The sequence below is a fragment of the Setaria viridis genome, chromosome 5 (genome assembly GCF_005286985.2).
Source record: "Setaria viridis chromosome 5, Setaria_viridis_v4.0, whole genome shotgun sequence".
Taxonomy (NCBI): domain Eukaryota; kingdom Viridiplantae; phylum Streptophyta; class Magnoliopsida; order Poales; family Poaceae; genus Setaria; species Setaria viridis.
The window spans coordinates 3,775,686-3,914,141 of record NC_048267.2 but is presented as its reverse complement, the minus strand read 5'-3'; the positions used below and the strand labels follow the sequence as shown (position 1 = coordinate 3,914,141).

Below are 138,456 nucleotides of genomic sequence, written 5' to 3'. Positions count from 1 at the left end.
TTTGTTTTTTATTAAAAAGATGAACAAAATAAAAAGGAGGTGTCTAGGATAACACTAGTCAACAAAGATATTTGTTCTTAAAAAATCTAAGCATAAGGGGTCATTAAAAAAGCGCTATTGAAGAGTTAGAAGCAGAAGACAGTAAGACGGGCACAATAAGAATCAAGTAATGATACAAATTAATCCAGGTAAATGATAATATAGGCAACAATTCCCTACCTCTTTGCTACAGCTATGTTTATAAGACTAAATTCCAATGTTCATTGGACACAGTGGGTGACTGAGGACCCACACAAATTCAATCAGGTAGCAAGAAACAACTTTAGTGGGCATTTCATGTTGTGTTTTTCCTTCATAAATGTGCAAGTCTAAAACATCAAATAAAAAAGAAAAGGAGGCAGCAGTATATATCACATATTCACATATATAGCTGGCATAAGCTTCTAAAATGCAGCAAATTCACACACAATCCTCTTTTTTCTTAGTTCCTCTTGTTAGTTAGTCAGTATCAGCACTCAAGATAGATCCCATATTCCAAGATATACAACCTAGTGCGTGATGAAGGGATCAGTAAGCTGTAAGCTATATAGTATATGCAGCTTAAGTAAAGGCAAATGTATTTTTTTAGTATCATCTCCTAGTCGAGGTGTTCCTGATGTTTTCTCAAACAAGGTTATAGACGACAAATCACAATATTAATATTGTTGGGCATAAAGGAAACAATACCATTCTCGATTTTCACAACACTTTGCAGCATAACCTCCATTTTCTTCTTCATCTCATTATTGTCATCCATTAGAGGCACCACAAGGGTCAGCTCCCTGTAAATGTCACGTACAAATGCACATATCTTTTTTGCATATTCCACCTCCCCATCAGATATTCGGCCTATCGCAAGCCTCATTAGCTCTCCTGACAAATCAGCAACCTAAGACATGGTGAATGCAGAAAACAGTTAACAGGCTTCAAATGGAAGAGTGAGAGCGGATTTAGCAGAGTTGGATTACAGATGTACAAGTGTATTTACCCCTAAAAGATAGTCAAGCACATTTATCTGTAAGGGCTCAACAGATTTATCACTTAGTGCTAGTAAAGAATCATTGATTTCAGCAAGAGTTAATAGAGTGCCAGTCTTGCAAAATCTACACAGCGTTGCAGCTTCAACATATTCTTGTACCTGCAAAAGTCACAATAAGTATATAAGATCTGTTACAGCTTATAAAAAAATGTAGAAGAGTAAAGTTGGTACTAACACCAAAGGTGTAGGCCCTTCTCAGCTTCCAGAAGTCAGTTCCTTGTAATTCTTTTACTAACTTTCCAATGTACTGGTTAACCACTGCAGCAAGATCATTTTCTGCCTTGCACAGAACCTCTTCCTTGTTAACTTTACTGATCCTGAAACAAATCAACAGTTTATTAATGCTTATGAAGTGTAACAGCAAAGGAACTGGTAAAGCAGTTACACGACTTTGGTTATGATGAAGCCTTTTGCTCAAAGCCTCGAAGAGCTTCTTGAGATGGAATATATTATTCTTCAGTGCTATCACTATCAGCACTCAGCAACATGAAAAAAAATCACAACAATTAAGGATAATTACACATGAACAACTCGCAGATTAACAGCTAATCATTGAAATGTGACTTCAATGAATTCCCGGGCATATATACAATTTACCAAAACATGTTCTGCAGTGTAAATTAACTTTCAGCTAAAATCCTGATTTCAATAATCTTCATTTGAGGAAAACTAATGCTCCAAACTGCTTAGCTTATGTGGACATCTTGATTGAACGTACAGTGAAGATTTAGCAGCACAGGGTAGATTTTGCAAAACCAGAGCATGTTTATACAGTAAGGCAAACAAAATTCAATTTGTACATAGACATACTATATGGCTAAAGATTTGATATACTTCTACATTATTGGTCAAGGTCCATAGTGATTAAAGTGACTACAAATCAAAATCTCCACCAAGAAAATGTATATACGCTTCTTTTTTGGAACAAAATACAGCATAGAAGGCAGCACAATAGTCTAATGCTCAAATTGAGTAATTCATATATCTTAATGATTGTCCCGTACTGTATTTCCTTAATAAAAATGATTCTGGGAATCATATTTTCTACATGCTCAATAGTCTTCCCTTTTTCACACAAGTAATGCAGTATAGCAGCCACAACTATAAAGGGCGTAACCCAGTGCGAAAGCTCCGACACAAGGTGTGGTCTGGAGAAGAGAATTCCTAGACAGCCTTACCCTTGCAAAATTCTTCTAAATTCTGCAAAGAGGCTGGTTCGAACCCAGGACCTCCAGTTTTACCACTGCGCCAGGTCCGCCCTTCTATCAAATGTTGAAATGAAATAGTGGTATGGTTTTGCACTGCTTACCTGTGGACCTGAAAGATGACCTTTTTGCTGTTCATTGTAATATCACGACTAGCTTTCACAAGCCTTTCTCTCTTATCATTCTGCAAAGAATGGAGAGAAAATATCAAAAAGCACTGATAAATTAAGTACAAGAGTAAGCATCACCAAGCCTACTATGAAATAATAATTTCTATCTGTTTAAGGAAGAAAAATACTGACTGGTTATAAAACTATTGATCCAGCACAAATGAATTCCATTCCATTGAAAATACTGTCATTCAGCACCATTTAACTAACCTCAACTCAAATGTGAACTACCACTATCAGTGATATAACCCACCCAATCTGAAATCGGCACTCATAGGGCGGCCGCACAGCAGCCACTGCTACAAGGGTGGTGGTGTTGGGTTCTTCGGCATTTCACCAAACACCTAGGACGCATAACATCCTGGCAGCAAGATTACAAGCACACTGACCTAGAGAACACTACTCTAGCATCTGTTCTCCGAGCGCATCCCACGTGACAAAAACTCGAGCAGAGAAAGCACTCGAAGTACAAGACTCAAAGCATCGCACCCAGGTACCCAACTACAAGTCCAGCGAGGAGACGGAAGATGGGAAACGAGGCACCGTACCAGGGCATTGAGGTACTCGGCGTGCTTCGCGAACTCGGCCTTCATCGCGGGGCACCCCTTGGAAGCCGGAGGATCAGCCGCCGCCGCCGCGTCCGTGGCCATCGTCCTGGACCTCTTGGGCACCGAGCCGGCGGGTGAAGCTGCAGAGAGAGGCAGAGAGCAGGAGGAGGTGAGAGCACGAGCGGAGGAGGGGAAGGAAGGGGCGCGGGGGTGAAGCCCGCAGGGAATGGGGGGGCTGAGAGGTGGACTGGTGGAGGGAGGGAGACCGTACGCGAGGGATTGGGGCGGAGGAGGGTTTTGCCTGGTTGCTGGGGCGCCGCCATGGAGAGGAAGGAGAAGAGGCGCAGGTGGGCGAAGCGGAGGGGCACCATCTGGCCTGTCCCCGTTTTGGTGTCTCGCTACGGGAGGGCTGGGTTTCGGTGGGGCGGAGAGGGTTTTGGGTTCAGGAAAGCGCACTTTGGAGAGGGTTTTGGGTTCAGGAAAGCGCACTTTGGTGTGGGTTGCCAGCGTGTATCACGCCGAATACGGTTTACATTGTCTTTCGGTTTACATTGTCCTTTTTTTCGAATCAATACGGTTTACATTGTCAGCAGGAAAGAAAGACATGCGAACATGTCATGCGGATTATTAGATTAATCTGTTTCTGTGCAAAGCTAAATAAGGTACTGAACACATTGGCGAAAGCAAATTAGAGAGGTGCATTTGCCCGTAAAGCTAAATCAGCGATCGATCGGAGATTTCCAGCCTCACTATCGCACCGGCGGAGCGTCGTTGGGGCCATAGAGGGCCATGACTCCCCCTTGCCTGGAAAAAAATCAGAAGAGCAAAGTGCAAACTACCGGTCTAAGTGCAGTTTGTGGCTTCTTGACAGGTAATTCATCCTACAAGCAAGAAAGCTCATGAAAGCCCATGAGGCACAAACAAACGGTGAAAGCAACACAAAAAATATCGAGCCAATTCCAGTGACTAGCAGACGAGGCAACAACCTCGGCCGTCGGCCCTTTGCAAGCCGGACGCTGTGACCGGCGAGCCATATCTGCCGATGCCTGGGATCCTCCACTTCCTTTGCAGTTGACTCGTTGACATCGAGTCGTCGTCGGCCGTCACCACTCGCAAGGGCTGGCGCCTGGCGGCCTGGTGTGGCGTCCCGCCCCCCCCCCCCCCGGGGCCAGGCCCGCATACACCTGGTAGCTCTCTAGGATATCAAGAATTCCCTCACAGACCAACACAAGTCTTTTCTACGCACTTTGTCCTCACTCGTGCGCATCCAGGAAGAACTTCCCGGTCGGTCACACATCCCGAAATTGCTCCGGACCAAGCACGCTTAAACCCGGAGTTCTTTGAGGATGAGCTTCCGGAAAAGAAGTTGCAACTTATTGGTATGAGTATTCTATCAATCCTATTAAGTCTTGGGCCAGGATGTCACACCTGGTGCCAGTACTTTCATCTTGAAGGTATGGTTATTTTTCTTCCTTCTTTTGTTTATCTTCTAAGACCCTGTTTGTATACGCTTTTCCTAGCCACGCTTGGATTATAATCTAAGCGAAGATTTTCTCGCTTCTCGCTTTTCGCTTCTCGTAGTTCAAATCGTTGAAGCGGCTTACCACATAAGCGAGAATCGGTGGAAATAAGCAAAGCGTTTGGCGGGATTCTCGCTTATTTCCACCGATAAGCCGCTTATAAGCGGATACAAACGGGGCCTAAGTTCTAAACTCTTTAGATCCATAGAGTATGTGGGCTAGTAGTGGCTAATTAGCTGATAATTTATTGTCAATTGAGATCTATTGTTATTTGTTTTGAGAAAATTGAGATGTTTTGCTAGTTTATTTTGCCCTAATCCCCAAATTGCACAGTTTATACGATGTGGTGGTTTTATAACTAAATACAATTTTACAATTTGGTAGGTACAAATGGGTAAAGAGAAGCCCATTGATTCATTTTTCAAAGGGAAAAGAGATGAACCAATTGTTGAGCAACCTCTAGATCAAGCCAACCAATTGGCCCCTTACAATTTGCTTCACGCTCTGCTACTGCACGGTCGATTAGCATCGCGACCAGCACATGGTGTGTCCCACCAACCGTTGCATTCGCTTTCAAGCTGCAGTCCTGCTCCCCATTCTCTTTTCCTCCTCCCTCTCTCATCTCCAATCCAGAGCAGCTCCGTGAGGGATCGAGGTGGGCGGCGGGCGGTCGGTGGTGGAGTTCCAAATGGAAGAGCTTGGTGTGGAGCTCGAGCTCTCTGTGGGCGCGTGCTAGCGGGGCCGCCGGCTCGGCGGGTCTGGCCCTAGGTGGCAGTGGCATGGCTCGACAAGCTCCCCCGCGCAGGGGTGGAGTTGGACAGGCTGGACATGCGAGCTCCCCGCGTGAGGACGACGACCGAAGCGGGCTGGAGGGGCACGCGAGCTCCCGCGCACGAGCGCCCGTGGCGAAGCGGTGAGGTGCAGGCGGGCCTAGTGGGGAGCTCGCTGGGGCGGTCGGATCTGCGAGTCAGCGCGGCAAGGAGCATGGCAGTGGACTCTTTTTTCCAAAACCTTTTTTTTCCTTATTTTGTTCAAAAATTTTATATAGAAATTTTTTTAAAGTTTGTGCCAAGTTTTTCTTCAATTTTTTGCGTTTCAAAACTTTTTTTCTAATTTTTCTTTCTCGATTTTTTTAAAAACTTTCGATTCCCGATCGTTTTCAATTTTGTGTGAAATTTTCATTCATTAAAGTTTGTTCAAAATCTTTTTGTTCCTAATTGTTTCATATTTTCTGTAAACTTTTTGTTATTTTTTCCAAAATATTTTTGTTCCAAATATGTGAACAGCCTTTTTTATTTTTTTAGCTGGCACGGCGCAGTTGGAAGGGGCCCATGGGATCTGGTGGTTGCCATGTGGATGCGGAGGGGACCATGGGAGGTCAGCGTATCGCTGCATGCGCTAGTGCCCATAAATTAGACGGTCCCGTATTTGCCTTGTGAGTGTATAGTGTTAAGCTAAGAAATGTGCATGTATGGTGAAATTTTAAGCATAATCACCGTTTTTGCAAAAATTAGAGGTGCATTAGCACCCCTAATTATAATGTAGCTTCACCCCTGATTGATTGTTGTGAGATTAGAACTATGCTCGGTAACCTTGACGACAGCGGTCCATATCAACCCATGCCGAGATATTTATCCCTCTTTGCCTCCTATTTAGTATGAATTTTTGATACATCTGTTTTGCTTCATGTTTTCTTTTCTTCCGTTGCAAAATACAATTACCGTGTGTTTCTTCATATTTTCCTTTCTTCTGTTTCGCCGCTACATCCATACCCTATTCATGTATTTTTTTCCGTTCCTCTGTTTTTCATTCCTTCATTCCAAACAGACTCTTGGTGTTGCTGGTGCAAATATTATGGTTGCAATATTTTCTTCTCATAATAACCTACACAACAAACTCTTGTTGATGTACCTTAGCTAATCACAAAAATTTAGAACGTAGCGAGTGATATCTTACCTGATAAAAGAAAATGTCGTCGTTAACTTTGTACGATTAACACACTACTATGATAAAAAATCATGTGAAATAAAGCAATGTATCCTACTTTTCAACAAGGAACTAGTGGTTTAATTTACAAAAATTCAGACAAAGTTTAAAATAATACTAAGGATGTTTTTGTAAGGGAAGTTTATAAACGTGCTAAGTATTCGAATCGAAACCTAGAGGACTGATGAAGAGTGCTCGTGGAGTCAGGGTCGGTCACAGCCTCAAGGGTACGTCGGTATCGCACATCATCAACCAAACCGACTCGAAGTCTCGAATCCAATCCGATCCAAACAAAAGGCACCACGGCCTCCCCAACAAAGGAGATGATATAGAGTGTGTTCTTACTAATTATACGATGACGTTACAAGCTAGCTTTCCTTTCCATTAGCACATTTTTCACTGCCAGTTAAGACTTTGTCTTAGCTCTTAAGTCGTTTCTATGCAAGCCCCGAGTGCAACACTGCCATTTGGCCAAATTGGGTAAAGTTAAACAAGCTCATTTCCCACCCTGGCAATCAATGTTAATTTTGTTAAAACAAGAGATAATGAAAGTGTAAAAAAATGGATAATGCATGGTGATTGTGAAATATAACGAGAGAACTGGTGAATTGTCTAAACCAAGAACTTCGAAGAGACATATTTTTCTCAAACACAGTAATTACTCACCCTAGGAATAAAAATCCATAATCACTCGCCTATATGAGTAAAAAAAAGTCTTTCATGCTTCATCATTAGTTTTCTTTCCATACTTTTCCACACTTTCAATTTTATTTTTCCTTTATTCTCCCTAATCTTCCGCAAAGTCTAAATGGGTGAGATTGTTTGGTTCCATCACCCTCCCATTCTACAAGTGTCTCATATATATTATATGTGAGAAAACAATGTAAACTATCTGTTGTCTTTTATGAAGTACAAATTCTTTTTTTCTCATCCCTATAACCTTTGGAGGATGATGAATATACAAGATAATGACAAATTGCTTGGGCGCTCACTTGCAAATATCATTATTATGTTCTTCGCTATTTTATCTTGCCTAAGAACCACAAAATCCTTACTACTAATCGTGCATTCACGTTCCAGGTCTAGACTTTTTTGAGCTACGTTGATTTTGATAATATAAATTTACGATATAGTAGTACTTATTCGTAGTCACGAGCCTCGGATTTGACTTGGCCATCGCCGGTGAACACAACAGGCCCTGGACATATCGCGGCTAGGCCAGCCGCAGGTTTGCCGTCCGCCGCTGCCAGAGGCCGGCCCACGCGACAGGCACCAAAGCACATCCGGCCATCCGGGTTTCCGGATAAAACCGCGCGCGGTCGCGGGCACCGGGGCACGCAATCCTGGCAACTCCCCCCCCACCCCCACCCCCACCCCCGCGCACCCCCCTCTCTGTCTCTGTCTCTCTCTCTCTCTGACCTCACGCGCTCCACGCACGCAGAGACGCGCACACAGCCTCCCCGCAGTCCACCCGTCCTGTCCCTCTCCGTCTCTCACTTGCGCTCGCGCTCGCGCTCGCTTCCCACTTCCCACCCCGAAAAACCCTAGTCCCACCTCTCGCCGCCCAAAACCCTACCCCCGCGCCGCCGCCCCGCACCTCGTCGTCGTGCTCGTCGCCGGCGGCTCCATGGCCGCACCAATTTCCGGCTAAGCTAAGAGAGCCCGTTCGCTGGTCTTGTCCGAATCCCGCTCCCGTGTCTCGCGCTCTCGGCCGCGGCGGCGGCGGCGGGGATAGAAGCGCAACAACCAGGTAGCACCTGATTTTTGCCCTGATTGGGTGCGTTGGCGTCGGCGATGGAGGAGCCGAATGTGGGCGGAGGTGCCGCGGCGGCGGATCCAGCTGGTGGCGGCGCCGCAGTCGGGGCTGGCGCATCGCCCTGGAGGAAGACCACGCCGCCGCCGGCGGCTGGCGAGGCGGCGGTCATGGGGGCCGAGTCCTGGCCCGCGCTGGAGGAGGCGAGGCAGAAGGTCGCCCCGGAGTCCCCCGCGAAGGCAGGGGCGGGCAATGCTGTTGGTGGGGACTTGGCCAAGGGACCGCAGGGGTCCCCTCCTCCTCCGCCTCCATCCCAGGTATAATCTAGCGCTGGTGGTGATATGCTCATGTGCATGGTTTTATTTATGGGGTAACCAAGTTTTAGGGCAATTTTGGTGCAAGTAGTAGCGGTTACTCGTTTTTCGTACATATGTATCATCATCACCTTTTTATGTAGCTGGCGGGTGTAGGCTTTTTTCGTCTCTACTGGTGAGTACTGAGTAGTGATTGGTGAAGCTTTGCTTATTTTGGAGTGGTTTTAACTTTGTCATCACGTTCATGTTATATGTGGGGTTCTGCCGACCAGGTTGCGCTATGTTTGAAGTAGATTACATTTTTCATTTGTAATGTGGGTAGCTGGCAGGGTCTACGTTTCTGTCATTTCATTGGTAAGTTGCCAAGCTTTGCTACTTTTATAGTCGGTCCAACGTTGTCAGGTGCATTCATGTTAGATTCGGGGTTCTTGCTGACCAGGTTGCACCATATTTGAAGTAGGTTACATTTTTTCATGGTAACGCCAGTTTGTCAGTTGTCACCTAGCTGAAGCACCACCGTATGGATTGCAGTTAGATAATAATTCTTTTGCATGCCATGCCTCATCTGGACCATCTCATGGCCAAATGAAACTCATTCCAATGTTGTGGTCTTGTGCTGTCGTCATGTTCATGATCTATTTAGTTAGATTGCATGAGTGGGTGATCCTGTCGACCAATTATGAGGCAAATGCTGTTGTAACGGACGATTGACATCTTAGTAGATTGTGTTGTTCCCATTCTATCCTTCCTCTGCTGTGTAAAACTGTCAATCTTTTTTTTTTTGTTTTGCTTCATCACATCCCTGTATGTCCCTCTCTGGAGCCGATGAGAGCATCTTGCTTCATCACATCCCTTTTTACTGCCACTGTTGCTACTCACTTTTCTTTGCTTAGATCCTATATGTTCCTTTTTCCTGTACTATTTATACTTGGTTTGATAAATGTGGAAAACTTTTTAGGTGGCTAGTCGTGCGCACAAGTTTGATGGCCATGGAAATCCCAACAGAAATCACCAAGCACACCATAAAAATGGGCCCAAGCGGCGTTTTCCTGCTGTGAATGGTGCACCATCCTACCCTCCAGCGATGCAGTATCACCAACATCCAGGGCAACCTATTTTTTACCCTGTCCCTGTGCTTCCCAGTCCAATGATGCTACAAGAATATCCTTACCAGCCATTTCCTGTTTCAGTCCCGAATCATGAGAGGCATGTTGGAAAATCCGGGTATGAGAACTCCGTGCCTCCTTTTGTTCCAGTAGATCAAGTTGGTGCGAATGAAGGTAACAGGCCAATGCCTCCCCATCCAAGAGGAGATTCTCATGCCTGGCGGCCTCCTGTTGGTACTCATGGTGCTAGGCCCCATCCTGGTCCTGAAGGTCATGGCCATTTTAGTCAGACTTGGCAAAATCCTCAGATGTTTGGTACAAGAGAGAACACAAATCTACCACAAGGTGTTGGGCCAAGAGCTTTTGTCAGACCAATGGTGCCTCCTCCTCTTGGGTACATCAATGGACCACCATATCCTGGTAATGCTCTACACACTGGTTATGACATGTTTGATATATTGCAGCTTTTTGTGCACTAACATTGATGACTTCTTTAAACTCAGGACCTATGCATCCCATGTACTATTACATGCCTGCACCTATGGAACCGATGAGAGGTCCACAGCGCTACATCCAAAATCAACCAACGCCTAGTCCTGTTTTATCCCCTAAAGCTGCTGAGTTAAGATCTAAGATACTAACTCAGGTGGAGTACTACTTCAGGTAAATCTTATCATCTTCTGTTGGAGTTACAAGAAAGTGTGATGTCTATAAAATAGGCATGTAGGTTTGCAACAGTATGTTGGTAAAATTTTATTTAATTTTCAGTTAGTACTGAGTAATTTATTTTCATGGAATATCCACTGGTCTTCAGAAACATGTCCTGCAAGAAAATCAGTTTGATACTGCTTCACACTTCACAGCTGCGTTCTCATTACACAACATTCATGCAAATACCAATACAGCCTACAGTTTAGGAGAATTTTATATGCTTTCATAACATCATGAGTGATAAAATGTGGCATGCAACCTTTGTTTACTCATTATGACGGGTTTCAGTGATACAAATCTGGAGCGTGATGATTTCCTGAAATCTTTAATGGATGAGAATGGCTGGGTTCCAGTTTCAAAAGTTGCAGATTTCAATAGGGTATGCCTTCCTTGCAGATTTCTCAGAAATTGGATTTATATTATTTGGCCCTTGTGCTAGGAAATAACATTTTAGTTTCTGGTTCATCTGCAGCTTAAGAAAATGACCACAGATATACACCTGATTGTAGATGCATTGGCAAACTCAAGTCTTCTTGAAGTCCAGGTTTCTCTGTTTATTTCAATAGTTATTGTTCAAATTTCTTGTTTTGTTTAGGTACTTGGTTTATCTTATCCGTTGCTTGTCTATTACCAGGACGACAAAATTAGAAGGCGTTCTGACTGGGCAAAGTGGGCCTCTTTTTCTGGTGCAACATCTGTTGCAAGCCCATCATCTGCAAGTATGGATAGCAGGGGTGAGAGAAATATCGGTGGCTTTTCAAATAAGGATGATGATTCTGAAGATCAAAAGAAGCATTCTCAGTCTAAAGATATTAAATGTAATACAGATTATATTAATACGGAAGAAAAAGTTGCTGATGAACAAGTCCAAGATGCACATATCTATTCATTGAATAGGGACTTATCTGCCATTAGTATTGATGAAAAGCCTAAGAGTCTTGCTGCACAGTCTATAAAGTCAAGCAAACATTATTCTTCTTTTAGATCTGGTGATGTTAAAGTTCAGAAAGTGAAGTCAAAGATAAACGCACCTGATTCTCAAAATGACTTCTCTAGCTTTGGTGGTGACCAAAGCACTTTCATGCTTGATGAGGAATTGGAATTGGAACATGCGGACCATTCACGCGATGACCTCTATTCTCATAAAAGGTAAATTGTAGACAATATGCCTATGTTGCACACATAACTAATTGTTCTCTAGGTATGTATGCATGTGGTAGGATATAGCTTGGAATCTTCCTCAAATTTGTGAAAATAAATATTATCAATGTATGTGACATTTCATCAACGAGCTGATTGAACTTAGGGTATATCTGCTTCCCTTGCTTGTTTGAGTTGCTCACCCAACTAAAAAGGACCACTTTGTGTAGCAATTCTTTTCACATGGGTGAGGATAAGCTTTGCTCATTGAGAACAAGGTTTGTTTCACATTGTTGTGCCATGTTCCTTTCCACCCAATACCAAAAATTATTAAATATTATATTTTAAGGTTACCATGATTTTAAGAAACATATGCCTAATTTGCTTTTTTCAGGCACAAAATAACCAAACACTAAAAGCCCTGTCAACCTTGCTCCAAAAATTATATTATATTATATTATATTTTAAGATTACCATGTTTTTTAAGAAACATATGCCTAATTTACTTTTTTTTCAGGCACAAAATAACCAAACACTAAAGCCCTGTCAACCTTGCTTCGTTTAACTATTGCTCATATGGGATAATTACCTAGCTTTTCCTTGGCTACTGATGGTTGTTTAATGTTTGCTGCCTTTTTTGTTTGTCTGTCATATTTATGTATTGTAGATGTGCCCAAGACTTTCATTACCCGTGTAAGCTATATGTTAGGGGTGCTAAGCTACATTTTAATGTCATTATTACACTATACAATAGTTTGTTTCAATTGTGGGTTATGCATAATATATTCTTTGCAGCAAGTAATATTTTGCTTCCATAATACTCCCTCCACTCCAAAATGTAGGCTGTTTAAGTTTTGTCCCAAGTCAAACTTCTCTAACTCTGACCAAATTATAAAAAATGCACCAACACCCACCACAACAAATTGATTAAGATAAATCCACCATGAAAAATGCCTTGATAGTGCATTTATTTGGTATTGTAGATGTTAACACATTTTTCTTTGAACTTTATCAAAGTTAGAGAAGTTTGACAAAACTAAAATGACCTACAATTTGGAACAGAGGGAGTAGAACAGTACATCTCTACATTTTATAAACGAATTTTAGGGTACTAGACGGAATGCATTACCATAAACATAAAAAGGGTCATGGTGATAATGTTTGTGTATAGCTTAAAGTAGTGCTCCATTACTCATCTAATGTTTGTGTATAGCTCAAAGTAGCACTCCATTGCTCATCTTCTATGTTACGGGAATGAGAAATCATGCAAAAATGCTTTTCTTTCATAATACGTTTGTTTTAAGCAGGGGTGATGACGAGGAAGAGGACTTTTTTGTTGATGACCAAGATGTTAATAGGCTAATAATTGTCACACAGGTTAGTCTTCAATAATTTATTTTGTATCCGTTGCTTTATATAGCGATATGATGCCTCGACCGTGTATATAACAATCTTTACTTTATTCATATCATATCTGTCTTGTACTACTAAGTATTACCGTATTTGGATTTTCTTCAATTAGTATGTGCTTTATGCCTATATGCATTTAGATTATTCGGTTACATCTGATTGTATTTCTGGGCTTCTGATGGATATGCTTTTGAGGAACACAGCCTTTTTTCTATTCTGCTTGCACTTATTATATTTTCCCCCCAAAAAATTCTTGGTGGCTATTGGGAGGGAGGGAGGGGGCTGATCACCCCCCTATGTTGCACCGATTCCGACACGCGTGTCGGACACGATACGTATCAGACACGGGGATTCGGCATTTTCCCAAAACTGACGACATGGAGACACGTCAAAGTATATAATCACCACAAACTATAATTAGCAAATAATGCATACAGCAAACAGAAAAGAAATAGATTGGCCCAGCCCAACTTAGGACTGTCCAATCCCTCCTTGTGCAGCCCACTAGCCCACCAGAGGTTCAGTTTACTCCCCACACAACAAACTGCTCATCTTCTCCCACGGTCGTCGATTCCTCATCTGCTCCGCCCCTTCATCCATGGTCGCCGCTCACCGGCAGCGCTCAACTCTGCCATCTCCCTCCGCCTCTGCTGCGTGACAGCCACCTCCTGCCGCCGGCCGCCCATCCTCCGCGTAGGACGGCGCCCCTCCTGCTGCCACCGGGCACGCCGGATCAGCAGTGGCGGAGCTAGGAATCAACCCAAGGAGGGGCCGGTTGCTACAGTAATTATACACAGTTTGCTGTTGGTTAAGCTGTTCATGAGGAACGCCATCGAGACAACTCTCAAACAGGCAATTCGTCAAACACCATTCATGCACTCATATTGTCTTACACCAACACCAAGAAACTGACTAGCTAGCGCATCAAGCAAAGCAGGATAAGAAAAGTAGCAACACCATAAAAAATTTATCTCAATAGGCAGTAATTAGCCTTTATTTGAAGAAAGGAATAGAACTACAAAATAAGCAAAAGAAGGAACAGAACTCCAAGCAAATAACCAATATGCCTGCCTGCACTTGCCGATGAGCCATGATCGGTGAGCTTGTAACCAGGACACGGACCCTATACATTGAGGAACGCAGGAGCCGATGAGCTCGGAGTGGCGGATTGGACGGAGACCGGTGCGAGCTCGGAGCGATGGAAGGGCCAAGGCGAGCAGGAGCTCGGAGCGACGGGACTCGCACGTGTTGGCTGTTGGGTGACCGGTGTGCGCTGCTCAGATGTATATTGTTTGGGCCTCCAGTTCGTAGGGCCGTCGAATCAATGGAAATTTTGTTGGACCAAGTGGGGGCCGTGGTCCACCTTGGCAATGTAGCTCGGCCGGTGCGGATCATGCTCCGCCGCCGCGGCTCTCCAGGTTGAGCCATTGCCGCCGCCTTCTGTACAACTCCGGCCGCTGCGCCTCCCTTCATTTAGCTGCTTGGAGATGAATCGGTGCCGTGTCCGCAGCGTATCGGTGGTTAAAGATATTTATTTTTACAGTTTAATCTCCTGATACTCCATCGATACGTATCGGCGGCGTGTTGGTGTCGGACACGGTATCGGACACCGACACGCCAGTTTGCTGCCGTGTCCATGCTACATAGATCACCCCTATTTGAACAGGCCCTTAAAGGTTTACCTCAGACTTGTGTGATGGACTTACGTAACTTGCTTTAAATCATGTTTAGTTGTACTACAATGACCTGTCCTTTTTTAGATAATCATTTTATCATTGGGTAACGAATTGTCTGTTTCTTCTAGATCTTGCATGATTGTTATAGTAGAACACTTAGGACAGTTAAATAAGTGACAATATCCTTGTAAATGTTTGGACTGGCCATGTGAAATGTTAACTGAATTTCTTGAAAAATATTTCCATTCATTAGCTGAAATGAAACAGTATTATTTTGTAACATTTTGAGAATGTTTCACTGAGATCTTTCAATTTTGGGTCTCACAGGATACTGGGTTAGCAAAGGATGACAAAAGCCGCACAAGTATGCCTCAGGCATTTTCAACAGAGGAAGCATCGAGAATAAGCGATGCCTTATACCATTATGAGGTGACATGTTACAGTTCATATTACAAGTAACTTATAGATACAGGTCAATGCCCAAAGGACAGACCAGTGACCTTGCCATTCTGTGGCGTGCTGTCCATTTGCCTGTTAACTGACAATTGATTGTCTGTACATTTATTCGTTCAACTTTTCATCCATGAGATGTCAAAAACATTTTTTTAACCTTGTTTCATTGTCATCTCCCTAGGTATGATATTCCTGTTACTATTTCGAGTCTTAGAATTCTGATCATCTGCATGTCTGTGATTTAAAATTTGGAACCATTTGAAACGAGTGTTTTGAAATGAAGGTCAAAGGACAGTGGGTGGGGTGGGGGCCTACATTTGCATCAAGTTGTCTGGAGCTCAGACTAGACACTTGGGAGTCTTTAAGTTTAGTTATGCTAGCCTTTTGTCAGATGATGTGTATCAAATTCTATAATTTTATTTTTGGTTCTATTCTCATGCTAATGTTGTAATATCTAATTTGACTTCAGACACTTCATGGTCGGCGCGCTAATAATCATAGAGGTTCCCAGGCTGATACTGCAGATGTTGATTCTAAACCAACTGGTGGTTCAAAGGGGAACCACATTGGCTGTGGACCTAATGGTACTGAAGAAACTGGGCAGCCTATTCCACGCAAGCGCCAAAGTAGAGGCAATAGAAAAGCACAAAGCGCACGGAAACAGCGGTTCTTTGCTGGTAATTTCATGAGTAATCCTGACCAATATGGTGGTGTATCAGAAAGCCCTCCGGGCCATTCAGTTGGATATTTCTACGGATCTACTCCAGAAAATCACAGGTAGGCTAATAGTTAATCCATATTCACTTACAGTAAAACCTACCTTTTTACTGTCTCAAATTGCTGTTGTCTTGATGATTCCAATGCTGATTAGCTATAAGAGTTCGAAGCTGAGTTCTTCTCCTCATGGAATTCCTACTGGGAGCTCACCTGTTGGATCTATACCCAAATCTTCTCCACAATCTCAGCATCTAAATTATCATCTTTTAGAAAAAAATAAACTCCAGCAGCAGAGGTAAATGGCTTCTTGTGTGATGGCAAACTTTAACTCTTGTGTCCTTCAAAATATTATCATCACTGCCCTCCATTCCATTGCCTCCTGTTAAACTGATATGTTTACATTCTTTTTTGTGCGAAGGTACAATAAGTTCAAACATCACTGCCTTGTGGAACGTAAGAAACTAGGCACCGGTCACAGTGAGGTGCTGCCTTCCTCTCCTGTATTTATCTTGTAATGGCAACTCAGTAACTACTATATAGAGAAAAAAAGATAAAGCTGATCAGATTTATTTTTATTTATCGTTGTAGCTGCATTGCCTGGTATTTTGCATTATTATTAACATGTTTGCTTTCAATGTTCTGCAGCAAATGAACTCGCTGTATCGCTTTTGGTCATACTATCTCAGAGATAATTTTAATGAAGACATGTATACGCATTTTAAGAAATTCGCACTAGAGGATGCAGCAGCAAGCTACAGATATGGACTCGAGTGCCTTTTCAGGTTTTATAGGTATGGACATGGAAATTTCAAGAATATGCTGCCATCATTGTTTATTTACATTTGCAATATCCTTTTTGGATCGGTACAGTTGCAATAGAGCGGCATCATTTACTGCCTACTCCTTTCTTTGCAGTTATGGTTTAGAGAAAAACTTCCAACCTAATGTATATGAAGATTTCGAGAAGCTTACGCTTGAATTCTACCAAAATGGTGATCTTTATGGACTTGAAAAATACTGGTAATTTTTATCTACATAAATGTTTGCATTCCTCTATTAGTTGATGCTGTCTAGTAATTTTACTGCAATCCCACACTCTTCACCGAAATTGTTGCTGGAGATTTATTTATTTATCTTTAGTAAAGGAATGGACTGTTGCTGTAACTTACTGGTTTTGCGCCCCGCCTAGCTTGCACGATAGTTCATGCAAATTTCTAAATAATGGTTAAACATGTGCTTTCCACATGAAGCTGGGTGTTCGAAACTGGAAAACTGCAAGGCTAACTTAAATGAGAACTGCAAATTTGAGTCAAACTTTGGCCAGCTGAACTGCCGCAACCCAGCAGCTGTTTGATTGTGATGCTTAGCCACTGACATATTTTTTTGTTGATTGGACCAAGGGCATTTCACCATTACCGAAATCCAGATAGCGGTCCTGTAAATAAGCTTCCAGAGCTGGAGAGGCTTCTCAGGGAGGAGTTCCGGACCCTGGATGACTTCAAGGCGAAGGAGAAGGCCCATGATGCCACAGAGAAAGAGACGGGCTGCAGTAGCAGCACCGTGGCGGTGACCGCAAGCCATAGCAAGGCTGAGACTAAGTAGGCCCAAGCTCGGCATCCAAATTTTGGCGGTTGCCCCGGAAAGGAGAAAGTAGCGTTTTTTTGTTTGCTGAGAACTAAGGATTTGAGTAGACAAGACATGTGCAGATTTTGCTATACCCCCTGCCAATACTTGTGCTGTGGCTGCCCAGGAAATTTTCCTCCTTTTTTCCATTTCCTTCCTGGCACCAACGTGGGAGTTGTACATAGATGATAATTTTTTGCTTGTTAAATGGACAGATAATAGAGCATGGAGTTTAATTTAAGGCCGTGGTGGCTCGGTGCCGTCGTTAGTAGGGCTTAGGGTCTGGTTTCGCTTATTTTGAAAGTGTTTTTTTTCCGAAGCGTATTTTGAAACTGAAAATGATGCCACAATTCGTATTTTTGGAACTTCCGTTTTTGATTTTTACCCCAAAGTTCATCTGGAACAAAAATGATGGTAGGACCATCTTCTCGAACGCTACAATCGCACTCATTTTAAGAGAATCTTGCGACAATCATTCTTTTCTCCGCTAAAAACATTAAGGCACGGCACAACCAAATCAAACATTTTACTAAAGTTTCTGCAACCAGGAAGCAGCTCGGACAATGCCCCAATGGACAAGCCACACACCCCTTTTTGACACCACCGACCGGACCAACTCGGGCCACGCGTGTCTCAAAAAAAAACAAAAAATCCTCGGGCCACGATGTTCCAACGTCAAGCGTGGCAGTGTGCCACTCCAGGAGCTGCATCAGTAGTCAGTTCTCACGCTTCCCTTTCCCAGTCACGGCCGCGCACGCGCCCTCCATCCGGCGGCGGCGCGAAAACAGCGGCTTCGTAACGGAGAAGGCTAAGATCCTCGAAACTACGCGCGGGGGTGGTTTCCGGTTAGTATTAAATGTAAACTATTTACAAAACTCATTACGCAAACGGAGATTGAACGGCGAGACGAATCCATTAGATCTAATTAGTTCATGATTTAACAATGTACTGCTACAGTAAACATTTGCTAACGAGGGATTAATTAGGCTTAATAGATTCGTCTCACTGTTTAGCCTCCATCTGTGCAATTCATTTTATAATTAACTCATATTTAGTCCTCCTAATTAGCCTCTGAATATTTGTGACACGGACTAAACTTTAGCTCGAGGAACCAAACGCCCCCTATGTATTGGGGATTCTTCCAAAAAAAAATTTCAAAAAACATATCAACCCACAGTAGATCACTAATAACTAGCCTCCAATATTTCAAAACAGGTCACATCATAGTAAGTGAGCCCAACCCGGCGCCTCCCTACTCTCTCCCCGTCTCATTCTTTCTTCTTCCTCCAGCCGGAGAAGAACCGAAATTTGGATGAACGGCTTGAGCCGTTGGTCGTGGCCGTCTGGCGCCAGAGTGCATGCACCACGTCGCCGCCGGCGTACGGCCTCGCCCTGCGCGCGCCAACCAGCGTTCGCATCACCGGCAGCACCGCGCCTCGCCTCGCCCCACTCCGCTCCATGCCCCTAGCTAGACCATCCCCTTTTCTTCCCCCTCCACACTCCCTCCCCTCCATTGCTAGACCAACCAAGCTCCACTTACCGACACCATCCACCGTGCTTCGGCCTCCTCCCACCGAGTCACCGCACCCACACCGTGCGTCGTGCCTGACTGCCTGGAGCCCTACCGCGCTGGCCTGCTGCATCCCCGCCCACGCCACATCGCCACGCCTGCATCCCACACACGCCAGCCCGTTGCGTCGCCACGCCACCGTGCCTGCATCCCACCCACGCCGGCTTGCTACGCCGCCTCACCGTGACGGCCTTCGTCCTCAGGCTGCGCCGGATTTGTAATGGGTTAGGAAATCGGAGCTCGGAGAAGGCGGAAGCCTGGGAGGCGGTGGCGTCGAGGGGCTCCGACTCTAGCGGGAGAGGCTAGGGAACGGGAGGGAGAGGGTAGCAGTGGAAAAAGATCGGAATCCTGCGGGAAGCCTCCCTCATGCGCGAGAAGGGGGCGATTGGGGGAGGAAGGACGTCGCACAAATATGCGCGGTGACGGGCTCTGTTTTAACGTCACAAATAGCTTGGGGAAGTTTTGGGGAAGCTGTTGGAGTTCTTTTTTTTCTTTTTTTTTCTCCCAAGGTATTAGGGTAGGATACAGATTCTTTTGAAGTTGCTCTAAAATCCACATGTTGGTTTCAAGCCCGCACGCAATACTAGCTGTCGTTCGGCAATCTCATGATCATACTCGTGGGCCACGCGCCCATGCCAATTGACTTGCAGCGTTTGCTGTTGGCTCACCGGTCACTCTCGGGGGTGTTTGGATCCTGGACTAATTTTCAGTTCGGGTCACATCGGATGTTTGTACCAATTAGAAGGACCAAACGTAAACTAATTATAAAAATAATTGCATAAGTCGTGGCTAATTCGTGAGATGAATCTATTAAGCCTAATTAATCCATGATTAGCACATATTTACTGTAGCACCGTATGATCAAATCATGGACTAATTAGGCTTAATAGATTCGTGTCGCGAATTAGCCTTTATTTCTGCAATTGGTTTTATAATTAACCTATATTTAGGAGGCGTTTGGTTCCCTTTACTTATTTTTAGCACATGTCACATCGAATGTTTAGATACTAATTAGGAGTATTAAACGTAGACTATTTACAAAACCTATTATATAAGTGGAGGCTAAACGGCGAGACGAATCTATTAAGCCTAATTAATCCATCATTAGCAAATGTTTACTGTAGTAACACATTGTCAAATCATGGACTAATTAGGCTTAATAGATTCGTCTCGCCGTTTAGCCTCCACTTATGTAATGGTTTTTGTAAATAGTCTACGTTTAATACTCCTAATTAGTATCTAAACATTCGATGTGATGGGTGCTAAAAATAAGTCAGTGGAACCAAACCAGGCCTTAATACTTCTCATTAGTACCTAAACATTCGACGTGACAAGATTAAGGGGGTGTTTGGATACACCCTCCTAAACTTTAGTACCTGTCACATCGGATGTTTGGATACTAATTAGGAGTATTAAATATAGTCTAATTATAAAACTAATTGCACAGATGGAGTCTAATTCACGAGATGAATCTATTAAACCTAATTAGTCCATGATTTGACAATGTGGTGCTACAGTAATGATGGATTAATTAGGCTTAATAGATTCGTCTCGCGAATTAGTATAGGGGTTCTGCGATTAGTTTTATAATTAGCTCATGTTTAGTCCTCCTAATTAGCATCCGAACATTCGATTTGACCCTCCTAAAGTTTAGCATCTCGTATCAAACACCCCTAAACTTTAATCACTGTTCCAAACGGCGCCGGTCAGTACCCTGACCAAATGTTTGACACAAGAAGTAGGGTTTGACTTGGGGAACAAACACAAAACATCGTCACGCTCGCATTGACGAGCCGTGCCGTGCAGGCGCACGCACACCCAGCTGCACCTGCACGGCACCGCGCGAGCCAAGTTGTCATCAAGTTGACGAAGCGAGCGGGCTTGACCGTGGCCCCGCTCCCGCCCTCAATCCCGGGTGCCCGGCATGCTGTTTTCCCTAAACCCAGCGGCCGCGAAGCCGCATCCTTGCAGTCGCAGCAGGCGGCATGCCCATCCAACAGGCAGGCCCCGCCCGGTCGCCATTCATGGCGCGCCGCCCCGTCGAAAACCACGCACCGCCCACCGTCCTTCCGCAGCGGCAGGGCGCACCACGCGCGCATAAAAATCTCCCGGCTCAGCCTCCCCTCCCTCTCCAGCCATCGCCGTTCCTAGCGCCATTCAGTTCCAAGCTGCTGCCACCACCACCACTACTAGTTTCCAACACCAGATCTGCACATAAGCAAAAGCGCACCACCGCTCCCACTGTCGGTATCCCACCGGTGCGATCGATCGATCGAGGCGCTGCTCGTCTCGTCCCATGGCGTCCATCGTGCTGCTGCTGTCGGAGCTGCTGGGCGGGGAGAGCGCCAGCGTGCTGGCGGCCGACCGCTACATCATGGGCGGCCGGCTCAGCCTGGGCCGGGAGTTCCGCCCCGCCGTGACGGAGGCGTCGGCGGCCAAGCAGAGCGAACGGCCGGCCGCCGGGGCAGAGAGGGCGCGGGAGGAGGAGAAGCAGAGGAAGGAGGAGTCGTTCGAGGACCTCGCCGTGTCCAGGATCGCAGTCGACGTCATGTGGCCTTAGAGAGCGTGATCTTGGTGAACGAGTCCTCTTGCCGCTTTGGACGCGTTCGTTGTGGCAAAGGCAACACACGCGCTCCTCTCGTGTAAATAGTACTATGCCGTAAACGGATTGCTCAATTTTGTCCAGACTTTTGTCCTGAAAATGTTCTCCGATCATGCTTGCGTCTTGCTTAGAAACAGGAACTACTCAAACTGGCAGAGTGGACAGCGAGTATCGGACCATCACTTCCAATCAGGGTACTTAGTAGTTAAGTGGAGTAGTAGATTATATACCACAGGACCTCCTCAAAAAAGTCAAAATACCAGATATGTTAAAAGTACACTCTACCTTTGTTACGCGCAAATCGGAAAGAGAGCGTCTTATACTCCAGCTGCGACATACCAACGAAGGGAAGGCCAACGTATATGGACCAAGCAGTCCATATAGATGGGATCCACACATAGTGGTTTTAGTTATTATCATTTGCACAATGTTAGGCCTTGTTTAGTTCCCAATTTAGGAGTGGCAAAATTGGCATTTTGCCATAAATGCGGCACTGTAGCGTTTCGTTTGTATTTGTGAATTATTGTCTAAATATTGACTAATTAGGCTCAAAAGATTCGTCTCGCAAAGTACAACAAAAATGTGCAATTAGTTTTTGATTTCGTCTACATTTAGCACTCCATGCATGTACCGCAAGTTTGATGTGATGGGGAATCTTCTTTTTGCATAGTGCCAAAGTTGGAAGTTAGGGGTGAAGTAAACAAGGACTTAAAAGAAAAAAGAGATAGTAAGCTGGGTCCCACAATTGAGTATTTGTTTATTGCTCATGGGTACCTAAATTATGGACTGCTACATGGAGTGTTCTACAATGTATTTGGACTGGTTGAGGGAATCGTTTATTGCTTTTAGACTACTTTTGCCTCCCATTGTGGTCGCCCTAAGACGATTCAAACTCATCCGTGCATTGCCAATTTTTGTTGCGAACTTACCGTGCAAGCTTTGAAAGTTGCTGCTGCGCGCGCTCTGTTACGGTGTTACCGCTAGCCTTTTTGCCACGGTGTGACGCGCTCGATCGCGTTCTGGATCCAAGCGGCGGGGCCTCGGCAAGGGCAGTCAGGTAGCAGAGATGCCAGCCGTCAGCCGCACGAGAACAGCGGCCGTCGGCTGACGCCAGCGACAACGTCAAAGAGCCGGCCGGATCGGACCGTCGCCTGATGCCGTCAAAAGTTTGCCAGTCGGCCGGAGCATATCCAACAACTCTCCATTTTTCTCTCTACTTGACTCTCTATTTGAGTTGGTAAAAATATTTCTCTTCATATTGAGTTGTTCGTTCCAACAGACTATCCATTTTCCACTCTCCAAATACCAACGGCTACCTTCAACTCTCCCTCTCCACACACTGACGTGTGGGTCCCACGCGTCATCCCCTTCCTCCCTCCTTCCTTTCCCCTTCTTCCCATCCCCCTCACTATCCCCCTCCTGCCTCCGCCGTCACACCACTGGCGCCCCCTCCCCATCCCTCTCCTGCACCTAGGCCTTGGAGCTGCTGGCGCTGGAACTCCGCCGGGAAGCGGCGGCCCGCAGACCCCGCTGGCGTCGGCTCGGACGGGAGGGCCGGCGACGATGCCGATGCGACGTGGGGAGGACGACAGCGCTCGACGGGGGAGCTCGCCGCACGGATCCAGGAGGTGCTTGACCTGGCGCGCCGCGTCGCGGTGTCTCCGCGGTGGATGGAGGCCGCCGGCTAGCTCCTCCCCGCACAGCCTTTGCTGTGCCGCTCCGTCCTTCCCGCCGGCTCCTCCCCGAGCTCCCTTTGCTCCGTCCCGACCAGTCGACGGTGACGCGGTGGCAACTTCCGAGAGGAAGCGACGTGTGAGGAAAGGGAAGATGTTGTGGCTGATATGGGGCCCACACTTGGCAAGGTAGATGGGAAGGCAGGTTGGGTTGACAAGTTTGGCCAACGGGAGGAGGGATTTGGCAATTCAGATGGGATAGCAAGGAAGATGGCAAGTCCGGAGCAAGATTTTCATATTGAGTTGCTAAATTTTAGCTTAGAGAGTTGGATAGCAACTCTCTTGGAGTTGCTCTATGATCAGGTACATGCATGCGCAAATCACATGAAGCCGTCGGCATCTTGATGAATCTGTCGTAATAATTAATCTTCGATCAAGGTAGCCTTCACAAGGATTTGTTTCCACCGTGTTGTTTACCGCGAGCGAATTCAACATTTCAATGCTATTTCCAGGCCTGGCGCGATGGCGGCGGCGAGAAACCGGCAGCAGGTGCGCAGCCGCGGATGCACCTGCACATCGCGGTCTAGGGATTACTGATCTTGATGCTTTCAATCGAGCACTTCGTTTGCGTTGGGGCTCTGGTTCCAATGAAAATACCCAGAGCGTCCCTAGGTTGGCATGGAGTTACCTGTTGATGAAGTGGACATGGCTCTTTTCGCCGCAGCAACGAAGGTAACGGTAAATAATGGGCGCACCGCTACCTTCTGGATGTCAAGTTGGTTCGATGGCAGCGCAAGGCTTTGCTCTTTTCACACCTGTACAAGCATAGCAAGATGAAGAATAGAACAGTAGCAGAGGCAATGTAGAATGACCAATGGATTAGAGATGTTACGCATGATCCCACGGTACCACTTCTGGATGAATTTGTCAAGCTATGGGGATTAATTGAGTATGTTCACTTTAATCATGACACAATAATTGGGACACGAACGGCTTCTGGTGAATACTCTGCAAGATCAGCATACGACATGCAGTTTGAAGGTGGTTTCTTCTCATCCTTTCCCAAGATGGTTTGGAAGGTCTGAGCTCCCTCCAGGTGCAAGTTTTTCATGTGGTTGCTCCTCCAAAACAGAGTTTGGACAGTCGATATATTGCTTCTCAGAGAATGGCTCAACTCTTATTTCTGCCCGATGTGTTACAGAAGTCTTGAGACGGCACATCACCTCTTCGCGGAGTGTCCAGCTACATCTTCTATTTGGCGAGCAGTCAGCAGTTGGTCTGGCTGTGCATCTCCGCACCCCGATGCTTGGAACGAAGATGCGGATTTGGTGGGTTGGTTCTTTGATTTGGCGGGAAGTGCTATGGACGCTGCAACGAAAGGAACTCACTCCCTGGCGGGAAGTGCTATGGACGCTGCAACGAAAGGAACTCACTCCCTCGCAACAACAGAATTTTCAACAATCTGGAGAAGCCGATAGCCAAGCTCGTTGATGACATCAGGGACGCTACTCGTCCGTGGTGCGTGGCGGGTGCCAACCATTTGGCTGCTCTAGTTGACAGACTCATTCGCGAGTAACCTATTTTCCTTCTGTTGTGGGGCTATTCCAATTCCAATGCCCCGGCCTGTCCATTAGGATGTACTCGGGAATCATTCCAAACTGCATCCGCGGCTGCGCACCAGGCGTGCTCGGCGCACCCGAACCGCGAGCCGCAAACCCGCCCACCGGCCGAGGCAGGCGAACCGGGCCAGGTTGCTGACAGAGGCGACAAGGCTGTGGGCTGGGATCCGCTGATTTCCGGCTGGCGGCTGCTCTCAGCAGCCTGGCTCTTCATCAGCCTGCACGACGAACTGACGAGCGAACCGACCACTCCGTTTGTCATGAATTTAAACAGCCAATTAACAGTGAACACATGAATGGCATATTCTTCTCACGCACGCTGATAAATAACTAAAAAATGGATGACGTAGGCACCCAAAGAGTAAGCAGACGCACCAACCAGGCAACCAAACACCAAACGCCGGGAGGCCCCTGTTCTGCGATCTGCCACCCGTCCGGTCCAACTTGATGACGCAATCAGCCGGTGGCCCCGTCCGCTCCTTCCTCAGTCATCAGGCTCAGGGAACATCTATGGTCTGTTCGGCTGGACTTATAAGCCGGCTGAAAAGTTGAAACGGTTAATTTGTTATGAGAGAAAAATATTATTCGGTGACTGATAAATCGGCTGATAAGCTGAAGCGAACATGCCGGGTGCACGCGAGGCACGCTGCTGTTTTGGTCGCCAGACGACCCAGCGGCGTCCGCAGCCAGCTGACGCCCGCGCAGGCGTATGCGCGCCCGCAAGGCGAGACAACACGTGACGAAATCCCGCGGCTGCATGCCAATGCCACGACCGGAGCAGCCTCACGCATCCTGCATAAATCTCCCGCCTCTCCCCTTCCGGAGCGCAGCAAACTGATTCCTCCGGTGCACAACCACACCAGCTCCTTCAGGAATCAGGAGTGTCCCTTCGCCCGTCTGTTCATTCCAATCCCACTCGTGCAGTCGTGCGATCCATCCATCGGGGGCTGCTTGCTGCTCATCTGTCATCTCATTCTCATGGCGTCCATCGTGCTGCTGCTGTCAGAGCTGCTGGGCGGCGAGAGCGCTAGCGTGCTGGCGGCCGACCGCTACATCATGGGCGCCCGCCTCAGCCCGAGGGAGTTCCGACCCGCCGTGACCGAGGCGTCGGCCACCAAGCAGAACGAACGGCCGGCCACCGGGACAGGGAGGGCGCGGGAGGAGAGGGGGAAGGAGTCCTTCGAGGACCTTGCGTCGTCCAGGATAGAGGTCGACGTGATGTGGCCCTGAGAGGGGCTTCAACCCAGTCATCCGTCAAGGACTAATTAGCTTTGGGTTGGACACTGGGCATGTCAATTTTTTTGTGTTCGTTGCATGACACGTACAGTATATATGCTCTGCTGCTCATTGCTTCCGGTTCTTTCTATTGAATATGTAGATACTATGTTCTTTCTATTCTAACTGACTGTTGGCTTCGTCGACATTTCACATAGAAAATCAGTCGCATACAGCAGATCGTTGCATAAGAATCTGCACATGTATGAAGAGATGTTGAATGGGCATCTGGGGTTTTTGAAGCTCGCTTTGCCATTTTATGTAGCTCAGCACATACGTGGCAAATGAGATCGATCATGTATGCATGTGTTATATTACATAACATGATTGTGGAGGCTCAAAGGGATACTTACACGGTTCACTACGCCCATTCATGAATTTTCCAAAGTACTGGAGATAGAAGAAGACATTAATTCGAGATCAAGATATGCATCCCCATCTCAAGGATGACTTGGTTGAGCACATATGGCAGCGATTTTGGAGGAGATCAATTTTAGCTATTTTATTTTATTAATGAAATTGATCTACTTTCAGTTTATCAGCATAGTCAAATTATAGTAGTTTACTCCATATCAACGCTTTCAGTTTCCTTCACGTGTATCTCGTGCGCAGCGTATTAGTCTGTTCTAGCACCCACTAAGGGATTGTTGTTTGGATAGAAGAGGATGGGAGTGGAACAAAGATGATTGAGTCTAAAATGAACAAATTTTCTTTCCAATCCCTTCCATTCCACCTCAACCCACTACTATCCAAACAAGTCCTAATTCTACGTACGTACTAGTGCTCCTAGGTAAAAAACTACAACTACCTGTTCACAACTATGAGAGAATTGTTGGTCTCCACCTTCATGCTAGAAAACCCACCTTTAGTCCAGTTGGTAAGGGATATAGATTCCGAAAAACTAAGCATGACTAACTATTCGAGATAAAGGAGGATCCTTTAGTCCCGGCTCATCACCCGGAACTAAAGACCTCCTTTAGTCCCGTTTGGTTTTACCAACCGTGATTAAAATGGTTGCAAAAAAATAAAAAAAAGAGGACGCGTGCCTGCCTTGTCCGCCGCTCGCCCGCCCGCGCTGGCCGCCCGCACGCCCTACTGTCCCTAGCAGGCCGGCTGCTGGGAGCCGGCCGCCCGGCCGCGCCAGCTCACGCCGTCGCCTCCGGTTGGCCGTCGCTCCCCCGCGTGGCACTGCCCTGCACCTCGCCATGCTGCCGTTCCTCCTTGCCACTGAGGGGCGAACAAAAGGGGAAGGGGAGGGGCAGTAGAGGGGGAGTAGGCGGGAGGGGGAGGGGGAAGGGGAGAGAGAGGGAGGGGAAGGGGCGGCGGGAGTGAGGGAGAGGGGGCGGCGGGCAGAGAAGAAAGGGAGAGGAGGGGGGCGGCGGCAGGAGTGTCGGGCATACATCCCCGGGCCCACCAAAAGACCTGTACGGACCCACATAGGGAGACATACACCAAGACGAACCAGGACATGGAGACTACGGTACAGGGTAGCGTAGACTACATGAACTCCCAGAGACTAGTCGTAAGGCAAGGAAACTACTCTTCCGAGTTGGAGTAGTACTCTGTAACCGTATCCGACTAGTACTCTTGTGAAACAACTACCCTGTAACCCTGCTCCCCCGATATATAAGGGCGGGCAGGGACCCCCTTCAGGACAACTTCAATCCAATACAACTGTTGATGCAAAATCCTGGCGGTGGTGGACTCTGCATCAGCACATGAAGACCTGGAAGATCTGCTTAACTCCAGTGCAGAATCCAAATTAGCGGGTGTGGCGTGCGCGGGCGTGCCAGTCAGTTTGACCATTCAACTGGCAAGGAGATGATAGTCGTTGTGAAGTTCGAGGCAACCGGCCAATTAGGCCAATATAATCCTAGCACAGTAGCGATAATGGTGCAACAAAATAAATCATGACAAATATATCGGCTGCGAAGCTGATTCCAGGACCTTGATGAATGTGAGTGATTTATCGGCCAGCCAGCCGATTTAATATAATTTACAATAACCATCAGCCAAACGGCCGATAGAAAACATGATGCTGTTAAGTTGTTGCTCCACCATAGCTAGAGCCACGAGCCGATGAGATCTAAACTAACGTCACCATCAATATTTCTAGGTGAAACCACAACGATGCGCCCGGTAGTTGCAGTCTAGAAATATTTAGCAGGATGTTAATCTGAACCCCGCTAGCCGATGAATCCAATCACAACGGAACTTACTCCCAACAATACTCGAAGGATGGCCAAGATTAAGATGCAACAGGCTATTAAATGATCTATCATCTATGATGAACCAATCTAAAGCTAATTAAAGCAAATTGAACGGCAAGACGAAAGAACAGATAAATATCAGCCGATGCAAGCTTAATCAAGGCAGGATAACTGGTGAATACCGTAGATTGAGATAGAAGCGATGCGCCGTAAGTCGAAGATCCAAGATACTCGATAACTGGTAGATGAAACTAGACGAAACCACCGTGATGCGCCCGGTGGTTAAAGCCTAGAACACCTGGTGACGGAACTTGCAGCTCGCCGGAGATCGAAATCGATGCAGCCCAGCTTGCTAGAAGGAACTCGTCGGGAAGCTACATTACTCCTACTCCTAATGCATTGGCATGAAGGCGAAAAGTAAACGTAAATATGTTTGTTTATTGATCATGTGATAAAAATTACAATAGCCACGTCCCTTTATATTTATAGGGCGGACGTTACATAATTGGCATCTAACCACATAAAAGGCATCTAACCACGTAAAAGGCAAGTCATGTATACAATCTTTTCTAATAAAAAACTCTATCTCTAACTAACCCAACTTTATCTCTAAAATATTTTATTCTATAAAACAACCTCACGTGCATGCAAAGTGCATCAAACAACACACAGGACGTAGGGTATTACGCGATCTAGCAGCCCGAACCTGTCTAAATCGCGTCCCTACGTGACCATCAAGTTCCTGATTTCAACGACGCCCACCAACCAAAACTCTAACCCGGATACTCTCCTGGTAGGTTGCCGGGTATAAAACACCGACAGCTGGCGCACCAGGTAGGGGGGAGTCACCAAAATTCTCCACACGAATTCGATGGCTCAAGTCATCATCAAGCCTACATTCGCATTTAAAGCTAGCGCGAGCGTTCGTCTTCGGCTCCTGGGTCTACGTCACCGACAACGCTGGAAGCTTCCACCGCTACATTGCGGAGGCTCCGGAGAAGAAGCACCTCGACAACACCCCCCGTTGACAAGCTACGGAGGATTTCATCGAGAAATTCAGGAAAAATTTCAATCTGGCAAATCAAGAATTCGACTACCAGTTGGATTCTCCAACAACTCAGACTGGCTCTCACAAGCAGGCAATCAAGCCAACGTGCGAATCGGATACAACTCCGAGTCAATTTCCGTTTTGACTCCGAAATGCGGCCCTAGCTCATCAATCAACTCTGTCCAAAGTCCAGTTCGGATCGAAGATGATTGAGGGCCACGACTTCGACCACCACTCGGACTCTAGTGAAGAAGTGCCTTTATCAGGCCCGCAGCAAGGCCTTTATCAAGCCCGTAGCAAGGCCTTTATCAAGCCCGTAGCAAGGCCTGGTAATCACATCAACACCATAAGGCAGATTTGTCTACTGGCCAGGCATGAGGCCATCTTTCCTCGCCCAAGACAACGAGTCACGCCTCATTGCACACTTGGATAACCTCCCAAACTGTACAATTTCATAAGGTTCAATGTCGTCACGGACGACTACGACAAATTCTTGGATGACATGTGCACCTTGATCATCCAAAACGACAACAATTGTCAATATGTGATAGACCAAAGCAACCACTTGTTCAACAGAATGTGAAGCATAAACTATTCAAGTGGTTGATACTAGAGCTACTCAGCTCCAGAGATAACAAAGTGATGCCATGCATCAAGACAACCTTTACATCAACGGCTTCACCAATTGCGATGATGATTGGTTCATCTTCACCAACCATGGATCCATCGAGGAAAGGGTAATGGGGGTAAGGGGTGGAGGGAAGAGGTGGGGTGGGAGGCGCTAAGGGGTGTAAGGGGGGTTCAAGCCCCTACCTCCCTAGAAGCAATGGAGCCCCCTTCCATTTCTAAGGAGAAAAGAGTAAGAAGGTAGAAGAGGAAGGAGAAGAAGAGGAAGGAAATGAAGAAAAAGGGAGAAGAACCCCTCTCCCACATGCTCAATGGCTCGATGCCCCGTGTGGCATCTGAGGGCGGCGTCTTCGACCTTAAGCCTTGCCGATCAGTCGGGCGAAAATGGCGGCGGATAGTCGCTTGGCTTGGTGGACTTTGATTCCTGAATTTACATTTGTTCATATTACCCGATGTATTAGGGTATGCCTAATCTGGATACCCTTCACCAGGTGCCTTTGACTTTTTTCGCGACACTATATAGATACGTGAAGAATTGCATGCTTGGCACCTTTGACTTTTTCCGCGATATTGTACATAGCTCAGAAGTTGAATATTTTTTGCGGGGCATGTGGTTTGAAGAGGGATAGTAACAGGTGGGGACTTGCAAGATTGAATTTGAAGTTCAAAAATAAAATAATAACTGAGAAAAATATCGATATACTAATATTTACTTTGAACACATCATCCGTATGAAATGATATAAATGATATATTTGATAAAAAAACACGTATCTTGGAAAGGAAGGTATTATTAGACAAATTCCAAAACTAAGAAAAATTAATTCTCCAAACAAAATCTAGAACTATATAATCCATAGGATTATAGTCAAATAAGAAACCACCGGAGGCAGTAGCTTGCCAGCTTACTGCTTTTTTTTTTTTAATCATGAGGACAAGGCGTGGAGCAAGTATTAAATATGTTGTCCTCTTTTTTTAATCTGTATGTAGTACGGACCACTACAAGAACATTCACCCGCTCGTTTTATCCTATTTTTTAATCCTTTTGATTATAAGTTACTATTTTATACTTTCATGCTTTCAACATTTTGAATAACCAGATTCAACAATTCTCGAAACACCTTCCAACAATTAGAAAAACTACCTCAACGTTTATGAAAAATGTTGGAAAATATCATATTCAACATTTCTTAAGATCTAATTTAACATTTTGCAAAAAAGTGTTTCAACATTTTAATGTAAATGTTGAGGCAATATGGAAAAAAATAAAAAGTTAAATGTTGAGGTAATATAGAAAAATGTTGAAACAACGAGTCTAAATGTTGAAATGGTTCATGCAAACAACATTTATAAAAAATGTTGGAAAAATATCATATTCAACATTTCTTAAGGTCTAATTCAACATTTTTGCAAAAAAAAAGTTTCAACATGTTTATGAAAATGTTGAGGTAATATAGAAATTTTTTTGAAACATTATAAAAATTTAAATGTTGATGTAATACAGAAAAATGTTGAAACAACATAAAAATGTTGAAACCGTAAATCTAAATGTTGAAATGGTTCATGCAATTGTTGCAATATTTATTTTTTATTAAAGAATATGCATATTGGATCTCATTTTGTTATATTAATTCTAAGTAATCTCATGGTTTAAATGGATTTGAAAAATGATGAGCAGTTTAGTAGATAAGTAATTCTAAATGAAGTAACGTTCCCAACCTGTCAGTTGCTCACCTCCTACCCATCTGGCAACCAACAGTTGCTCGCCACGTGTGTGCACATGACGTGCCTGCTGTATGGGTGCATGCTTGGCTACGCTCCTCTGCTAAATCTGATCCGTCCACACCTGGAACACGAATCTCAAACACTTGTAGATTCATAAGGGCATGTTTGGTTTGAGTAGTAAGCAACTTATTTGCTTACGAAACTAATCACCCTTTCTTATTGGGTTGCTTATGGGGCTGCTTATTTTTAGCAAATAAGCAACACAAGAGTTGCTTATGGGGATTAAAAGGTGCACTTTACACCTCCTACCCTCATTCAATGCACTCTACTCCTCTCTCTCTCTCTCCAAACAGCTAGGGGCAAATATGATAATGTCCACCTCATTCAATGCTCATAAGCAAGAGTATCCAAACAGCTAGACTAAAAATAAGCAACTTCAAATAAGCAACTTTAAGTTGCTTATAATAAGCAACTCAAACCAAACATGCCCTTCCAGAAGATAGGATTTCCGTTTCTTCTTGTGAATCGATTTTTAACTTGCGACCAGCGCACGATTATCCGGTCCCACACTAAGGCTGAATGCACTCGTCGTACTCTATTTCCATACTTTAAAAGGAATATTCTATCCTAGTCATCGAGATTCTTTCCTCCGTACCAATTTCTCCTGCACCCGTGTTACTCTATAGGTAATCCTCTATACCAACTACCTTATATTTTATTCACCCCTCTCCCCTCCCCCAACTGTTCCCCTTCCTCTCTCTCCTCCCTATCTCCCCGACGCCTCGCCTCCTAGGCCACTTCCCCGCCGACCTCCAGGGCCTTCTCCCCGCCGGCCCCCCTCCCCCTCCTCCACGGCCGGATCCTCCTCCCCGCCAGCTCCTCCTCTTCCTCCCCGTCGCCCCCTTCCCCCTCCTCCCCGCCGGCTCCTCCTCTTCCTCCTCACCGGCCCCCTCCTCCCCTCGACGCCTGCGCCCACCTCTTCCTCCCCGCCGGTGCCCTCCTCGTCCTCCCCGCCGGCGCCCTCCTCGTCCTCCCCGCCGGCGCCCTCCTCCCCTTGACACCGGCCCTCCTCTTCCTCCCCACCAACCCCCTTCTCCCCTCCCCGCTGGCCCCCTCCTCTTCCTCCCTGCCGGCCCAACGACGACGCGCCCCCGCCCCCGGCTCTTGCTCCCCCATGCCTGTGGTGGTGGCGTAGGTGGATGTAGCTCAGTGCCCCTCCCCCCGCACGGCGACGGCTCGCCAGCAGCGCCTCCTCCACCCGGCAGCACTCCTCCACCCCACGCTCTGGAGGCAATGGCCTCATGGTGCGGTGCTCCCTCCGCGAGCTCCACAGCCGCATCGACTCCGTCAGCAACACGCAAAAGATCACCGAGGCCATGAAGCTCGTGGCCGCCGCCAAGGTCCGACGCGCGCAGGACGCCGTTGTCTCCTCCTGCCCCTTCTCGGAGGCGCTTATGGAGGTCCTCTACAATATGAATCAGAAGATCCAGACGGAGGACATTGACCTGCCGCTCACCTGCACCCGCCCTGTCAAGAAAGTGGCCCTCGTGGTCCTCACCCGTGAGCACGGCCTCTGCAGCAGCTTCAACAACAACGTGCTCAAGAAGGCGGACACCCGCATCGACGAGCTCATGCAGCTGGGCCTCGCGTGGCGGCGGCTATCCGGCGGCAGTGGTGGCGGTCTGACGGCAAAGTTCTGAGCGGAGGCACAAGAGGGAGGTCGTTGGGGCAGCAGCCTCGGGAGGCGCATAGCTGGCATCTTGGGCTTCCGCTAGGAGTAGCGGACAGGGCGGCCGTCCGCTTGGTAGCAGAAGCCTCGCAGTACCGTGGTGCGGGGTTTTTTCCGCTATCGCAATACTGGAGGATGGTTTGCAGTGTCCCATTGCAGACAGCCTAAGGGCCAATTTGGTAAAAGAAGTCGGAGCTGGAGGAGGTATTTTTTTTTGGCTTCAGCTTCTCCATATAAAACAATTTCGGCTCCTTTAGTGCTCCAGGGGTGGAGTCGTTTTTGACCAATCGGTTTGGTAGGATTACAGCTGTAGCCGCAGAATAAGCCCGAGGAGCTCAGCCAAACTGAACTCCTACGTCTGGGCAGCCTGGGCTTTAACATCCACACAGTAAGCCCAGCGACCCAGCCTGTTCGGGAAGCCCGTTACTACCGAGTCACCGTCTGCGCGAGGCGAGTCCGGCCGCCCCCGTCGGCCGTCGCACAGTGCCGCCGCGTCTCCTTCCCCCAAAGCCCCCTTTCCCAAACCCTACCTGCGGGCACCCGCGCGCCTCTCCCGCCTTCCATTCGCGCCGGCGCTGCTCCCGTACCCGCAAACCCCCTCTCAGAACCCACCGGAAGCAAGCGTAAAAGCGGGGGCAAGGCCGAGAGCGATGGCCTCGTCGGAGGGGGAGACGAACCGGCTGTGGCGCATCCGGCGCACGTTGATGCAGATGCTGCTCGACCGCGGGTACATGATCCTTGAGAAGGACGACATCGGCCTCAAAAGGGAGGCCTTCATCGACCGCTACGGCGACCCCGTTCGCCGCGACGACCTCGTCATCAACCGCTACAAGAAGGACGACCCCGCCGACCAGGTCCCCCTCCCCTGTTGTTCCGTTAATCCCCTTTGCCGCCGCCGCTTCGCCCCTTCCTCCGCCACCGCAGCAGCGTAACCCTAGCCGTGTCGCCCCCCCTGCAGATCTACGTGTTCTTCCCGAACGAGCCCAAGCCCGGTGTGAAGACGATCAGGAACTACGTCGAGAAGATGAAGCAGGAGAACGTCTTCGCCGGCATACTCGTCGTGCAGCAGGCGCTCAGCGCGTTCGCACGCAGCGCCGTGCAGGAGGTCTCCCAGAAGTACCATCTCGAGGTCTTCCAGGTCCACTCTCTAATTCCTCCTTGCCGCATTGGCATATCTCCTTGTCAGTATGTGCGCTGCTCTTTGCAAAAAACGGTGGCTGATGCTTAATTCGATGGCTGTGCAGGAAGCTGAGCTTCTTGTGAACATTAAGGAGCATGTCCTAGTGCCGGAGCACGAGCTCCTGACACTGGATCAGAAGAAGAAGCTGCTAGAACAATACACTGTGAAGGAAACCCAGGTCAGATAACTTCCCCTTCTTTCATCAGTCTGGCCTGACTACTTAGTGTTTATAAAGCATTATCATTCTAAAATTTATTCTTGTGTTAAACTCTTCGTATTAAGGTTTTATATACAGCATTTGCACGAAGAATGCCTAGGTCTGCATATTGGGAATTGATTGTCCTCCCATGATTTTCATGAAGCAATAAGATACTGAACTTTGAGTTATTTTCAGCTTGTTGGCGTGCTGTAGCTTGCTAGCATATTTGTTGTTTGATTTTTGTTACCTCATTGAGAAATGACAAAGCGCATAAATGCCCGTTTGATTTTAGTTACTTCATTGAGAACCGACAGAGCAAATGTTTTCAGGCAAATTGACAATCTGCATTAGTTATTATGATTTAAACAACAAAAGGACCTGTGACATGTATCGATTGGTAAAATGTTATAGAGAAATCTAAAGTGCCGAAGTTTCAACCTTATTTGGCCTGGCTATCTATTTGTTTTCCCAATGTGTGAAGAAAATAAGTTCACCCATAGTTAACCTTTATTGATTTTGTTACTGCCAAATTGCATTGAGACTACGACTGTTAAGTATAATGCTGTGGATCATCAGTCAGGATTACAAGAGCTGTGTATGATTTCAGACTTTCAGTAAAGAAGATCGATAAAGTGTAACATGCGAAATGTCATCTGAGATGCTAAAAGAGTAGGTGGGAATGGGAGGAACCACAGTGGTAGTAGAAAAATATATTGGAGCAGAAATGTAGATAAAAACCTCATTTGTACTCTAAACAAGAGATTCAAATACGTAATCCGAAAATAATTAAATAATACTTTCAGAAGTTATTAGAACTAGTTGACTGGTAATTGATTGCAGTGCATATTAAATTAGATAGTGTTACGAATGAAACTATGGTGACCCTGCAATGGCCACAGGCCACAGCCACAGCCACAGCCACAACCCCTCGTGCTTTAAAGTTATTTTATAGCCACATTAAATAAAACTGCACACCATAGCTTGGTTTTCAACCAATCTTGCACCCTTACGTGGCAGCCTTATCTTATGTCCTGGTTCTGCTGCAGGTGCTTAGCTCTTTTACTAGGGGTCTTTATCTGAGCAGTTGGTTTCCTAATATCATAAATTTTCTCCTTGCGTTACATTTATTTATAGAGCAATAATGCGAAGGCTGTGTTTGGCAGGTGCCAGTCACCCCTTTCACTTAGTTGCGCCATCTTGCTTTCATCAAGCTTTAGATGTCTTAACAAGGATTTGCTGTGATTAGACGAAGAAACATTTCTTTGCATCCTAATTACATCACAACCTCTTCCGATGCTTTGTGTTCTGATGATATCGAACTGTCTATGATACAGCTCCCTAGGATTCAGATTACAGACCCAATAGCAAGATACTACGGCATGAAGCGTGGGCAGGTTGTGAAGATCATCCGAGCCAGTGAGACTGCTGGAAGATATGTCACCTACCGCTACGTTGTCTGAACTGAGCTTCGCTACATTCTCATGGCTTGAAACATTTGCTGCCGCTGAGAATCAGAAGTACCTTCGGAGTGCCGTGGTGCTTTTCCTGAGTCATTACGCCTTTTTAGCACTAGAAATAGAAATAGTTTTCCTGTAGCTGTAGCTGTGTTCCATCTCATTTTAGTGAATCATTGTGCTGATTTGAAGAGGACAAGCTTTGACCTGTCTCGACCTCCACCTCCAGTTGCCAGGATGCTATGTTAATTCATGCCTTCTGGAGGCAATTGTTTGTCTGACGGGGAGGGGTAGTCTGGTTTCTGAGATTCAAGCACGAGGCTTTTGTCTGATGCACGCATGACCTGCAAATCTCTTTATATATACTAACACCTCAGTAGGCCACCTCAGTAGGCTATCACAAAAACAAAAACAACATAAAACACCTGATCTACCTGTCCATGGCTCTCCTGTCAATGGAGCAAGCAACGTGCCTCCTCTACCGTACCTGTCCATGACTCTCGTCTTCCCATTCCTACTTCTCAAGCAGCTCAGGCGTCGTGGTCGCGGTGGCGTTAGGCTGCCACCAGGCCCGTGGCGGCTGCCGGCAGCCTGCACCACCTTATCGGCAAGCCGCTCGTCCACCGCGCCCTGTCCGACCTCGCCTGGAGCCTGGACGCGCCGCTCATGTACCTCGAGCTCGGGCTGCACCACCTTATCGGCAAGCCGCTCGTCCACCGCGCCCTGTCCGACCTCGCCTGGAGCCTGGACGCGCCGCTCATGTACCTCGAGCTCGGCAAGGTCCCCGTCGTGGTCGCTTCGTCCCCAATCGCCGCCGGCGAGATCATGCGGGCGCACGACGCCACCTTCGCGTCGCGGCTGGCGTGGAACACGACCGTCAGGATGGCGAACGCCGACGGGTACGGGCTGGGGTTCGCGCCATACAGCGACCTGTGGCGGCAGCTTCGGAGGATCAGCGTCTCGGAGCTGCTCGGCGCCCGGCGCGTCCAGTCGTTCCGCCGCGTCCGGGAGGAGGAGGCGGCCCGCCTCGCCGCCGCCGTCGCGGCGACCTCGCCGGGCGAGCCAGTGAACGTGGGCGAGCGCGTCGCCGTGGTGATCGCCGACTCGACGGTGCGCGCCATGATCGGGGACAGGTTCGAGAGGCGGGAGGAGTTCTTCGAGGCGGTCGAGGAGCTGAACAAGCTCACCGCGGGGTTCAGCCTCGGCGAAGTCCCGTCCTCGTGGTTTGTGAGCTTCATTGGCGGCGGCGTAGCACGGCGAGCGTATGCGAGCCACCTCAAGAGTCAAGACCTTCGAGCTCATCGAACATGCCATCAGACAACACGAGGAGCGGAGGGCCACAATCGTCCTCCTGAGAATACAGAGGGAAGGTGGCCTCAGTGTTCCTCTCACCATGGGAAGCTTCAAATCACTTATCTTTGTAAGTGCAGACTGTGCAGTTGCTAGCTTCAAGATTGCAGCTGCTTAGTACTGTGTTTTCCCTTCAGTTTCATCCTTTTCTTTATATCAATATAATGTTTCTATTATTTTTGTACCTGGTCTGAATTAAAATCTTTCAATGCAAGTAGGATCTATTCGGCGCAGGAAGTGAGACATCAGCAACTACTCTGCAATGGGCCATGTCGGAGCTCATGAGAAACCCGAATACGATGAAGAGAGCACAAGCCGAATTGCGCAGCGTTCTTAATGGAAAGCCAAAAGTCACCGAGGACGATTCGACACCAATAAAGTACCTGAAGCTTGTTAGCAAACAGACATTGAGGTTGCATCCAGCTGCACCACTTCTTGTCCCAAGAGAGTCCAGGGAGTCGTGCAAGATCCTTGGGTATGATGTGCCATAGGGAACAACAATGTTTGCGAACGCATGGGCACTTGGTAGAGATCCTAAACATTGGAAAGATCCTCAAGAGTTCAAGCCCGAGAGGTTATTTGCTTATGCATAAGCAACTTATAAGCAACTCTATAAGCAAGAGTGTTTGGATTATAAGCAACTTATTTGCTTATTTTTAAGTTGCTTCTGGATAAGCAAAGGAAACCAAACAGGCCCTAAATGATAGTACAATTGATTTTAACGGCACAGACTTTGAGTACATACCATTCGGTTAGGGGTGAAGAATATGCACCGGCATACTATTAGCGCACTCGAACATGGAACTTTACCACTTCGATTGGACTCCTACAATCGGGGTGAAGCCGTCTGAGCTTGATATGACAGAGGAAATAGGCCTCAGTGTTCGAAGGAAGAATGATCTGCACTTGCATTCTATTGTCTTTAATTATCAGTGATCGTGAATTCCTATGCAGTTATACATGTTCTATACAATAATGATTCTACCAATAAAAGCTGATGCATATGATTTATAGCTTTAACTCTTACAGAAGAAAACACACAACCTTCACTTTGGTGTGTCAATGTAATCTAGATGTGCTAAGAGCAAGAGAAAATATCATAGTATACCTAGCATCAAATTGAATTGCCATAACTTTCGTTTGAATTGAAAACATTTATGGTTTACGTGCTTTTCCATAGCCATAGCTTTTGTTTTCCTTATCAAGCTACACATAAAGCCTCGACCACTTTCTTAAGTTTGAGCAACACTGCATATGATTTAAAGCCCCTCACTACACATGATTTACACATATGCTATAATGATTACATGTAAAGACAACGTGAGCGCAACACTGATCTTTATAAGGACCACTTTCTCGAGTTTGAGCATAATCTAATCATGGGAGGGTGATATTGACGCTCGCTATGCACATATTTTGCTACAAATTTTAGTGAAGATTCATTTCATAATCATATATTATACACCACTTGGCGTCTAACATTAGCCTCAAATTTCTATATGTTATTTATTTTGAAGCATATTGCATATTAATAAGAAATGCTGACATACATGAGCAATCCCTAACAAGACACATTTAGGAACAAACTTCTAGAATGAGAAGGTGGAACCAAGAAGAAAAATAGGCCTCGACTAGCGTTGGGCGGAGGGTTCAAAAGCCTGTCCTGGACTCCGGTGCCCTTAGCTGATAGGCCCACCGGAATTCAAGGCTAATACAAGCCGGTGATACTACAAGCTTCCTTGAGGATGAAGACATTGAATTGGAGCCTTGCAAAAGATGCAAAAGAATATCCAAACAAGGAAGCTAGGAATGCGTGTACATGAAATGATCTTGTTTCAACCTTTGAAGGACACTTGAAAGGATCTTGTGATGCCTAGAGGGGGTGAATAGGCTCACTTTAAAATTTTTCTAAAAAACTTCGCAACGGTATTAGATTTGTCGGAACTTCCAATGCTGTGCCGGAACTTGGTCGGAACTTCCAATAGCAGAAAGTGAGCTGAACGAAATTCAAAATAAAATCTGAATCTGCCAATTCTGTTTGAATCAAAAGATTATAATAAGTGTAGAGACTACTACAAGTGATAGATATGTACGGAACTACACAAATTTATAGATCAGCTCAAATCAAGCTTCTAGGACAATATGAACTCAATGAAAATAATAAGCACACGAGACAAGAATTTGTTTACCGAAGTTCACTTCCACAAAGGAAGCTACGTCTCCATTGAGGAGCTCATAAAGAGCCGGGTCCTCACCAACCCTTTACCTCTCTCAATCAACCACAAAGGAAGATTGAGTTACTTACTATAAATCCATGAAGGATAGGGTGATACAAACATTCACGGGCGCACCACACAAAGAGGGCACTCAAACGTGCGACGCCTAACCGTCTAGAAGCAAGCTTCAAGAGTAACAAACGCAGATCGAAGGCCGAAGATGCTTCGAGTGCTCTTGAGATGAACTTGTTGGACCTCACACTCAAATCCTCAAGACTCATACCTTCAATCTTGTTCTCACCAAATCCCTAGCTCAAACTCTCAAGGATTTAGCTCAAAAGGGAGTGGGGGAGGTGTATTGAATGCTTTGGAGGTGTTTTGGCTCGAGTTAGTCTAGCAGCAATGAATGGGGGGTTGAGTGAGTTAGTCTAGAAGCTTGAAAGGATTGTGCACTACTTGGTGGGTATTATGAGTTATGAGATTCATTATTCCGGGCACACTGCTGTGCTTGAGGGATATAGTGATTCGAACTGGATTTGTGACGCTGATGACCTATATGCCACGAGTGGGTATGTGTTTACCCTTGCAGGTGGTGCAATATCATGGAGGTCTTGCAAACAGACCATTTTGATGAGGTCAACCATGGAAGCAGAACTTACTGCTTTGGATACAGCCATTGTTAAGGCAGAGTGACGTGTGATCTCTTGATGGACTTGCTTGTGGTTGATAAACTAGTGCTGGTAATCCTTATGAACTATGACAATCAAACGGTGATAGTCAAAGTGAACAGTGCTAAGGATAATGCGAAGTCATCAAGACATGTCAAGAGACAACTGAAGTCTGTTAGGAAGTTGAGAAACTCCGGAGTAATAAATGTGACTTATATTCAAACAAACAAAAACCTGGTAGATCCCTTTACAAAAGGGCTATCACGGAATGTGATAGAATGTGCATCGAGGGAGATGGGTATGAGACCTGTTTGAGTTGCCGCAGTGGTAACCCAACCTATGTGATCGAAGATCCTGTGAATTAGGATTTGGAAAAAACAAGCTGTCAGTTGACTAAGGAGAGTAATTATTATAAAACCCTCTCTAAGTGAAGATGCAATACTCTCAAATGCTGTAAGAAAGATTAGCAATATGCTTTAATGTGTTTCTATTGGCTTGATTAAGCGAAGATGTTGTCCTACAAAGCATTCTTGAAAGAATACACCTATATGAGCCTGACTGTAGAACGTTGCAGTTTATAAGACGAGTGATCTCTAGTAATCTCATGAAGAGACAAAGAAGTATGACGAATATGCTCCACCCGCAAGGTTGGCTACTGGCAGCCAGGTTCTAGTTTTGACTTTGAGTGAAACTTGTCCGCACAACACTTGCAATTCAAGGCTTAGTCCATTGTTCAAGTTGTGGATGAATGTAGCTTGAAGCTCTAGGCGAGAGTTCAACTTAACAGTCCTTGCTGAAACACTGGTATATAAACAATAGTGACAAACATGCGAAAATCTCTTATGGACATTTGAGACCTGGTGGGGGATTGATGAAATAATGGGCTTGGCCCATTGCAATTTTAGAAATTCCAAATAAATCTCAAAAGCCTATGTGGACATGAGCAAGTGGTTGGAGTGGTGCAAACCTTTAGTCCCACATTGCTAGTGGAGGAGAAGGATTGCCAACATAAATATGGAGGCTGTCTCCACTCCTCCAAGCTATGTATGTGAGGAGAGAAGGAAAGCTCCACACGCGCGTACTCGCTCGCCACGCCATGCCTCGCCGGGCCGGGGCGGGCGGGGCGGCGGGGGCGCTGTTTCCTTTTGCCGTTTTACTTTTGGTTATTTAGCCTTTAAGTCAGCGAGATATATGGAAGGCTAATCGGTTTAGATCACGATCGCAACGTGAGATCGTGGGCTCTCCTATAGATATGACCTATCGGCCTCTACCGAAAACACATCTAATCGAGGTAGGAATTTTGCCTCTTCTCGCTGCTGCGTCGCCACTGTAGTCTACTCCATCTCGAGCACCGGCGTGCACCGGCGAACGGGAGAGCAAATCTCCGGAGCCTCTCGCTCTTGTGATCCTGCACCGGGAGAGGGCGAATAAGGTTTTTGGGAAGCGAACCGCGTGACTGCTCAAGGTCTTCATCACGGCTCATCTCCCGTCCAAGTCCAGCGTTGCAGCGAGCCATCGTCTTCGACGTCGTCTACTGCATTCCGTCCGCACCAGTTGTCATCACGGTTGCACCCGCTAAGTACGTACGCTATGATCCGATCTGTTATTTCAGCATGTTTTCTAAAATAATGATGTTGTGCTTGTTGTTGCCCAGTATGTTAGAGATTTTCATGCTAAGTTTTATTTTTATTATAATAAATCTAGTTCAAAAATTAATCCTGCAGTTGCTTAATTTTTAACAGTCTCCAGTCTGATGAGCAGTGACGAGACCGCTGAAGGAAAGTAGAGGGCCACTCTTTCTGTAAGAGAGAGAGAGAGGAAGAATAAGGACAGAGCGCCAGCAGCAATATACAAGCATTTCACTGCCCCATTTGTATGTTCATAAACATTCATAACCAAGTAATCTCTTAACTAGGCAAATAATTGGTCGCAACACCATTGAAACAGGATCTTAGTTCGCTCGTTATGTGGGCATGGCTGATATCGAAACACAGGGGAAAAGCTCAAGTTTGTTGGGGGCATGGCTGATATAAAACACGGGGAAAAAAACTCAACCTTGGGGTATGGTATGGCTGGGGTAGTGTGCGCTGCGGCTAGCAGCAACTTCACCTTTTGTCCTCTCACTTTGGGCCGTTCTTTTTTTTTTTAATCAAGGTATCCACCTGACTTTATTAGAAAGCTTAATAAGGACACAAATGATCCGGATGCTGAGTAGCCAGTTTGCAAGTTTAGCACTCTCGTATCTGAGCTAACTCTACTACACAAAAACTAACTCTACTAAATGATCCTCATAAACTCTACTGATTGTTTCACACATATCTCTACTAAAAAGCTTGAGCTACTCTACTAAACCAAACTAACTTTACTAATCTTCTCTCGTCGTCCCCGTGCGGCCGTCGCCAACGCTGCCGCAGCAGCCCACCGCCCCCATAGGGCCGTCGCCGACGTCACCGCAGGCCACCTCGCCCGCGCGCGACCACTGCGGGCCGCCGTCGACCGGGCCACCTCGCTCCGTGCGACCGCCGCCGATGCCACCATAGGTCACACGCCTGCCGCTGCTGCCGCAACTCGCCAGATCCGGGCAAGAACAGCCCGAATCGGAGGATTCCGCCCCGCCGCCGCCCTCCTAGCTACCGCACGGACATCTGCGCGGGCCAGCTCCGGCGACAGCGAGATGGGAAGGAGGAGGGGGAAGGGGTGGCGGCGCTAGGGTTTCCGATGGGGAACGATGGCTCCGAGAGAGGAAGGATGTGCGGAAAGGAGGCCTCACCGCCGCCGTCCTTGCACCCATGCGAGTTTCCGACGGCACACTCCTACGGTGGCAAGGTGGCGAGCACAGGGGCTATAGGGCGCGCGGCGGTGTTCCGCTCAGGTCGCCCCGCACTCTCCCTCTCCCTCTTCCGCAAGTCTTGGCCGTTCTCATATCCCTGTGGCGCGAATGTAATTGCTGGTGTTTGTGTTTGGTCGTGCTCATATTCATGTGGTGCGAATGTAACTTGAGAAGGCTGTTTAGCGGTGTGTTGGATGTGCGTTATTTGTGTTGGATTTCAAAATCTACCTATTATATGCAATGTTACACAGCTCGGCGTATTCTAGAAAAAATATTTCATTAATATGGTCGTCTGAAAATTTAAAAGGTTAAATTTTCAAAGGAATGAAATTTCACAAGCATTGATGATCCTCGGAAATTTTTATCAGCATGGATAAGAAATACTCCCTCCGTCCCAAATTATAGGTCGTTTTGATTTTATTAGATTCATAGACTTCGTTATGCACTTAGATATACCCTATGTCTAGATGCATAATAATATCTATGTATCTAGAAAAGTCAAAACGACCTATAATTTGGAACGGAGGGAGTAGACAACTACATCCAATAGAAGGCCAACGAGGATTTCTATTCAGTCAAATGTTACAACTACCAAGTTTTCTAACGTACCGACTGCTGTAAACAATCAGAATATCCAAAACTCAAGGACAGATTGGCTAAGGAGTGTTTTCCTCCACTATGTCAAAGTGGCACTCATATTGAGTCAGACACAAGTTGTAAATCCAAATAAGTTAACATACTAGGAATGATAGATGGAAGCTATATAGATGTTCTGCTTCCACAATCTACATCATTCAAGTGCAATAACTTCAGCTTTGAACACCCGAACCTTGTTCCTTTCACAGCAACGGCCATCTACAATTGTAACAAACAAGTGTCGCTCAAAATCAAGTGTAACAAACCTCCATCAATCATCAGTGAGACAAAAAAAGAAGTCCTGTGCTTTTTATTGAAAGAACCTGTTGCTGAAGGAATTGCTGCATTCGACAGAACTATTCTCCCATATATTCAGCATCGCAACAAATTTAGAGTTATCTCTGGGTCTTCGCATCACTGCCTGATTTCCCATACAGAGAAAGAACAGTATTAACAGGAAGAAAATATGGAGATTGATTAGTTATCCGAACTAACCTGGAGGACCATTGTCTTCTCGGATTTCATAGCAAAAAACTTATCAAGAAGCATTGCAGTAAGCTGAGAACAGGAGAGAAAATGTTGCATGAATTACACAAAGTGCAATCAGGCTTTCAAATAAAACTACAAGAATCTCCGAAAATTCTCCACGAGACTAGTGTGATAGTGAAACGAGATGGATGTGGAGTGAGTAGTTAGGGCATAGGAATTAGCAAATTGCAATGATAACAAAATTTCACTAGCGGAAGAGTGATTTTCACCATAATAAAAAATACAACATAGCGTAGCATCAGGAAATGGAGGTGTTTTTCTTGTTAACTGGCACTTTATGGAACTCAAAACATTTCCACGTGCTTAAACAGACAAACCTACAACTTCAATGGTAACAGGTATGTCTTTTTTCAACTAATATTCATGATATAATAATGTAAAACAAGAGGTTCAAATTTGCGAGATGGCATGCAGACAGTGCTAGGGATTTGCACCAGCAAAATGATACCTGAGCTAAAGAGTGCAGAACAACTCCATCAATACTACAGATGATATCACCAGCCTCAATGCCTCCAAAATTTTCTGGTGACTCTCCAGATATCTACAAATTATATGTTAAATCAATGAAAATGGAGGAGTTAGAAGAAATCAAGTACACAGCACATGATACAATTAGCTAATGTTCTAAAGAACAAAAATACACACAGCGACAATTTCCGCAAACTATAAAGCCCAACCTTAATTTTGAAATTATATGTACTTCTCAGTAAATGTAGAGTCATCTGCACACACATGTGTGTGCATATAAACATATCTTACATTTATTCTTTGTTAAGTGATCATAAGCATGAATCAGGACATAAGACATGGTTTGTCCACAAGCCTATGGCATCACTGTATGTAGCACCTAAATGCTAATGTAAATTCTTCTCTGCTTATGTTAACATTCTCCATAGCAGATCTACTGTTACATCTTTCAATCTTTTTGTATTAGATCCTTCTTGCAAGGTATTGTTACCAGTCCTGCATCTTCAATCTCCAATATATCTGCTTCAGTCCTCCCGACCATCACCACTACGGCCACTAATGCGACTCTTTCATGTACCTTCGTAAATCAGGGTTTTCTCAATTTTGTTTACATAGGTTGTCAACTAAGGAAGCAAGTTCACTTTTGTTTGCTTCTTCTGTATGTGTATACTGTATATTGCCCAAAAAAACACAACTGTGCAAGATGTGACCTCAACAATAATCCTCCAAAATCCCCCCCCCCCAAAAAAAAGTAATAATAAAGTGCACTAAAATATAAATAAAATATATACATATAATCAACTGGCCAAAAGTGCAATCCAACTTAAGATGTCATGGATTGAGATTTACTAAAACTTCCAAACTCAATTCTTTCAAACAAGGCCCAACTAGAAGTACCATCGAGAACAACTGTAATGCCAACAACTACACTTTTTCCTAAACACAAGTACTGCAATAATAAAAAGGTCCAATAGTAAACTAGTAATAATCAGTAAAACATTGAAGCTCAAAAGTTAAACTCAACGATTTCAAAAGAGTCAAATATCTTCGAATGACATACGAGTATAAAGAGAAGAATGTACACTAGTTTAGTTTTGAATTTTGGGGCTAATGCCAATTTAACATTGGTGCAACCACGCAAATTACGGTTTCAGTATTAAACCAGTAACAAATGACAGTTCTCAATCAGTCCACCTTCATAAAGAAAATGACCAGCAGATTGTAAAGCTGAAGAAAATGAAAAGGAAATTGCACCCAGATTTGTCCCCATTTTGTTTTGATTGTTAACTAATGGCATCAAATTAAGAGGGATTCATTTTATGCAACAGTGAATTACACTTACTATTGACAATTGTTGTTCAATGTTTCGCATAAACTAAATTCGTAACAAATAGATGTAACTATTTTGTTTGGCTCAAGGATGACCATGACATTCTATTAGAGTATATATTCCAAATCTGTTATACCCTAAACAAATCGTCAGTAATGCAGTTTTTCTAATGTGTTTGTGGAGGAGAAGAGGGAGTGGCTGATGAGGTTTATTTCTTTCTTTACCCCTTTGTGTGGGTGGGTGGGGGGGGGGGGGGTTAATTCATGACTACCTGGTCTACCACAATTCCAATTCCACAAGATAGCTCAGGAAAGTTGAGGCACAAAATTTCCAGACTGCGTAGTTCCAGACTGTGAACAGCATGTCCCCTTATGCAAAGACAAGGCAGCTTGAGTGTCCTGCAATCATCATAAGATTTTGAGAGCTCAATAAGTACTAGTGCCGTAGTAGATACAATGTTTCCAGATATAATATTAGATAGATTTGCAATTGAAGAAAAAATTAACAGCAATGCAAAACAGAGTAGTCACCAAGGGGATAATATCCAGAGCAAGCAATATCCATCTAATGAACATAGAAGAATTGAGGAAGAAAGGGACAACTGAAACCCAATGGGACACTGTTAGCACAGAATACATTCAGGGATGCTAAGCTAATAGAAATAGCTTCTTGTAGAACTATCGCATCAAAATTAGGCATGCACATGCTTACATGTGTCCAAGGGTGTCCGCATTCACTTGTGCACACACATTTGAAGATAACAAAGCTGAACAACACAATGCGTATATCACCAGAACCCAAAGAGAATAAAAAGTACCTGAATTTCTTGAAGTGTTTCAGACATCTTGACACAATCTCAATTGGCATAACAGGGGTGGTGTCCTCGCCAAAAAAGGAGATGCCAATGATTCTTCTTTCAAAGTCCATGACAAGGCCCCCAATGAAAGTCTGGTACATGACAAACCCAAAGAGAATACTGATGTAAATTTAGCTTTATAATGGCATTATCTCAAATAACAGCATGTTGTACTAGTTAAAATGAGTAAAGAGCCATCAATTTCTCATGGAGCAGATTTTTTTTAAAAAAAAAATAGCATATGCATAAACAGTTATTCATTCAAAAACATTTCCCATGAAACACTTGAATTTTAGAAAAACTTCATTGGAAGTATTACTGCATAAAAGAAGAGGGTCGACTTCATATCTCATAGTCTAAACTTAGTAACCTCACATCTTCTGCAAACCATAACATCAAGACCAAGTATTGTAACTAAAATAATCTTCCATAGTTTAAGAGTATCAGTTGGGCCTCACTAAAAAAACATCCTTGTAATCATTCAAGAGTAACTGAATATTCAACAAACTACCCACGATTACCAATTGACGACAACTAATTCAACATGCAGTCTTTCTTTAATCACTGTAACGAATACTCAATACTCATTCATATTCACGTCTCTTTTTATTCTCACTATGAGCTCCTAAAATATTCTAATCCCTTCTTTTACCTTACTAACAGGACAGGTACAGAGCAAAAGCTCGCTGCAGTCCAACTTGCTCCTTTTGCGGATCATGTTCCCATGTCTCACCAGTAAAACTTGTGACTTGGAATCCCGACCTACAGCTACCACAGGCCGACCCAGTATGGAATAATATTCAGGAGGATCATTAAGCGCCACAATGGGAAGACCGAACTGTAACTCAATAGTGACAACAGCAATATTATACTGCAGATTGCACATTGCTAAACGCCCATTGATACTTCTTTTGTTGTCCAGAAGCACTTCAATCTGCCATCATTAAATCAAAGCCCAGTTATCCACAAATCCACATTAATCAAGAAGGAAGTCAGTATATCAAATCAAGTAAGGAGACTGTTGCTATGCTGACCTTAACTTCATCCGCTTTGTAAGCATCATGGTCAGTGCCAGGTTTCCTAACCAGCGTGGCTGAGGTGAGTATCCATGTCTCGGAACCCACATGATTGACCACTGTACCTGTGCAACCAAACAGAGGCTTCCCATCTGTGCAAATGTGTAGCAGAAGAGAATAAAAGAAATTACACACAAACTTGATGATCAAAAACAAAAAGCCAATGCAATACAGGTGGAAATCAGTGAAATTACCAACAGAAGAGACAAGTGACACGATGGATTTGGATAGGCATAGCACCACTTCTTTTGCATCCAAGCCTTCTTTGGTAAAATCCTGTGGATGGCTAGGATCCTCCTCCTCAGCAGCCGCATCCAAACCTCTATATGTATCCCCTAAAAAATTCTTCTTCCAAAATGCAACTAAGGAATTAAACAACCAAATAACGGTTTATTAAAACCCGGGAGGGAGATGTGGGGAGCCATAAACGATTTTGTAATTTAGCCATCACCTCTTTCACTATCATTGTCTTCGGACATCTCGGAGATCTGTAAGCAAAAAGAAGAGCATGGTAATTATCCCTTATATTAACAAAACTAGCGATTACTTCAGCAAAGCAAGGGGGCGGACTTCACTACGGTCGTGATGTTTCACTTGAACCCTAATTTTTTTTTGTACAATAAACTGCACCCGCGCCTTAATTAGAACCCAGAAGTGTTACGGTGTCAGCTACGCCGATCTTGCGGCCTGAAGAAGAAAAACCTAATCAAACCGTGAATGGGGCAATGGATTAGTAGGGCACCACGCACGCAGCATAAGAACCCAAAAGGTACATGTGTTGAGGGAAAAACGACCCGGTTTGTGGACAACAAATCCAACTCTTAGAATAAAGAATCAATCTAAGCAAGCTAGAAGCACTTACCGAAGGGCCGACTGACAGATGAGCGGAGGCGCCGTGGTGTGCGGCAGAGAGGAACGGAGAGGGAGAGAGCCGGGCGGTGGAGGGATCGACGATCTGTGTGCGGGATCGACGGGCGTGGGATCCGGGAGGACTGACAGATGAGCGGAGGCGCCATGGTGTGCTGCAGAGAGGAACGGAGAGGGAGAGAGCCGGGCGGTGGAGGGATCGACGATCTCTGCGCGGGATCGACGGGCGTGGGATCCGGGACTATTTGTCATCCTTACCTCTTAGTGACGTCCTCCGAGTAATTAAGCTATTCGTCCTATATTTAATATTTTTAATTAGTATCTAAATATTGGATGTTTGATGTGATAGGGACTAATGGAACCCAACATCCCCTAACATTTTTATCATTTTTCGCAGTGATGCACCAACTCATCCCTGCTACCGTGGATCAGGACGTGAAATGACCAAATTGTCCACGCCTTATCCTTTCAGCCCCACCAGCGGCCTGTTCGCTTCAGCTTATAAGCTGGCTGAAAAGCTGAAACGGCTGATTTGTTGTGAGAGGAAAATATTATTTGGTGGCTGATAAGCCGGCTGAATAAGCTGAAGCGAACATGCCGCAGCTCGCCTGAACCAGGCCACGAGCCGCTCTTTAACTCTCGCTTCTACTTATCATCCTTAAATATTCCAGTGTCTAAACGGAGTGAAACTAACAGTGAAAAAAAGAAAAAACAGTAACTTATTCATCTTTTTTCAATGAAAGCAATAGTTTCTTCATTTCTAACATACTTTTTTTCCTGCACCACATACAGAACAACTGTGAACAGTATATGTAAAGTTGCAAATACAAGTAAACACAGTTAGCAAAAGCATGGATGATGCAGAAATTCAGATAAATGACCAGCAGTTAACAAACTGACATATTGAAAGATCGATCGCACACAGATTTAAACAACAGGCATCACATGCATAACAATGGTGATAACATAGTCTTAACCTTCCCTCCACTTCTCTGGTCATTCATGAAGAATTAACATCTAGCCATACATGACATTCTTCGTGGCCATCTAACAGAACACATACTTTGTGAACAAACATACTGGCATACATCACATTGTTCATGCCAAGATTACATAACACATCGCCATACATGACATTGACTCATCCCCTCTCTTTCTTCATAATTACATGCCATGTCATTAGAAATGTTGATGTGTCACCGTATTTAATATGCATCAAACCTCCATGAAACTTGCATTGGGAATAGCCTAAGAGTATGCCAGCGAAGGGTGGAAATTTAAAAATATATACATCTACACCATTAATTATTATTTAAGAAATGATTTCCCATTTCTAAATCCTACACCAAACAAAGAACATGAAGTTATACTCTTGATTTCCTTTAAAAAATTAATCTATACTACAAGAAAGGACCCACAGTTACACACTTCTACCCTCACAAAAGACCCACCAGCCAATCAGGAGGTGATAAAAATGTGTGACCAAAGGTACAAGGATGAAAAAAAACTTGATGATAGAAAACGTTTCAGCCGAAATCCACAAGACATCACAGAAGGCTGATCCGTCCAAGCTCGTCCAGTCCAAACTATGCCATTATTCCATCGATTAATTCCTAAACGCCATGGACCAATCTGCTTAGGGTTGTTTGGATATCAGGTTAACTTTAGTCTTGTCACATCGAATGTTCGGATGGTAATTAGGAGGGCTAAACATGAGTTAATTATAAAACTAATTGCAGAACTCCTAGGCTAATTCGCGAGACGAATCTATTAAGTCTAATTCATTCATCATTAGCAAATGGTTATTGTAGCACCATATTATCAAATCATGGACTGATTAGGCTTAATAGATTCGTCTCACGAATTAACCTCCATATATGTAATTAGTTTTATAATTAGACTATATTTAATAGGATTAAAGTTTAGCCCAGAGCCAAACACCCCTTGACCACGTGATTTGATTTCTCGTTGGCCCTCATCATATGGAGTTGTTCCACCGTTCGTGCAAATCTAGGCACCTTTTGAGTTCCTGACCGCCGCCGTGTTCACGCGTCCTCACCGCCTTGAGCGTCGCACGACATCACTACTAGCAGAAGCGGGCAAGCTTTGTTGGCTGTGCTTGACGACGACGGTGCCGTTGCAAGGCTGGGACCTCGCTATCATCCAGGCATCCAGCCAACGGGAAGAGAAGGATAAAGAAGATAAGAGAAGGGTAAACGACTACGGGGACACCGCGCCTGGGCGAGCCTCGCGCGCGACGTGCTCGACGACCGACCGCGTCGAGTGGGAGCACGCCCACCGTTTCCTCCGCGGCGACGCCGACTATGACTACGCCTACGACGACGGTGATGGGCCGCTCCAGGAGATGGCCGAGCACTTCGGGTGGGACCTCTCCGACGAGGAGGGATGGGGCCGCCTCGACCTCCGCCTCATCGGCACCTGCTACGGCGGCCGCATCCCAAGAAAGGGCGCCCGGAAGCAAAGCACCAGCAGAAGCGACAGCGACAGCAGAAGCAGCAACAACAGCTCCACCGGCAGCGCCAAGAACGGCTCCCTGTTCGACGTCGACGCTGACCCGGACGGCGCCAGGGGAAGCGGGATGAGAGGAGGGAGCGGATGCGGATGAGGAGGGAGGACCAGGTGAGGACGCCCAAGATGATTTCTACGTGTAATTGTGTCGAAATATTCCTTTTGCTGAGGTTTGCGATAACAAGGTCCTTCTGTTTTGTGACTAAATCAGGCATGCCATCGTGACCTGATTTGAAATATTGGAGTTTATTTTTAGCGTTCGAGCTGATATATTTTTAGAGGAATGTTTTTAGCAAAGCTCTTCATACGTCGTTTTGACGAATTTTTTGGGAACTTGAGTTGCTCCTATCGCTTCAGCGAACCCCTTTTCCCCAGTATCTCCTGGCCTACGACGGCGCCGCCACCTCCCGCGCCTCCCTCGACGCCCGCTGCCTCCTGCCCTCCGCCGGGCCACCAAGATCTGCGCCCTGCTGTCTGCGGCCGCTGCAGGGCTCCTCCGGTCCGGCCTCCAATCGAGCTCCGCTAGGCCGGGAGGCCACGCTCATCCCGAGCCGGCGTCCTCCCCTGCGGCCGCCAAATCCCGCGCCTCCTCCGCGCGTCTCCTGCGGCTGCCGCCTCCCGCGCGTCAGTTCGCTGCCGCCGGCTCCGTCACCCGCCTCACTGCCCTCCGCTCGCCTTCCTGCCCAGATCCCAGCCTACCTGCCCGTCCAGCCTCCTGCTCGCCTGAAGGTCACACCTGTTGGAGGTATGCCCTAGAGGCAATTATAGAGATGATGATATTCCATTTGTATCCATTATTTATGTTGTGTTCCTTGAATATCCATTAAATGCTACTTGAATTGATTTTGCAATTATGTGAATTGTGTGTGAAACTCTTTACTTGTATGGTTATTCTAAAGTTGTCCCTAGTCGGAGTTCTCGGAGTTCATGTGAGGACACACATGAATATTAGACTAGCACATGTATTAGTTGATGACTATGTTTCACAAGTCATGGACATGGAGATGTTGAACTAATAATGTGGGCACATGTGGAGACATGTGCTAGGACTGACCCAACACGAGAAGTAGTTCTCTCCTTAAACAACATATACGCTTTGTCCTTAGACCTGAGATTGTCGCATGTATTCAAGATGTGGATCGACCTACTTAGGGGCTATCAAACGCTACGCCGTAACAGGGTAGTTATAAAGGTAGCTTTTGGGTTTGTCAAGAAGCATGCTGTGAGACATGGTCAATCAAGATGGGATTTGCCCCTCTCTGATTGAGAGTGATATCTCTGGGCCCCTCGAGTGATCGGATCCGAAAATGCATGGCCATACTACGTAAGGTTAAGAGTTGACCTACAAAGGGATTCCGAATCACAGGATCGAGAAAGAGCGGTCGGCTTGAAGCTAGACCAAATATCATGAGGCAAAGGGAATAGCATGTATATAATGTTGTGATGGTTCGTCTGATATGATCTTCGTGTGCATATAGGAGTTGGCACATCTTGCTAGAGGCCGCTACCGACTATTGGGCCGAGTAGGAGTACTCGGGCCATGTCTATATGTATCCGAACCCATAGGGTCACACACTTAAGGGGCTGGAAGCCCAATTCGGATGTGATCCGAGTTGGATTAGGTTTAGAAGTACGAATGGGCCTCGGACCCAGAGGGAACCTCTATAAATAGAGGGGTGGGGGCGCCCTAGGGTTTACACCTTTTTGGCGAAACACATCTGCTGCGCCTCCCACACCCTCGCCTGTTGCATCTCACGGATCTAGCAGTCCAGCTTGCGACGCTTCCTCCCTGCACGTGTGGATACCTTGGAGGTGTTGCGCCTGCAGCACTTGGACGAGCCACGACGAGCCGCCGACGAGCCACCGACGAGCCACGACGAGCCGACGACAAGCCGTGGCACGAGGGCGATCTTGCTGCACGTGGACGAGCTGCTAAGGAGCTGCTGGACGTCGACGTGATCGACTACGTAGGACTACGTTGATCGACTACGTACGACTACGTTGATCGACTTCGCTGCATCGACGCGAATCTACATCTTCCGCACCAGTAGTGCGTCGAGTGATAATCCCGTGATCCTTATACGGCAGTTTTCCTGATTTACGCGGTAGAAATTTTTTGATTTGCGCTAGTGTAGCCTACCTCGTATCCCAACAACACCGAGCTCCTCCAAGGCGACGCCTGTAACAGCTGCCATTTTAGTCATTTAAAGTGACTTTGATAAATTGTAAATTGGAAGCAATTCAAGAAGAAAAGGAAAAGAAATTGGCCAAAAATCAAATTCGGGTCAAATTTGGCCGAAATTTGAATTTTGAATTTGAAATTCAGAAAAATTCAGCAAAAATATAGAATACAAAGTGTAAGAGTGACTAGAACTTAGGGATCAAGAATTTGGAACAGAAATGGTGCTAAATATCTCAGAGAAATCAAAGGAAGAAAAAGGAAAATTGAATTTACTGTTTACCGTCCGAAAATAGAAATTCAGAAAAACAGCAGCAGAGTCTCTTTTCAAAATCGATTTCTGGTGAATTTTTCGAATAAGTGAATCAAAACAACTACACCATGTCAAAGTATGTACTTTGGACTCTTAGAATTGGGTGTTGTTGGCCAGGAACATGGAAGGGAACAATTTCGAAATTGAGCTCAAAGTCAGCACATTGTCACAGTTGACATCACTGAAAATGGTTAAGTCTGAAACCAGCAGCATAGAGTCAACTTTGGACTTGAATTCAGAGCAATGTAGATCAAAAAGAGTAGTCGTTCTTGAGCAAAATGGAACCTTGGGATGTTGTAGAACACAATTGGGAAGGAGTTGGACTGAAAGGAGAGGAATTGGATCACTAAACTCAATCCCAAAGTGAAGCAAGTAGCACTATCGGTTAACTGACGAACTGAATGCCAATTTCAGATACATTCAGATGAACACGGGAAACAATTCAAAATTCAGCCATGTTTGATACTTATCTCGGGTCAGAGCCAAAATAAAAAGTGGAGGGTTCGAGTTTATCTCCAACTTCTATTAAGGCACTTGGGGACCGTTGGATTGGAAATCGGCCGTGGGAGTACTCTGAAGTTTTGGGCGTCAAAAGAAAAGGGGGAGAGGCGATGACAGAGCAGCAGGATGTGTCGCCGCCGCCATCGTCGGTCGCTCGCCAGCGCGACGACTAGGCCACCTCCTCACCACATAAGCCTATGGGTAGACCACAATGGCAGCCATGCGCACGGTAAGTTGTTTGTATATTTACCGCTCCCACGCCGCCGTTTCTACCGCTGCCTTTTTTTTTACCGCCGCCGCTTCCTTTGTCCGAGCCGCCGCCGCCGAGCAAAATTCCACCGCCACACCGCACCTCCCGTCGATTCCTTCCGTCCACACCTCCGCCTACACCCCACCAGCAACCCTAGCAGCTTGTTGCCCAGCTTCTTCGCCGGCACGCCTTGAACCACCGCCGCTTCTGTCCGCCGTCGCCGCGCCTTCCGCTCACGGTGAGCACTACCCTGCGCTGTTTCCCTTCCTCCTTAAGTAGTCGTAGGCAAGTCCTTAGGGTACTAGGATGGTGTAAGAGTAGTTGTTCGAGTAGTTTGTGCCGCCGTCGTGAGTAGCCGTGACCGGCCGAAGGTGTCGCCGCCCGCCGCCGTGGAGGGAGTGGCTCCGGCCATCTCCCGAGAAGCTGTTGCCGCGCACGGGTACGAGAAGGCATAGGGATGCTGTTCTGACCTAGCTTCGCCGCCGGTGGGGCGCCGGCCGGCGAGTCGCGCCGCCCCCTGTCGCGCGCGCGCGTTTTGGCGGGAGGAAGAAGAAGAGCCTGGAACTCGGGCCCGCGCGGCAGAGAGAGAGAAAGGAGGAGAGGAGAAAGAGGCCGGGGCGCGGCCGTCTGTTGGGCCGCGGCCTTGAAGCCCAGAAACGCGTGCGCGGTCGACCGTAAAAGAGAAAGGGGCCGGAGGCCCAATGGAAAGCAGGCCGCGCTCGCGAGAAAAGAGAAAAAGAAAAAGGGCCGTTGGGCCAGAAGAGGACCGAGGAAGGGAAGAATCGGCCCACGGGGCCCGTCAGGGGGAGAAAGGGGCCGGCGGGTAAGTGGAACAGTAGAATAGGTGGGTCCGCGCCGTGGGGCCCAGTGCGCGTGAGAGAGGGTAGCGTCGAGCTGAGTGAGAAAAGTTTTTCGGGGTGTTTTTCGGGAAAATTAGATTTCCTTTAGAAAGTAATTAGTTTAAATCCGATTTACACCATTTAAATCACAGAAATTTCTAGGAGTGTCCAAAATTAGTGAACCAATTTTGTTAGGCTTGTTTTATTTTCCTTTATGCATTAAAATTTTTACACCCTAGAAAAATAATAAAAATTCGGGTATTTATTTAATGCCTTCCTTTTAAGGTAATTAAATAAATACCTAATATTTATAAAATGTATAAAATATGAAATAACCTTTTTCTTAATCACAAATTATTCTTAACTCATAGTAAATTAGGTTTCAAGTTAGAAATTAATTATAACTTTTCCTAAAGATAAAAGAAAAAGCCTTAAGAAGGGTTAAATAAGAAAATAAAATTGAGGGCTAATCTTTTTAGGGTTTTGTGTGTTGACTTGCAACTTTATCATGATAATTTGTATAGTCCTTATTGGCTTGCAACTTTATCATGAAGGAAAGTTGTATAGTCTTTTATTCAAAAATTTGCATTCCTAACCCCTGCATATATTGTGCTATAGATCCCGAAGCACCAGAAGGAGAATATTTGGAATTTTCAGAAGGACCTTCGGAGTTCGAAGAAGTTTTTGAATTAGTCCCCTGTGAAGCCAACCCGTCAGAGAATACTAACTTTTTAAGCGATCAAGGTAAGCCCCGGTGCATTTATACCTATCTATTTTGGAGTCGTTATTTCATGTGTCCAATTATCGGTTATTTGCTATATGTATGCACTAAGTCTAGGAGTTGCTTGAAACCTATTCTTGTGTATGATCATGCCTTGTTTTAAGGACATCTTTGCCACTTGTTCCAAACCTTAGAAGATACCCAAGTCTAGAATTGCTTACTTGCTTACATACTTGGTTTACCAACATTAAGGAAAGACGTTTGAGTCATACATGTTGCTTATGGAAATAACTTGGAAAGTTGAAAGCGGACAGAAGCTAGAGATATAGTTCTGTCTGCTAGATTAATTTAGTTAAGGCCCGATTCGTTGTCTTAACCTTTGATCAAGTGATAAGCAGCTGATCACTTACTAGGTATGGGACCAGTAAAGCCCAGTAGGTTAGTAAACTCTATGATCGGGAATACTTCGTACCCGCGCTTGACGTGCTGGAGATTGGCAGGGTTGTAGCCTGAAACTCACATGGTGATTGGACCAGACGTGGGGTCCCATGTGGGGGTGCATCCCTGGGTCTGGGTAGTCGTATTCCTAATCATTGATTTTGCTAATCGAGAGGTTGTTATGTACGACCTGGACAGTCGTATAAAGCTGGTGATCAAGGTACTCTCCTGCAGGATGTAAATGGATCCGGATCGCCGCAATTCTCGGTTATGAATGCACTTGATCACTGTTGAGCATCGTAGTATCAATTCATGCAATATATATCTTTCTGTTAATATTTGATGTATGACTTAATATCTATGATTGCTTTTACTTTCTGCTCATCATTTAGAATGGTTAGGTAATGACTTAACCCAAATAAAAGATAAAACTAAGGCATCACTTGTAGTAAGCTTTTCGGCAAAAGTTGCATCAGCCAAATACACCAAAAAGCTATCATATACATCCCAAGAAAACTATTATATTGGTTAGTCGGGTAAGACTTGCTGAGTACCCCGTACTCAGGGTTTTCCCTTATGGCTATCTTTCAAAAGCTCCGCAGGAGGCTACAGAGGAGGAAACCCCGAAGCCCTAGGGTATTGTTATGAGTCTCACAATACCCTTAGAGAAGAAGTTTTAAATGCTCATCTCCTCCTGAACTGTTTATGTTTAAATCTTAGAACGCTGTCTAACACTGCACTGCTAATTTTGCTTCAATCTATGTTCTGTAATAACTCGTACCTTCTATATGTATGTAAAAATGTAATGTTTGTTGATGTTATCCCATCGCGGATACTATCAGGATGTATGGCTATGAAATACAACATGGATTCTTCGAGGAGTCCTAAGGACACTCGACGGACGACCGGATTTATACTGTTTTAAGTGCGTTTCGGATAATTGCTGCGTCGGCAGTAATTAGGCGCATTTAAACCAGTTTAAGTTGGACGGTTCCGCCACAACGCCCTCCCTCGAGCCTTCATCTGTGTCACTGTCCCCCCAAGAGCAAGGTAAAATTGCTGTCACTTCTTGATGGACTGCTCAAATGACAGATTGCTAGCCCACGTCTCAGGGGGCGTTTTCTTCCACTGACTTATTTTTAGCACGTGTCACATCAAATGTTTAGATACTAATTAGGAGTATTAAACGTAGACTATTTACAAAACCCATTACATAAGACGAATCTAAACGGCGAGACGAATCTATTAAGCCTAATTAAACCTAATTAATCTATCATTAGCAAATGTTTACTGTAGCAACACATTGTCAAATCATGAACTAATTAGGCTTAATAGATTCATCTCGCCGTTTAAATTTGTCTTATATAATGGGTTTTGTAAATAGTCTACGTTTAATACTCCTAATTAGTATCTAAACATTCGATGTGACGAGTGCTAAAAATAAGTCAGTGGAAGAAATCTGGCCCTCCATGTTTCGCTCTCGCAAGGCCTCTTCCTCGGCGAATCTGGATCTGGCACACGGGCACTCGATCACCTTCTAAGATACGGAGTATATAATATTATATATAATAAAGAAAAGACCACCCTCTCAATCACCCGCCCCAAATCCTCGGAATCCCTAGGGTGCAGCGGCCGGCGTAGCCGTGGAAAGTCAGGGAGTGGGTGTGGTGCGGAGGCGGAGGCGGACGCATGGGTGCTACCAGCGATCGGGCGGCAAGGCTAGGCAGGCAGCAGCGGGAGCAGGTATTTTTTTTTTGGGGGAATAGTTGTCATTATGGATCTATATCTATTGATTTGCTCGTACCCGGCCACTTGTGGACGGATCATCACCCCGGCAATTGGCGTTCCGTAGTTGGTTCCTAGACGCCTGGCTGGCCGCTCACATTTCGCCTAAGCGTTAAGGCAACTTTGTCCCCCATGAGCATTGGTTGCCGCTATATTTTAGTCCGGCATAATCCACTTGGACGCTTGGGGAGGTTACAGTGGCTCTGAATCTTTTGGTTGTTCGTGCTGTTGATTGGTTCATGATTGATGATTATATATCTGTTCCCATTACTGTGTGCCTAGGAGGCTAAAAACCATCTGAGGTAGTTTGTCATGTCGGCTCCGCCTGTACATTTGCTTATGCTTGCTTGCTTTTCTGCTCTGCTCTTCACCTATTGTAGCTTGGAAGTATGGCTTTTTACAAGATTATGGTGCCTTTGGCGTGCTACTCTTTTTTTTCCCTCTATATGAAGGGGGCCAAGTGGTGCTTGTTTACACAAGCTGTGAACTTGTGATGACACTTACCGCGAACTTAAATCTCAGTGGTGTAATTGGTCACCATAATGCATCCTATATTTGCATGCTTGTTGTCTTGTGAAAGCGTATCTTTATATTCTGCTAAAATAGAGTTCACAAGAAGTTTTTATAAAAGCGCTACATCATCTCTACTGCTTTATGATATTAAGCAAGCATTGAATGGGCAGAAAATACAACCTACAGTTTTGAATATAAGCCCATCATAAAATTAAGAGAACTATCCTTTTAGGTACTAGGCTCCTCTATAAGTGCATAGCTTCTAGTAAAGGTTTTATATATAGAATTTTTCCTTTTATACTCTAGGCTATGCTTCTCCACATATTTATAGAGTGAAGGCAATTCCATTTAATAAAATTTAAAATGCACCTACCAATCCTTCACTATGGCATGTGTACTATTGAAATGCACATGGCTTATTCTAATTATTTGGTAATATTATGCCATTAGAGCTTCTGTTGGTTAAAACATATTCGTTAAGTATTGAATGGCAAGTTGAAATTGGGGGTTAGGGTAAATACACCGCCTTAGTGAACCATTGTGTGTGCATTGAAGCTAGTACTTCCCTACTATTTTCAGGTAGCTTTTGTCACTGCCTACTTTTAACATAACTCAATGATGTGGGCTCTCATCCACTCCTGGTTTGGAAGATGCTGAGAGAGGATTAAGGCTGTGGAAGGATAGGAGGAAGGGAAAAAGCAAGCATTCAAAAGAGGAAGAAGACTTCATCAATATCTACAATGCGTAAGAGGTGGAGGACTCCGTCTCGGTTTAACTTCAAGCGAGAAGGTTAACATAGTGCAATCACTTGCCAATGCTTCACAGTCCATGGAGTGTTCAATATTGTGTTAATATTATTCACTATTCACAATTTACACTTTATTATTCATGGTCATGGCACATTTTTCATCATTGTTCCTGCATATGGCATCCGTTCTAATCATGTAACCTTTTTCGTTTTTCGCCCTATTGCACCAGACCTCACGAGTGCATTACGCAAGGTGCACCTTCCCCGTGGCTATCCTATACCATCTGAACATTCTGGCAAGTTTCTATCTTCCATTTTACTGACCTGACGGCACACCCTTCCTCATTATTTCGACATGTTTACTAAGATTTATTCTATCACATTGGTATGCCATACTGTTATCTTTTTCTAAGTAGTGGGCATGCGATTGGTGAATACATTTGAAGAGCATTTTGGTGACTTGGATGGCAACAATGAAGAACATGCTAGGGTTAAATTACTTGCTTCAAGCATTTCTAAGTCAGTTGTCTCCCTTGCTTCATTTAAGGGTAATGAACTAATACTACAATTATCTCTTTAAGGGAATTCCGTACTTTTGTAAGGTGACCCTAATCAATATCTAAAATCCTTGTGTTATGTAGGGAGTGTGAGGCATTTTGTATGCACTGGTATTATTTTTGGACACATGCCATCTGAAATGAGTATTCTAACTTCTGCTAGCTTGGTTAGATGCCTTGGAGATAAAGCTAAGTTTGTTAATAAGTTGAAGGTTAGTTCTGCTAGTCATTTGTATTCTACCATTGTTTCTTTAGGAGTTTTGCTTGATCAGTGTTATATAATTGTCATTTTGTTGCAGATTAAGGTGCGCCTGCCCAGTGGCAAGTTAGTTGTAGGGAAGTTATGGAAATATGATTATAAATATAATATTGCTGTTGTCAAGACCAAGTCTTTCCCGGAATTTCATGCAGCTCACGTTCATAATGGTGTCCAATTTAATTCTGAGTTGTTTCAAGCTAATCTGGTAGCTATTGGACGTGGTTATGAATCCGGAGAACTAATGGCTTCAGGTGGGACACTACTGCATAAAACTAGCAGACTTGATAGCCAAGAACTTATGATCTCCACTTGTAAGATCACAAAGGTATTTCCTTTGTCTCATCTTCTAACTATGGTGGAAGCATTAATTAAGTAGAACTACCAATCTGACAAGACTAGGATGTGGTTAGTTTGAATTAAAACTTTTCACATGTTCTTATGGAACTGCATTCATACTGTGGTATAGATGGATTGTTTAAAGCAATACTTGTTCACTAACACTTTAATGTTGTGCTAGGCTGGGATTGGTGGTCCCCTAATTGATTCGAGTGGAAACTTCGTTGGCATGAACTTTTATGCTAAGGATGAAACACCTTTCATGCCAGTCAGTATACTTCTGAAATGTTTGAAGCACTTTGAGATATTTGGGTACGTGTTCATTTCCTTCTTTATACACTTGTGGTATAATTCACTTGTGATTGCATGCTTCTCTATTTCAACTACAGTTTGTTAGAGATTGGGTGTGGACTCTTAATTATTGAAAGGATGATGTGTTGGTGACTTGTTTAGTTGGTTCTTGAATTGCTAACTATATGGTTGAAATGATTGGAAGCAGCTAAAACTAGCATGGTTACATGTTTTGTCTTGTTCTATTTAAAGAAATGTGTAGTACCTTTTCTTTTTAACAGCACTTAAAATTTAAAAATCCATAACCATAGAGTTCCCATAAGGGCACCAGTTTGTAGGTAAATTAGCACAATAGGTTTTCTTGGCAGCTTTATGTAATTTGTAATGCAGATGTTTTAAGGACCAGTTTTGCCCATAGTAACCGGACTGGTGGTTTATCCAGAAACATCAAAAGCAAATACTGGTCCAGCTCAGATCCTATCTGAGGGACACCACATGCTGTCAAGAATAAGGACGTGGACTAGCAAAATGGTAGAATGATGATGATTGACTGGCTTGCATTAAACTGCCCGTGTTGAATCAATCAACATTCAACAAGTCATGGGTGGAATACCATCTACCATCTTAAAAATGAGGGAACCTTTTCTTTTTGAGGGCTCAGGTTAAGGTGGTATACAGACTGCAAAGCCTCCACTGATGCTGCAGTGGATAACGACCCAGCTGACTGTCCAAGGTTCTTATGTCAATCATCTATAAGCGCTATTTTTTACAAGGATGTTAACAACAACTGTTACACTAAATTGTTATCTCCTTAGAATCAACACTTAGACTGAGGGACCACCGATTGGATTATTAAACTTGTGAACTAGATGGTTGGGCAGGTTCATGACCTGGCAGTTTCAGTACAGTTCTGCCTGCCTGTTACTCCATCACAATCATGAATTTGTCCTTCAATATCCTTTTTGTCCTCGCTAGTTATCTTTTCTACATGTGAGCTCCTTGCTTTCCTTTCTACTGTCCATGATCTAGCAGTGCTGCAGTTTTCTTGAAACCTCTGTTTCTGTGCATCCGATTGCTTAAAAAAAAACAGGCAGGCTTATAGTTGCCCTTAGATTATCTCCCAAACTTCAATTTTCAAACAACAACAACACTTCAAAGTGGTGAACTAGATCCAGTTCCCCTGCAGTTTTGGTGCCCTGGTCTTTATCCAAGCAGGGTGCATGAATTTGTGGTCTACTTGGAAGATATTTATAATTTTCCCTCTGTATGGGGATGCAGTTGAGGCCTGTAATTTGTTGGACACAAGAAATCCTTAGTGTATTCCCCTTGTAATAGCTACAGGGAGGTGTTGGATAGGCAAGTAACTGAGATGAATGTGGTAGGTACACAGTACATGTGATATGTTCCACACCTCATAACCGCAAATAATTTCAGTAGTTTGCAAATTCTTTCTAAATTGCACACGATAGTACATGAGTTAGCTGTTCATTCTGGGAGAAATCAGAATTGGATTCGGCTGTGTGAAATTTCAAAAGTTACATATGACTTTAAGGTTCACAAAAAAATGTGTCATTTGTGAATACACCACCAAGACTGAATTGAGCCTCTGCTCCCTGTTTTGCAATTAACAGTACATCGATGAGCATACAGGACTGTTATTTCAAATCGAAACACATTTGATTAGTGACTTGGACTGCAGCCCCTGATTTGAGAAACTAAACTTTGCAAAATCTTGTCAGTTACTCAAAACAAGCAATTTTGAAACTGAGATACTGAAACTTGAATAAGTACAAACATAACATAGTTTACATATAGTCAGTTAAGTTCCATGCTTTTAACTTCTTCAATCACACATGACAGAGCCTTGATTTTGTAGCCCATAAACATCCATCTCTTGATTTATCGCATCCTTGAAACATTGGAGACAAGGATTTCGTCTGCACATCCATAGCATGCAATAATTATAAGCATCTTGATATTGAATATTTTTACTTGATTTTTAGTTTGTTCTTTCGTGCTGACTTCTATTAGCACCGGACAGTCAAGTGCATGTTCTCTTTTTTTAAAAAAAAACTAAGATATGCATATAAAGTTTTTGCTATGTGGCACTTGTTTTGTACCATTTCTTTTTCTTGGGTCTTCCTCTATTTGATCCAACAGCCTCAGATCTTGGAAGTTGTATGCATCACTTTGCTGAGCTTGTTTATCATCATTATCTGAAACATCAATAGGTTCACCATGATGAATTTGTAGCAGTTAAGTCTCCAAACTGGTTTTGGAAGTCATCCATTCTTTGGCAAAAAGTTCTTATGTTCATCCTTGATATTGTAGACGCTCACAGCTTACCCCAAAATCCTGTTGTTGAATATCATCCATCTTTCGATGGGGAGACCTTTTCTCCTCTCCTTGATACTGAACAAGGTCACCCTCTAAATCTTTCCTTCCCAAGTTATCCATTCTTAATGGGTAACTCAAGCCTCTACTAAAACATACAACATGCTGTGCTGCTACCTGCTACTTTGAAGTCATGCACCCTGTTGAACTTCCTACTGATATCTGATAGTGCGCAGTTTTTGCCTCAATTTCAAGGCCTGCATTTGCAATATCATGGACTTTACTGGAAGTAAGGCATTGCTTTCCTTTAGCAAACTGTGTTGCTAAGACATTAAGTCAGCCTCAAGCAAAGCAATACCTCTATGTATATTTACCTTCATACGAGAGGTTCATCGACTCAATCAATGGAGAGCTCTAATTTTTTTGTGCCTTAAACCTTGAATCCTGTTACAAATTTAGTGAGTGTTCAAAATTACTTGTGTCATAAAACATCAATTTCTAAATTAAAAGGGTCAGGAAGACTTCTGTGATCTCGTATATCAGCTGTTGTGTTAATTAAATTATGGATGCATTATGATTCCGCAAGAAGCATCACTAAAGCTTAATAGTAGTTGATAATGAATTTGTAGATTCAAAATATGCTAAACTTGCTGTAAGAGGAATAGATTGCGTGTAATCTGTGGATTGTATATTTGTATTGCATGCAAACTTCTGAGTTGTCATCAAGTAACTAAATAGTACAGCAATAAGTGCAAAACGAGACAAAAGAAACAAAAACACATAACAAGTTCTTAAATTGGTTTGTCACTGTCAATCCAGATTAGGATGGCTTCTTGATGCCCCACCTGAGCTGGTGGGCATATAAAAATAAAAAGTACCTGATATAGTTTGTTCTCCGTGCTGAAATATGATTATTTTTAATTTATGTTTGTAAGATGCAACAAGCTGACAACTCCCAAGCTGTTTAGCAAAATAGCAACAACCGCAGTTGGTTTCACCAAGCTTCCAGCTACCGGCAAAAGGGCTGACAGTAGACACAATCACTTTAACTACATCCTATTAATCTCACTAGAAACCAGCTGCCCAAGCCACTAGTAGCCAGCAAGCATAGCTTCAATACCTTTAATTGTACTAATCTGGTTCGCTGTTCTCTGGGAAGTAGTTTCCAAGACTCATTGGCTAGCCTTGGTTCTGGCTTCATTTCCATAAAGTAGCTAGCTGATCCAAGTACCTATTTGGATGTTCTGCCATGCAATTTTGCATTGTTTTATTTGGCTAACTGGTTTTGTTATTAGTAAATGTAGTTGACATGAACTAATTTTACTTATTTTTAATCATGTGTCAAATTTGTGTATTTTATGCAGGAGAGTTGTACAACCATGGCTTGGCCTCAGGGTTGGGTCGCTTAGGGCTGAAAAACTGAGTATCTGTGAAGAAATACGCAATAGATTTCCACAAGCACATGGCATTTATGTGGAGATGGTGAATATTTTTTACATGCATTCGATTTTTTCCAATATTCTCCATTCTTCTGTTGCTAATCCATTTTCTTGTGCATTTGTTTTCTGCTCATATGATGATTGCTGGACTGTTTCTGAGGCAGGAATAGCTCCAGGTTACCCTGGTTATGCTTAACTATTATGATTGGATTCAGTTTTTGTGTTTGATAATTCTTAAATCTAAACCCATCTTACTAGGGAAAACATTATGAGTAAAATCAGAACTACTAAGAATCGCAATCAGAAATTTGGACTAACAGGTTTAGATAAATATAATAAAATATCTAATGGCTGTATTTCCCAAAACCTGCAGTATTGTTTCTTCTTTTCTATTCTCCAAATTTGATAACCCGTGACTTTGTGGAGAAGAATAGGCACACCTGCATTCAGGCCTGACAAGGGTGATCGTGCCCATTGTTCTTTTCGAGACGAGGCTCGACACCATTTCCATTATGCAAATGGAAATGCCAGAAGTTTGATACACTACAGAGTATCTTAAGGCTCCTAGACTATCTACAAAGTGATTGTGCCCATTTGTTAGGATTACTTAGTCTCATTTACTGTTGCAATTTATTTATGTGCTTGAGCTGAAGATAAAAGGACAATGCAGTTCTGGCTGAGGCTGTGATGCATAAGTACTCCCAGGGTAACTGTTGTGAATCTTTTGTATTTGTGATAATCGCCATCCAGTAATGCATGTATAGCATCAGATAAACCAATGTTATGGATGCTGAGGCCTGCCTATCACTATCATTTTCTCTTACCACCATAGAAGTATAAACATGACAGCAAGCTAAAAGATTTTTAATACATTTGATATGGATGTATAAGGCTACTCCTAATGGGAAGTATGATACACATTAATTAGGTGCGACATGAGCAACAGCTTGGGCACAAAACCTGACCACTGGAAACCACACAATAGCATTAGGGTGTTGTTGTTTCATATGATACGTGTTTTGGGTCCATCTTCATAGACGTGACATTGAACAACAATTAATTGGCCTGTGAGTCTAAGAAACAACATCAAGACACTATGATTTTGGAGTGTATATTGTACTTGTATTTCTATGACATGGTAGCTTTGGAGAAAATGATTTGAGACAATGCATTGGGAGTAGCCACGCACTTACCATGGATTTGGTGAGAAATTGGGTAGAAACTGACTTGATATTGATTTTGAATTGATTTTTTCTTTTTTGGACAAGTCTTGGTATTGTAATACTTGCTAGCTGTCTGGTGAAGTGGTAACCTGGCAAAAATCTTTCTGTTCTCCAGCAGGGATAATCTGAATCTGATGCTGGAAGCTCTGGTTTCCATCTGAGTATGACTGTGCAGACTGGAGAACCATTTAAACTTCTTTTGGTTTCCACATGAAGCATGATCGTTTTTTTCCAAATCCTCTGTATTTCAATTGTCCAAATATTTAATCAATCGGTTAAATATTTGTAAGCTATATTGGTTTATTATAACTTCCAGAATTTTGTTTGGACAACAAAACTAGGTATCCGTATTAGTTTTTATATGCAGCTGGAAATTGGGTTATCAATTGCTTGAGTGCAAACACAAATAGGACAATTGCGGGTATTTTTTGAAAAATGAGTGACCTTTTGAGAGTAAATACTAAAGCAACACGATTTATATTGTTTCTGTTAGCATTTAACCCAATAATTTTCTTGGTAGGTTTCCGAGGGATCTCCAGCAGCAATTTCTGGAATCAAAGTTGGTGATCTTATTTCAACGCTTGATGGAGTTGCCCTGTCGAATGCACAAGAGGTTTGGTTTATTTTCTGAAGTTTGTTTTCGGGGAATTTTAATTTTTTTCAAAGTTATCCTGCAAAATCAGGCTTGCACTCATTTTGATTTATGGCTAAACCATGACATTTCAATATTTCACACGAAGCAAAATATATAAGGCAGACTGCAGGCCTCTGTAACTTTCAAACTTGCTGTGTTTGCCCATGCTTTCATTGTTAGGAATACCTCTTTTTTCATTTTATAGAAATGATGATTTTGTAAGAGCACCTGGATGTTTGAACAGGGGCATATATTGATTTGGCAAACAAGTGAATAGCATGTTCCATGATGCGAAGTTAAGCTGTTTCTAGATTGCAAGATTGTGGCCGGACAACAGGATGTACCAGAATAAATAACCCTAGTCCAGTGGCAATTGTTGTGTAGTGCATGTGGCTTTTATATAATAGTATCTGTTGCAAACTTGTAGATCTTAATTTTAAATTGAACTAACTGTATTATTTTTTGCATTTGCTGACCATGTAGTATTATTTGATATCTCAGGGAATAAGTAGACCTAGTGCAGCTTATTTTGGAGTATTCTGGATATAGTTTGATAGATTGATGGCTTGTTCATTCTGCATTTCTGAAGCTAAACCGCTGGTTTGCTTTTTACAGCATGTTGTTGCAAGCCAAAAATGAACTATACCAAGGAAAATTGTACTATGTTAAAATTGAAGAAAATAGTTTGCTTGCAAAAAAGAAATAAATCATAATTGATTAATTTGTCACCTTACTGCCTACTGCCCACAAGTTTTGGTTCTGATGGCAGGATAGGAACTTGTCACTGAATGATTAGTAACTTGCAAAAAACAACAACATAACTACTGATTGAAATATTATTCTTCACATTACTGCCTATTTCCCACTAGTTTTGGTTCTGAACTTCTAATGCTAAATCAGGACCTTGTCACTAGAAGAATTACCCACTATGCTGTGAAATGGAACTTTCATGTAGTGTTTTGCTACAAAATTGCTATACTAGTTTTTAAGATGTCTCCTTATCGTTAGGAAAAGAGCACGAGATTCAAAGAAGAAGAAATGGTTCTCTACACTTGAGATGAGCCATCACTTCTTTTAGAAAGTATAAAAGAAGAGTAAATTTCATAAAACCTAGGGTTTTGTGGCCATATTGTCACAGGACCCAGGTTATACGGAGCGTGCCACTTAAACCCAGGTTTTATTGTACTACCATTTCACAAAACTCCACCCTTTTACATTTCATCTCAAATTCCGACATGTGGATCTAAAGTATGGGATGATACTGCGCTTATGATCAATTAGGCGAGCACCACAAATGGATTCATCATGAGCACCATGTCATTCTGTATTTTAGACCCACATGTCAGATTCCAGGAAAAATATAATGTGGGGTTTTGGGAAACACTAGTTCCATAAATCTTGGGGTTTTTTTACAAGGTAAATCTTGGGGTTTAGTGATACATACGGTAGTACTTGGGGTTTTGTGACACTAGGGCCATAAAATTTAAGGTTTTATTAAATTTATTACTCTATAATAAAGAAATCTTGAATTATCTAGCTTGTATTGAGGATCTGATTTATTCATATGAAGCTCCACAAAATGATGAACTCCATGTTCCAATCGTTTTTGTATATTATGCAAATACGATGGATATGTGTGTAGGGGAACAATAAAGTTAGATTTTTTTTTCCTGGGTGCATAATTTGAATTCCACTATTAAATTATTCTTTGCATACACATCAGGGTGTCTCCAACAAGGTATGCTCAGCTAGGTATAGGTTGATCCATGTCATCGTTTGTCCCACTCGTAGGAAAAATAAAGAGAGAAGATTGCTAGCTACTAACAAGTAGTCGATGTTAACAACATGCAGATTTAATACCCCTATTAGGCTATTACATGTGGATCCATATTAAATTACAAGAGCATGCTATAGATAGTCGGGTTATCTATTGTGTTATATGCAGATGAAATGGACAATTTTTATAACTAGTAATTGACAATATTGTTGGTGATACCGCCCTTATGTGTGTGAGTAGTGCTTTTTAAATCTCAAGATCAGTATTTATCATACAAGCATTGCACTCAATGTTGCTATGTTTCTTAGGAATCTTACAAGTATCCTAAACTTGGTAAGCTGGTGTTTGGTAGTGTCAGGTTTGCACACTTATACTGTAAGGTACAAAAAGTATGCATCCCGTAAATGGTGTGTCTCTGTGTGTAGATTCATTATTCCAACATAGCCCTTTGTAAGCATGGCATATTTTGACTTAATTAGCGCTTGATGGATTTAATTTTATCCTGCCAGTTTCATGAGTTGATTTTGGACAAGGCAGAGTGTGCTTTAAAATGTTCTGAAGGATTGGTTTTCGAGGTATGTTGCAGTACTTGTGTTATGCAGTTGGGATGCTTCGATATCCATGCATTAATTGCCCATTTATATCTATACTGTTGCACTCGGGAATAGGTTTATGTTCTCAGGCCAAGTGATTGCTCTGGATTTGTTGTCACTCTTAATGGTGAGGAGGTCACTATGATCAAGCAAAACAGGTTCTTCCTGACACACCGTAACTACTAAATTGAAATTTTTGTGTCTGTTTTCATCAAGTTTCTCCAATTACAGCTGGCCTGTACCTGAGGTTGAGTGGCTGGATCCAAGCACAAATGACAACTCAGATTTTACTATGTGGTAAAATCCTGTGACTTACAGAGCTGTGCCTCTCTGAATTATGTGAGTATCTCATTTGTCTTCACTGTCTAGATTGAAAAAAGCACAAAGTATATATGTAAGCACTAGGTGAGTCCATTTAGGAGAAACATGGGTGAGAATGGATACAAAGTTTTGGACCTTCATCATTTTGGTAGTCCCTCTGTTCCAAAAATATAAGGGTGCGTTTGGATGTAGATATTGGAGGGCTTGGCATTGGACTGAGTTCAATACCAATTCAGCTAGGATATTGAAATGGGGCACAATTCGAATTCAACTGTTTGGATGGCTACTGTATTGTCTTGTGGAATCGTAGGAAGAAATCCAATTCGAGATCAGTTTGGACGTGCAAAAGGATGAAATCGGAATCTGCTCAAACTGTCCATCCCTTTGCCCGTTCTTCGCCGGCAAGCCAAAGAGCTCCTACCGTTGCCCATGGAGAAGAAAGTGGTGGTGCTGTGGAGGAGGGTGTTGTGCCGGCGGGGGGAGCAGCACGGCGAGCGGAGGGCATCACTATGGAGGAAGGGGCCGCGCCGGTGGAGGGGCGCCCAGCCCTGTGGAGGCTGCGCAAAGGCCAAAGGCCATTCTTGCATTTAATGTACAATTGAGGAGTGTTGCGCAGGTGGAGGGGTGCCTAGGCCCGGTGGCGGAGAGGAGGGTACGCCAGGGCACTCGAGTCGGCGGCGGAGGGGAGCAGCACTTGCGGAGGGGCGCCCAGCCCTGTGGAGGGGAGTTACCTGCGCCGCGCCCCCACCTCGTCGGAGAAGACCGCGCGTGCGCCTCCGTTGACTCGCTGAGAAGGCCACGCGCGTGCCACCCTTGCCGCGCCGCCCTGGCCTGGGCGGAGGTAGCCCGCGTCACCTTGGTTTGTGGTGGAGGTAGGCGCACCGCCCTAGTTTGTGGTGGAGGTAGGCCGCGCTGCCTTGGTCGGGGGCATAGGTCACCTGTGCCACTATCGACTCGCCGGAGAAGGGCGATATGTGAGGGTGGGGGGGGGGGGGGGGCAGGGAGAGGGAGAGATGCGGGAGAAGGGGGAGAGCGATTTCCACCCAATACGGAGCGGGATGGCTCGGCATTGCGGGAGGTGGTGCCGCAGTGTGCTGAATGCCGTACGGTATTGGAGAAAGATTCCAGCCATGAATTCCAAGACCATCCAAACAATAGAATTCGGGTGCACCAATACCAATTCCAAATTCTGAGCTTCAATATCTACATCCAAATGGGGTGTAAGGCATTGTAATGTAGTCGCAAGTCAAACTTTTCTTTGACCAAGTTTATAGTTTTGTCTACAATACCAAATAAATGCACTATCAAGACATTTCGTGGTGGATTTAATGAAACTGATGTTGTAGATTTGGTCAAAAGTAAAAGAAGTTTGACTAACAGAGGGAGTAGAAGTGATAGCCTTGATACAAAGCAACTTTTTTTTTTGTAAGGTTAAAGGACAGGCTGCATCCAAGCTTTAGTAAGAAAAGAAGGCTTGACCTGGCCTTGTGCGGCTGTATTTGCCTCTTCAAAACCTCTCATGCAACAAAGCGCCGTATGCTGATGGCCAATTTTGGGACTTCGACAATTAGCGCACTGTATCTTGGTTGGCTCATTGAATCTTAACCCTAAGATCTAAAACTGAAGGAAAACACCGGATGCTGTTAATAGCACGTTCCCTGCTTTATTCAAACATAACCTTTTTCCCGCATGTGTTTAATAAATATGCTACTGCTTTGTTTCAGATGTGAAGAATCCTAGCGGGTACGAACTACACTATGAATGAGGAGCAGTGTTGTGTTTGTCAGGTCGCTGTTCTTAAATATAATTTATAAGTATTTGTTGTCTGATTCATATTTTGCAGCTGAGTTAGAGAACATGTTTGCACCCTTGATAGTGCCTCGGCCGTTGTCAGATGTAAGATAGCGCTAAGCAAGATTCGTCTTAATATTGTGTAAGACTACTGTTTTTATGTAGCTAGCTTATTATTAAACTTGCTAGCATGGGATTTGTTTAGTTATGCTGCCCAACATTGTTTCATTGCGGATTTTCAGCAGATCAACATCTGAAATTGGGCACGCAATTGAATATTGTGCAAGTTCTATTCAATATTCGTTATATAGCTGCGCATCACTAGGATGAAACATTCACAAGCACATCGAGTGGTATGCGCCACGCGATCCCCTCCGAAGCCAGCACGCATTAGATTTCTTTTGGGGGAAGGTGGAACTATCACCAGCTGGTGATATTAGAGCAACTTCAAGAGTTTCTAAAAAATGTTCTTCCCAAAACGAGGTATCGGGGGTTATGTTAAAAAAAATTTCTTCAAAAAACATATTAGTTCATAGCAGATCGCTAAAAATTACCTTCATAATTTAAAATAGGTCACATCATCGTATTGGGTCCATTAGGATCCGTTGTTTTTTTTTCCCACTATCATGACTAGGAGCTCCCTCGCGTCGCGATCTCCAGTGGCGCCGTCGTCGTGATCAGGAGCCCTCTCGCATCGCGATCTCCATCGCTGTCACGATTTTCCTCCATCCATCAAAATCAGTCGTCGAGGTAGCGGAAGTAGGCGGTCATGAAGGTGAGCAGACCGGACTCGGAGTGATCGGTGATCTGGTACCAGGAGCGTGCCACGAGCGGGTGCGGCGTCGTGGTTTCCCCTCGGGCCGCCCGGTGGCACAGCAGCGCGATGGCATTGAGAATGATGTTTGAGACGGGGTTGGCGAGGCCGAAGCAGTCACGCGACCCCCAACCAGCAATAATCATCAAGTCAATAAACGCTACCCATGTCTTGCAGCTTCTAAACTGAATTATTACAGTATTATTAATTGAATCCATTGATGTTTCTAGACGATCATTGACACTGACACGGACGAGTGGCATCGGGAGATTTGATCACCCCCAAACAGCCGTGGAAATCCCCCAAAATTCAAGCATCTTCTTCCCTGGTAGGGAAGCAGCATCTTTCTCTTATCCGCTTCTACCGCGGCCGAGAGCCTCCCACTCTAGCGGCCAGTGGTACGCCACTACGCTGTCCCGCTCGCTCCCCTTGAGCGCCATGGCTCGCTGCGCCGCCCAGCTGCTGCTGCTGCTCCTCCTAGTGGGGCCACTCTAGGCGTCCGAGGCGGCAGCAGCGGTCCCCTCGCCTCTGCTCTCGTGGGACCCCATTGCGCTCAAGGACTGTCCGTCGCCCCGCCGCCGCTGCGCACGCGGGAAGGGTCGGCAGCTCGCGCTCGCGGGAATCGGGATTGGGAAAGAATGCACGCCGTGAATATACGTGGAGCGAGAGGGTTTTTTTTTTCGCATTGCCAATCTTTTGGGAAGTTTCAGGGGGACTATTGGAGTTCGTTTTTTCTCTATTTTCCCTAAAGAAAGTATTGGGTAAGATTAGCAGTCTTTTGGAGTTGTTCTTACCCACCGGGACTTAAGGGATTCTTTAGTCTTGGTTGATATTATCCACCGGAACTAAAGGGCCCCCGTCGGAGGCTAATTTAACTCTCTTGCTTGAATAAAAAAATATTTTAGTTTAATGGGTATTTGAGTTGAATGAAATAATTAAGTCAAAATTCTTTTGGTTTTGTATTAAATGTGTAGACCTCCAATAAGTGGAATAAAAATTTATTGATGGAAATAAAAAATATCATTAGTTTGAAAAACACAATTGATCTTTTACCGTAGCAACGCACGGACATTTTGCTAGTAATAATTAATGACATTATTCTTGCAGAGGTAGGTGATGTTCCTGACTGCCTCTCACCATCAAAATGGTTGCGGTGATTGCTAAAATAAGTTGTTCAACAACAAATTAGTATTGTAGATGTTATATTTTTCTATAAACTTGATTAAAGTTGAACATGTTTGTTTTTTTAGAGAGAGGGAGAGAGCTTGGTGCAATCAATCGTAGGCGAAGAGGAAAAGGAAAACACTATCGGCCTGCACGTGTAATAGCAACCCCGACGATCCTGTCACGAACCAAATACGATTCTCACGAGGACTCCGCTCTTGTTATCACTCGAATTCCAAATAGCAGTTCGTCGATTCGCTCCCTTCTCCAACATGAAGACGATACTGATATATGACACCACTACGCCATTGAGTTGCCCCCCAGCAAACTTGCTATCGAGCTTCCACTGTGCTACCGTGATGCGCCTTGACCGCGCGATCCTCCCGTTCGCATTACAACAACGGCGGCATCCTCGCCAAATGCGGTGCTGAGGGTCGGCGACGCCGTTCTCGCTAGCAGCTCTGGAAACAACCGAATTGATCTGCTCCACAAAACACCAAAACAAAACCGCGTTGGAGCATGCGCCGGTGGATGTTGCCATCACGTCGCCGCTCTTCCTTGTGCAAATCAATCTCCTTACCTTAGTCCTGCGAAAAAACGGAGCTGGTAGCACCTGGACGTCCGATCCGAATGCTAGCATCGGACGCTTCATCATCCGTTCGAAAAATTCCCACCGCAACATTAGAATGATATTGCATGCAACACCACCCGTTGTAAATATTGAAAAGTGGCATGCACAACATCAGAACCAAACGATTGAAATATTGAAAATATAAAAATAATAGTTAGCAACTGCACCTAAACATCACGAATAATCTTACTACTTTAGTACCAATCTCAAAGGGAAAATACCATGAAAATGATTTGAAATAGTACAAAACCAAGATAAATCAAGATATTAGCTGCAAATATTGAAGGATCGCAACAACTCAAAACTCCCACTGCAACATGCCAAAATAGTAGATGAAACATGAAACAAAACTAATCCAGCAAAATATTATGTAGCAACATCTTGATTCGTCTGTTTTGACATCTCCAATTATATTATGCAACATTCAAAATCACCAATTGGAACATCCAGCATAAGTCGCGCCATAGAGCTCAACATGATTAGAAGAGTTACTTCTTCAAAATATAGATTAAGAGATTGTTTTGGTATTTCTATATTCGTAGCTTTTACAGCTTTTACTCAAGTATCTAGATATAGCATATATCTAGATGCATAGAAAAATTATAAATCTAAATGCCAAAACGACCTATAATATTCCCTTCAGACAACCGGCAAACACCAAAACCGGTATAAAACCTAACTGATTTTGTTGAGTCCAAACATCAGAAAGCTGAAGTATCAAAGTTCAAATTCGATCTTAATAGCACTTCCCTGACGCTTCCTTGAAGGAGTCCACCGAATAGCATGCTGAGAGATAGTTATAGTCATGTTTGTTTCTAGTCAGCTACAGCAGGCACCATTACTACTAAGCTTAAATTAATTCAGATGGTATTCATGGCCATTTAGCTAGTAACTCAGGAAATAGGAGCCATTCCACAATAAAAAAAACAGATAAATAGCGTCCATGGTGATGCTGCAGAACAACACAGTGCTTCCTTCAAACACCAGTCGTGTACCACTCTTCATCGACGAGTTTACCGTTTGCATATTGCCGGACAATAATTGGCATGGGAAGTGGCCATCTGCAGGTAAACAAAGTGTTAATAATATTACATGCTCCAAAGGCTACAATTTCTAGATTCTCATAAATTACCTGTTTAGTCCGCTGGGAGTAAACTTGTTGACGTCGATTTTTTGAGTTGTGACTTCAGATTTACCACCTCCATATGTTCTCACACGAAACTGGATTGGATATAAAAACAAGAAGATGCAGTTACAATGTCAGCAAGAATCATAACGAAGTGCAAATGACAAATGCAATTATTGAGGACAAAACCTTAAGGCTCATCACTGCTGCCGTCTGGTTGAAATCATCTGAAGGGTGCAATTTCTGCCTGTCCAGCCAAAGCTTACCACACATATCCAGAAGTATGCCACCCAGCTAGTACCACAAAAATTAAAGAAGATACTCAACGACATTGTCGAGAGACCAAGGATTTCCACAGTTAAAATGTCACATACCTCTGCAGCATTGGAGAATGGTACACCATCAACATGAGTGATTATGTCCCCGACTTTTATCGTAGAAAGTTCTGCGGAAGGTTCTTGTACCTACAACACAAATAAAAGAAAATATAAGATATTGCAACAGCAGAGCTGAAACCAAATGTATAATATACAATGTGCTACAGCCATACTAAGACAGAATGTTGTGCATTAACAGCATTGAATTAGAAACATCAATACACGAGACCAGTGCAAAAGAAAGAGATGCATACCTTCACCACAATCACACCACATCTCTCAGGGATCCCGCTCTGTACCTTTTCTTCAAGTAGACTGAGGTTTGCTTCATAAAGAGTTTTAACTCGCAGCCCATGCAATGGTCGTATCACCTTACTGCATCATCAGATGGATCATTTTATTCATCACTGGTAGAACAAACGTGTGGTACATTTCCTCTAATATGAAATGAACTGAGGCTGCAGCTTAATTAGTACAGTAATTGGTAAAAAAGAATATGCAAAGAAAAGTGACAAAATACATACCCAAAGATATCGAAGTGCTGCAAACACTTCAACACAATGAAACTTGGAAGAAAAGGAGTTTCTTTCTTGTCATAGAAATTCATTCCAATTACATTTCCATCAAAATCCATCAAAGGACCGCCAACACCTCTCTGCAAAACATATTGCTAGTATTTAACTGATGATTTGTAAGAAAAATAGGTAAAGCATGGACAGAATATGATAAAGAAATTTATCCAGTTATACGATGAACGACAAACAAAAATTCGATATTTGCAACTTATATTCCTAGTTGTCACACCCTGAAATTTTCAAATTTCAGGATGTGATTAATAATTAAACAACGATTTTCTATAATTTAAATTTTTTTCCAACATTTATTTTCTTTACAGGAAATTTAGCATAGGAAAAATAATTGTTTGTTATTTGGAATTTAATAAGGTTGTTGTTCTCTGTCTGTGCATTAATGCTGATGCATCTTGGTGTTTCATAAGTGAAAAAGTTTTAAAAATGTGTTTAGACGTTGTCCAAGTTCTTCTGATAATTTTCCAGTTTTTCTGAAATTTATTCTCCTTTTCCTTGAGCTTAATCCAATCTTTGGATGGTTCTAGAATCTTTTTCACGAGATCTAAATATTTTATTTGGGTTCCTCGTGACCCAAACTATCTCTGGGATTTCTCCTAGAATTTTTGGGATTTTCAAAGTATTTTCATGGTTTAAAGTATTTATCTAGAATTTTCTGAATTTATATTCTGAAAACAATCTTTCTTCTCCTTAGGCTGAACATTTGGCCTGACCCACCTTAGCTCAGCAGGCTATTTCCACCGACCCAACCGCCTTCTCTCTTCCCATCTTCCTTTCCACCGGCCCAATGTTTCCTCATCGGCCCAGCAGGCCGGCCCACCTCACCCCCCTTCCTTCTTTTCCCCTCACCATCCGCCGGCCCAAGCCTCTGCTGGCCCACCAAACAAGGCCGCTAGCTCCCTTCTCTCCCTCTCGGCCCAAGTTCCCCACTCACCAGCCCAACACCTGGCCCGGCCTGCCATCTCCTTTCCCTCTCTCCCTTTCGCTGCCAGGTGGGCCCCGCATGTCAGAATTTTCTTCAAGCTTCGCCGCCGCTTGAGCTCGAGCGCCCAGGCATCGCTCAATCCCGTCGCCACTCCGGCTTCCCGAGCCCCCTAGGCTCCCTGTGCTTGTCCGCCTCCCGCACGAACGCCACCTGCCCTTAGTTGTCGCGCCCCCCTCGTTTTCTCTCCCGAAATGGCTGTTCCACCACCGGTTCCCATTCATGGCCGCCGCCTACCTTCTCCCCTCCACTAGCGCCACCTCAGCTCCCTCCTTCGCTCTATAAAGGCGCCACCCGAGCCCCGGCTGCCCCTGCTGCCACCTCCAGGCCTCGCCTATTCTTTCCCCGGCCTGCGCCCCTGCCGACTTGAGCCGCTAGCGCCACCGCCACCCACATCTCCTGCTCGCCTCTGTCGCCAGGGCTGCCTAGCGAACTTCCCTGGACGGCCGCCGTCGCCGGCAAGCCGGCCAGCCAAGAAACGCCCGTGCGCCGGCAAAAGCAACCAGGGAAATCAAAGGTTGAAGATAAGGTGGCCATTTTGCAATAAGGTCCCTGAAGAATCCTGTAAATCTCTATCTTTTCCTTTGTGTCATGCACCTTTCACAGAAAAGCCCTCAAACTATCAGTTTCCTTGCAATCTAATCCAAGCCTTGACTTTTTGCAGATCTAACCCTGGGTTTTCAGCTTTTCATGAGTTCTGTTCTCTGAGTCTTGGTAATCTTCTCTGCTAACCCCTGAGATCTATGGTTAATCCTGTTTAGGTCCCTAGAACCTTGTTTAGTACGTAGATTTCATGTTTTAGCTCCGTTTCATCCGTTCAAGTTGCGTTAGATTCATAACAACATGAAAAACACGTTAGTAGTGATGTTTTCCATCATTGCATATCTTTAAAAATAAATTTAATATTAATTTGATTAAAGCCTAGTTGAATGTCTTTTCTTAATAAGAATTTAAGTAGGGTTTACATCGATTTTTCATAATCAATATTAACTTGACTAATTCTTATTCAATTAGTTTTCTACATAAAACTTAATTAGGTTCTATCCCGGTTTTCATAAACTAAGATTTAATTGATTAATTCTTATTTATAACCAGCTTTTCTAAATAAAAGATATCTATGTTATACATCGGTTTTCATAAATAAAGTTAAGATGCTTAATGATATCATAAATACATTTTCAATAATAATATGTTTAGTTGAACACAAAATACAAAATTATTCGATTAGATGTCTTATACATGCTCTGAGTTTCTAAAGTTAATTGTTAAATTGGCATAATCCGTACTTCAATAATTAAATGTAACTTGCTTAATTCCAAATAGGATATTTCTCTGAAATAACCTATGTCCATGTTTTATTTAATTAAAATAGATCAAGCATATAGTCTTTTTATTTCTTTGATAAATCAAACTTCTCGATAGTTCCGATCTCAGCGTTTCCTGCGTTTGTGTGACCTTAGATCAAGCCTTATCCTTTAGTACGCTCTTCTAAAGCCTTTCTTTTGTTTTGGTGTATTGTTTTTAGTTGTACTTGTTTGTTTGTCTGTTGCCGATGTTTGCTTCGATTAGAAGGATCACTGCTTGGAAGCTTTGAAGAGGAAGAGTTTCAAGAAAGCAAGATCTGAAGAGGCAGTAAGAGTAAATTTACGTTGGAGAAAGTCAAGTATCCCTAACTATCCTTCTACCTATGCTTTGTTCACAATATCATGATAATATTAATTGGAACACGGAGAACCACCCAAGAAAACAGTACAACCATAAAAACTATCATAGCTCTGATCTTGGCTAATTAATTAGAGACTCTAGTATGGGATAATCTTACCAAAAGGGCAAAAGGGGCTGCAGTTGATGGGGTATAGCACCCGCTCTCCGTGGGCTTTGCTAAGACACTGTACCTACTAGGGGTCTGTTATGCTCTACTACTGCTCCGGAAACCTTAGCGGGTTACCACTTCTTAGAGAATCTTTGTAAAGACCTCATAGCATTCCTATGCAATCACACCTCGGAAGTGTGGTATTGTGCCTGATCAGCACAACATGGTTGGGCCCAAAGTTCTCTGAACTTTTACACGACTTGTGGGTAAAGATGTACAACCTCTGCAGAGTGTAAACTGATATATCAGCCATGCTTACAGTTAAGAGTGGCCTGTACCCTCACATGATTAATTAAACTTGAAGATGGACTTAAATCCTTATTCTGGTTAGTTCCTGTGACCTTGCTGAGTACCAAACCATAAGTGTACTCACCCTTGCTTACTGCTGCTCAGAAGAAGGTGTGTGAAGTTGCGAAGATGATGCTGAGTTCTAGGCATACGCAACCCCCAGTTGTCGTTTAGAGCCTCCGTTTCCAAGGTTTAACTCTGATAGTCTTGTAAGTCTATTTGTATCTTTTTACGTGATAATGTTCCTATTATTCACTTATGACATCACTATATGTATGAAACTTGATCCTGACATACATATAGGTAGCACTTGGTTTTGTTTTAAAACCAGGTGTGACACTAGTATAGCTGCAACCCACAAACTTCAACATGGGCATTTAATTAACAAAGCTTGTTTGTCACAACAGAATAACCAAGGACTATAATCCATCACACAATTTCCCTGCAAACATACCAGGATCTGGATAGCCTTATTCCTACCAAATTCGGAAATCATGTCAAATCTATAATCAGTTAAGAAACGTTAGTCACCATGTGTCCTTATCCACATTCATAGCATTACTCACTGTCTCACTTGACAGTTCCAATACTTCAACTTTTGCAAAGATAATAAAGGAAAAAGACTAATAACAACATTTCACTTCTAGCACTTGAGCTAAATGCTAATGACGACACATTAAGTACAGAAAATTTCAATTGGACTTAGGTACTTATGCTTACATGTCTTGGTCAAGCAAATATTCCTGGCAGAAAAACTGAAATCTCAGGAAATCAACCGTGCAGATAAAAAAAAAGAATGTCTACTCTTTATAAGAAACATTTCAGGGAGGGTGTGGAAGCTTTTACATTGACTTTATGGCCCAAGTTTTTACTGAATCAGTTTTGTATGTCAGGACTCAAGAGAGATGAAAACAAGATAACGCCAAGGCCATATGGATCCTGTCCTCTTAAATCAGACTTCATAGCATTATTTTTTGATTGGAATGAAGGAATGGCAGATCTCAAGATTGAAATAGGGGGTGATTGAGATAGATGAATTTGAAGTTCAGATCCCCAGACTTATAGTCAAAAGGATCTATATGACTGAAAAAATTCTACAATATAGTGAAAGGAGCTCAACCACCCTCTATCAGAGCAAGTTCGTAAGAAATTTATATGGTGCAATACATTGGATACTATAATATCTCTGAAATGTAAGTTAAGGTATAAAAATGAGAGCCTTGAGCTTGAGATCAAGGTTGTCATAGCTCTACCAAAAGGTACTTTAATAATAATGGTGTTCATGAAGGGCCCAACAAGCAATTCAGTTCTAGTCTTCAAATAAGAATTGCAAAATTACTACATCAGGCATAAATTTGCAAAGTATACTGGAATTGCTTGACCTACCTTTGAAATTTTGCAAGATGAAACCAATAGCTCTTCACAGTCAAACTTGCTTCTCCTTGGAATAAGCTTTCCTGAAGCAACCTTTAAGCTGCAAGGCTCACAACTACGGCCTAGAACTACAACATCTCTTGTATGGTTTTCATAAAAGTTGAAGGACCACGTGTTTGGACTGAAGCTTTTGCTTGGCAGGTGAAAAGTGCAAGGGACCTTGATCACACAAATATTGTAATAGAAGTCTACATTTGACACAAAGCCCTCAAGTTTTTGACCACTTGCTAACCATACATTGATCTGCAGCCATATATACCAACAAAGTTTAGTGTTCGCTATTTTAAAGAAAGACAATGATTCTACAGAGGACAGAGAGAGTTCAGCAACCTTAGGTTTATCAACTTGCTCATCTTTGTCTGGACATCTTACTAAGCTTGCAGATGTCACTACATACCCAGTATCATCCACATATTCAACTATTGTGCCAGAGCAAGAGAAAATCTTCGTGTCTCCTGCAGAGAACGAAAGATGAAACCCTAGTGGTAGTCAATACTAACACAAGAGACACAGTTCCCAATGAAGTTATTTACCTGTAAAAGACTCAAGCCCAACCATACATCGAGCAAGCTCTAATGTGAACTTCTCAACTTCCCAACTTGTGTGCTTTAGCTCAAATTCTGTCCCAAACTCATCATCCGATTCATATGGTAGCCACTCTAGTTATAAATTAAAAAGCAACACCCTTTACTAAACGCTGGAAGCACTACAGCACAAACCAAACTTTTCGTGATTATAATCAAGATGTATAAAGGGAAGAGAAGCAAACCTCCAGAACCTTTTGGAGGTTTATTAATGATCTCCCCTGCATCAAGTTGATGCACAGAGTAAGTAATGAAGGCAAGAAAAAGGTGAAAAGAGGAAAAACACTTAATAAAGGCAAGAAAAGGGAACACTAACATGTAAGTGTTTCCTTCTCGCGTTTGTTGCCGCCGAAGTCTAGCTTCCTCTGTTCTTCCTTCCATGCTTTGGATCGTGCATCTAGGAGTGCTCTTGACCTGAGGGCCCATTTCACACGTTCTTCATCTTCTCTCCTTTTCTCCTCTTTCCTTAAGCGCTTCATTTCAATGCATTTCTCCCTCTCCATCTTTTGTTGTTTCCTCCTCAACTGTGTTTCTGAATCAACGTCGCGATGACGAAGATTGTATCTACTGCTCTTTGCAACTTGTCCACGTAGGTAACCGCTGCTGCTCTCAACGGTCGATTCCTGGGAAGCAATGACCACAATTGCTAAGAAAGAGTACGAATTTGCTATGTCCGATAAGTAATTATTAATCAAATACTGAAAGCGTGGGTGCAGTAGCGATTACCACTTGCATCTCTCCTCTCTGAGGGCTTGCATCCACGGCGTTCAATAATAATTGGGGAACGGAACTTGATTCAGGATCCTCGGTGTCCGCCATCTGGTACCTACCAGCAAGCGATACGATAGGCGACTTAGCGTGGAACCAGAACCACAAATAGGTACATCAAAATTAGTAACCCAGCATGCAGCAACCAACCCAAGATTTGGGCTTGACCGTTCCGATCGGCTAGATGATCCCCAAGAACAAAACCCACTTCAGAAAGGGGAAAAAGCAACCATCCGATCAGGTTGGCGTTGTTTGATTGGTTAGCGAAGGGGTATGTTGTGATCTAATCTGGGCCATGGATTTCGCATCTAAGGGCCACCAGATCATCTCCTTGCTCACGCACGAAACGACGACAGGTCCTCACGGTGGCGCCATGCTCTTCTGAACGTGACCGGAGCATCACCGGAAAACTCCAGATCGGCCTACGGTGCACGGAATTCTACGGGAAGCGGAAAAACGGAAAGCCCTCGGGATGAGGATCTCACCTAGGGGGTCGTGGATGGCAGCAGCGGTGCAGTTCGGGCTCGGGGTGGAGGGGACGTCGGGAGGCGATCGGTTCTTCCTGAGATCAACTGCAGCCACGACACGATGACGAGACGCGGCGGCCTGATTTCCTGGCGGTCCTGTGACGTCGATGGAAAAGGGAGAGATGAAGTGAGGGTTGAGATGGCCGGACAGAGAGCGGCCATGGAGAAAACTCACTGGAGATTGATGTGCTCACTGCAGTTTGTCGGTGAACAGGGAGGGGCGAACCTTCTCACATTCCTGCGTGGTCACGGAGGCAGATCAGCAGGGCAGAGGCGGCATTTAGTGGAGAGGAAAGAAGCTACGGCGGCGGCAACTTACTGAGGCTGAGAAAAACACGGTGGCGACGATCCTGCGCGTGCGGCAGGGGTGCGCGGGCGCAAGGCGGGGGCGCGGCGCGGCGCTGGGTGGCTGCGGCGGCGCGGCAGGGAGGCAGAGCGGCGGCTCTGGGCGGTGGCACGCACGCGGTGGCGCCCAGGACAGCAGCGCACCGGATCAGCCCGGGCGGCTCGGCGCGCGGCGCAGGAGCAGCACAGGCAAGCAGAGGCGGCGACGCTGGGCGAAGGAAGCAGGGGCGGCACGAGGCGCGGGCGCACGGGAGTTGCACGGCCGGGGTCACCACCTCCTCGCGGTGCTCCGGGCGCAGCTTGTGGCGAAGACGCGGACGGAACGGCGCCGGCGCAGGGAAGTCGACGGCAGCGGCGCTAGCTCGTGCTCGGGCGGCGGCGTGCTGGGAACAGGCTAGGGTTTGCGATGGGGAGGAACCGAGTGTGGCGGCGCCTTTATACACCCTGGCACGCGGGCCCGAAACAGAGACGGAGCAGGGGGCGCGGCCGCAGCTCGGACTCGAACCGGAGTCCCGGTCTGGTGCGGCGCGGGGAAGAAGCAGGCGCTGGCGGTTGGAGGAGATGACGGGCGGGTCCCAGCGGCAACGACTGAAGGGGGTGCTGCTGTGCGGGAAAGGGTAGGCGGCTCGCTGGGCCGACGCAGGGAGATGGGCCGAGGTATGGAGCTGGGCCGGTGCTGGTTTGGTTGCTGGGCTGGAAGGAGGAAGAGAAAAATGGTAACAGGCCCAAGGAGCTGGGCTAAGGCAGGCTAAAAGGAAGAAAATGGTTGGAAACAAACAAATTCAAAATTGAATTCAAACACAAATTCGAATTCAACCAAACAAAAACAATGCACCGGCATGAATGCACACAGAACAACATTATTTAATTTTGAAAAATAAACAAATTATTTTTCCTATACTAAATTTTCTGTAAAAAAATGTTGGGAAAATTTTAAAATTATGAGAAAATCATTGTTTATTTATTCTTTTTAATCACATCTGAAATTCAAAAATTTCAGGGTGTGACATCTAAGTTACTGCTGGAATTTAAAGTAGTAGTATCAAATTAGAATAGGTTAGAGTAGCATGAAAAATATTATTTTGACCAAATCATGTTAAAAAGCATGCATATCCATGAAAAATATGACAAACAAATGACATTATCAGTACTCAGTCCCACAGTCCATGAACTAAGCAAGCAAAATATAATCAAAGCACATGCATGCATATGAACTGCAATGTCAATGTACAATAATTTGCTCACACCAGAAACACCATGCATACATATGAACTGCAATATATGTTACATCTAACAATATAACTAAAGCTGGACTATCATCATTTACGGAAAGGTCGCATACATCAAAGACTATATATGTTACATCAAAAAACTGCACGGTGGAAGACAGATTTTATGAATTGCCATACGGTGTATTGTACAACTACTCAGTATATTTGTGTACTAGAGCCATAGGGTCCAAGGTTTTTCTTACTCGTGACAAGAATATTTCTGTTGAGGCTAGTCTTAGTGTCAGTGTTTCGTACCATCAACTAATGATTGTACACTACGCTCTCCTCACTTCTAACGGCTAGTACACAAGAATAAGGAATTATACTGGTTCGGGAAGTCCCTTACGTCCAGTTTTGGCAGGAGATGTGTTCCTCGGATTGAGTGCACTGAGCTTACAACGGAGTGCTTGCAAGCAAGCATTCGTGCGATGCGAGAGCATGTGCATGTGAATGAAATGCACGAGAGAGAAGGAAGGCTCGGTTCCCTTCATATAGGCCAGGGACCAGGTGACAATATTGAGAAATGGAGGGGGTCTCCGACCTCAGAGGTCGGGGGTTGTGGCGTGGTCGGGGCAGCCTTGCGTCAAGGCACTTCGTTGTCCTATCCTCTTGACCAGTCGTGGGCTTCGCACGCCCTGTACGGTGACTCCTATGCGGCATGGGCCGCTTACGCATGGCCTGGCCTGCTCCACGGCGTGCCCCCATCCTATCTGCCAACCCCGTGGCAGTGCCGCCGACGTCCTTATCGGAGATGAGTGGACGAGCCTTGGTCAGCGGCCTAGACAGGGCGTGCCGCTTCTCTCGGCTTTCCCCAAACTCCTTAGTGCGTTCACGACCACTCCACACCGTTACACCTGACGCTGGGTCCCACCTCACCTGCGGACCCATATTGGGCTTGCCGTGGTGGCATGGCCTTGATCTTGATAGGTCACCCTGGCGACGAGGGTTATGATGACGTCACGGCACATGGGCACATACGACCGCGTGTGGCCTCATCCTGCAAGTCGTCCTGGGTGGTTCAAGAGGTGTAACCTCACCCTTGAACACCCCCACCCCCACCCCCACCCCCGCTAAAGGTCGACTCCCTTCATGTCGCCGCATGGGGCGGTCAAAGGGGCCACGCCCCACATTTTATGCTCCCGGTACGACGGTATAAGAGAGTGTGTGCCGTGTACCAACCCGTGAGACGCTACAATATTTATAACTATTTGTTGGCTCAAATACTTATATATCACTTTTATCTTAACAAGAGCAAGTATGAAAGATTATTTTTCTAATGATCCATCTTTTATACCGTTCAAAGCTTATATTAGTATAGGCCCCAACTTAAAAGGAGATGACCGGAGAAGATGCAGATGCCGGGCCACCCAAGATTCGGAGGTGTGCTACAGCGACTAGCTATCTAGCTTGCATTGCTCTTTTCTCTCTCCCCTCTCCTTATCTCCTCCACACAGTAAAAAAGTACAGGGTCTCTAGAGATATGCACATGTCGTGACATTGTTGACCCTCTAACAATTAGACTAATATAGAAGAGATCATTAATACGAGGGGAAGTATGTGACATCATAAGCCTTAAGTTTCTGGTATCACTAGGCCACAAAAGATTTATGCTGGCAGCTAAATGGGCGTGCTGGTAGCTAAATGGGCTCTGTGCTGGCGGGCCGAGCATTCGCCAGCAACCTTGAGCCAGCACAAATGGCGTCAGTGCTGGTAGGTGCTCGCCCACTAGCACAGACCACTCTGTGCTGGCGGGTGGTTATATCACTCGCTAGCACAGATATTTTTGGGAAAATAAAAAAAGCCCGCTTGCCGCTCCCGTCCCCGCTGCCTGCCACTCCCGTGCCCGCCGCCCATCGCCGACCACCGCTCCTGTCCCCACCGCCCGCCGCTCGTCCCTGCCGCTCGTCGCCGACCGCTGCTCCCGTAGCTGCCCGCCGCTCCCGCCTGTTCGCCAATGGAGAGAGACAACTGCTGAAAGATTGTGAAGGATAAGTGGAGAAAGGGAGAGGTAGAGTGCGACCTACTCACAAGTGGAGAGAGAGGGACAAGAAAAGGATGAGAGGCGGAGAAGGGATAAGGCAATGCGCCTGGCAGGGAAGGATAAGGCAGGGAAGCGCGCTTTAATTTTGGATCTGCTTTGTGCTGATGAGTGACATAAGCATCTGCTAGTACAAATGGATGCCACATCCATTTATGCTGGCGGATGGTTATGTCACCCGCCAACACAAATGCATTTGTGGTGATGAGTTTTAACGGGCTGACCACTGTACCTTAAAAAAATTAAAGTGGCAATACAAATCGTTTTTAGTGTAGTGTATGGACCGGATCTTGATGGAGAGAGAACTTGGCCGGCTCTTCATGGCGACATAGTTTTTTTTCTATTCCCGTCCCTCCTCCACACAAGCAAAATGTGAGGTGGATTCCCTATAAACAGCTCAGGTGTCACCCTATTGGAGCTGCCCTGTGAGTCTGTGACAGTGAGATTAATTTTAAGGCGCTACCGTACGTTTCTGAGCACAAATAAACATATCAAAGGTTTTTTTAGTAGCACTTCCCTATGAGCTGAGCTACAATATCGCTCGCATGCATGCAATCGTTGGGACATACAATCGAGGGCACAGACAGGGCAACGACCATGGGTACGGTGGCACTATTAACATATACATAACAATTACCAAATGCAACAAACCTCGACAGCGTCGTGTTGCCTTTTATGTCCTCCTTTTCAATAATGAGCCTTTTATTATGTCCTCCTTTTCAATAATGAGCAGCATCCGCAGCTCACAATGCAAGCTACTATAGCAGTATATATAAATATATATATGACCGTCGGCGAGCCGGCCGGCAAGGGGACGGCAGCCGTTGCCCACGCATCCGACGGACGCGAATGCTCGATGAGCTACTTGTTGGAGCCGTTGCTGTGGGTCTGCTGGGGGCGCAGAAGCTCGCTGATGTCGCCGGCGATGAGCTCCGCGTCCGAGTAGCTGCCGTAGATGCCCCTCCGCACCAACCCAGCGCAGTACAACCCGTTCCCCCCCTTCCAGTGCTCCGGGTAGGGCCGCGCCGCCATCCCGTCGTCGCCGATCAGCCCGTCGTCGCTCTGAAACCGTTTCGAAATTAAGGAACTCAACGATGAAGACCACGTACACCAGCTCATCATCAAAAGATAATATATATACGACTGATATGGGGCCATGAGAGAATGATTCGTTTAAGATTGTTGCAACTAGGGCGAGCGTGGATGCAAAGATGAAGCCGGCCGGCCGGCCGCGGTCTGAGCTTTGCTTCGCGTTCACGGCAAAGTCTTGCTCACCGCACATGCATGTTCATTCTCGGAACACACAGCTAGCTAGCTTTCCGCGAGGAGCAGCAGCTGACGATGATCATGGAAGCAAATGTGCAAGGCTAGCTTTTGTCAGGGCAGATCATGATGCATACACACGATGCACCGGCCGCCGGCCCAAAAGTTGATTGCCATCGATTCATGCATAAGAAATTGCATCTCGCATGCATGTGCGTGCATTGTTACTGCACTCACGTATACGTACCCTGAGCCAGCGCCTGACGGTGCTCCGGTAGCCGGTGGCGAGGACGATGGCGTCGAAGGGGTGGCGCCTCCCGTCGGCGAACTCGACGACGTTGCCGCGGACGCTCTTGACGCCGGCGGGGAGGACCCGGATCTCGCCGGTCCGGATCTTGGAGTAGGTGCCGACGTCGATGACGGGGTAGGCCGGGGTGGTGAGCTTCATGGTGAAGGGCCCCACGGCGGGGCGGCGGAGGCCGTGCCGGGCGGTGTCGCCGCCGAACACGACGGCGCACATGAGCAGCACCAGCTTGTCAATGATCCACGCCGGGACGTGGTACCCGTACAGAGACATCGCCACGTTCCAGATCTCCCTTGTCACCAGGTGAAGCTGCATGCGCGTTCGTCGATGCAAATAAATTGATTTTAAGTGAACAACAATTTTTTGAAACGAAAAGAATTTTTTTGAAATGATAAATGAACAACAATAAAATAAGGAGCATTTGTGTTCCTGCTCCTTTTTTAGGTGTAATTGTGATTTTACTATCATTTTCTCAACTTTGTGATTTTACCCTCAGCTATTCACAAGTCAATATGATTTTGCCCCTATTCAATAATCAAAATAAGGGTAGATGTACAAAGATCTAGGGCAAAATCACAAGTCAATACGATTTTGCCCCTAGTCAATAATCAAAATAGAGGTAGATGTACAAAGATCAAGGGCAAAATCACATTGAGACTAAAATAAAAAATTTCAAAAAATGGGTGTACAAACACAATTCCACCTCAAAATAGAGGCAAGATAAAAAATCCATAAAATGAACAAATCAACTCTCGATTCGTTATGTTAGCATCTAGACCTTTTATTTTTAATTTCTTCTGAGAGAGCATGCAGAGCGTAGCTAGAATTAACTAGCCTATCTCGAGCATCGATCGGTTGCGATATGATGTCGACGCAACGGGAACATTGATTCGACACCCACACTGTTCAAGTTTCAGGTGAGTGCAGTGAGAGATGTAACAAGATTAAGTACCTAATTAGATTATGTCGTACGACTCAAATGATGGTTACTGCTGCTTCCTAAGCGTCATGGTAGAGAACACATTGTATGCATCGATAGGGACAATTCAACAGGGATCCAACGGCCGTGGTAGGGACTAGGAAGCAGGAACATGCATGTTGCTAGCTAGCTTCATAGGGAGGATACGGATGGACATGGATCGAGATAGCAGTCTACGGGCATAGGATTCGCGTGCATCGGCGGCGAAGGCACCATGCATGCCGCCACGGATGCACCAGCACACTTGGGCTGTCAAAGTGTCAAGCCAGGCGGCCACGCTGGCACGTGTGCGTGGTCACTTGTGATGACTATTCAATTGATTTCCTGGCCCGCTTCCTACGCTTTTCCAGGGAAGGGAAGGGGGCGATCGAGAAAGCGGCGTACTGACCTCGCTGCGGACGGAGATGGAGGTGACGGCGCCGGCGGCGGCGAGGTCGTAGGCGATCTCCATGCCGGAGTTGCCGCACCCGACGACGAGCACGGCCTTGCCGCGCAGCCCCTCGCCCGACCGGTACTCGGCGGCGTGCACCACCGTGCCCGGGAACGCCTCCAGCCCGGGCACCTCGGGCACGAACCGCTCGTCGTTCTCCCCGGACGCCACCACCAGGAATCTCGCCGCGTACAGCTCGCGCCGCCCCGTGGCGAGGTCGACGGCCTCCACCTCCCACCTCCCCTTCCCGGCGTCGAACCCCGCCGACCGGACCTCGCGGCGGAGGCGGGTGCGGACGGCGAACCGCGCGGCGTAGCCGTCGAGGTAGCGGGCGAATTCGTCGCGGGGGAGGTAGGTGGGGGCCTCCTCGGCGTGCGGCGCGTGCGGCAGCGCAGAGTACTGCTTGGCGAGGTGGAGGTGGAGGCGGTCGTAGGTGCGCTTCCGCCACAGGGAGCCCACGCAGTCGTCGCGCTCCAGGACCAGGCTCCGCACGCCGCGGAGGGACAGGCACGCCGCCACCGCGATGCCCGACTGCCCCGCACCAACGATGATCACCTCCTCCTCCTCCGCCACCGCCATTGCCTCCGTCCCGAGCTCCAGGGGGAGGGACCGTGCAGAGAGAGAGAGAGAGAGAGAACGAGCAAGCACTGAAGCACAAGAGGAGTAGAAGGCAAGTGATTGCCGTTGCCTTTTCCTATGGGAGGTTTTATAGGGAGGTGGGAAGGGAAGTTGGTGGAGGCCGGTCGTCAGGCGGAGTGCCGTGGAAGGGTCCTATCTACGGCGGTGGGGCCCGCATGGCAGCGTCCAGGGGATGCCTTGTGGTCATCCGTGGGACCGTGGCTGGTCGTCTGGTCCCGGGGTCCACGCGTCGGGGTCTGTATTTGTTCAGGCTTCTGCGTTGGATTTTCTGGTGCACCTGTCATGGATGCTCAGGGGTCGGATGACTGCATCTGCATGTGCTTAGAGTACACGATGCCAAAGATATAGTGGTAATACTTCTGCTGTATGAATATGATAGTATAAGATATCTCATACTAATATACTACTACCAGTACAACTATAAGATATCCCAATATGAATGATTTATAAATATGAATTTAATGATACAAAATCTATATGGTATAGATTTTTTGAAGATATCCGGCAAATCTTCTCTTGTGCGCGCGGGGCGGGGGGGGGGGGGTGTTGATGGGGGTGGGTGGGTTAACTATTGGGGAAAAAATTGTTTGCGTCCATTGTGCGTGATTCCTTCACGATTCGCAATGTTGACATGAAATGGAAAATTATGTGTTCTATTGGGCACGGGGTGTGCAGGGAATGCCAGGTTTTTCTTAAGAAGATGGAGAGAGAGCAAATCCAACGCCCACATATTTCATTGAGCGAGCGAAGGACACTACTGGAAACAGGAGATTTATGGAGTGCCACTAACGGATACTTGGCAAAGTACTAACGGTCGGCACACCCCCCTAACGGAAGTTGACGTGGCGGTCTTTTGCCGAGTGTTTTGTTCTAGTTTGCCGAGTATTTTTTTTCGGGCACTCGGCAAAGAGATTTTTTACCGAGTGTTTCTCTTGCAGCACTCGGTAAAGATATTGTTTGCGAGTGCTTGAAGGAATGCACTCGGCAAACCCCCTAGCACTCGGCGTATCTCCTGTTTCTGGTAGTGGGAGTAGATCATTAAGGGGCAAAATGGGTCATCATTGCAAACATTCTTATGAGCTTTCTACATATATATAAATCATTTCATATTGTTTCCCACAAAGATGCCATCGAAAGAGTTCATCTAACCTGCCACTCGCCCAACTAATCTGTCTCTTTGGTTTCTCGATCCTATATATATATATCCTTTACAGAGTCTTAGAGGATTGGCAGTTTGGCACTCAACACTTGCATGAATGCACCCAAGGAAGAATGGAATATGGCCTTCCTCATGAAGCCGCGATGAGGACCACTGCCAATGAGGATGCACAGCATAACCAACACTGAGAGAGACAAAAGCACATTGATCATATTCTTTTTATCCTAGCTGAGCGTATCAACATAATCTGATAAAAATTAAAATATGTTTGGTTAGTAGCTAAGCAGGTGCCCTTAGCCTAGTCGTGTGGATACACTTAAAATAAGCTCGATCTCATGTGTCACCCTAGGCAAAGAGTCCCTGCACTCGCTCATACAAGCGACCAATCCCTTCGTAGCATACGCAACCAACCAAATACTCTTCTTTCCAGGATTACGACATCCATTTGGCATGTTTCCACTCATTCGAGATATATTCTGCGGCTTTATGAAACCCCATTTGATGAGAAACAAGCACACCTTAAGTGGTTTAATTTATTATGCACATATGTGTAGGATCAAAAAGCAGTTGGAACTTCAAAGCTAACCTATTCAAACATTTCCTCAACATATCAGCCTCGCCACTACAATACACTACTAAAAAATTGAGCATTCGTCCCGAGGTTTAGTACCGGTTGCATTTTGGCCCGGTACTAATATGGGCATTAGTACCGAGACTAACAGATAGTTCCCGAGATGCCTCCATGACCCCCTTTAGTACCGGTGGGGGTTCCACTTGGTACTAAAGGTAACCCATTAGTACCGGGTGGAGGCTCACCCGGTACTAAAGGCCCTCAGGCACTTTAGTACCGGGTGGGAGCTCCACCTGGTACTAAAGTGCTCCACCCGCCGCTTCTTATTTGTTTGCACCCCCTCCTTTCTCTCTCTCCCCTCTCTCAGCTTTCTCTTCTCCTCTTCCTCACCCGGCCCTTAGCTTCCTGTTGGTGTTTTAGATCGGCAACCCGCCTAGGGGTACCCTAGGTGGTCTTTTGTGCGGCGGGTGTCGTCGAGAATCAAGGAGTCAATGGTGACGCAAGGAACACGATTTAGATAGGTTCAGGCCGCTAGATCGCGTAATACCCTACGTCCTGTGTGTTGATTGTATTGAACTTGGATGTGTTGAGAGGGTTGTCCTTGAGGGGGTCCTTGCCCGCCCTTATATACTCGGAGGAGCAGGGTTACAAGCTGGAGTCCTAGTCGGGTACGGTTACAGAGTTCCACTCGGTGTAGCCCGAGTAGTTTCCATATGCATACCTAACTAGTTTTCGGGAGTCCGAGCGGGGTCAGCAAGGTTGACCTCTATACGTGATGCATATGCAATAATTCAGTAATTCCACCTTTTATGGTCTGAATGGCATTTCATACATTATTACAAAGTAAAGCTACTTCAAGACCAATTTCACCTAGACAAGCACCTACATTAACTTTTCTTCATGGTTACAGTGTTATCGTGATTCAGACATTTAGCTTGAGGTTGATGGTGATTGTGTTCAAACAAGATTATCAAACTTTAGATCAGAAAGTTATCCGATTTCTGAATGTTTTTTTTAACTCTTCCAATATTTCCCAAATTACCCTTACTATTACTTAATTTGTTTTTATTCATTTATTCTTGGTTTAAATTCCAAATTTTGTTTCGGTCGCATATGATTAGCTATGTGGATGAAACTTTTATAGATACTTTTCATCATCATCACTAAGCTACTGTAAAATTTTGGGGTGCATCTAAGTTTTACAAAAATCAATAAAATTAAAACATTAACCTAAGGTTACCACTTAACTATTTTTATCTCAAAATATACAAATTTTTTGGTTCTGAAATTTTAACAGTGAGTCATACATGCGCAATAGAGGTTGTTGAAATTTTTCCATGATTTTTGGTGAAGGACATATAATTTCCATATTTTTTCATCACTTAAATTTGTACAAAATGATAAGCATGTTCCATCAAGATTCCCATAGTGACCATTATTTTTCCTATCAAGTATGTTTCATTTGTAATCCAACACAAGTGGTTTCACAATTTGTACTGCCATATTCGATTTATTATGCAAAAAGTAAGATTTCTCCCTAGATTTCAAAGTTAAATCTAAAACAGTGTAATAAACATATAAACTAGGGTCACTACCATTTTTCTAAGCACAAGCTCAAAGTAACAAGGCTAACAGAGGTGGTTTTGCTATTTTACCTTTTTTGTGTGATTTATAAATAATTTAAAGGCTTAAATAGTAAATAAAATCTAGAGAAATATTTGTAACAGTAACATGGCTAACATTATTTTTCTGTAAAACTAAACATCACATGGAGTCTAAAAAAGTTGGTTTTTCTTTTTTAGAATTTTTCTACATTGACTTATGCATTTTCAAAGTTCAGCCGGTTTAATCCAATTTTAATTCAGAAAAGTAAAAACACTTCTACACGGGGTCCCAGGACGTTTTAAACAATCACGAAACGATCCCTACACGTTGGCACTTAAGACCCTGGAAAGAACTCAATCGTTGCAATGGGGTCCTCGGGGTGTCCGGCGGCTCACCGGCACAATCGCCAGCGAACGGCGGCGCGACTAGGGAAGGTAAGGGGTCAGGTGTGATGGGGAGCTCACCTAGCGACTATCGGCTGAAGGTGGCAACGGCGGAGGCGGCTTGACGATGACGGACGGCGATGGGGACAAAACCGGATGGGCGGAGGCGCTGCGCCGGCGAGCTCATTGGCGGGAAGAGCTCGGGGGCGGCTCGGGCTCCGTCAGTGGGGTGTGGGTGCTTGTGAAGGCTCAGGTGGTGGTGGTGAGGTGCGGAAGGGGGTTCTCCACAGTGGAGGTGTTATGCCGGCGCGGAGTAGAGCAGCGGTGCGGCGTAAGCTGTCTCCGGCGAGCAGTGAGTGCTTTTATTGGCTCGGGGGTGTGAGGGAGATGCAAGGCGAGGCTGCTGGGCAGGAGGATAAGGTCGAGCGGACGTTGGCTGGAGCTCTGCGCGGCCGGCATTGGCGGACTGCGTGCATGGGGCAGAGGTGGTATGCGGGGCGCTTGTGGGCGAGCTCCGGCGGTTGGCTGGGAGAGATTGGAGGTGTGGGGGATCCGGTTTGTCGCGCGTAGCGACTGGGCGAGGGACTTGTCCCGTCGGCAGCAACGAGTGGCCGGCAGTGAAGTCCAGTGTAGTGCGGTGACGTGGCGGCAAAGGGCACGGTGAGCTGACGAGGCGCGCGGGGGCTCACGTGCGCGCAGCAAGGTGATAGGGCGGGGGAGATGTGTTGAAGATGGGCAAGGATGCGTTGGCGAGCGGTTGGGCGAGCGGGCGAGCCGTGTTGTCCCGTCGGCGGCGTGCATTGACATGATAAAACTAGAAGAGTAGACATGAGGAGGATACCACTTCAAGGCATGGCGTGAAAAAGAGAATGTTGGTGTGTCGTGTGGCCAAGTGGAAAGAAAGCTGATCAATTGTCCCAGAAACGTCGTATAGAGAAGGGTAGTAGAATCAGATGAAGATTATAACATGATTTGGAGAAGTAACACACGTCTGCATGATATGACCATACTACATCTTATCTATATTTGATACAATTCTTTCTTATTTCTCCTGCAAAACAAAATTCTTTCTTATTTTCATCTCTAAATGCTCTCTTGCTTACGTGGCATTCTTGGAAACACAAATATGAAATCTTGCACTGATAAATGAGAATGGACTTATAGAAAATGAAACATGACTAAGATTCTGCACATGTCTCGCTTGCTCTCGGATTAAGGTTAGCATGTGATACGCTTCTCGTCGTAGCACAGGGATCTAAGCAGAGAGATAGAAGTTCCAAGACGTGACATACGTTGAGCGTGTGGTTTTAGTACATGGCTTCCTTGTCCCTCGAAGGGCGGGAAAGGCCTAGATACATGTAGTAGTATAGGACTAGGAGTAGTACTTGTAGAACAACAGCCTGGCTGCCTTCCAATGCAAACACAAAATCAGAGGCAAAAGTAGCTAGATAGGCATTGCATTCTTGATTACACAAGCTAAAGGACACAAGCACTGGTGTTTGACGACTGATGGCGGTGAGCCTTAAATGCCTAACATCTGTCGGCAGCCTCAAATGCCTAACATCTGTCGGCAGCCTCGCTCACAGAGACGAGAGACACCTTTTACATCCAGTCGAACTGGCAGAGCAGACGTGCATGCTATGCACACCTTTTACTTTCAGCGAAACAAAGTAAATGAGTTCCTAGTGAAACAAACGAATGCAGCAGAGTAAGGTAAAACCAACTAGGGAGGTGCAGCAGTCTCCAAGGTCGGAATAGTTGAAACCCGCCGGCGTAGACACAAGTGTGGCCAGGAACTGCCGCTAGCTGCTGCTGCCGCTTCCTGAATTAATTGAAGCAAGCAGTTTGTGCTCACCACACACGTTCTTGAGCTTTCCCTGATCTCGTCGAGTTGCTCGCATCTTATAGCTTTAAGTTGGCCATCGCACCTCCAGCTTCTTCATCAATCACCGTAGTGCACCCGACCCTGCATCATCATGACATATAGAATACAGCTCTGGTTCAGCTAGTGCTAATTAACTAGAAGTGTGCCTTTTGTTTAAAAAAAAACTAGTAGTGCGCCCGTATCCATGATGCTAATTTTAGTGTTCCTTTAACTTGGGAGGAATAACTAAGGGTGCTTAACAAGTAACAAGAAGAGATGTGGGATTACCTTTACCTCCAGATGATCCTGCACCCGGCCTTCAGCAGTGTCTCCCATATCCACCCCACTGAAAGAACATATGTCATATCTTGGACTCCAGAGATGCTGATGCCTACCACCCGGCCATCTACTTCAAAAACTGGTGAGCCGGACGCGCCCAGACCGTTGCCAAAGTCACCACTAATTAAATATTTGGACAATACTGCCCAAACCAGTGGCAGTAGGACCGACCTCCTTGCTGCAAGTATACATTCATGTAGTGCACGTTAGCTACTATCAATATGCATGCACTGTATGCCTCTGTGTGCGCACACGTGTGTTAATTATCGTATGTGATTAACAGTAGCTGTTTTAGGATGGAAGCAACTTAGGTGACCAAGCCGAAATTGTTCCATACATCGTGATAGCCCCGCATGCCATGAGGATGCCCAAGCGTCACGAGAAAATCTCCAACTCTAATGTCATCGTACGAGAAATTGACAGTAGGATATGCAGAGAGTTCAGAATTGGAAGAGGTATCTATGAGAAGCAATGCAACCTCCTTCTCTGTATTAACCCACACCGCTTCGGCACTAGCATCTCTCATGTCATGGAATGTGACGCCAACCTTTGTACCTCTAACCCATTCATTTAACAAGTGGCCACAGGTCATGACCACAAGCTTGTTCGCGGTGTTGACCACGATAAAACCGGTGCCACGTCCTTTGTTCTTCTGAGTTCTGGCGATGCACAGCCTTACCACGGACATGGCGTGTTCTTCTTCTATCCTCTTTGCATGAATGCTTTCGGGTGGCAGCTGGTCATAGTTCCTACGGGTACGAGTATACTGGCGCGCCTTAATTAATTAGCAATGCCCAGGATATTATGTGCCATTATTAATTTAACTACTCCAGTGCAGTGAAAATATACTAGCTTGTATGTGTACATAGTACTAGAAGTACATCTGTACTACATGATGGGCATCCTATACTCTCTAGCCCAATAAACTGAGGGGCACTGCATAGACCTGATGGGCTGGATGTGATGGGCCATGTGTGGAGTGCAGTGTATGTCTACATAGTACTAGATATACATCTGTACTACATGATGGGCATCATATACTCTTTAGCCCAATAAACTGGGGGGCACTGCGTAGACCTGATGGGCTTGATGTGATGGGCCATGTGTGGAGTACACTGAACGTATACTAGACACATACATAGTACTAGAAGTACATCTGTAGTGTGTCCCATATCCACCCCAGTGAAAGAAGATATGTCATATCTTGGACTCCAGAGATGCTCATGCCTACCACCCGGCCATCTACTCCAAAAACTGGTGAGCCGCACGCGCCTGGACCGGTGCCAAAGTCACCACTAATTAAATATTTGGACAATACTGCCCAAATCAGTGGCAGTAGGACCGACCTCCTTGCTGCAAGTATACATTCATGTAGTGCACATTAGCTACTATCAATATGCATGCACTGTACGCCTCTGTACGCGCGCACGTGTGTTAATTATTCGTACATGATTACCAGTAGCTGTTTTAGGACGGAAGCAACTTAGGTCACCAAGCCAAAATTGTTCCATACATCATGATAGCCCCGCATGCCATGAGGATGCCCAAGCGTCACGAGAAAATCTCCAACTCTAACGTCATCGTACGAGAAATCGATAGCAGGATACGTAGAGAATTCAGGATTGGAAGGGGTATCTATGAGAAGCAATGCAACCTCCTTCTCTGTATTAACCCACACCGCTTTGGCACTAGCATCTCCCATGTCATGGAATGTGACGCCTACCTTTGTGCCCCTAACCCATTTATTTAACGAGTGGCCACAGGTCATGACCACAAGCTTGTTCGCGGTGTTGACCACGATAAAACCGGTGCCACGTCCTTTGTTCTTCTTAGTTCTTGCGATGCACAGCCTTACCACGGACATGGCGTGTTCTTCTTCTATCCGCTTTGCATGAATGCTTTCAGGTGGGAGCTGGTCATAGTTCCTGCGGGTACGAGTATACTGGTGCGCCTTAATTAATTAGCAATGCCCAGGATATTGTACATGTGCCATTATTAATTTAACTACTCCAGTGCAGTGAAATCTACTAGCTTGTATGTGTACATAGTACTAGAAGTACATCTGTACTACATGATGGGCATCATTTACTCTCTAGCCCAATAAACTGAGGGGCACCGCATAGACCTGATTGGATGGATGAGATGGGCAAGGTTTGGAGTACAGTGTATGTGTACATAGTACTAGAAATACATCTGTACTACATGATGGGCATCATATCCTCTCTCGCCCAATAAACTAGGGGCCACTGCGTAGACCTGATGGGCCTGATGTGATGGGCCATGTGTGGAGTACAGTGAATGTATACTAGACACATACATAGTACTAGAAGTACATTTGTAGTGTCTCCCATATCGACCCCATTGAAAGAACATATGTCATATCTTGGACTCAAGAGATGCTCATGCCTACCACTCGGCTATCTACTCCAAAAACTGGTGAGCCGCACGCGCCCGGACCGGTGCCAAAGTCACCACTAATTAAATATTTGGACAATATTGCCCAAACCAGTGGCAGTAGGACCGACCTCCTTGCTGCAAGTATACATTCATGTAGTGCACGTTAGCTACTATCAATATGCATGCACTGTACGCCTCTGTGCGCGCGCACGTGTGTTAATTATTCGTACATGATTAACAGTAGCTGTTTTAGGATGGAAGCAACTTAGGTGACCAAGCCGGAATTGTTCCATACATCATGATAGCCCCGCATGCCATGAGGATGCCCAAGCGTCACGAGAAAATCTCCAACTCTATCATCATCGTACGAGAAATCGACAGCAGGATACGCAGAGAGTGTTGGAGGTATGACCTAGAGGCAATCATAGAGATGATGATATTACATTTGTATCCATGTTTTATATATTGTGTTCATTGAATATCCATTAAAGGCTACTTGAATTGATTTGCAATTATGTGAATTGTTAAAAAAACTCTTTACTTGTATGGTTATTCTAAAGTTGTCCCTAGTCGGAGTTCATATGAGGACACACATGAATATTAAACTAGCACATGTATTAGTTGATGACTATGTTTCACAAGTCATGGACATGGAGATGTTAAACTAATAATGTGGGCGCATGTGGAGACATGGGCTAGGACTGACCCAACACGAGAAGTAGTTCTCGCTTTACACAACAAGTACGATTTATCCTTAGACCTGAGATTGTCGCATGTACTCGAGATGTGAATCGACTCACTTAGGGGCAATCAAACGCTACACCGTAACAGGGTAGTTATAAAGGTAGCTTTCGGGTTTGTCAGGAAGAATGCTGTGAGACATGGTCAATCAAGATGGAATTTACCCCTATCTGATTGAGAGTGATATCTCTGGGCCCCTCGAGTGATCGGATCCGAAAATGCATGACCATGCTATGTACGGTTAAGAGTAAACCTACAAAGGGATTCCGAATCACAGGATCGAGAAAGAGCGGTCGGCTTGGAGCTAGACCAAATATCGTGAGGCAAAGGGAATAGCATGTACATAATGTTGTGATGGTTCGTCTGATATGATCTTCGTGTGCGTATAGGAGTTGGCACGTCTTGCTAGAGGCCGCTACTGACTATTGGACCGAGTAGGAGTACTCGGGCCATGTCTATACGTATCCGAACCCATAGGTGTAACGACCTTGGTTGATCGGCCGAGTTAATCTTAATCTGGGTCCCTAATCCCTCTGTCTCAGCTCCCCTGAGCTTAAGCGCTCCAAAAACCGGTTCTTAGTCCCGACCCCTGAGAACCCAACCAAAACTGCCGGTTCCTTCTGAGTACCCAAAGGCAGTGTTCCTTTCAATCTTGGAGCTGTGGAACAACCGAGACTGACTGGTGGACCCACAATCTTCTCCCCGGATCTCACGAGGCAGACACGCCGAGCAGCATGCGCCCGCTTCAGAGCTTCCCCGCCGCATGGCATGATCTCTCTGACACCTGCCGCTTCGCCCAGCCGCCGGCCGCGATAGGATGGATCCACGCGCCCTCCTCCCCAATCGTAGCGGAAGCCCCTCTGCAACCCTTTCTGCTTCGCCCCGTCTCGTTCGCGCCCTCGCCGGCCGCACCAAGGTGCCCCGTCGCTGCCATGGCAGAGTTTTGCCGCTGCTGCGTCAGACCGCCTCGCGACCCGCGTCCATCATCTCACCGGATCCCCGGCTGCAAGACCCGATGCCTTCCGATTTTTCCGCCGCCTCTCCACAGTCGCGCCGCCCACGAGCTCACTCCACGACGATACCTCCCTCGCCAACCCCGACTTTGGCCGCGACAGCTCCTTTTCTCGCCCCACCAGTGACGTGCTTCGGCAATGCCGCTGTTTCGCACTTGCTCGCGCCGCTGCTCGCCCTGTCACTTCACCTGTTGCAACCTCGCTTGTAGCACCTTTCCCCCTGTCACACCAGTCAAATCCGCCGCTCGACGTGACCAGGCTACGCTCGCCTCCGCCAAATCTAAACCCCGGCAAAACCGCGCCTGCTCCGCCTTGTCTCCAGTGCCCAATGGCCGAAGACTCTATCTCCAAGGTCCAGTTCCGCCGCCCATCGCCGCTCAATCGCCATCATGGTAGCACACCCCATCCTTTTCTTCCCGGTCTTCGTGCTGCTCGAAATCTCTCTCTTCCGCGCAGCTATAAAAAGGAATGCCAGAGTTCCACCGGAGTTCCTTCGCCCTTGCTGTTTCACCTCCCCTACTCTGAGCGCACTTGAGCAATCCCGCTGAAATCTCGAAAAGTTCCCCTCTCCGCTCAAGTCCACTTCTCCCCAGTCCACCCAGCCGTCTGCTCCTTCGTGGTGTGCTAGAGCTTCCTTGTTGCCCACAAGAAGCTCTGCCGCCGCCGGAGCATTGTCCAACCTCGCCGCCACCCAAGCCTTAGTGCTTAAGTCCTTCCACCCAAGTCTGCTCCTTCCCGACCCCAAGCTTCACCTATAAACCTGAAGGTAAGCTGCCGACCCCTTTACGATTCGCCTGACCCCTTTTTTGCCTCGCTCGACCCTATCTGTTTCGCCGACCCTTATGACCTCGCCAAAGGGCTTGGCTGTATCCTTTTCCTTGACCCGAGGGTATCTGTGCAAAATATCGGGAACTCCCCGGTGTTAAGTCCGAGGACCACGACACAGTTATTTCTTAACTTTAAGGGTCAGATCCCAAGTTTTCCCCCATCCGACCCTTTTATCTTGTTCTCCACCAACTAAAGTGAACTTCCCCCACCTTTTCTGTAGCCTTGCTACAAGTGTCCGAGCTTTAACTTGCAAGTGTGTTGAAATAACCGTCTAAACACTAACTCCTGCATTTGCATTCGTGTAGAGTTACATCTCGCTGACGGCGTCTACGAGCTACACCCGGCGCCCGAAGACAGAGGCGTATCTGAGCTGCCAATCCCAGAAGCCGAAGCAGCCCCAGCTGAAGACTAGTTTCCCTCCTCTCCGCTTGAAGGCAAGCCCCGGATCATGAACCCATCTTTCCAAACTTGCGCATGCCTTCCTTCTCATGATTGTGCATTTACGTATAGGAGTTGTTTGCAACCATAGATGCATGCTATAGTTCCTTTGAAATGTACACTAGTCTGTTGGGTCGAGTAGTTGCAATGCTTAAATAGGAAGCGGTAAAAGCTAAGTGATTTCCTGTCACTCGCGAGTTATAGGAGTTGGTTGTTTTCTTCTGTTACAACTATAAGGACAATGGACGGGGCAGGGTTATGGTTAACTCTTTTGGTGGTCGGCTGATCGCCCCGTCTGTTTACTGAACCTGTTAAGGCCCGACAGTGGCGGTGTTCGTGATCAAGTGTTTGAAAGTACTAATCTCATACCCAGTATGGGATAGGAAAGCCTAGTACCCGATTGAACCTAAACGTGAGCAGTCGCTCCACTGTCCTTGAAACGAAGTTCCCCTGCGGCCGCACGTGGTGGCAAGTGTGGTCGCAGAACGGCAGAGGCCGGGTCTGTGGAACCTTGCACCAAAGGAAGTGGACCCGACACGGGTTAGGGAACTGATGGGGAAGGCCGACACAGGAAGCAACCCTCGGTGGTGCGCGGATATCGTGAGGTTAGGTTTATCATGCATGGTTAAGGAACTCGAATCGATTCGTCTACCTCTCACAGTTTGAGACTGCTTGATCATAATGCTACACTGAGTAATGAAGGAGTCTGATGATGACATGGTCTTGATGATGAGCTTATATACATAAAATTGGATCTATGTTTGCTTAGTGTAAGTTGCCAGCATAGACTGGTAAATGAACTTAGAATCTGAGCTAAAACTTTGAAAGCAAGGACCTAACATAGTCGCTTTTGGCAAACAAAACCCCTCAGCCAAAGAGCCTTGCATGTCTAGCCGTGGTGGAATAGTTTCTCCCACCGGTCGGTTAAGTCTTGTTGAGCTTAGAAGTTCAGCCTTGTTGTGGCTTCTCTTTTCAGGTGAAGTTGCAGCTTCAGAGCTTGCTGCTGGCACTTGGCCGCCCCAGCTCCCTCCGGGTTGGACGATCGAGTGGGATCCTTCCTCGGACGGTGGGGAATGGGATCATTGATGTCCTGGCTGGCCTCACCAGGGATATCCGACCCCGACGAGTAGCTTCCGCTTGTTTCTAACTTCTGTTGTTTCTTTCAACCTTTGTAAACTTGTTAACAACTTGTTAATCAAATTGTGGATCTGTTGTATTCTCTGGAACCACTCACCTTCGTGTGAGCTATGCTAACTCGATCCTGTTAAGTGGTTAAATCGGATGAAATCCAACGGCACTGTGGCGGATCCACTTCGGATTTGCTTAGTTAAACATGATTTAGCCGCATGACACGCGACGCTCATGCCTAACCGAGTAAACACGAAGTGCCATCGGATTTCATCCGATTTAACCACTTGAACAGGACCGAATAGCAGACCCACTCGAAGGTGAGCGGTTCCAGAGAATACAACAAGTCCACTAAGTTAAGCAAATTAACCATCTAGTTTGGTTATAAACCATCATCAGAGTTTACAAGGTTTGAAAGAAAACCACCGAAGATAAAACAACAAGCGGAAGCTATTTCGTCGGGGTCGGACATCCCTGGTGAGGCCAACCGGGACGTCACTGATCCCTCTCCTCGCCGTCCGAGGAGGGATCCCACTCGACCGTCCAACCCGGAGGGAGTTAGGGCGGCCAAGTGCCAGCAGAAAGGGGCTTAGAAGCAGCAACTTCACCTGAAAAAGAAGAGCCACAACAAGGCTGAGCTACTAATTAAGCTCAACAAGACTTAACCGATAGGGAGCACGCTAAACTACCTCTTCTAGACATGCAAGGCTTTTTTTGGCTGAGGGGTTTGTTTGCCAAAAGCACTAGAGGTAACCCTACTTTCAAGTTTTAGCTCCGGTTCTAAGTTCATTATCCGTTCTAAGTTTGCAACCTATTCTAAGCAATCATAGAACCAATCAAAGGTATATACAACATCAGCAAAACCATGTCATCATCAGATTCCTTATTTACTCAGGGTGACATAGCGATCAAGCAGTCTCAAACTTTGAGAGGCAGACGAATCGATTCGAGTTTCTTAACCATGCATGGCGAACCTAATCTCACGACATCCGCACACCACAAGGGCCGCTTCCCGTGTCGGCCGTCCCCATCAATTCCCAGGCGCGTGTCAGGTCTAAACTTCCCTTGGCATGCAATGCTCCACAGTCCCGGCCTCTGCCGTACTGTGACCGCACTTGCACCCACATGATGCACCATGGGAACCTCGTTCCAGGGACAGCAGGGGTATAAGCCACGCCCTAGTTCAATCAGGTACTAGGCTTCCTCATCCCATACTAGGTATGAGATTAGTACTTTCAAACACTTGATCACAAACACCACCACTGTCGGGGCTTAGCATTTTTCATAGACAGACGGGGCGATCAGCCGACCACCAAAGAGTTACCCAAAACCCTGCCCCGTCCATCATCCTTATAGTTGTGACAGAAGAGTAAACATCCAACTCCTACAACTCGCGAGTGACAGGGAATCACTCGGCTTTTACCGTTTCCTATTTAAGCAAGCATCTACTCGGTCCAACAGCTAGTGTTCAGATCAGGTAAGCTAAGTTATGCATCTAGGGTTCCAAACAACTCCTATACGTAAATGCACAAGCATGTTAAAGAAGGCATGCGCAAGTCTGGTAAAACATAGGGGGATTCATGCATCCGGGGCTTGCCTTCGAGCAAAGAGGAAGGGAACTGCTCGACTTCTGGGGTAACTTCAGCTTCTGGGGGCAGGAGCTCAACTACACCGTCGTCTTCTGGCGCCGGGTGCAGCTCGTAGTAGCCGTCGGCGAGACGCAGCTCTACACGAATGCAATGCATTGGTTAGGATAGACGGTTATTTCAACAGCAACACTTGCAAATCTGAGCCCAGAAACTTGCGACAAGTTACAGGAGGGTGGGGAGGTTCAAAGGAGTTGATGGAGATCAAGAGGTAAGGGTCGGAGGGGAAAGAACTTATGATCTGACCCTTAATCTAGAGGGTTTGATGTACTAGGGGTCCTCAGATTCAACGCTGAAAGGTCCCCAAGTTTTGCACATACACCCTCAGTTCAAAGAAAAAGATACAGCTGAGCCCTCGGGCGAGGCGGAGAAGGGTCGGCGGAACAGACAGGGTCGGGCGAGATGGAACCAGGGTCGGGCGGATAAGAGGGGTTGCGCGAAGCGAACAAGGGTCGGCAGCCTACCTTCGTCTTACAGAGGAGGCTTGGGCGGAAGAACTAAGGGCTTGGGATGGCGGTGAGAAAGTCCGGCGGCGGCGGTGCTTCTTGTGGATCACAAGCAAGCTCTTGGGCAGCACTGAAAGTAGTGGCTGGCGGATCGGGGAAATCGGTGGCGCTTGAGCACAGAGGAGAGTTCCTCAGACTTAGGTGGTGGCGCTGTGAGTTCGAACAGGGAGCAAGAGAGACGGCAATTAAGCGACGAGGGCGGTGAAGCAGGACTTCGGGGATGACGCCGGCGGTCATTGGGCACTGACGTCAGGGCGGCGCAGGCGCGGGTTTGCCGGTGGTTGAGATTTGGCGGAGGCGGGCGTCGTCGTGCGGTGGATCTTATGGAAGTGACTGGGAAAACGGCACTAGGATCGAGGGCGCACAGGTGAGAAGACAGGCGGCAGCGGGCGCGCGGGCGAGCGCGGAGCAACAGATTGTCGGGGCGGCTTCTGACAGGGCGGAAAAAAGGAGCTGTCGCTGCCGCGGTCTGGGTTGGCGGAGGAGGAATCGTCGTGTAGCGAAGACCGGGGCAGCGCGACTGTGGCGAGGTGACGGAAAAGACGGGCGGCATCGGGCTTTGCGGCCGGGATCTGGCAATGTGATGATGGGCGCGGGCGGCGAGGTACTGCAGAAAGGGTTGCAGAGGGGCTTCTGCCGCGATTGGGGAAGGGGGCGCGAGAATCCATCTGGTCGCGGGCCGGAGACGAGGTGGAGCGGCGGACGTCGAAGGAGTTGAGCCACGCGGCGGGGAAAAACTGAAGCGGGCATGCAACTCGAGTGCGCCTGTCACGGGAGATCTGGGGGAAAAGATCTAGTGGGCCCACCGGTCAGTCTCGGTGGTCCACTGCTCGAACTGGAGGGCAATGCTGCGGGATGGCTTAGGAAGATCCGACGGGGGTTGGGGGTCGGTGTAGGGATACGAGGTAGGCTACACTAGCGCAAATCAAAATTTTTACCGCGTAAAACCAGGAAGAGCTGTCGTATAAGGTTCACGGGATTACCACTCGACGCACTACTGGTGCGGAAGATGTAGATATGCGTCGATGCAGTGAAGACGATCACGTAGTCGTACGTAGTCGATCAACGTAGTCGTACGTAGTCGATCACGTCAACGTCCAACAGCTCCTCAGCAGCTCGTCCACGTGCAGCAAGATCGCCCTCGTGCCGCGGCTCGTCGTCGGCTCGTCGTGGCTCGTCGGCGGCTCGTCCAAGTGCTACAGGCGCAACACCTCCAAGGTATCCACACGTGCAGGGAGGAAGCGTCGCAAGCCGGACTGCTAGATCCATGAGTTGCAACAGGCGAGGGCGTGGGAGGCGCGGCAGATGTGTTTCGCCAAAAGGTGTAAACCCTAGGGCGCCCCCACCCCTCTATTTATAGAGGTTCCTGACGGGCCTCTGGGTCCGAGGCCCATTAGTACTTCTAAACCTAATCCAACTCGGATCAGATCCGAATTGGGCTTCCAGCCCCTTAAGTGTGTGACCCTATGGGTTCAGATACGTATAGACATGGCCCGAGTACTCCTACTCGGCCCAATAGTTGGTAGCGGCCTCTAGCAAGACGTGTCAACTCCTATACGCACACGAAGATCATATCAGACGAACCATCACAACATAATATACATGCTATTCCCTTTGCCTCACGATATTTGGTCTAGCTTCAAGCCGACCGCTCTTTCTCGATCCTGTGATTCGGAATCTCTTTGTAGGTTAACTCTTAACCGTACGTAGCATGGCCATGCATTTTCGGATCCGATCACTCGAGGGGCCCAGAGATATCTCTCTCAATCAGAGAGGGGCAAATCCCATCTTGATTGACCATGTCTCATAGCATGCTTCTTGACAAACCCAAAAGCTACCTTTATAACTACCCTATTACGGCGTAGCGTTTGATAGCCCCTAAGTAGGTCGATCCACATCTAGAATACATGCGACAATCTCAGATCTAAGGACAAAGCGTATATGTTGTTTAAAGAGAGAACTACTTCTCGTGTTGGGTCAGTCCTAGCACATGTCTCCACATGTGTCCACATTATTAGTTCAACATCTCCATGTCCATGACTTGTGAAACATAGTCATCAACTAATACATGTGCTAGTCTAATATTCATGTGTGTCCTCACATGAACTCCGACTAGGGACAACTTTAGAATAACCATACAACTAAAGAGTTTCACATACAATTCACATAATTGCAAATCAATTCAAGTAGCCTTTAATGGATATTCAATGAACACAATATACAAATCATGGATACAAATGGAATATCATCATCTCTATGATTGCCTCTAGGGCATACCTCCAACAGTCGGTGGGGTCGGAACTGGGAAGACCACGGCGAGGGGTCGGATCGCAGGGGTCGGAAGAGCTGGAGGTTGAACACTTAGGCTTGGAAAAACTAAGACAGGTGATCAGGGGCTCGGATTAAGATTGACGCGAAGGATTTTTGTCCGAGGCCGTCACAGGCACATCGAGTTAACTTGATTAAGGCATGAGGATCGCACATCAGGCGACTTAACCGTGCTTTAGTTAAGTTAATCAGAGGTGGTTCCGCCATACTTTGCATCAATGCTTCCGGGATGCAACTGGTCATAGTTCCTGCAGGTACGAGTATACTGGCGCGCCTTAATTAATTAGCAATGCCCAGGATATTGTAAAAGTGCCATTATTAATTTAACTACTCCAGTGCAGTGAAAATATACTAGCTTGTATGTGTACATAGTACTAGAAGTACATCTGTACTACATGTGGGCATCATATACTCTCTAGCCCAAAAAATTGAGGGGCACTGCATAAACCTAATGGGCTGGATGTGATGGGCCATCTGTGGAGTACAGTGTATGTGTACATAGTACGAGAAATACATCTGTACTACATGATGGGCACCATATCCTCTCTCGCCCAATAAACTGGGGGGGGCACTGCGTCGACCTGATGGGCTTGATGTGATGGGCCATGTGTGGAGTACAGTGAACGTATACTAGACACATACATAGTACCAGAAGTACATCTGTAGTGTCTCCCATATCCACCCCACTGAAAGAACATATTTCATATCTTGGACTCCAGAGATGATCATCCCTACCACCCGGCCATCTACTCCAAAAACAGGTGAGCTGCACGCGCCCGGACCTGTGACAAAGTCACCACCAATTAAATATTTGGACAATACTGCCCAAACCAGTGGCAGTAGGACCGACCTCCTTGCTGCAAGTATACATTCATGTAGTGCACGTTAGCTACTATCAATATGCATGCACTGTGTGCGCACACGTGTGTTAATTATTCTTACGTGATTAACAGTAGCTGTTGTAGGATGGAAGAAAGTTAGGTGACCAAACCGAAATTGTTCCATACATCGTGATAGCTCCGCATGCCATGCGGATGCCCAAGTGCCACGAGAAAATCTCCAACTCTAACGTCATCGTACGAGAAATCGACAGCAAGATACGCAGAGAGTTCAGGATTGGAAGAGGTATCTATGAGAAGTAATGCAACCTCCTTCTCTATATTAACCCACACCGCTTCGGCACTAGCATCTCTCATGTCATGGAAAGTGACGCCTACCTTTGTGCCCCTAACCCATTCATTTAACGGGTGGCCATAGGTCCTGACCACAAGCTTGTTCGCGGTGTTGACCACGATAAGACCGGTGCCACGTCCTTTATTCTAATTAGTTCTTGTGATGCACAGCCTTACCACGGACATGGCATGTTCTTCGTCTATCCTCTTTGCATGAATGCTTTCGAGTGGCAGCTGGTCATAGTTTCTGCGGTTACAAAGCCTTAATTAATTAGCAATGCCCAGGATATTGTAAATGTGCCATTATTAATTTAACTACTCCAGTGTAGTGAAAATATACTAGCTTGTATGTGGACATAGTACTAGAAGTACATCTGTACTACATGTGGGCATCATATACTCTCTAGCCCAAAATAAACTGAGGGGCACTGCATAGACCTGATGGGCTGGATGTGATGGGCCGTGGGTGGAGTACAGTATGTGTACATAGTACTAGAAATACATCTGTACTACATGATGGGCACCATATCCTCTCTTGCCCAACTAACTGGGGGCACTGCGTAGACCTGATGGGCTTGATGTGATGGGCCATGTATGGAGTACAGTGAACCTATACTAGACACATACATAGTACTAGAAGTACATCTGTAGTGTCTCCCATATCCATCCCACTGAAAGAACATATGTCATATCTTGGACTCCAGAGATGCTCATGCCTACCAACCGGCCATCTACTCCAAAAATTGGTGAGCCGCACGCGCCCGTACCGGTGCCAAATTCACCCCTAATTAAATATTTGGACAATACTGCCCAAACCAGTGGCAGTAGGACCGACCTCCTCGCTGCAAGTATACATTCATGTAGTGCACGTTAGCTACTATCAATATGCATGCACTGTACGCCTCTATGCGCGCGCACGTGTACTAATTATTCGTACGTGATTAACAGTATTTTTTTTTTGGATGGAAGCAACTTAGGTGACCAAGCCGAAATTGTTCCATGTATCGTGATAGCCCCGCATGCCATGACGATGCCCAAGCGTCACGAGAAAATGTCCAACTCTAACATCATCGTACAAGAAATCGACAGCAGGATACGTAGAGAGTTAAGGATTGGAAGAGGTATCTATGAGAAGCAATGCTACCTCCTTCTCTGTATTAACCCACACCGCTTCGACACTAGCATCTCCCATGCCATGGAATGAGACGCATTCCTTTGTGCCCCTAACCCATTCATTTAACGAGTGGGCACAGGTCATGACCACAAGCTTGTTCGCGGTGTCGACCATGACAAAACCGGTGCCACATCCTTTGTTCTTCTTAGTTCTTGCGATGCACAGCCTTACAACGGACATGGCGTGTTCTTCTTCTATCCTCTTTGCATGAATGCTTCCGGGTGGCAGCTGGTCATAGCTCCTGCGGGTACGAGTATACTGGCGCGTCTTAATTAATTAGCAATGCCCACGATATTGTAAAATGTGCCATTATTAATTTAACTACTCCATTGCAGTGAAAATATACGAGCTTGTATGTGTATATAGTACTAGAAGTACATCTGTACTACATGATGGGCATCATATACTCTCCAGCCTAATAAACTGAGGGGCACTGCATAGACCTGATGGGCTGGATGTGATGGGCCATGTGTGGAGTACAGTGTATGTGTACATAGTACTAGAAATACATCTGTATTACATGATGGGCATCATATCCTCTCTAGCCCAATAAAATGGGGGGGGGCACTGCGTCGACCTGATTGGCTTGATGTGATGGGTCATGTGTGGAGTAAAATGAACCTATACTAGACACATACATAGTACTAGAAGTATATCTGTAGTGTCTCCCATATCCACCCCACTGAAAGAACATATGTCATATCTTGGACGTCAGAGATGGTCATGAATACCACCCGGCCATCTACTCCAAAAACTGGTGAGCCGCACATGCCCGGACTGGTGCCAAAGTCACCACCAATTAAATATTTGGACAATACTGCCCAAACCAGTGGCAGTAGGACCGACCTCCTTGCTGCAAGTATACATTCATGTAGTGCACGTTAGCTACTATCAATATGCATGCACTGTGTGCGCACACGTGTGTTAATTATTCTTACGTGATTAACAGTAGCTGTTCTAGGATGGAAGAAAGTTAGGTGACCAAACCGAAATTGTTCCATACATCGTGATATCTCCGCATGCCATGCGGATGCCCAAGTGCCACGAGAAAATCTCCAACTCTAACGTCATCGTACGAGAAATCGACAGCAAGATACGCAGAGAGTTCAGGATTGGAAGAGGTATCTATGAGAAGTAATGCAACCTCCTTCTCTATATTAACCCACACCGCTTCGGCACTAGCATCTCTCATGTCATGGAATGTGACGCCTACCTTTGTGCCCCTAACCCATTCATTTAACGGGTGGCCATAGGTCCTGACCACAAGCTTGTTCGCGGTGTTGACCACGATAAAACCGGTCCCACGTCCTTTGTTCTTCTTAGTTCTTGCGATGCACAGCCTTACCACGGACATGGCGTGTTCTTCTTCTATCCTCTTTGCATGAATGCTTCCTGGTGGCAGTTGGTCATAGTTCCTGCGAGTACGAGTATACTGGCGCGTCTTAATTAACTAGCAATGCCCAGGATATTGTATATGTGCCATTATTAATTTAACTACTCCAGTGTCGTGAAAATTTACGAGCTTGTTTGTGTACACAGTACTAGAAGTACATTTGTACTACATGATGGGCATCATATACTCTCTAGCCCAAAAAATTGAGGGGCACTGCATAGACCTGACGGGATGGATGTGATGGGCCATGTGTGGAGTACAGTGTATGTGTACATAGTACGAGAACTATATCTGTACTACATGATGGGCACCATATCCTCTCTCGCCCAATAAACTGGGGGGGCACTGCGTCGACCTGATGGGCTTGATGTGATGGGCCATGTGTGGAGTACAGTGAATGTATACTAGACAAATACATAGTACTAGAAGTACATCTGTAGTGTCTTCCATATCCACCCCACTGAAAGAACATATGTCATATCTTGGACTGCAGAGATGATCATGCCTACCACCCGGCCACCTACTCCAAAAACAGGTGAGCCGCACGCGCCCGGACCGGTGGCAAAGTCATCACTAATTAAATATTTGAACAATACTGCCCAAACCAGTGGCAGTAGGACCGACCTCCTTGCTGCAAGTATACATTCATGTAGTGCACGTTAGCAAATATCAATATGCATGCACTGTACGCCTCCATGTGCGCGCACGTGTGTTAATTATTCGTACGTGATTAACAGTAGCTGTTTTAGGATGGAAGCAACTTAGGTGACCAAGCCGAAATTGTTCCATACATCGTGATAGCCCCGCATGCCATGAGGATGCCCAAGCGTCACGAGAAAATCTCCAACTCCAACGTCATCGTACGAGAAATCGACAGCAGGATACGCAGAGAGTTCAGGATTAGAAGAGGTATCTATGAGAAGCAATGCAACCTCCTTCTCTGTATTAACCCACACCGCTTCGGCACTAGCATCTCCCATGTCATGGAATGTGACGCCTACCTTTGTGCCCCTAACCCATTCATTTAACGGGTGGCCACAGGTCATCACCACAAACTTGTTCGCGGTGTTGACCACGATAAAACCGGTGCCACGTCCTTTGTTCTTCGTAGTTCTTGCGATGCACAGCCTTACCACGGCACTGCGTCGACTTGATGGGCTTGATGTGATGGGCTATGTGTGGAGTACAGTGAACGTATACTAGACACATACATAGTACTAGAAGTACATCTGTAGTGTCTCCCATATCCACCCCACTGAAAGAAACATATGTCATATCTTGGACTCCAAAGATGATCATGCCTACCACCCGGCCATCTACTCCAAAAACTGGTGAGCCGCACGCGCTCGGACCGGTGGCAAAGTCACCACTAATTAAATATTTGGACAATACTGCCCAAACCAGTGGCAGTAGGACCGACCTCCTTGCTGCAAGTATACATTCATGTAGTGCACGTTAGCAAATATCAATATGCATGCATTGTACGCCTCTGTGTGCGCGCACATGTGTTAATTATTCGTACGTGATTAACAGTAGCTGGTTTAGGATGGAAGCAACTTAGTTGACCAAGCCAAAATTGTTCCATACATCGTGATAGCCCCCCATGCCATGAGGATGCCCAAGCGTCACGAGAAAATCTCCAACTCCAACGTCATCGTACGAGAAATCGACAGCAGGATACGCAGAGAATTCAAGATTGGAAGAGGTATCTATGAGAAGCAATGCAACCTCCTTCTCTGTATTAACCCACACCGCTTCGGCACTAGCATCTCCCATGTCATGGAATGTGACGCCTACCTTTGTGCCCCTAACCCATTCATTTAACGGGTGGCCACAGGTCATCACCACAAGCTTGTTCGCGGTGTTGACCACGATAAAACCGGTGCCACGTCCTTTGTTCTTCTTACTTCTTGCGATGCACAGCCTTACCACGGTACTGCGTCGACCTGATTGGCTTGATGTGATGGGCCATGTGTGGAGTACAGTGAACGTATACTAGACACATACATAGTACTAGAAGTACATCTGTAGTGTCTCCCATATCCACCCCACCGAAAGAAACATATGTCATATCTTGGACTCCAGAGATGATCATGCCTACCACCCGGCCATCTACTCCAAAACCTGGTGAGCCGCACGCGCCCGGACCGGTGGCAAAGCCACCACTAATTAAATATTTGGACAATACTGCCCAAACCAGTGGCAGTAGGACCGACCTCCTTGCTGCAAGTATACATCCATGTAGTGCACGTTACCAAATATCAATATGCATGCACTGTACGCCTCTGTGTGCGCGCACGTGTGTTAATCCTTCGTACGTGATTAACAGTAGCTGTTTTAGGATGGAAGCAACTTAGGTGACCAAGCCGAAATTGTTCCATACATCGTGATAGCCCCGCATGCCATGAGGATGCCCAAGCGTCACGAGAAAATCTCCAACTCCAACATCATCGTACGAGAAATCGACAACAGGATACGCAGAGAGTTCAGGATTAGAAGAGGTATCTATGAGAAGCAATGCAACCTCCTTCTCTGTATTAACCCACACCGCTTCGGCACTAGCATCTCCCATGTCATGGAATGTGACGCCTACCTTTGTGCCCCTAACCCATTCATTTAACGGGTGGCCACAGGTCATCACCACAAGCTTGTTCGCGGTGTTGACCACGATAAAACCGGTGCCACGTCCTTTGTTCTTCTTACTTCTTGCGATGCACAGCCTTACCACGGTACTGCGTCGACCTGATTGGCTTGATGTGATGGGCCATGTGTGGAGTACAGTGAACGTATACTAGACACATACATAGTACTAGAAGTACATCTGTAGTGTCTCCCATATCCACCCCACGGAAAGAAATATATGTCATATCTTGGACTCCAGAGATGATCATGCCTACCACCCGGCCATCTACTCCAAAACCTGGTGAGCCGCACGCGCCCGAACCGGTGGCAAAGCCACCACTAATTAAATATTTGGACAATACTGCCCAAACCAGTGGCAGTAGGACCGACCTCCTTGCTGCAAGTATACATCCATGTAGTGCACGTTACCAAATATCAATATGCATGCACTGTACGCCTCTGTGTGCGCGCACGTGTGTTAATTATTCGTACGTGATTAACAGTAGCTGTTTTAGGATGGAAGCAACTTAGGTGACCAAGCCGAAATTGTTCCATACATCGTGATAGCCCCGCATGCCATGAGGATGCCCAAGCGTCACGAGAAAATCTCCAACTCCAACGTCATCGTACGAGAAATCGACAGCAGGATACGCAGAGAATTCAAGATTGGAAGAGGTATCTATGAGAAGCAATGCAACCTCCTTCTCTGTATTAACCCACACCGCTTCGGCACTAGCATCTCCCATGTCATGGAATGTGACGCCTACCTTTGTGCCCCTAACCCATTCATTTAACGGGTGGCCACAGGTCATCACCACAAGCTTGTTCGCGGTGTTGACCACGATAAAACCGGTGCCACGTCCTTTGTTCTTCTTACTTCTTGCGATGCACAGCCTTACCACGGTACTGCGTCGACCTGATTGGCTTGATGTGATGGGCCATGTGTGGAGTACAGTGAACGTATACTAGACACATACATAGTACTAGAAGTACATCTGTAGTGTCTCCCATATCCACCCCACCGAAAGAAACATATGTCATATCTTGGACTCCAGAGATGATCATGCCTACCACCCGGCCATCTACTCCAAAACCTGGTGAGCCGCACGCGCCCGGACCGGTGGCAAAGCCACCACTAATTAAATATTTGGACAATACTGCCCAAACCAGTGGCAGTAGGACCGACCTCCTTGCTGCAAGTATACATCCATGTAGTGCACGTTACCAAATATCAATATGCATGCACTGTACGCCTCTGTGTGCGCGCACGTGTGTTAATCCTTCGTACGTGATTAACAGTAGCTGTTTTAGGATGGAAGCAACTTAGGTGACCAAGCCGAAATTGTTCCATACATCGTGATAGCCCCGCATGCCATGAGGATGCCCAAGCGTCACGAGAAAATCTCCAACTCCAACATCATCGTACGAGAAATCGACAGCAGGATACGCAGAGAGTTCAGGATTAGAAGAGGTATCTATGAGAAGCAATGCAACCTCCTTCTCTGTATTAACCCACACCGCTTCGGCACTAGCATCTCCCATGTCATGGAATGTGACGCCTACCTTTGTGCCCCTAACCCATTCATTTAACGGGTGGCCACAGGTCATCACCACAAGCTTGTTCGCGGTGTTGACCACGATAAAACCGGTGCCACGTCCTTTGTTCTTCTTACTTCTTGCGATGCACAGCCTTACCACGGTACTGCGTCGACCTGATTGGCTTGATGTGATGGGCCATGTGTGGAGTACAGTGAACGTATACTAGACACATACATAGTACTAGAAGTACATCTGTAGTGTCTCCCATATCCACCCCACGGAAAGAAATATATGTCATATCTTGGACTCCAGAGATGATCATGCCTACCACCCGGCCATCTACTCCAAAACCTGGTGAGCCGCACGCGCCCGAACCGGTGGCAAAGCCACCACTAATTAAATATTTGGACAATACTGCCCAAACCAGTGGCAGTAGGACCGACCTCCTTGCTGCAAGTATACATCCATGTAGTGCACGTTACCAAATATCAATATGCATGCACTGTACGCCTCTGTGTGCGCGCACGTGTGTTAATTATTCGTACGTGATTAACAGTAGCTGTTTTAGGATGGAAGCAACTTAGGTGACCAAGCCGAAATTGTTCCATACATCGTGATAGCCCCGCATGCCATGAGGATGCCCAAGCGTCACGAGAAAATCTCCAACTCCAACGTCATCGTACGAGAAATCGACAGCAGGATACGCAGAGAGTTCAGGATTAGAAGAGGTATCTATGAGAAGCAATGCAACCTCCTTCTCTGTATTAACCCACACCGCTTCGGCACTAGCATCTCCCATGTCATGGAATGTGACGCCTACCTTTGTGCCCCTAACCCATTCATTTAACGGGTGGCCACAGGTCATCACCACAAGCTTGTTCGCGGTGTTGACCACGATAAAACCGGTGCCACGTCCTTTGTTCTTCTTACTTCTTGCGATGCACAGCCTTACCACGGTACTGCGTCGACCTGATGGGCTTGATGTGATGGGCCATGTGTGGAGTACAGTGAACGTATACTAGACACATACATAGTACTAGAAGTACATCTGTAGTGTCTCCCATATCCACCCCACCGAAAGAAACATATGTCATATCTTGGACTCCAGAGATGATCATGCCTACCACCCGGCCATCTACTCAAAAACTGGTGAGCCGCACGCGCCCGGACCGGTGGCAAAGTCACCACTAATTAAATATTTGGACAATACTGCCCAAACCAGTGGCAGTAGGACCGACCTCCTTGCTGCAAGTATACATCCATGTAGTGCACGTTACCAAATATCAATATGCATGCACTGTACGCCTCTGTGTGCGCGCACGTGTGTTAATTATTCGTACGTGATTAACAGTAGCTGTTTTAGGATGGAAGCAACTTAGGTGACCAAGCCGAAATTGTTCCATACATCGTGATAGCCCCGCATGCCATGAGGATGCCCAAGCGTCACGAGAAAATCTCCAACTCCAACGTCATCGTACGAGAAATCGACAGCAGGATACGCAGAGAGTTCAGGATTAGAAGAGGTATCTATGAGAAGCAATGCAACCTCCTTCTCTGTATTAACCCACACCGCTTCGGCACTAGCATCTCCCATGTCATGCAATGTGACGCCTACCTTTGTGCCCCTAACCCATTCATTTAACGGGTGGCCACAGGTCATCACCACAAGCTTGTTCGCGGTATTGACCACGATAAAACCGGTGCCATGTCCTTTGTTCTTCGTAGTTCTTGCGATGCACAGCCTTACCACGGCACTGCGTCGACTTGATGGGCTTGATGTGATGGGCTATGTGTGGAGTACAGTGAACGTATACTAGACACATACATAGTACTAGAAGTACATCTGTAGTGTCTCCCATATCCACCCCACTGAAAGAAATATATGTCATATCTTGGACTCCAGAGATGATCATGCCTACCACCCGGCCATCTACTCCAAAACCTGGTGAGCCGCACGCGCCCGAACCGGTGGCAAAGCCACCACTAATTAAATATTTGGACAATACTGCCCAAACCAGTGGCAGTAGGACCGACCTCCTTGCTTCAAGTATACATCCATGTAGTGCACGTTACCAAATATCAATATGCATGCACTGTACGCCTCTGTGTGCGCGCACGTGTGTTAATTATTCGTACGTGATTAACAGTAGCTGTTTTAGGATGGAAGCAACTTAGGTGACCAAGCCGAAATTGTTCCATACATCGTGATAGCCCCGCATGCCATGAGGATGCCCAAGCGTCACGAGAAAATCTCCAACTCCAACGTCATCGTACGAGAAATCGACAGCAGGATACGCAGAGAGTTCAGGATTAGAAGAGGTATCTATGAGAAGCAATGCAACCTCCTTCTCTGTATTAACCCACACCGCTTCGGCACTAGCATCTCCCATGTCATGGAATGTGACGCCTACCTTTGTGCCCCTAACCCATTCATTTAACGGGTGGCCACAGGTTATGACCACAAGCTTGTTCGCGGTGTTGACCACGATAAAACCGGTGCCACGTCCTTTGTTCTTCTTAGTTCTTGCGATGTAAAGCCTTACCACGGACATGGCGTGTTCTTCTTCTATCCTCTTTGCATTAATGCTTTCGGGCTGAAAATATACTAGGTTATATGTGTATATAGTACTAGAAGTACATCTGTACTACATGATGGGCATCATATACTCTCTAGCCCAATAAACTGGGGGCACTGCGTAGACCTGATGGGCTGGATGTGATAGGACATGTATTTAGCCCAACTCTAACATCATCGTACGAGAAATAGACAGTAGGATACGCAGAGAGTTCGAGATTGGAGAGGTACTTATGAGAAGCAATGCAACCTCCTTCTCTGTATTAACCCACATCGCTTCAGCACTAGAATCTCTCCTGTTATAGAATGTGACGCCTACCTTTGTGCCCTTAACCCATTCATTTAACGAGTGGCCACAAGTCATGACCACAAGCTTGTTTGCGGTGTTGACCACGATAAAACCAATGCCAAGTCCTTTGTTCTTCTTAGTTCTTGCGATGCACAGCCTTACCACGGACATGGCGTGTTCTTCTATCCTCTTTGCATGAATGCTTTCAGGTGGCAGCTGGTCGTAGTTCCTACGGGTACGAGTATATTGGCGCGCCTTAATTAATTAGCAATGCCCAGGATATTGTAAATGTGTCATTATTAATTTAACTACTCCAGTGCAGTGAAAATATACTAGATTGTATGTGTACATAGTACTAGAAGTACATCTGTACTACATGATGGGCATCATATACTCTCTAGCCCAATAAACTAGGGGGCACTGCGTAGACCTGATGGGCTGGATGTGATGAGCCATGTGTGGAGTACAGTGAAAATATACTAGCTTGTATGTGTACATAGTACTGGAATTACATCTGTATTATATGATGGGCATCATATATGATGGGCATCATATACTCTCGAGTCCAATAAACTGGGAGGCACTACGTAGACCTGGTGGGCTGGATGTGATGGGTCATGTGTTTCGCTAGAGAAGGTGGAAGGAGTACACACCACAGAAGAGGGCCTCCAAGACGTGCGGCTTGTTCAGGGACCTCGTAAGCACGTGCACCCAGAATGAACCCAACCCATGGAGGTCAGCAAGCAGCTAGTCAGCTAATAGCTAGAGTGGTAATCAACTCAACTCCAGTAGCAGATCGATGTCACAAAATTTGAATTTCTATCATGCCTGACCCACAGATTAAGTCGACTACACATGCAATTAAGCCGAGCGGGACTATTAGACGAGCAAGGTCGATCGAGATGAACAAATAGCATGGCCTCGCTGTTCAACAAGGAAGCTAACTCTCTAAGAAATCACACAAACCAACCTATACGGTCGACTGGTAGTAGTCATTCGCAAACAGCCAACCCAATCGATTGATAGATGGAACTAAGCACACTAGATGGATGCACACAGATTGGACGATATGGAGTTATGCTATTTGTAGTTGACAACAAAATATATCAATCCATGGATTAGGAGTTCAGAGTCCAATCAACTGGAGAAAAATCAGTCACTTCCAGGAGCAGAAGAACAACACAGTTCAGAGTTCAATCAACCGGAGAATAATCAGAACAAACCACGCGCGCAAGCACATCCAGTAGGAGAACAAGCCACGCGCACAATCATCACATCCAGTAGAAGAACAAGCCACGCGCACAACATACTATATATATCCAGACCTGTTAGTACTAGCGCAGGTACTCGTCAATCTAGGGTCCGGCGGCCGGGTCACTTAGCTTCATTGCTTGGATGGATTCAAAATTATTCAACTAGAGCAGGCAGGCGAAGGAATCCAAACGCATGCATCGACGATGGCGCGGCAGGCAGCGGCTAGCGGAGGAAGCAAACCAGAAATGCAAGCAGCAGTTGCGTTTGCAAGGGACGGGATGGGATGATGGCGATGGGTGCACGCACCTCACGTCGTGCTCCGTCAGCGCATCGGGGGAGGAGTGGGGGCGGGGGCAGTGACGCGGCCGCAGCGCCACCGGAGGCGCGCGGCCGCAGGGCCCGGCGGTGGAGCTCCTCGGCCGGGGCGGCGGCCGCCGGACGGCGAAGCGCAGGTGGCAGCAGCAAGGCGGGCGGCGGCTCGAGGAGAGAAGGAGTTGAGAGAGAAGGGAACGCATCGGACGGATGAGGATGCACGCACGAATGTCAAACAGTGGAAGCCACGGGCTTCCGGAAACCGGATACGATTGGCGGAAGGCCGAGCACTACTAGGCCCACAGCTAGCTTCTTGTTTCGTTTTCGATGTGAATTTTTCATCCTGATCCATCCGAGTGGAACGGCCACTGCAGCGGATATGGCCCGTTAGCTCGTTAGCGAATATGGCCCGTTAGCTCGTTAGCGAATATGGCCGCTGTTATGGAGTCACCTAACGTATCATCCAATTCCGACAGCCCACGATCAACAGTCGGCACTAATGCAGCCCAACTCCTCGTACGCTCAGCCTGGGCAGCCCAGCACGTCGGGGAAGCATGGAAACAGCAAGCCCAGCCTGGGCAGCCCGTGAGTCTGTCTACGACCACGAAGGGAGAAAAACCCTACTACCGGTGCCACGTTTGGCGGCTCCATCCCCTGTAGGCCGTCGCTGCGAGTCCGGCCGCCCTCGTCGCCACCGGGCCGCCGTCCCGTCGAGAGCCGTCGCCGCTCCCTTCCCTCAACGGCTGCCGCCGCGCGAAGCTCTTCTCGACGACCGTCGCTGCTCTCTTCCCTCGACAGCTGACGCCGCTCTGAGCTCCCATCCCCGTCCTTGCCGCCGCCGTCCTTCCGTCCAGGGCCGCCGCCTAGCCCTCCTCGGCAGACATCGCCGCGCCCCTACCCTCGACGGGACGCTCGCGCGCCGCTGCTCCAAGCCGCCCCGCCCCCCTCCCGGCGGCGCCGCCCTTCCGAAAAGCAAACCGGAGAAGCTCCCCCAAACAGGCAGCGCTAGCTTGTCGGCCTGCTGCCGTCTTCTGCGTTGGGGCGTCGCCATGGCACCGGCGCGGGTGAATGCCGAAAATGTTTTTAAGAGATTCGCTTATTTTTCTCCCCATTCATGCGGCCATCTTATGCTTATCTATCATTCGCTGCATTAATGGCGCTAGCAGGACGCTGAGGACGAGCTGGAGATGAAGGTGGAGAAGTATGCGCGGGGGAAGGGTGCTGACTTGAAGGTAATCCGTTATTGTGCTCTTACAAGTGCTAATCATGCTACTTTGGAATCAATTTGTTGGGCCAGCTATGTTACTATCTTACTCTTGAAACTGCTCATTGACTTGTTTGGTTTTGGAATGGCTCCGTAGGCGCTTAAGGACAAGAAGTTGAAAGGCCAGCTCGTTGTCAAAGAGAAGCTCTATGGCCAGTCTGCGAAAGCTGCTGCAAAGGCTGAACAGGTCGCCCCTTTTTCTTGCATGCTTATGAATTTCTTCAAAATGTCTACAAATTTATACTTGGATTGCAAAATATGCAACTTGGTGTCTCACTAGAATCTTAGGTGTCACTGTGAACGTTAGTTGGATGAGACAAGTAAGGGCCTGTTTGGATCCAAGTGCTAATGGATGAAGGTGCTAATGTTTAGCACCTATGCATTAGCACATCCAAACGGGAGGGCTAAACTTTAGCAACTCCCCCCCCCCCCAAAAAAAAAAAGTGTAAAAAAGCATTAGCTGGTGGGGAGGAGGTAATGGGTGCTAATGGCTTGTGAAAAGACCAAAAGGGGAGAGAGAAAGGTGGAAGGTGAGGAGATGAAGGGGTAAAAGTGAGTGACATTTCATGAACTTTAGCTCTATCCATTAGCCATGTCTCCAAAAGGGAGTGCTAATGGGTGGAAGTGCTAAACTTTAGCACTTACTAAACTTTGGCAATAGCATATCCAAACAGGCCCTAAATATGATACTGAAAACCTGCGACTTTTATAGTTTGTTTTTGTACCACCCATTGACCCAATTGATGTTTAGCTGCTTCACAGGAATCTGATTTGGATGAACTGATGAAGTGAGTAGTTGCACATATAGGGCTAGCATTCTAAGTATTATCTGAGCCGCTAAAGCATTACTGGAAAAAAGATAAAGCCTCAGGAAGATCTGTTTGTAGTTTTTTATGCATTGGCCTGAAAGTACTGTTGCTAAGTTTAAACATACTCGCTTTGGAGCACAATTTTTGTTGTCTTAGATCAGCTCCTAGCTCTTAGACAATTGTGGCATGGACCATGGAATGCCTACTGTTTTGAATCCAGTCCTAGGGACTTTCTTGTATAACTTAAATATGTTTGTTAGAACAGCAATGAATTTCCTTAGTTTGACTTACTACTCTCATAACTTGATGGCTATACTTTTCAATTAGCTGTTGTTAATTTCAAAATTTGTCCTTTTCGGATTTCTTTTACTCCATTTGCAGTGGCTTATGCCTAGTGAGGAGGGTTTCTTAGAGCCTGATGGTTTGGAGAAGACATATAGATTTCCACAAGAATCGATTGTGAAGGAGGTGGATCTTTTGAGTTCAAGAAAACCATTCGATATGATCTTACCTGGTAAATTTGTTAACCGTTTTTAGTGTTCTATGAATTATTGCCAACATAATTTGTCTTTTGCTCTTATCAAATCCAGTTGCTAACTGTTTGATATTATTTCCTTGTTGATCCTACATGATCCTGTAGAATTAAAAAAATCCCTAATAGTTGTCTTTTGGTTCGCTAATGCTTCTACATAATAATGTACCAAATCCTACATGCATGTCCAGTTCCAATTGTGGTTGATCCAGAAATCTGTATGTTCTATATTAACTTTTGTGATTATGATCACTGAGGGCTATGGGCTACTGGCTCTTGTTTTTTGCAGTACTTGGTCCTTATACTATAGAGTACACATCAAATGGCCGCTACATGCTAGTAGGCGGACGTAAAGGTCATCTTGCTATGATGGATATGCTGCATATTGATCTCATCAAGGAATTTCAGGTCAATCCTTTTACTATTGAAGCATTTCCCTCTTGTGGCTTTGAACTTCCTCTTGAAAGTTCACGTTCTCATTCTGCTACTCTGCAAGAGTTGTTTTTTCTTTTAGTGTGGAATGATGCTAGAGAAGACTAAAACAATAATTAGTGATATGAGTGAAAGTCGAAAGATAAAGTATCCTAGAAATGGCTATTTTTTTATGTTGTCATAATTTTGAAATCTTTTTGGGTTGTGTGAAGGTGAGTTCAAAGAACTTAATAGTTTGTAGTGGAGTAACTTGCACCATAATGCACGATATAAGAACTTGCAGGATGGCTGCAACTAGATCAAGGATCTTCACCAAGTTACTCAAAGTTCTTCAGAGTTTCTTTCTGTTATCCTCTACAGGTAAAAAAACAAACAAAAAACAAAACCCTTGCTGGCCTGCTCACGCAGTTGTTCTTAAGAGAGGTGCGCGACTGTAGCAAAATAGCAGCAGTGAACCAGCCAGTCCATATTCTTCCCCCTGCCTTGTCACATCCACGATGCAGCCTCCCTTGGCCTGATCAGATCAATGCTACACAGCCATTGCTCCTCTCATAGTGCTTTGTCCTTGCTTCCATTCAAGAGCAACTCCAACAAGGCCCCTACTCAAAAAGTAGGGGCCGAGAGGCAAAAACACAACTCTAGCAGGGTCTCTACTCGGGTCCCTAGAGTAGGGAGGCACCCAAATCCACCCTCCCAGCCCCATCTCCCACGGGTGACTGGGGAGGCCCCTACTCAGTAGTTTTTTCTGTTTCGACTCGCACGCATCCGCTTCTTCTCCCCCATTTGCTTCTTCCTCGTGCGTCGCCGTCCTCCAGCCTCCACAGTCCTCCGGCCAGCTCCCTCCAGCCTCTACGTCGGCGAATCCGTCGCCACCCCCATTCGATTTGCTTGCCGGCGGATCGATTCCGCCGCCACGGAGCCTGGGGTCCTGCCCCCGCCGCGGTGACCGCTCCTCGCCCGGCTGCTCGCCTGGCCCGCGTGTCGCTTGCCGCTCCACTCTGCGTGCCTGGTCCATGCGTTGCTCGTCATCCATCCCGCGCGCCTAGCCCCATGCGTCGTGCGCTTGCTGGCCTCCAAGCGCCGCCAATCCCGACCCCATCGTCATCCTCGCCTGCATCCCGCTGTGGCTGGGCCTCGTGGCTGAAGAGGATCAGAGAGATGAGAGAGAAGTCGTACCTATGCCGGGGCCCACCCCGTCGTTGTCCTCGCCTGCATCCCGCCGTGGTTGGGCCGAGCTCGCCACCCTGAGCGCGTAGGCCGTGGTGCCCTCCACGGCCGCCCCCAGCTCGTCTGTCCCGAGCTCACCAGTTGGAGGCTGGCCATCCGAGCCATGCTATCCGGCAAAGGAGGAGCGACTCGTTTCTTTTGCTTTCAGAGGGAAGCCGCGGTCAATCGAGCGGAGGCGAGGGAGATCTGTGCGGGAGAGAAACAGAGGAGAGAAACGGAGATGTACGGAAAACAATAAAAAAATATAAGGAGAAAATAAGACACTGACATGTTGGTCCCGTTTGTCATAATGAAAGTAGGGGCTGTTGCTGGAGTGGAGAGTAAAAAACATGGATCCAGAAAGTAGGAGGAGCCCCTACTCAGAAAAGTAGGAGCTTCAAGTTGGGGCTATTGCTGGAGTTGCTCTTAGCTTGACAGTGGCACCACCCGGGAGGGGGAGGGAGGGGAGTATCCGAGTATCAAGGTGTTGTTACAATAGTTATGCTGGTGATTGATCAAGCTCCCATTTATCGCATTGGTAACTTCGTAAGCACTGAACTATCGATCTCGTCTGCTGGGTCAGCAATTAATTAGGCAACTTTAAAGAGTTATTTTTTTCTCGAACATAACTCTAAAGAGAGTTATCAAGATGCAGGTTCTACATGTGATGCAATTAGTAACTTACACTTGTATATTATGATATATATTTTCTTTTTTCATTTCATATACTTTGATTGGTTGCAGCTAAGTTTGGACCGACTTTGGTTATCGATTATCATAGTCCAGGCTGGTCATTTTCTTAGAACAGTAGGAAGTTATACGAGGCTCTTCCTCTATTTTATCATTTATGTTTTTGATCTGTGTTTTCTTTGATGAACACTATTATGTGGAGGGATGTTTGGCGGCCTTAGGCTAATGGCACGTATCTATTTTTTTGTAAAAATATTTTCTGCATCACCCATTTTGGGTACTTCCTCCTGCCTTAAATCACAGCTGTTGCTAGACGTCTCTTTTCCGCTTCATGCATTACACTTCTCTTATCTGGTTTTTGTTTCTTCAGGTGAGGGAAACTGTTCGCGATGTGGCATTCTTACATAATGAGCAGCTGTATGCAGTCGCTCAAAAAAAGTAAGTTTTTGATTTTGTTTGAACCGTGTAACATGTTGTTTTTCTCATAATATATTAACATGTATGAAAAAAGGGATATTAAAATTGATGCACAACCTTTGCTTAGAGTCTCAGAAATAAGACTATACAAGTGCTTTAATTTGTTGATCAACCAGGCTATAAAGTCATTCAAAATGTTGCATTTTCCTCATAGAAATATCCTGGAGTCATATTATCTCATGCGAACAGCACTTGTGAAAAATAAGCCTATTTCTAGCAGTGCATTAGACTTCTAGTACATAATCTGAATGTTAATGACATAGGTAGGAGCAGCTGAGAATTGCCCTTTGAGTTTGGAGCTCTGAGTGCTTTGAATTACTTGTCTGCAACCGTTCGTGATTGCTTTACTGAGACATTGAACGGTTCTGTACATCAAAATGTTTATACTAGATAGATCAAGCAAAAGTTATATGCTTTGTCGATGCTTTATTCTTTGAGGCAGTTGTCTAAGGCTGTTGATCTTTGTTTCCTGTGTCATACTGTTAACATTTCATAGTTACTCATTGGAATATTTTTGAAACAGGTACCCTTACATATATAATCGACATGGTACAGAAATTCATTGTCTGAAGGTAAAGCACAGGCAGTTTCTTTTCTTGGAAAATGTTGTTGATAATTCTGTTATTTTATTATTTACATTTTTCATTGAAAATTGTAGAAAAAAAGTAGAAAAGAATGTAAATGTTCCTGTTTTGTATGTTCATCTTATGATCGCACTAAACAGAAAATATGGCACTTGAGCTAATTGTGAAGTATATGCTCACTGGTTACTTAACACATGCACACTTCTATATTCAGTATTGCTGGGAAAATTAATTAACAGCACTGCAGATCACATGCTCTTGGAAAATACGTACTGTTGTCTGTGAGATTCACATGTGGCTATGGTCCACTTATCAGTTCAACATATAGTGAAGTTTTCATGAATGCAAACTGTTCAGTGGTAAAAATGCCTTGCATCCAGGACATATAATGAAGTGTTCATGAATGCAAACTGTTCAGTGGTAAAAATGCCTTGCATCGAGGAGATATCGTCACTTAATCAACTCAATACCCTTTTGTTTTCCTTTTTTATCCCACTGGGCCTTGAAATGGACTTATTAGATTGAATTTCTTTGGACTATGTTGTTTTGCAACCAGCATCAAATCAGTTTAGCAACATAGATTTTGAGAGATGTTTATCATCAGTCTGTCCTCAATGCATAGATTTGATATCTTCCTAAACTCAGTGAAGATGTATTCTTTTGTTAGTCTGATCTCTTCTCCTGTGTTGACAGGAACATGGCAAAGCGTTGAAACTCCAGTTTCTGACTAAACAATTCCTCTTGGCTTCAATAAACAGCTTTGGGCAGCTGCACTACCAAGATGTGAGCACTGGTGAGATGGTTGCAAATTATAGGACAGGTCTGGGGCGAACTGATGTTATGCGGGTCAATTCCTATAATGCTGTCATAGGCCTGGGGCATGCTGGTGGCAAAGTTACCATGTGGAAGCCAACAAGTGTGAAACCCCTTGTCACCATGCTGTGCCATCATGGCCCTGTGACTGCTGTTGCATTTGACAGGGGTGGTCATCTTATGGCAACGGCAGGTGTTGACAGGAAGATAAAAATCTGGGACCTGAGAAAGTATGAGGTTGTAAATTCTTATGCAGCACGTGCCCAATCCTTGGATTTTAGCCAGAAGGGGCTTTTGGCCTGCAGCAATGGATCTCTAGTAGAGATCTACAGGGATTTTGGTGGGCATGACTATAGGCTTTACATGAAGCACAGAATGATGAAGGGCTATCAGGTTGGGAAAGTTTTGTTCCGGCCCTACGAAGATATTCTGGGGATTGGGCACTCGATGGGCCTGTCATCCATCCTTGTTCCAGGATCTGGTGAGCCAAACTTTGATACCTTTGTTGCCAACCCCATGGAAACTACAAAGCAGAAGCGGGAGAAGGAGGTTCACGCTCTTATGGACAAGCTCCTGCCGGACACTATCATGCTTAATCCAAACTTGATAGCCACTGTAAGAGCTCCGAAGAAGAAAGAGAAGAAGACCAAGAAGGAGATTGAGGAAGAGATGGAAGAGGCTATTGAGGCTGCCAAGAACACTGAGCGCAAGAAGAAGACCAAGGGCAGGAGCAAGCCCAGCAAGCGGACCAGGAAGAAAGAGGAGGATGTTTTCAGAGCCAAGAGGCCCTTCTTGGATCAATCAAAGGAGGTCGATGGGCGACCTGACAAGAAGCAGCGTATAGGTGAAGATATGGAACTCCCAAAAGCCTTGCAGCGGTTTGCCAAGAAACCGCAGTCATGATCATGTTAACACAAAAGGCTGGGATTTCACAGTGGTTTGTTATGCATCGTTAGTGAACCTTAATCGTGTAGCTGGCCAGTATGTAAAATCTCTGCGTGAGGAATTGGTGCACATGAATGCGCCAAAATTTTGTTCTAAACGAAACTCTCTGTTCACGTAAGTGTACTGTTTTTTCTCATTCAGATAGTGAAGGTGACAATTCCTAGGTTTGTTCTTGGAGCACCTAAGGCACTCTGAGCAGCGGCTAGGTGCCCTGTTGAGTACCGAAGAGAATCAGAACTTTGAAGCAGAAGCGCCTTTTATGCTGCGGCGAATGTATTGGGCAACTTTCTTGTAAGGTTTGGTTCTCCATGGTGTCCATGTTGGGAAAGCCTTGCTTGTGCACAATTGCAGTCAGCATTGTCTACTAGTTTGTGTGTGGTTAGCCCGCAAGAAAACGTGGAACGTGTAGCCACTAGCCGGCAGGGTTTGAACTAAAGGCATTTGTATTTGCTTCTCCCTCTCTTTTCAAGGCACCTGCTACCCCCTCTTTCTTTTAAGGCGTGCAAGTGCAAGCAACTATGCATATGAAGGTCCCGTTTGGTAGGGCTTCTCAAAGTGCTTCTCCACCGACTTTTGGTGAAGTCCTACCAAAGGGTCAATTTCAAAACAGTTTCACCACCAAAGTCGGGGAGAAGCCGCAAAACGGCTTACACTAGAGAGGAGAAGCCGAAAAAAGTGGCTTCACCGGCTTCTCCTCTCTCTCCAAGCATTAAGTGATCATAAAATTACATATATTGCCATTGAGAAGCCGTTTTACCAAACATTTTGCAAAACGGCTTCAACTTCATAAAAAAAGCCACTCCATCGAAGAAGCCGAAGCCGTTTTATGAGAAGCCGAAGCTCTACCAAACGGGGCCAAAGTTTTAAATTTTTTGGGTCAACAATTTGCAGGTTGTATGTAAAAAATTAGTATTATTTGATACATATTTCAAGGTACTTTCATAAAATGCTAATTTCATGGTATGTGGTATCTAAGACTGCCGTGCAAAATATAGCACGTTACATTGCAGGCTGCATCGGATCCAAAACGTGGATTATATTTTGAAAACAGAGAATATCATCTAATTATATGCAAAGTCCAATCTGAATGCCTTAAGTGAAGACATATTGAACACTGCCAATGCAGCATTGAGTGAGTGCAAATGGAGTATCTACTCCCTCCGTTCCAAATTATAAGTCATTCCAACTTTCTTGGAGAGTCAAAGTATCTCAAGTTTGACCAAATTTATACAATAAAGTGCTAACATTCATGATATCAAATAGGTACCATTGGTTTCTTCATTAAATATATTTTCATAGTATATCTATTCGGTGCCATAAACTTTTGTAATTTTCTCTATAATTTTGGTCAAACATGAAAATATTTGACTCTCCAAGAAAGTTGGAATGACTTATAATTTGGAACGGAGGGAGTAGTTACTTACTTTGGACATGGATATCGTCGTTGCAAAACGTTAACACTACTTTGCAATCTGAATGCTTCACATATACTCCCTCCATCCATAAATATATATATGACGTTTAGGACAAGGTAGGTAGTTCAAAATTTATGGACGGAGGTAGTAATCATTTTGCATAGAACCTAAGTACAACCGGGCATCTAGATGCCAAAAAAAAAAGGTGCAACAAAAAATCATGCCAGGGAAGATAAAACACAAACATGACATCAGGTCTGCTGTTACTGCTGCATCAGCTTTTGCTGTGTTCTGCTTCCGTATGTTTGCTCTAATGGAAGTTTAGATGTTACAAATCAATTATGGTGTATACGCTTCTCCTAGCCATGCTTGGATTATAATCTAAGCGAAGATTTTCTCGCTTCTCGCTTCTCGTAGTTCAAATTTCTGAAGCGGCTTACCACATAAGCGAGAATCGGTAGAAATAAGCAAAGCGTTTGGCGGGATTCTCACTTATTTCCACCGATAAGCCGCTTATAAGCGGAAACAAACAGGGCCTATGTTGATTCTCGTACAGAAGAAATTCTCATACATGGGTGCGGTGTGTAGTAGCAGGTGCATTTAAGTTTCTACATGAGAAGAAACTTGAACAAGGCAGTACTCAAGTTTCTAATCCCACGTCTAGCTACTTAATGTGTATCGTTTTAGTTTTTTCAAGATCAAACCTTTTTTTAACTTTGGCTTTATTTATAGAAAAATGCATTGACATCTACAACATTAAGTTAGTTTTGTTAAATCCATCACAGGACTTATCCTGTCAGTGCATTTATTTGATATTGTAAATGCTAAGATATTTTTTAATAAATTTGGTCAAAGTTAGATATGCTTAGTTTAGAACAAAACTAAAATAATCTACGATTTGGCATAAAGGGAGTAGTATTGTTTACTCAGGAACCACAGTGCCTAACGGGTTTTTTGGCCGTTGTTCCACGAAACCAAGCTCTACCGATGGCAGCGTGCTCTCTGCTCTATCAACAATGGACTTACGAGCAACCAAAATCAGATTATCTGGCACTTCGACCTTAAGGCAAGCTAAAAAGCAATGGAAAGGGGTGGTTCAAATTCTCTCTTGTTTCAGGGAGTACATAGTTATGGTGTTAAACCGCAGGATCTGAATATTCTGTTTCATTCGCGTTTCCAAACATGACAGGAAACTTGAACAAAGGTCGTATGTACTGTACTTCACAACTCCCAGCTATGTTACATTGAGAAATGATAACCCAAAGGGAGCTGGTACTTTTATGTCGGTACGATTTTACAAACTGCAACTTTATTTAAAGCTCCATAGAAAGTTCAGGAACTTTGATTCCATAAGCTAATACGGTTGAACAAGCCCGTATATATGTCCCAGCAATTGGAATTGCCTACAGGTTCCCTTGCCCTTCAGATTTTGGAGCATACATGGGGAGTGAGCCACTAGGTTAGGAGGGTACCAGTCATCACAGTGACAGCCTCTCCCTGAATCCGCACTCTCCTTGCTGCAGCTTCCAACTCCAGGTATAATGTCCCGCTCCGTGGAGATACCTGATAATATATCAATAAATCCGTAAGTTAACAAGACCAATGTGATGGTTGGTTGAGAAAATATTAGAGCACTTTTGCGAGGACATACTTGAAACGCCGTCAGCTTTTGTTTCCCCAGCTTGCGAGCCCAGTAGGGTGCTAAAACACAGTGTGCACTACCACAAACAGGATCCTGCCAAAAAATAGTGATTAAGGGTTACTATGGAGGAAATTTGCAAAGCTACCATAAACACATAAGCCAAATCAGAATTCCTGAATGACCAAGATCCCCATATGGCAGTAATAGCAAGGCATCGGCAGTCTTAATAGAAAAATAGATCCCTGAGTGTGCTGAGTTTTATATGTTTGGTGAAAATTTTATGAAAACCAATTTCTTGAACATTGACAATCTTAGTAGTGAAGTTCCCTTCCAGGATAAAATAATGCTATTGATGTCCATTTTCAGAAAGTAGTACAAATACTGATGTTCTTTTCCTTTCTAATTTTCAACACGTCCAACATGACATAAGATACTCCAGTCCCGTCACAAGGCAATCTCAATCTTCATTGAATCAGTGAGGTAAATACTTAAACCAGAAGTCCAGAACTATGGATGCTTGTTATGTTTGAAACATGATACTTTCTCCGTTCCAAATTGTAGGTCGTTTTGGCTTTTCTAGGTTCATAGATATTATTATGCATCTAGACATACACTATATCTAAGTGTATAGCAAAAATTATGCACCAAAAAAAGCCAAAACGACCTACAATCTGGAACGGAGGGAGTAAATGCCTGTGGATGGAATATGTTTGAAACAATTGCTCTGCAGTATCCACTATATAGAGGTTGAAAATGTAACAGGATGCTTTCCTGAAAACAGAATGAAACATGCATAGAGTCTTGAGAAGCAGTCATGAAGCTATCTCATATACAAATTTGACATCAAAATACTGAACAGTCTATTGTAAGTTAAGCACCTTCAATCTCTTAACATACAGTTTCAGAGAAAGATTATGGCATCACCTCATCTATGTTGAATTTTGGGCAGAAGAAACGTGTGAAAAAGTCATAACCAGATTCATCAGGTGCTGGCCCTGTAAAAATAACTCCTCTGCCGGAGCACCTTTTGATTTCATGGATGTTAGGAATGATATCGGCAACCTCTTTTCCTGAGGAAAGTTCCACCTGAAAGCCAAATCAATCATTTTCTTAGTGTGCTCTACCTAAACAAGTCAAACTTCCCCATCCCACTCTCATTTCTATAAGTTTTTGTTCTTATATTAATTTAAAGTTTGTGCATCCTATCCTTAATTTTAACATCATTATAAATTGATACATTTCCTCAAAACGTGTAGATAGATTATTAGTAACATAAAGACACTATTATGCAACTATTTGTGCAAAATGATCGTGGCAGCACTATAATGCATACCATTGTACTACCATTCAAAATTCTAATATAGTAATATCTAACGAGGAATTTCATTACCTGGAAATCATTGAAATCTAGAAATTCAAGCAATAAACTGGAATAAGGAATACAAGGGATTACAATGAAGTCGCTGACGGTCGTCGATTTATGAACGCTGACGACGGGAACTCCGTTCAGGGTCTCGGGGAGGGACGGCAGCTCGGCTTCATCGCACTCCACGAAATCAATCGCGGGCAGATCCAGCTCGATGAACAGCTTCCCCTCACCCGAGACGCCCGCGCTCGCCGGCGCCGGGACCTTCTTGGCGGTGAGGATCCCCGACTTGGTGGCGAACTCGATGAGCGCCTCGTGCTCCGCGAGGACGGAGGTGAAGAGGTAGTGGGCGGAGGCCAGCGTTGCGTGCCCGCAGAGCGCGACCTGAATCAAAACGGATCCACGTCAAGGTTCAATTCGCGGAGGAGGGAGGGAGAGATGGATGCGGCGGACCTCGGTGTTGGGGGTGAACCATCGGAGCCCGAACCGCGGGGCGGCGGCGGCGGCGGAGCTGGAATCCCGGAGGAGGAAGGCGGTCTGGGACAGGTTAAACTCGGTGGCGACGGCCTGCATCCACCGCGCGTCGGCGGCCCGCTCGGCGTCGTCGAGGACGCACACCGACGCCGGGTTGCCCTTGAACGGCTCCGCCGTGAAGGCGTCCACCTGCGACGACCACACCGGCGACAGCGTCACGCCTCATGCGAAGGCAAAGCATCAATGCACAATGCTTCTGTGTTCTGTCCCTCTCCTCTTCAAGTATCCGTGACACATTTCGAAATTTAAACATCAAACATGTTCAAAAATTGCATAGTACTGACCACGACGTATTGGATGGGCTTTTTGGCCATTCTTCCAAACGGGCTTCCCTTCCCTGGGCTATGGCCGGCGGCGGCGGCTGCTCCGGCAGACGATATACCTTTCAGTTTTGCACCCCAACAGCCATGCCCGTGAGCTTTTACACCATGCGTAAGAGTCAGCAGTGACGACACTGAACTCGCCGGGCTTCCTGTAGGAAAGTGCAGCCGATGGACTAAGTGATGACCGCATGAACAGCCCCACCAAAACTTGGACAGCAGGAATTGTCGACAGCGATGACAATTCTCACGAGAAATTTGGTGGCATCGTGCGAAAATTCCTAGTTTTGTGATGGAGAGTGAATAGAGTTCGTGCCTATATTAGATGATGAAGCAGAAAGGATACAAGACAGTCATTGTGTTGTACGAATTCAAAGCAACTCAAATATCGATGTCTCGCTCAATGATCAACCCCACCTAATCCACTATACTGGTTTGACTTGTACGAATTCAAAGCAACTCAAATATCGATGTCTCACTCAATAGGTATATAGTAAAAGAAATACCCATAACACTATGGATTTCATAGTATGGATTCTGGAAATAGCATATCTAACATACTTACAGAGGTAAATTTCCCCCAAGTACATCCATAAGTTCAGATTTGATGAAGATCGCCTCCGCGCCGAAAGACTTGAGCCCTAGCTTCCTCAACATTGATCTTACCATCGTCAACAAAAAGGACGACCACATCTAGAAATGGACCGGTTTCGAACACCATACATGGAAAATGAAATCCTCATCAGCTACCAACGATCCAAATTACGTCGCCAGAACTTATAGACAGCATAATTACATGCATATTTCATATTTGTTGGGTAGGAAGAAGTAACAACTAAAAGACACAAAAAATTATGTTATTGCCAGGCTCTGATTCTAATAATACTCCAGGCCTACTGAAATTCAAGCGACTCACCAGATGGGGGATAGTTATTTTAAAGAGCATTCCACAATAATCCTGTTGACGGCCGAGGCAGCGCAGCAATCAGCAATGCCGACATTCCACTTGAGCATCTGATGTTTCTACTTTTTTTTTCTAAGCGAAGATGTGAACGTCTGAACGAGCATCTAATGTTTGTAACGGTGAGAAATCGCACGGAAATTGAACTGCATCGTGGCGAGACGCCGAATTTGAAATATGAGTCCTTGCCTATCAGATGAAGCGGAAGACGCCTGAGAAACATGGAAACATCATGTTCGCGGCAGCCTTTTCACTTGAGCATCAAATACTCGGGTCCTTCACTCTCCAGTTAATTATAGTCAAACACGTAGACTGCTCAATTTTACCTCGGACAGCAATATTGTAAATGACCGTTGATTGATTAACTTCATAAAAATAATCTCATAACACTCCTTATACCATAGTATGGAAGTAACGCATCTAACATCTTTACAAGGGTAAAAGGAGATTTCATTTATTCGTTGCAGCACGGCAAGTGTGCTTCATGAGCAAACGGAAGATCACTTGTAAATATCAGGTCCATTGGTAAGCTCAGATCTGGTCAAGGATCACTTCGGCACTAGAAACCTTGAAATCAGATGGTGCTTCCTCAACATTGAAAGACTTGATCTTGCCATTGTCAACGAAAGCCGACCATCTGAAAATATCATCAATATTTCAAACACAAGGTCGAAAAAAGAACTAGAAATAAGTCATCAAGCATCAAGCGGTATTGTCGTTACTCATGACATGAGCATTAGAATTAAACCATATTTCATACTCCTTGTATAATGGGAACTAAAAAAAAGATAGGTACTATTAAAATGGTTGTTGCCGTGTCACACCACAGGAAGACTTCTATGGTATTTTCAACCTACTTAAATGAAAGCGACATTTCAGCAGATGGTGGATAGTAACACTTTGTGTGCAGCTACAGCAAGTTTTGCGGCTGACATGGGAGTTGCTAGGAAATAATTTGCAAACGGTCCTAAGAGAAATCCAACTCAATTAAGTCAAATGTTGTCAGATGATTAGGGCAATTTAACTATCAGGCAAGGTGAAAAGTTACTCAAACTAAACTATATCACGCCTTTGTCCAACTGTAATACAGTATAAATGTAGAACTTTAAGAACAATAGAGTTGACGCCACTAACCTGTGAGATCGGCGGCCGAGCAAAGCAGCAGATAGGTCTATCTCCAAATCCAAGCTTTTGTGGAAACTCCCATCAAAGTCACCATAGAACTCAATCTGATGCAAATAGGTGAAATATAAGTATGCACATTATCTCAAAAAAGTTAATATAAATAACTATAAGCTGCACAACACACAACATTGCAAATTTGAATATGCAAAGCTCTTAAGTTCCTAAATTGAAAATTGAATTCATTCAGACATATGACATGAAACTTGAAGAAGCACCACATTCATGTATAACCTAGACAAGTTGGGCGTGGAATTGGTATATCAGGCAGGAGAACCAGGAAAATATCACACCTTGTTTTCATGCAGAACAATTATCAATGGTTAACACACTAGTGAGGTAGATGGGAGGGGAAAACAATGACGGTGGCACATTTGTCTTGGTGAACATCAAATAGGTACAAAGTTACAAACGCTTAACAGCATAAAGCAGATAGTTATATCTCATTGACAATAGCGCTAGCGCAGTGCTTGAATACATTCATTTCATACCCACATTTGATTTTTCATTTTCAGCTCAAATGGTAATCACATAAATAATGAAAACTAAAGGGTGGTTACTTACTGCATCATTAGCCTGTAGCTTTTCTGCCCATCCATTTAGGACGTACGGATCATTCACAGCTACACAGATAACAGAGTCAATCCCTTTTGCTTTCAACTTATCAATGTTGTTCTTGTAACTAGGAACATGTGCTTGTGAACAAACTCCAGTATATGCACCCTGAAATAAATTGAAAAGATAGTTGCCCATATATTCAGTAAATCATTCGAAGTAAGAGGGTTATGCCTCCTTCAGAATATAAAAGATGGAGAAGGCAAAAAACAATATACAGGTGGAAATTTGAAAATCCTAATGGATTGAGTCAAGGATTACTAAAGAAGATCAACAGTATAAAAGTGGAAATTTGAAAATACTAATGCCTAGAAGATCTGAGAGCAGGATGACATATTTCACCATGAATTCCAATGGCAATAGAAAATGAAACATATATTCTGTACCAGTGTGCCATGCTCTTTTAGATTATCCTATAGTACTCCTATCTGCACCTTAAGGCCCTATCAGATGAGAGGAATGAAATGAAATATTTTTAGACAAAAAGTTTCCCTTGCTTTATTCAAAGCATCATACCAGGTCCAAGTATGAGTCTGCACAAAACCAGAGAATCACATAGAACTTCACAGTTTAGACCATTAAAATCTCCTGATGGGCTCTACTCCAGCTAAGAAATGTAACATTTTATACTAGGAATCAGAGATAAGCATTCCCATCTTGTAGAAACACAATCTGATGTAGTCTTCAACAAGCTCCAAAGCCCAAAAAGAGATAGTAGAAGAGTCATTTCAGATTCCACATTGGCCACTGAGACGACCTAACTTGACAATTCCTACGTCAATTCCCCAATTAACATCCTACCAATAAAACCCCCATAATTTATTCGACTACTGAATCCCTAAACCCCAATTGCAAGTTCAGCACTACCACACCTAACGCAACAATTCCGCAGCAATGTAAACCAAGGCTTATCTAGAAATCCTAAGATGACCAAGCATATAAATAAATATACACGAACAACAGCAGAAGCAAAGAAGTGGGAGTGGATAACTCACAGGCAAGCCGAAGATGACCACCTTCTTCCCCTGCAAACACAAGGAAGACACGCCAAGGGCTCCGGATCAGCACACGATTAAACGATGGAAGGCGCTGCTGTAGGGAGCAGAAGGAGAGACTGGAGCGGTTGGGGGAGGCGGCGTCGCGTACGTAGAAGATGTCCTTGAGAGGCGTGGTGGAGAACTTGGTGGCGACGCCCTCGTCCCAGGACCGCGCCTTCTGCAGCGACACGCCGGGCGCCGCTGAGACGATGTCGGACCCCACCGAAGCGAATCCCCTTGCCGCGCCCCACAGCGCCGCTGCCGCCGCCGCGGAGCCCCTCGCCCTCCTCGCCAGCGCCGACGCCATGGAATCCTTTTTCCCCTCTCTCTCTCTTGACGTCTCAACTCAACTGCGAGAAGATGGGAGGTGCTCACGCGAACAAAATGCTTGGTGGGCTGGATCAGAATGATATGGGCTTCCTTTTGGAAGAAAAGGAAGGTTATTTTTGGGCTCGGCCCACTGCGGATGCAAAAGTTCTTCAACTTGGCTGTTGATCTGCCCAGGCCCACTTTCACATTCCTGAAAAAGGACGTTGAGAGAACAAAGATTCGAGGGATATTAGTGGGCGTTTGACAGTACTACACTTCACGAAAATTAGCTCCACTCCACCAACTTCAAAAAACTCTCGCAGCCAAACACATCTAGCTCCACCAACTCTAGTTCCAGAAAAAACGTGGAGCTAGGGTCAGATCCACGTTTTTGGTGGAGTACCTCAAGGGGTACTCCAAAAACTCCAATTTCAGATCTACTCATGGAGTTGGTGGGTATTTCCTCACCGTTACCACTCATTACACAGATATCGATTCGATTGAGAAAAGAAAAAACTCCTGTCACCCCCCTCGTCCCGTCGCCTCCCTCATCCCATTGCCCCTCCTCTCGCGAAACCTAGCTGCAGCGCTGGTCCCCTAGGCCGCCGCCGGCCGTGTCCCTAGCGAAATGGAAGGCGATAGCGACCCTCCTCCACCTAATCCGGTGATTCCTTCCTCAACTCCTCCTCACGACTCGAATTTGGCCTTCGCCCATGCCGCTAAGAGACAGCTCGCGCGGGGCCATGGCGCCGCCGGCCGTGGGGCATTAGGCGCAGTCAAGGGCGGCCTCAGCGTGGCAGAAGATGGCGCCCTTGGTGGCTTGGATGCAGACGGGCCGCCAGCCTCAGGCGCGGGGACGGGCGAGAGGGAAGGAGAGCCCGCAGTGACGGCCTTGCTGTCGGCGAGGACGAGCTTGGCCTTGGCGGAGAGGTTGTCGGGCCCGAACGCATGCATTTCGGGTGCCCCGCCGATGACGGAGGACCCCACCTACCACACCTGGTTCACGCCTTCATCCCCTTGTGCAGCTGCAGCTTCCCATACACCCGGATCTTGTCGCCGCTGCCGCCAACGTTAGCGGCGAGCTCGGTGGCCGGGAACTCGAGCTAGGACGACGCGCCCAGCTCGCCCAGCTTGTAGCCTGAGATGTTGTATGTCTTCGTCCTGGCCCAGTTCATCATCGTCCGCAAGGCAAGCGCAAGTAGAGGAAGGGAAGGGGGGAAAGAGGAGAGACTGACATGTGGAACCATTCACAAAAGAGTAAAAATAGACTATTCACAACAAGTTCTCAGATTTCTGGAGCTGGAGCACTGCAACCAGCCAAACACGTACAACAACTTCATGTTTTTGCGTAGTTGCTGGAGCGAAGCAGTAAAAGGATGAAGTTGGTGGAGTGGAGCTGTACTTTTTGGAGTGGAGTGTTGCACCAATAACAGTTGTTGGCACCCAAAAGTGGCAGGTGTGGAAAAATCGGTCAGACCGGTCTCCCAAACCGGTCAGACCGGTTTGGTCAAAAGGTGAATTGGAATTCACCATTGCGTAGCTCTCGTCGAGATGATCAAAATACATATATATGGAACATCCGATTTGAAGTTCGGACGAGAGAGTTATGGCCTTGGGAAACTCTACACCCCGGGCGGACAGGTCAGACCGGTTTTCCAATCCGGTCAAACCGGTTTTAGGCTGAGTAAACCAAGTTAGAGTTATATTTTAGCACGAAATTTGTTAGGGTTTCGACTCCATCAGGGGTAAGACCTCCCCTTCCTATAAATACAAAGGGCCACGGCCGATTGAGTTAGATTCAATTGACAAAAATATATCAATCTACTATTTTTGCATCTTTTACTTTTTCCTCTTTGCCCTAGCTTTTCCAACCCCATCTTGCTGTTCTTCATTCATCTCTACGGCGTCTGAGGACGTTCTAGGTGGACTGCCGATCCTAGAACAACCCAAGGTGCGCCTGCCCTAACGGGGTCCCTCCCGGGCGAGCGTTCTTTGGTTTCCATCGTCGGGCATCACCGGCGAAACCGGTCTGACCGGTCACCCTAAACGGTCTGACCAACCCATGGAGAGGTGCTGCAAAGAGCAC

At 45.6% G+C, this 138,456-nt stretch overlaps 13 protein-coding genes, 2 long non-coding RNA genes and 1 pseudogene across 22 annotated transcripts in view; 9 read left to right on the top strand and 7 right to left on the bottom strand.

Moving 5' to 3' along the window:
* Window positions 1–3,433, bottom strand: part of LOC117857358 (uncharacterized) — a 4,190-nt gene extending 757 nt beyond the window's left edge. The window contains exons 1-6 of the mRNA XM_034739986.2: window positions 3,273–3,433; window positions 3,002–3,141; window positions 2,388–2,467; window positions 1,254–1,395; window positions 1,028–1,177; window positions 727–928 (exon numbers count right to left, since the gene is read on the bottom strand). Coding sequence (XP_034595877.1) covers window positions 727–928; window positions 1,028–1,177; window positions 1,254–1,395; window positions 2,388–2,467; window positions 3,002–3,141; window positions 3,273–3,372 — 814 coding nt within the window. The 5' untranslated portion in view covers window positions 3,373–3,433. The remainder of the gene's footprint in view (window positions 1–726; window positions 929–1,027; window positions 1,178–1,253; window positions 1,396–2,387; window positions 2,468–3,001; window positions 3,142–3,272) is intronic.
* A 4,503-nt stretch (window positions 3,434–7,936) lies between these two features.
* LOC117856844 (la-related protein 1A) lies at window positions 7,937–17,651 on the top strand. The gene is made up of 14 exons (XM_034739270.2): window positions 7,937–8,577; window positions 9,533–10,100; window positions 10,184–10,343; window positions 10,680–10,770; window positions 10,864–10,935; window positions 11,026–11,540; window positions 12,839–12,908; window positions 14,945–15,046; window positions 15,540–15,847; window positions 15,942–16,082; window positions 16,206–16,269; window positions 16,433–16,578; window positions 16,703–16,807; window positions 17,188–17,651. Exons 1-14 carry the CDS (start codon window positions 8,302–8,304, stop codon window positions 17,387–17,389), a joined length of 2,820 nt encoding a protein of 939 aa, XP_034595161.1. The 5' UTR covers window positions 7,937–8,301; the 3' UTR covers window positions 17,390–17,651.
* Window positions 17,652–20,918: 3,267 nt separating this feature from the next.
* On the top strand, window positions 20,919–21,665 carry LOC117858215 (uncharacterized). The gene has a single exon (XM_034741240.2). It carries the CDS (start codon window positions 21,277–21,279, stop codon window positions 21,538–21,540), a length of 264 nt encoding a protein of 87 aa, XP_034597131.1. The 5' UTR covers window positions 20,919–21,276; the 3' UTR covers window positions 21,541–21,665.
* Window positions 21,666–25,473: 3,808 nt separating this feature from the next.
* On the top strand, window positions 25,474–26,269 carry LOC117854524 (uncharacterized). Its single transcript, XM_034736745.2, has one exon. It carries the CDS (start codon window positions 25,853–25,855, stop codon window positions 26,102–26,104), a length of 252 nt encoding a protein of 83 aa, XP_034592636.1. The 5' UTR covers window positions 25,474–25,852; the 3' UTR covers window positions 26,105–26,269.
* Window positions 26,270–33,059: 6,790 nt separating this feature from the next.
* On the top strand, window positions 33,060–33,458 carry LOC117854769 (ATP synthase subunit gamma, chloroplastic-like). The gene has a single exon (XM_034737013.1). It carries the CDS (start codon window positions 33,060–33,062, stop codon window positions 33,456–33,458), a length of 399 nt encoding a protein of 132 aa, XP_034592904.1.
* LOC117857836 (DNA-directed RNA polymerases II and IV subunit 5A) lies at window positions 33,223–36,601 on the top strand. The gene is made up of 5 exons (XM_034740712.2): window positions 33,223–33,691; window positions 33,787–34,341; window positions 34,446–34,625; window positions 34,732–34,845; window positions 36,201–36,601. The coding sequence occupies exons 2-5, from the start codon at window positions 34,138–34,140 to the stop codon at window positions 36,324–36,326; spliced, it is 624 nt and encodes a 207-aa protein (XP_034596603.1). The 5' UTR covers window positions 33,223–33,691; window positions 33,787–34,137; the 3' UTR covers window positions 36,327–36,601.
* Window positions 36,602–36,746: 145 nt separating this feature from the next.
* LOC117857835 (zealexin A1 synthase-like) lies at window positions 36,747–38,835 on the top strand (annotated as a pseudogene).
* A 5,098-nt stretch (window positions 38,836–43,933) lies between these two features.
* LOC117857149 (putative protease Do-like 14) lies at window positions 43,934–49,407 on the bottom strand. The gene is made up of 11 exons (XM_034739657.2): window positions 49,162–49,407; window positions 48,751–48,787; window positions 48,494–48,661; window positions 48,258–48,391; window positions 47,876–48,157; window positions 47,185–47,315; window positions 46,639–46,765; window positions 45,018–45,110; window positions 44,516–44,578; window positions 44,344–44,441; window positions 43,934–44,239 (listed from the first exon to the last, which is right to left on the bottom strand). The coding sequence occupies exons 2-11, from the start codon at window positions 48,776–48,778 to the stop codon at window positions 44,224–44,226; spliced, it is 1,140 nt and encodes a 379-aa protein (XP_034595548.1). The 5' UTR covers window positions 48,779–48,787; window positions 49,162–49,407; the 3' UTR covers window positions 43,934–44,223.
* Window positions 49,408–51,166: 1,759 nt separating this feature from the next.
* Window positions 51,167–57,757, top strand: LOC140222714 (uncharacterized). The gene is made up of 2 exons (XR_011898158.1): window positions 51,167–52,440; window positions 56,396–57,757. It is a non-coding gene; the product is annotated as an uncharacterized lncRNA (long non-coding RNA).
* A 695-nt stretch (window positions 57,758–58,452) lies between these two features.
* On the top strand, window positions 58,453–71,765 carry LOC117856812 (putative protease Do-like 14). 4 transcript variants are annotated; one of them, XM_034739226.2, is made up of 13 exons: window positions 58,453–58,679; window positions 59,814–60,023; window positions 60,213–60,278; window positions 60,396–60,530; window positions 60,624–60,751; window positions 60,839–61,123; window positions 61,316–61,446; window positions 65,124–65,241; window positions 66,942–67,034; window positions 69,342–69,407; window positions 69,501–69,583; window positions 69,657–69,764; window positions 71,177–71,418. In XM_034739226.2, the coding sequence occupies exons 2-12, from the start codon at window positions 59,975–59,977 to the stop codon at window positions 69,724–69,726; spliced, it is 1,224 nt and encodes a 407-aa protein (XP_034595117.1). In that variant the 5' UTR covers window positions 58,453–58,679; window positions 59,814–59,974; the 3' UTR covers window positions 69,727–69,764; window positions 71,177–71,418. The 4 variants fall into 4 exon arrangements, with proteins under 4 accessions (XP_034595117.1, XP_034595115.1, XP_034595116.1 ...); XM_034739224.2 differs by lacking the exon at window positions 71,177–71,418 and adding an exon at window positions 71,471–71,765 and having other exon boundaries at window positions 58,455–58,679; XM_034739225.2 differs by lacking the exon at window positions 71,177–71,418 and adding an exon at window positions 71,471–71,765 and having other exon boundaries at window positions 58,456–58,679; window positions 59,885–60,023.
* Window positions 71,766–74,622: 2,857 nt separating this feature from the next.
* LOC117855278 (uncharacterized) lies at window positions 74,623–83,104 on the bottom strand. 2 transcript variants are annotated; one of them, XM_034737585.2, is made up of 15 exons: window positions 83,012–83,104; window positions 82,887–82,930; window positions 82,651–82,788; window positions 82,124–82,223; window positions 81,714–82,020; window positions 81,583–81,618; window positions 81,347–81,472; window positions 81,144–81,268; window positions 80,766–81,056; window positions 76,174–76,304; window positions 75,904–76,024; window positions 75,647–75,736; window positions 75,462–75,566; window positions 75,279–75,367; window positions 74,623–75,207 (listed from the first exon to the last, which is right to left on the bottom strand). In XM_034737585.2, the coding sequence occupies exons 4-15, from the start codon at window positions 82,214–82,216 to the stop codon at window positions 75,123–75,125; spliced, it is 1,599 nt and encodes a 532-aa protein (XP_034593476.1). In that variant the 5' UTR covers window positions 82,217–82,223; window positions 82,651–82,788; window positions 82,887–82,930; window positions 83,012–83,104; the 3' UTR covers window positions 74,623–75,122. The 2 variants fall into 2 exon arrangements, with proteins under 2 accessions (XP_034593476.1, XP_034593475.1); XM_034737584.2 differs by having other exon boundaries at window positions 82,868–82,930; window positions 83,012–83,100.
* A 3,883-nt stretch (window positions 83,105–86,987) lies between these two features.
* LOC117855769 (probable indole-3-pyruvate monooxygenase YUCCA10) lies at window positions 86,988–90,093 on the bottom strand. The gene is made up of 3 exons (XM_034738143.2): window positions 89,281–90,093; window positions 87,857–88,222; window positions 86,988–87,408 (listed from the first exon to the last, which is right to left on the bottom strand). Exons 1-3 carry the CDS (start codon window positions 89,899–89,901, stop codon window positions 87,208–87,210), a joined length of 1,188 nt encoding a protein of 395 aa, XP_034594034.1. The 5' UTR covers window positions 89,902–90,093; the 3' UTR covers window positions 86,988–87,207.
* A 5,016-nt stretch (window positions 90,094–95,109) lies between these two features.
* On the bottom strand, window positions 95,110–119,437 carry LOC117858749 (uncharacterized). The gene is made up of 3 exons (XR_011898341.1): window positions 119,232–119,437; window positions 95,832–103,035; window positions 95,110–95,645 (listed from the first exon to the last, which is right to left on the bottom strand). It is a non-coding gene; the product is annotated as an uncharacterized lncRNA (long non-coding RNA).
* A 430-nt stretch (window positions 119,438–119,867) lies between these two features.
* LOC117857612 (probable U3 small nucleolar RNA-associated protein 7) lies at window positions 119,868–127,156 on the top strand. Of its 2 annotated transcripts, none has more exons than XM_034740369.2 (8): window positions 119,868–120,301; window positions 120,404–120,469; window positions 120,599–120,688; window positions 121,692–121,824; window positions 122,132–122,250; window positions 124,541–124,608; window positions 125,171–125,219; window positions 125,925–127,156. In XM_034740369.2, the coding sequence occupies exons 1-8, from the start codon at window positions 120,287–120,289 to the stop codon at window positions 126,945–126,947; spliced, it is 1,563 nt and encodes a 520-aa protein (XP_034596260.1). In that variant the 5' UTR covers window positions 119,868–120,286; the 3' UTR covers window positions 126,948–127,156. The 2 variants fall into 2 exon arrangements, with proteins under 2 accessions (XP_034596260.1, XP_034596259.1); XM_034740368.2 differs by having other exon boundaries at window positions 120,401–120,469.
* A 2,320-nt stretch (window positions 127,157–129,476) lies between these two features.
* Window positions 129,477–132,959, bottom strand: LOC117857848 (uncharacterized). Of its 3 annotated transcripts, none has more exons than XM_072294134.1 (7): window positions 132,832–132,959; window positions 132,231–132,418; window positions 131,866–132,075; window positions 131,500–131,796; window positions 130,971–131,132; window positions 130,056–130,139; window positions 129,477–129,967 (listed from the first exon to the last, which is right to left on the bottom strand). In XM_072294134.1, the coding sequence occupies exons 2-7, from the start codon at window positions 132,258–132,260 to the stop codon at window positions 129,860–129,862; spliced, it is 891 nt and encodes a 296-aa protein (XP_072150235.1). In that variant the 5' UTR covers window positions 132,261–132,418; window positions 132,832–132,959; the 3' UTR covers window positions 129,477–129,859. The 3 variants fall into 3 exon arrangements, 2 of the variants coding, with proteins under 2 accessions (XP_072150235.1, XP_034596622.1); XR_004640876.2 differs by lacking the exon at window positions 132,832–132,959 and adding an exon at window positions 130,715–130,817 and having other exon boundaries at window positions 129,910–129,967; window positions 132,231–132,636; XM_034740731.2 differs by lacking the exon at window positions 132,832–132,959 and having other exon boundaries at window positions 132,231–132,624.
* Window positions 132,960–133,567: 608 nt separating this feature from the next.
* LOC117857849 (peroxiredoxin-2F, mitochondrial) lies at window positions 133,568–136,416 on the bottom strand. Its single transcript, XM_034740732.2, has 5 exons — window positions 136,171–136,416; window positions 136,020–136,049; window positions 134,974–135,132; window positions 134,362–134,456; window positions 133,568–133,864 (listed from the first exon to the last, which is right to left on the bottom strand). The coding sequence occupies exons 1-5, from the start codon at window positions 136,366–136,368 to the stop codon at window positions 133,759–133,761; spliced, it is 588 nt and encodes a 195-aa protein (XP_034596623.1). The 5' UTR covers window positions 136,369–136,416; the 3' UTR covers window positions 133,568–133,758.
* Between the last annotated feature and the right edge of the window lie 2,040 nt (window positions 136,417–138,456).

Excerpts from the sequence above, each read along its gene's own strand:
- LOC117856844 (XM_034739270.2), top strand. The coding sequence starts at position 8,302 with ATGGAGGAGCCGAATGTGGGCGGAGGTGCCGCGGCGGCGGATCCAGCT. Across the intron at positions 11,541-12,838 it reads GACCTCTATTCTCATAAAAG|GGGTGATGACGAGGAAGAGG; the intron begins GTAAATTGTAGA and ends TGTTTTAAGCAG. Across the intron at positions 16,808-17,187 it reads TATGGACTTGAAAAATACTG|GGCATTTCACCATTACCGAA; the intron begins GTAATTTTTATC and ends GATTGGACCAAG.
- LOC117858215 (XM_034741240.2), top strand. The coding sequence starts at position 21,277 with ATGGCGTCCATCGTGCTGCTGCTGTCGGAGCTGCTGGGCGGGGAGAGC.
- LOC117854524 (XM_034736745.2), top strand. The coding sequence starts at position 25,853 with ATGGCGTCCATCGTGCTGCTGCTGTCAGAGCTGCTGGGCGGCGAGAGC.
- LOC117854769 (XM_034737013.1), top strand. The coding sequence starts at position 33,060 with ATGGTGCGGTGCTCCCTCCGCGAGCTCCACAGCCGCATCGACTCCGTC.
- LOC117857836 (XM_034740712.2), top strand. The coding sequence starts at position 34,138 with ATGGCCTCGTCGGAGGGGGAGACGAACCGGCTGTGGCGCATCCGGCGC. Across the intron at positions 34,626-34,731 it reads ACCATCTCGAGGTCTTCCAG|GAAGCTGAGCTTCTTGTGAA; the intron begins GTCCACTCTCTA and ends ATGGCTGTGCAG. Across the intron at positions 34,846-36,200 it reads ACACTGTGAAGGAAACCCAG|CTCCCTAGGATTCAGATTAC; the intron begins GTCAGATAACTT and ends TCTATGATACAG.
- LOC117857149 (XM_034739657.2), bottom strand. The coding sequence starts at position 48,778 with ATGTCCGAAGACAATGATAGTGAAAGAG. Across the intron at positions 48,662-48,750 it reads AGACAATGATAGTGAAAGAG|TTGCATTTTGGAAGAAGAAT; the intron begins GTGATGGCTAAA and ends TTAATTCCTTAG. Across the intron at positions 46,766-47,184 it reads AAACACTTCAAGAAATTCAG|GACACTCAAGCTGCCTTGTC; the intron begins GTACTTTTTATT and ends TGATGATTGCAG.
- LOC117856812 (XM_034739224.2), top strand. The coding sequence starts at position 59,975 with ATGCGTAAGAGGTGGAGGACTCCGTCTCGGTTTAACTTCAAGCGAGAA. Across the intron at positions 61,124-61,315 it reads CCACTTGTAAGATCACAAAG|GCTGGGATTGGTGGTCCCCT; the intron begins GTATTTCCTTTG and ends ATGTTGTGCTAG. Across the intron at positions 65,242-66,941 it reads ATGGCATTTATGTGGAGATG|GTTTCCGAGGGATCTCCAGC; the intron begins GTGAATATTTTT and ends TTTTCTTGGTAG.
- LOC117855278 (XM_034737585.2), bottom strand. The coding sequence starts at position 82,216 with ATGGCGGACACCGAGGATCCTGAATCAAGTTCCGTTCCCCAATTATTA. Across the intron at positions 81,269-81,346 it reads TGGGCTTGAGTCTTTTACAG|GAGACACGAAGATTTTCTCT; the intron begins GTAAATAACTTC and ends CGTTCTCTGCAG. Across the intron at positions 75,208-75,278 it reads ACTCCCAGCGGACTAAACAG|ATGGCCACTTCCCATGCCAA; the intron begins GTAATTTATGAG and ends GTTTACCTGCAG.
- LOC117855769 (XM_034738143.2), bottom strand. The coding sequence starts at position 89,901 with ATGGCGGTGGCGGAGGAGGAGGAGGTGATCATCGTTGGTGCGGGGCAG. Across the intron at positions 88,223-89,280 it reads CCATCTCCGTCCGCAGCGAG|CTTCACCTGGTGACAAGGGA; the intron begins GTCAGTACGCCG and ends ACGCGCATGCAG. Across the intron at positions 87,409-87,856 it reads CCGTCAGGCGCTGGCTCAGG|AGCGACGACGGGCTGATCGG; the intron begins GTACGTATACGT and ends AAACGGTTTCAG.
- LOC117857612 (XM_034740368.2), top strand. Across the intron at positions 120,689-121,691 it reads CTGCTGCAAAGGCTGAACAG|TGGCTTATGCCTAGTGAGGA; the intron begins GTCGCCCCTTTT and ends CTCCATTTGCAG. Across the intron at positions 122,251-124,540 it reads ATCTCATCAAGGAATTTCAG|GTGAGGGAAACTGTTCGCGA; the intron begins GTCAATCCTTTT and ends TTGTTTCTTCAG.
- LOC117857848 (XM_072294134.1), bottom strand. The coding sequence starts at position 132,260 with ATGGCCAAAAAGCCCATCCAATACGTCGTG. Across the intron at positions 131,797-131,865 it reads GGTTCACCCCCAACACCGAG|GTCGCGCTCTGCGGGCACGC; the intron begins GTCCGCCGCATC and ends GTTTTGATTCAG. Across the intron at positions 131,133-131,499 it reads CGACCGTCAGCGACTTCATT|GTGGAACTTTCCTCAGGAAA; the intron begins GTAATCCCTTGT and ends TTTGGCTTTCAG.
- LOC117857849 (XM_034740732.2), bottom strand. The coding sequence starts at position 136,368 with ATGGCGTCGGCGCTGGCGAGGAGGGCGAGGGGCTCCGCGGCGGCGGCA. Across the intron at positions 135,133-136,019 it reads TGGTCATCTTCGGCTTGCCT|GGTGCATATACTGGAGTTTG; the intron begins GTGAGTTATCCA and ends AATTTATTTCAG. Across the intron at positions 133,865-134,361 it reads CTCGGCCGCCGATCTCACAG|ATGGTCGGCTTTCGTTGACA; the intron begins GTTAGTGGCGTC and ends TGATATTTTCAG.